We start from the raw sequence: 144,179 nt of genomic DNA, 5'->3' as shown, positions 1-144,179 counted from the left end.
GAGTTTAGTCAATGCTGAGTTTCAAGCTTTTTTGTAATGCTGGAAGTTTTGTTTTAATAATAATGCAATTGAAACTTATGATCAAATTCTTTTTTTTCACTTTCAATCCATTACCCTATAGCCATTGATACACATCACCCTGTCAAGAAATCTTGTAGCGTAAAATATAGCGTTCTTTACTCTCGTAGACTAAATTTCATCAAATTCGAGCTCTTCTCATATTGAAATTTTGTTTTAATCTTACATATTGAATTAACACGTCCTTTGGGAATATATTGGATTAATTCGTGTAAAATTCATACCCGGGGTTCGCTTATGCATCAACATATTCGCGAGGAAATCTTCGACCGGAATTGAAAAATGTCTGAACTGTCACGTTGTGGTAAATTCAGGAAGTTACCTTCCTTGCACAGGATGGGGTTACACTGAGCTTCTATGTGTGGTTCAAGGGTGGGGGTGGCAAGAGGGGAAAGGAAGCGCGAGGACGGGGGAGCAGCGGAAATGGCAGTTTGTGAGTTATTGGCTTCACATCTGGGAGCCGTCTTCTCCGAAGGGGTTTATGTATGGAACAGAATGAACCTATGCGCAGGTTACGTGAGACGTAAAGAGGAAAAAAATAGTGGTGGGAGGGAAGCTTCCTCCCCATTGGATGATTGAGCGGGAAAATCCAGTATACTCGGTAGTGTGTAGCAGATTGTCTACGTGCGAGTGGGAGGGTAAGCAAGTGTATGCTGGGTGGAATAAAACCACAGGGCAGGCGTTGAGTGCATATTGACTGCCCTTCCTGTGCTTTCCATTCCCCTCCCATAGTGCGTATATCTTCATTTTAATGCTACCCTTATAACACCTGTCTTTCATACTATCCCACTAACTCCGAAAACTTTGAAATTCCTTATGAGAAAAGGCGGAACATTTCTTGAACTGGAGATGTTCATGCTGAAGGGAGGCGGTTTATATGGATGGCGAACAAAATTTTGCATTACCATTTTCTAAAGTTTTGGTATGCCTTTTAAGATCTCGATTCAATGCCTTTCACGATCGTCTTTACTTTCATGACATAGAAGTATATTAGTTTGATTTGTGTTAAATTGTTGCTATTAGTTTAATATCGCGTGATTCTGCGAGATAATAAAATATATTATGGTGGTTGCACACTCTAATTATGCTTTGTGATTTTAATTTTATCTAGCTTATTGCTCACGTTTACTAGTATTGCGTAAAAATATTTTGACTTGCGGCAACATTGACATTTTCTTCCATGAATGTCATCAAATATAAAATATAAAAATAATATAACATAAAAGCAGACTTAGTAACACTCGTTGTCAATATAACAACTAATTTATTTATGTTGACGTTCTAAAAGTGCATAGCAATGCCTTATTTCACTGCATATTGGGCATTTTTAAAGTCATGAAGCTTCTCAAAACAAGTTATCAGTATTATTTTAAAAATGTATGCTTCTCTACGAAAATGCTGAAATTGATTGATATTCTCTCAGATACCATAAGTACCTAAACTGTCAGCTCCATTGAATTGACAAGGGCAGATATCATCTTCAACATTCATCCGTGGTAATTTCAACGTATTATATATTTTAATTTCCATTTTAGGAAATTCCTCATGATACAATCAATGTCAATCGTTTGAAGTATGAATATAACATACATTGGTCGCTTGGATCATGCATATAAAATTCGGGAAATAGATGCCAGAACTAGCCAACTCAAGGACTCCTTCTTCCCACGGACAATACGGGATAGCAACTGCAGGGTTATAGATAGCAAAATTCCACTTGCCACCCTCAGCGTCTAAAAAATAATTAGTTGTATTTAAATGCATGCTCTTCCACTAACTTTATGTGTTTTTCTATAATAACCCATTCTTTCCGAATGACCTCATTCGTGTTCCGTTCATCTGTTTTTAAGTCTCTTTCCTTTCAATCCCTCGTCCCTCTCCGCGGGGGGAAATTCCTGCTACCTGCAACGTTGGGTCGCATTCCATTCCCTTTACAGACTCTTTGGGGGTAGAGTGTTTTGTGGTGAATTTTCATGTGGTAGTGATGTTTCAATTTCTTGCTTGTTGTGTCCTGGCTTCCGTGTTGTAGGATGGCTTTCGTGCTGCATCATGGGGTGCAGTTTTTTAGTTGTTTTGCGGTATATGTGTTTGCATGAGTATTGGATGAAGGGATTTTTGCATGAGTGTGTGCGCTGCTGTGGGTGTGATTTTCCGTGTTGTTTTTTTGCATGTGGTATTTTTCCTTTTACGGTTGTTGACCAAACACCCCCCGCCACACGCCCTTGCGGCGGCTTGCGGGGTATTATGTAGATGTATACAGATTATATCCAAATCGTTCAAGGCGATCCCTTTTAAGGTACATTTTAGTCAAAAATCTAAGTTTAGGATCTTAGAAAGTTGAGATAATTAATCAGGTCGATGACTCACTTTGAGTCTATTCTTACTTACCTTGCAGGCATGTTAGCGTCACCAAATTTACACTTATCCCTTTATTTTCTAGGCCTCTTATATTTCTCGTTCTGTTAGTCTCTTTGACTCCATTCATTCATATATTTATTTGACCTACTCCCTCCCAAGCCTTTTCTCCTCTCTCATTTATGTTTTTCGTGATTTCGTGATCTAGCTCTCATAGCATCACCCGCCTTGTCTCTCAGTGAAACCCTCTTCTTTGATGACCATATGCGACTTATTATCTTGCAATACCTTGACTCCCAATCTACAATCGTTCATTATGAATCTGCTCACCAGTTTATCATTCCTGTTTTTTGCGCTAATATTTCTATAGCGTTTAAATCCCTTGAAACTCACCCTTGTAGTCTTAAATTACCAAATTTTAATCAAAATAATGCTTAACATTAACCGTGGAAGTTTGAACAATTATATACGGCTTTCTTGTTTGCACTCATTTTTAATATACTCCACGCAACGCCACCAAATTGTTTTATAGTACTTTTTATACTCATAATGTGTCCTATCATCTTTAAAAAGTATCAATCCATGAAATCATTATGAAAAATTATGCAATTTTATTTCCGTATATGATTTTCATCGGGACGTTGTAGTTAGTGGGTAAAGAGTTGAACTAATGACTGGAGGGTTCCGATTCCTGATGACTCCTTTGAATCATCTCAGCTTTACCTAAGCTGTGCGATTTTTCGGGTACCAGAATTTACTGGGAAACAATGGGTGGCCTTGGGAAAGGAGCTGGTTCCTCTACTCTGATGCTGATTTTCACACGTTGTTGGTCTTTTGTAACAAGTCTACCATCACCTGCAAAACCGATCTTCGGGTTGATAACTGTTGTTTCTGTCATATTTTATATAATTTTGCAAAAAAGTTAAATATTAATACAACTAATACACTTGCAATACTTGTAATACTTGCAATTGTTTTGAGCATGCTTACTCTCAAGTCAATCTTCTTAGTCTGCTCAACAATTCAATCTTCCATTAGCCATTTCTTCGTCGCCATTATCCTTTATAATTCCTTTGGTTTTTTCAAAAGCTATATGATCAATCTTTAGATGGGTGCACCCCTCAGCATGTCTATTCATCTTGCTAATATTATCCGAGTATGTTCAACTAAATTATATCCATGGCAGGATTGGAGAGCGATCTTGGTCTATCGCATCCTATATTGCGTCTCACTTCAAACCATTCATTCCATGTGGATTTCGGCTTTAAACTCGGTGTGCTATTGTCACGGCTTATGGAACGCGCAACAACTGCAAATTCGCTTCATATTGGTCTTTCGAATCGCTCCTGGAAGATATCTCATGTAGCTCCAGAGTGTGAAAAATCTTATATCAGCAGTGAATATGACTCGTAAGCGATTCGTATCTCTTAAGGCTTTGTATCATGAGTTAGCTTTCTTCCAATAAATCTTCTATGTTAAAAAAGTAGCTATTAGCCAAAAATAAAATGTATTCTATTAATGCCTTCCTATAAATTTAGGAATTTATCTGGACTCAAATTCACTTATAATTTGTCGAAATGAAAATTTCTACGCGAAAGAAAACCTGGATTTCGAATATTTATTTGCGATTCTCAGGTGTCTTTCAGAGTAAGGACTTTCATGGAGGAAGCCGGTGAGAGGAGGTTGGAAGGTCAAAGGCAGGAGGAAGTTGATGAAATTTTTATCCTCGTTTTCATTCCCGTCAAGTGCGCCTCCAGTCTTAGGGATGGTCGGAGGAAAGTGAAAGTGGTAGGCGGGGTTGCGGATTGAATGCGCTGTGTCTAAGCACTTGGCGGGTGCTTAGACACAGCGCACGTAAACACTTGGCGGGTGAATTTTCTGGAAGGAACCTTGAGAACGGAATTTGCTGTGGGTTATAGCCGGGTCGTTTGGAGTTCGTCGAATTTCACCTCCGGTAACTAAGCGGGTTTTTATTCAAATTGTGGTTGAGTCTCCTTCAATTGCAGATTCTATTTCTAATGTCACCATTTTGTGCGTGACATCAACTCTCATTGCAACAAATGTGTCGTTGTTCTCACGGCGATGTAATGGTTCATATTCAGTTACTAATCAACCGAGTGAATAACAGGCCCGACGGCGTGTGATAAGGATATTAAACAGGAAATAGTGTCGGAAGATGCTTGATGGGAACAGAAAAAGGTAGATGAATGATTTTTATTGGTAGTGGGATGTTGAAGACTGTGATATAGAGGAGAATGTTAGGAAAACGAGGAAGGGGTAGGAATTAGGATAGGGATGTTGGACGGAATAGGTAGGAAGGAAGTATGCACAATTTAAGAGGAGCTTATGGTAAGTTTGGATGTTGGGTAATGTTTTAAAAAGAGACGAGGGAATTGTTGCTGTGCAGTTTGATAGATTGTAGGGTCGTAATGAATTGAGGAAAGAAGTACAGGGCCCGTACAATAAGTATCGGGACTGGTTCCAAAATTCAAAATTTATTGCAGTTATCATAACCATTACTTAATAACATTCTAAATACATTCCTCCTGCATCGATACATTTAGTTCGGCGCGTCTGCCACTCGTCAAAAGCCCGCTGGAAGTCGGTTTCCAAAATACTGTTGAGAGCCTTTATCGTCGCCGCTTGAACCGCCTCGATGGAGTCGAACCGATATCCTTTGAGCTCCTTTTGAGCTATCCCTGGAGGTAATAACGTTGTCAAGAAAATCTTAATCTTCCTGGACGCAGTCCAAAATTTCTTGCGAAATTTCCACCCGCGACAGTTTTTGTTCCTCGCTTAAGACTTTCGGCACCGTCTTCGCGCGCACTTTCCTCATCGCAAGATCCTCTGTTACATTAGTGTGGATGGTTTCGACTGAAAGGCCGGTCTCTGCACTGATAAGGGCGATGGTTAAACGCCTGTCAGAGTCCAAAACCTTTTTCACTTTGGCCACCTGAGTGTTTCAAGTGGTCGTCGGGCGTCCGACGCGGTGCTCCTCTTCGACGAGCTCCGGCCTTCCTTTAACACTTTGTGACACTCAAAAACTCTTGTACGGCTTACGGAATCATCCCCAGCCTGCTTAATGGGTTCAAGGGTGTTCGACGTGGATTTTCCGAGTTTAACGCAAAACTTCACAGCGTATTGTTGCTCGACGGTGCGCTCCATGCTGGCGCGACGACGCCACAAACAATCAGATATCACAAAAATCCACCTCATGTCTCAACGCATGCCCGGAGGTGACTTAACCTAAGTGTGCCTGAGTGATGGGGGACCCCTCTACTCAGCCAACCGGTCGGACCCCCATCCACTGCTCCGTTGAAGCTACAGCGAACCAGTCACGATACTTATTGTACGGACCCTGTATGCTAAACTGAAGATGGGTTAGTGATAATCTCGGGTGTCAATTTTTTTATGTTAGAAGGTGCAAAGAAATAAATATTTGTTTAGCCTAATGTGCCCATCCAAAAGGAGTTCAAGGAGAATTGGTCGTGCATTGAATGTTAGACTACCTAAAATAATAATGCAAGTACACTCATCAAACTAATGCTTTCGTGAAAGATGTGAAATGCGACTGAGGTGACCGAGAGACCTGTGAAGGTAGATTTTGGGATGCGGGGTCCAGTAACTTAGGAAGGAGTAGAGAATGTAGCCAGAGATCAGATTCCTTTGCTCCCTTCCCTTCCCCTATTCTCTCTTACGGAGTTTCTGAAATGGGTCTTGGGTGAGAGGAGGTGTAGGGGGGTGAGATTGCATGAGGGGTAGATATAAATCAATTAGTGTCGCTGTCAGATAGGTATTCTCCCAAAGGATGAGGAGCTGCATGAGTTTGAGAGAGGAGAGAGGTATTCCGGGAGTGGGGATGGAAATGATGAAATTGGCAAACTGGAGAAGACAGTTGGAGTGTGTTAGTTATGGTATGGTTCATAGGAGGAAGGGATAAAGGTTTTACACGCACAGCTTCGTGAGAAAATTAGCAGTCGAGATTATAAAATTTGATCCTTACGTTATTGAGTTATTCGAGTAGTGAAATAAGAATTTGTTCGGTATTGTGCGTAAAGGAGCTTAATCGCGAGCTCGATTCGAGAATGCAAACAAGGGAGAAGCCACCTAGCGAATGATTTTGGGAGCAGAGCGTCGAGGATAAGGTTTGTGACTGCTTACTGAATCGAAAATACCGAAATAGAAAGTGTCGACTCAATACTTAGTCGTTATCCTTACTTGCCGCAAAAAAATTAAGATTCATGAGAAGAGTATCGGAGAAATGTGACGAGAATGTTAATATCAATGCTATCTTTCCCTAGTTGGACCTCATTTCAATAGTTAAGGCTCATGTTTCTAGCATATGAATCTTCATGAAATTGGATTAATTTCCATTCTGGAATCGAGAGTCGAGTGTTGTGCCTCGAACTTATATAAATATTTGACTTACTATCACTAAACTGCGCTCAATTAGGCTACACTTTGTGATTTCTCCTTTACGCCTCCATAGATGCCTCGGCCATTATGAAATATGAATTCAGCGCCAACATCAGTGATTTGGGTTTCCAATTGCTAATAGTTGATTTTAAACTCATCGCTGAGAAAATTCGAAATACGATGCGAACTCATAATGCTGATGTTTGATGAATTTTGGCTCTTCATGCCTGGAATATACTCGGCAATTTATTTAGTTTTTGTTTTATTCTAATAATTTAATTTCTTTGAAATAACAAACTTAGTATTATAATTGTCTTCCTCCTTGTTCTTATTATTCCTACCCTATCGTTTAACTCAGCCCCTTCATTAGTTGTAAAATTGTCTACCGTTGTTTATGTCGTACTTTTCACAGTTATTATTTATTTATAGAATCCCTTATCTTTTTATTCCTTTTAATATAAACTATCATGTTTGCTTTTGTTTGATGAGCAAATTTCTGTTTCATTTTACGTGTATCGTTCAATAACTCCTTAGGAAACCTAAGATAGGCTACTCGTAGCAGTGCGAAATGTTTGGTTTTAGTAAGCCTCATCTCTCACGAGACTGCTGTTTATGTTTCAGCAATATCCATCACATGGCTCCATTTTCATAGTTGGTTGAAGCGACAAACATTTGGTTATTTAGAAAAACTGGAAAAATTAGTTTCTTGCAGTGATTAAACAGTTCATTTTGGAAGGCTTAACGCCGAAATCATTTGGTTCATTTGGTTTTATGTACTGATTTCAAATATCTCATTACATATTATTAAAAAGTGTTTATTTTTATAAATGTTAAACTCATTCTTAGTCCAATTATTTACTGATCTTCCCTGCATTGAATTTCATACTCATCACCATGATTTTCACCAAACGCTGAAATTTTCCTTGGTAACCTTTCCTTAGATTCTAACAGCATATTTTTCCTTATGAATCTCTTTATCATTAGACCTTCAATGTAAGTCTCATTTAAATATGTCAGAATTTTCTGTGTTAACTTCATTTTAATCAATTTTCGTTTATACGATGTTCTTCAATGCTCAATCTGCGATCATATGAAGAAGTTTCAATTGGTTTGTAATAGTAGTAGTTTTGAGGGGAGGCGACTGACAGCGATGGTCATTTTGCGCCATAGGGGATGGACAGGAAAGGATGAAGGGTGGAGAGAAACCCGGCGTCGGCATTAGCCTACTTTTTACGAAAGGCGCCAAGGGGTCCGCAGTTTAACGTCCCATCCGACGGATGGCGTACTCACTCAAAGTGCCCTCCACAAAGCACCTCAAGTAGGGATCGAGATACCTCTGAAAAATATTCAACTCCGCCGGGATTTGAACCCGTGCCCTCAGGGTGGGAAGCCAGTACGTTAGCCCCGCGCCATCTCGATCCCCTTCAATTGGTGTATATAAAGTTATCGGAATATCCATTAATGATTCTAAATGTTTTACTTATTTTTTGATTATCAGATTTTTAGGTGAATTATGTACGGTTTTCCAGTAGAATACCCCGTTTTTCTTCAATATTGATATTCTCTTTAAGAAATTACTTTTGCCATTGCGAAGAAACACAGTTTTTCACTAAAGCTTAGGTTGTATGAAACACTTATAACATACCCAGGAAAATGTACAGATAATTTTTCATTGGGAACTGAAATGTACAATTTAAAAGTTTTTAAATTATCGTTGGTTTGCCATATTTTTGTTTCAAGTTCAATTTTTGATGTAAAATATGTCATATTAAGGTTCTAATGTTAATAAATGCGGTTATATATTTATATATCCTTCTGTGAGGACATTATTCTAGTTTCTATCGATTTTGCTTTATAAAACTGGAATTATTCTCTTTTTTTATGCAAGGCTGTCACTGATAAAATTTCTTCGTTTTAAACTTCAGTTGATTAAAGTAAATGAGGCCATGATTTTTTAGATAGAACTTGACAATTTTCATGAAATATAAACCCGTTAATTTCGGTCCTAATTTTTAATTTTCGTGTCTTATTTAAATTAGGCAAATGATATAACTGTAAGTGAGCAATTTTGACAAAGGAAGCCATGAGTTATTAATAGGTAATTTTCCACATTGGCGATAAAAGTAACCACAATAAAGCTTACGAGACTAATGCATCAGTTGATTATTAAAACATAAATAATAAAGGGACAGTTAAATTGATACCTAGAGGCCAAATGATTTTTTTTCACGTGTTTCAACTAATTTTGTGAAGTTGCATTTGAAAGCGTAATGATGTAATTTCCCTTTGATTTCCTCGACACTCTATTGTGGGATTCTGCTGTCTTCTTTTAATCGATTCAGTGGCATTATTTCTATAAAATATGGTGTTTCATCCCTTTGATGCTGGGCTTTTGATACCGTGGCACTGATATAAATCTGCTCAGTGAAAATTAATTGGAATTTACTCTCTTCGATCCATTTTATTGCAAATTTATTTATACAAAATTATCATATACCAAAGCATAACCTGCATTTCCTCCACACGTAAAAGAAATATTTTGGGTTCTGAAATGTAAAAATCACCACTATGTGTGTATAATTCTTACTGACTTTTCAAAGAATAATTATTGTTAATATGGATAGATAATAGATTTTACTGTCATTATGCAGCCACCTAGCCACAGTACGAGTTGCTTTTAACTATTTTAGTTGAACATATACACATCATTCGAGTTTAGAGGGTTAAGGGAGACAGAGAAAATAAGAATTTTCTGACAAGGTAGCTCTATATAACAGAAATAAGAAAGTTCTTACAAGATTTAAATTCGTGGACAAAAATATGGACGAAAAGAAAATTACACATAATAATGTGCATATACGCCAAAGGCTGTTATAGGAGGGAGAATGATGTGCAATGGAAGGAAAAAGAGGAAAAGTAGCATACAGCAGTAGCTATTTTAAGGATCAGCCTAAGAAAACGTTTTTACGGTGGATTATAAAAAGTAACATACTTTGCTCTGAGCAGAATTCCCCATTCATTTCCTATTGATAAATTTTTGTTCCATCTGAAAATTGTTGGAAGAACTGAACAGTGAATTAGGAACCTTGTTTTCGGTGGGGAGTTTATAGGCACTCGATGCTCATATTAAAGTCGCTCAGAAAGGAAGAATAAATGTGGGAAGATCGTCGGTTTACGGAAGTGATTATAATATATAAATATTATTATACCTACCGATGTTTCAAACATATCTATATCATAGGTTTAAGATATATTCATACTAATTGAGAACTGTTCACCTATGATAGAATTGGTGAATGAACCTGAGTTTAGTGTAGCATGGCTCGTTAAAGAAGCTGGTGGCTTGAGAAAAGAGACGGTTGTTCGTTACGGCATCCGTTGGATGAGGTTTATTTTAGACCTAATGGTCTCTTATTGATAGGGTGGGGCAGTATGTGTGTGAGAATAGGAGGGCAGGGGTGAAAGAGGTAGGAGACCGATGGGGAAAGCGAAACCGGACTAGTGAGATCTGTGTACGGTTGCACTCGGGACTTGGTGCCTTGTCACTTGGGACAAATTGCATTCAATATGAGCGGTCGGGAGGTGCCACTGCCTTCCCGCTCCTCTTCTCGCGCCGTCACGTCGAGGGGGCTTTCCGATTGCTTTCTCCATCGAGCCTCCTCCTGTCTAGCTGCCTCGATTTCTCTCTCTCTCCACTTGGTCATGTTCAGGGTAGCCGCGGACTTCGGCTAGCTGAGAAGTGCCTTTGTCGCCTCGAGGCCTCTGGAGGGGAGGTTGTAGAGAGAGGGAGAGAGGATCAGAGTGGGTAGGAATGGGGATTAAAATGGGCGAGGCAATAAAATATAGCTCTCGAAGCTCGTCACGTGACAAAGCTCACAAAGTGGAGAGATGGGAGTGAAAGGAATGGATGACCACTTGTGCCTGTGCGATTCTGCGGCGTCCTTTGTCTTGGACCAGTGTACGTTTCGTCCTACTGTCCCCCCTGGGAGTCCATCTGGTTGCATCATCAGATAGGACGGTTTCTCGTCCCCCACTTCTCTCTCAGTCCATGTCCCTCTCATTGTTGTTCGGAGGGACGATTCGTTCCTTAGGAGACCACCCCTGTTTCTCCTTTTTTTTCTTCGTCTCTGGATTTCTATCACCACCGACATAAATGGCTGCTACTCAAGGCTATTCAGGTTCTCCCATATGATCCTGACAAGGTGAATGCTTGCAATCTAGATGTGTTCACATATCTAAGTTAACGTGCTATTTTTAATGGAATAGTAGCATGCCAAAATTTCATTCTGCGATACTGGTACGGAGCTATTGTTGACTAGGTTCTGCTAAGTAGGCACTTTTGTACTTGGATAATAGTGTTTTAAAAATTAAATGCGTTTTACACAATTTTGTCACTAATTCTAAGAATGTAATAATGTCCCTGCAAATATTCAGGACAGGAAGTAGAAAAAAGTGATATGTGTGTGAATGTAATTTCTTTAGAGATGATGGGTTTTTATTTATTCTCCCACTTCTTTTGGAAGAGGCACACAAAAGTAAAATTGGCGAATGGCGGAAAATCCATGTGCATAAGAATTATAGACGGTATGAAGAAGGGTTAAATGTATGAGTATCTGTTGGAGGGATTTACTTACCTTTTCCCGCAGTGAGCAAGTGCTTCAGATGCACACGATTCTGTGAAATAATTATCGCTGAATAAAAAAAAATCTTTGACCTGTAATTGCTTTGTAACAGTCATAATACTTTACTTATGATAATGGGAATAGGTGAAAGCAAATTCAAGTCGGTTTTTATCACTACAAATAAATTATTTAACCAAAAAAATTGATATGAATACTTCTGGAAGTTAAATTCTGTTTAACGTAATTTTTTCTATGCTAAACTGGCTTTTATGTCCCTACCTAGTTTGTTTAAGGGTGCACTTCAACCTGATTCTGCCCTTGAATGTGCCTATTTAACACGCCATAGGCCTTTCGAGGTAAACTCTGTTCTTAATTTTCAAAACTAAAATCTGGATGAGGGCAGTTTCAAAGCTGAAAACACTACGAGCGAGTAAGATACACTGAGTTGGAAATGATTCAACCTTTGTGCTCAGTGGTGTCAGTTTTTAACGTATTAGTGGGGCTGTCATGTTGACTGCAGTCAACCCCTTTCAAAGTCTTGCAATTCATGGCTGGCAGTGGGATTTCTACCGTATACTAAGTTCTAACCCTCCCCCATACACTTGTTGAAATGAAAACAGTTGTGCACATGCATGGAATGGACTCATAGCTACCGATGCATTATGGGACTTCCTAAATCACTGGTACGGAATTGTCATCGGCGTCCTGTGTTTTGAAAAATGAAGGCACTCTCTCATTTCTCTTCCACATTCTCGCCCTTTCACTCGTTTGTGTTAACCGCCTAGGATCGAAGTCGCCGCTGTTTGCCCGGATTACTCATTCATTGAGTCGACACGGAGGGCTTTTACGAGAACGAGGCGGAAGAATCGTGTGCATATTCAGAGGAATGCGAGGGTGGGCAGGGGGTGAGAAACGGTGACTTTGGAAGGGGCGGGGAGAAAATATTCGAGTAGGAGGGTCGTGGGTGTTGTGTCCGAGGCGGGGAAAAGGGGAGGACAGTATGGCTCAGCGAGAGGAGGAGAAAAAGTCCGCCACACACGAAGGATAAGTCAATAAATCGTACGTGTTTCGAGAGGGGCTTAGAAGAGGTAGGAAGGAGAACGGGGAGGGGAGAGAGTGTGAAGCAAAGGGCGAGTCAAGGGGGTGGGATAGATATTTTTCCGGTATAAATATGGAAGGGAAAAGTTGCCATAATTCATGGAAGAATACAAGACGTGTAGTTTTATTGGAAATGAAATATGTAGGAGGGCTGGTGGTGTGGAGAATTCCGCGAGGGGCGGAAGGGAGGGAAAAGAACGAGAGAGAGGGGGAGAGAGAGAGGAAGAGAGAAAGTGGGGAAGGGATGAGGGCTTAGACGAGGTGGTGAGGTCTTGGAGTTAGAGAGGAATGTTTTGGTTTAGCGGCAGGGGATATTTGTGGGGTAGAGGTGGGTTAATAGTGAGAGCGTTATGTAGAAACATGAAGATGAATGTGGGGTAGCTCCAGGCGGGAATAAGGGAAGAAGTTGTTCCGTGTGTGTGGGAAGGGATGTGAGTGGGGGAGGACGCGGAGGGAAGGACGCACACCCGTTCTTGCTAACCCCTTGCTCTCCACCCTCCTAACTCCATCCTTCGGAACACTCTGGAATCCGGCAATATTGCGTTCGGTGGCATTCTGTGAAACTTGATACTCGGGCCCTGAGAGCTTTTGCTGTGTGAGCTTGACGCACTCGGATATGAATGACTTTGAATTTTTAATAACATAGAGACTCACAAGTTTGCTAAGCTAGTTTTCGATTGTATTCTTGAGATAGGGACCGTGTGTACCTTTTTGCTAGCAATTCATGCCATAATTTGGGCGTGAGGTTGGAAGAGAAAGTCTATAAGAGTTGAGAAACCAGCAGCTTTTTGTTTATCTCCATTGATATTATGCTTGTCTGACTGTAAGTGATTCATTCCAGTGATATGTTCTTGTCATCACATATATTTTAGTTTTATTTTCCAACTGTGCCTTGTAATGCAATGATGTGCATGTTAACACAATTTAATCATGTGAAATATTCTCTGCCATAATGTCAAAATTGATTCCTACCATTATCCTGCCCCAACCTATTTTGCCTAACGTCATCATCTCTATCAAAGCCTTCACCATTACATCACCAATGTGAATGCCAATCGCTATTCAAAGCCAAAATAACAATTGCCGATGAAAACTTTTTCTGCTCTTTATGTACGCTCAAATCTATAAATGTTCTCTTTTGGAAAATACATTTTAAACTTTGGAGTGCTAAATACAAATACCAATGCTGTCGATCCTGGTATGAAGGAGAGTATAGGGTGGGTATTTGAATATGAATTGGGCACTATACGTTTCGATTAGTTAACTCATGCATAATTTATGAATGGAAAAACTACATAATTACATTCTTGTAGGAAGAATATAACTTAGTGATGTTTTTATGAGTGATTTTATTGCAAATTCGATCAGACGTAAAATATTGATGTCTAAAATACACATCAGAACTACATGTACTGTTCTGGAAGTATTTTTTAACTGCTTCACTATTGTCGGCATGTCTCTTAATCGAAGTCGTAATGATTTTTATTGTTTTCTGCCTCTCATTTTGCCCCTTCTCTATTACGTAATTGCCTCCGTTGTTAACTGTTGTTTCTATTGATTCCATTAAGAAGACCCGCTGTTAAAATCCATAATAAATTGTTTCCCATGGAACTTGAGTATTTCTCTTTATTTCTCCTCCAATCTGCTATAAGTTCTCTGAAGAACGCTCGACTAGGGATGTTAATTAGTTTAAGGAAAATTCGAGTCTCTCTCTCTCTCTTCATTCGCCGTGCGCTTCCTTTTTATTTTGGAATCCGGACTCCAAAGTGGAACCCTCGTGACCTTTGTCCCAAGGGCTGGAATTGAGGATCGGTGAGGGTGGATGCTTTTGTGGGGAGACACTCCATGCTGTGATTCAGCTCAATAAAGAACAGAGATGGGCCACTTGAAAAATTTTGAATTCGTCCCAAGGCGAAATTCCGAGGGAGTCCGTAGATGAGCGGGGGGAACTTCATAGCTAATTGAAAATGACGGATCCTGTGGACATGGATGTGCCTATTTCTTGAGATGTAACCTAGATTTATAGCGTCGGCAGGTTTTTACATAAGTCTGTTCATATGTAAGTCTGTGTATAATATCCCCCTACTATGCACTTAAATGCTATTTTCTCAATTGCGTTGACGTTATGCTCTCTTTTTATTTTCAAAGCAAATATATAGATTTTGGTTTTATTTTTCTTCACTTCCCATCACGATACGAATTATTTTGTTGTGATTTTTGTTGATTTATAATGTTTGAAAAAAAAATTCGATTAGATTTATTTTCAGGCATAACTATATTTAGTTGTAGCTTTTGCTAGAGTGCCTTATGTGTTATCCATGAAATATAAACTTTTGCATATTTTATTTGAAAATCTTATGTTAATTCTTCAAAACTCTTAAGGATTTGCTATTTAATTTCTGGTACTCCTTTTTTAAAATAATTCTTTTACTATCATTGTCTAATATACGGCATTATTTAACATTTGGAATAGGGGAAACAGAAAGTTTGACATTTTAAAATTGTCTGTATAAATCCGTAAATATCCTAATGCGATTCGTCTTTGAAATATGAACCATGTTAGCCTTTTCTCTATGATAATGATAACTTTGAACGCCACGTTTCGGTAAGCAGCAAAAAGAAATTGGAACTTTAATTTTCCTAGTGGTTTAAATTACTCTCAAAACCTTCCACTGCTGCTCCTTCAATTGCAAGCATTGCTCTCAGTTTCATGGAGAATATCCTGAATGAACTGCAATGTGAAAGTCATTGACCAACGTGATGCATACCGATCGTAAGCCAGTAGAGATACTATTGCCACCAAAAATGACCCAAAAACCCTCTCTCCCCTCAGTTCAAGATTATGACAAGTATTCTAGTAGAAATAATTAAGAAGGAAATAATACACAGCGTATAAGAGTTTTCTAACATAGTAATACATGAAGAATCATAGAATAGAAATGTTGAAACGGAAGGTCAAGGGTAACTGTCGAGAAACAAATGACGTAGCCAAAGTAACTATGAAGAAAGATGGCGTTTGGAAGCGAAGATTATATCATAGGGTACTTATCAAACTAATCTGGAGACTATAATAATGAAAACATTTTATAAATTATTTATTTATTCTCCCAAAATTTATTTAGGTATCATATCGTTATTAAATAGTTTATTTTAAAATATGCTGTATTTGCTGGCGAAGGAATATATAGTATGAAAAATATAAGAAATCTCTCAGTAATGTGAAGTGAGACATTAAAAAAATGCATGGTTTTCATCTGTTAAATTAATCATTTAATTTATTTGCGTCGGATATGAACCGTATTTGCCTTGTGGTTAATTTGTTTGCTATCATTAAGGGTGTGTATTGAATTTTCCAAATGATGTTGGGTGTTCACACTCCAGTCATTCTACCGTGGAATTATTTTACCTCTTGAAGCATATGTTTGGTGGTAATGATATACTCGTACTCTTGCCTATAGAAAAATTATTGCGTTTGGAATTTCATTTTTTTGACTGATACAGACCTTAAGTCGACGCAAGTATTCTTTCCACGCATCATCATAGTCCCAATTTTATGAAAACGTTTCTTCTTTTTCGTAGAGTTTCCTTTAGAAAAAGAGTGACATGATTTTTCCCCTAAGAATCATTCACTTTCGAGCTCCCTGAAATTGCATCCTTATTTTATCTGTGTTCTTATCTATCTCTTAATTTCGAGCTTTTTTGTTATTTCTTTTTGCTGATAAAATGCATTTTTGCTGTTTTTGAATAATTTTGTAGTATAGAATTTATTTCTGGTGCTTAAGTATGCGGCAGTGTAATTAATTCCCTTTTTAAGTTGAATGTACATTTTTTACTTTCTGTAATAGTCTGTTATAAAAGGTCAGCTAATTATATGCATTAGGTATACTTTAGATTTTTAAGTAGTCTGGTTACTCAGAATAATTTGTTCCACGATAGTTATTCTTGCATGAATTGCTCGTTTGATGCAATTAACTTCATTTGCCTTTAGCTCACCAGTATAGGCTCTAACATGAATTCCGTTACCTCATTATTATTGAAAAAGCGTTAAGCCTAAAAATATAAAAGTGTAACACAACCTTTTAATTTCTCTTGTGTGATTTATGCTCAGGAACTATGTATTCTATGTGAAATTAAAGCTAATCCTAAGAATGCGAAACAATAAAATATACTTCTATAGATGGGCTGTGTATTTTCGCCCAGTACTTGAGTGTCTGTGGTCTCGTAAAATATGTTTAAGTGCACTTACCGAAATTTTGATAACAGGATAAGTTAATGATTTTAACTCGTAGATTATTCATTGTTAGGTCAAATGCACTTGCGTGAAGATTCATTTCGTTATTTCTTTTAACATAAGTATTCTGCAATATTTTCGGTACGTAAAATTTTGTGTAGGTGGAATCATAATCTTTAAAGTTTGTAAGTTTGGTTTTGTGATGTTTTTGAGCAGCAAGGTTGATTTACAAAAAATAAATTAGTCGTCAAAATCCCGAAAAAAGAAGGTCAACCTTTTCTTCATCTTTTTCACCTTCCATCGACCAAATTGTCTGAGAAATTCTCCCTGATTTAGCCGCAAAATCCTTACAGATGACGATGATTCTTCTTAATCTTTCTCTCTTAACGCACATCTCTTGCCTACCAACTTTCCCGTGAATCATACTGTGTGAGCACTTTGGGTAGGCCCCCCTAAGTTCTCCCTATCACGGAAACAAAGTTTGTGAACTCCATTTTGGCCATTCATTTTCCGAGTTCCTTTCCATGTTCGCATAATGCGAGTGTACGTCCAGTAATCTCCAACTTGACAACTCACCCCCCTCGACGCACAAGTACCTGCTTGCTTCCTTCGCTTTTCATTCTCGAAGTCGCTCTCGGGCGTATTTTCTCACCTTTCCCTCGAAGCTTCAGTAAAGCATGCGGTAGCCAGCGGCATCACGTTCCCCTGACTCTTTTCTGCGGAACGCTGTCTAGGGTTCGACGAGTGGCGCCGCGTCAGTTGACACTGCTTCCACAGAATGGGGAAAAAATGCGGACAGGTTGTCATCGGCTGATGTTCACCATTCGTCCTCGGGATGGTACGGCAGAATGCGAAATGCTTGAATGGTTGCGGAGAGCGTACTTTCTTGAAGTCTTCTGTTGAGTGGGCCGAATTGAATTGGACACCGAAAAAGCTTTGCGTACGAAAAAAAGAGTGGTAGGAAGCAGGTCACGAGGGATGACAGTCCTTCCATTGCACTCTTCCTTTTCTCTTGTTAAGCCCGTCCTTTTCTCTTGTTTAGTCCGTTTTACATGATGCTCACTTCAGTTACTGCTTTCCGTGCTTAATTTAGGATGTTCAATATTGGATTTGAACTTAGTGCTAAGTCTCGGATGAATCCGTTTACACTCTCCAACTCTTCTTACGATCTTTGATTTTTGCTGATGAACTCGTGATTTTTTTGTGTTTTCCCTCGACCCCAGTGTTTAGCTTTTAATTCCACAGCACTTAGTATTTTTCATGACCGATTTCATTCATATTTCTGACGAATAAACAGCTGTGGTATTAGAGACAATGTTGATTTTCAAATGTTAAAAATGCGGAAAGCGGAAAAGGTAATATGGCTAGGAATTTGGTTTGCAGGAGATCATAAACGAACGGTACTGTTGTGTTGGCAAATTTGCGCGTTCCAATGGTGAATAAAGTCATTGGTAATTATGGAAGTTATTTGCGAATATCCATCAATTGTAAATTGTTACTTCAACCATCGTTTGACGTCTTTGTCCAAGAGCACATTCTTACTGACAGTTCACAAAAACGGCTTTCAACAAAGATAATCTGGATTCCAATGCCGCAATCGTTTGCCTCTTGAAGCACGCCTACCCATCTATGATTGATAGATAGATTAAGCAATTGGATTGAAAATAACTGTCGTAGTTATTTCTCTTTTCGGCAATGAAAATGGAATTATACGAATTTTTTTAACATGATTTCTCCCTAAATGTTATAATTTTAAGTATTCCGAATTCAGTACAGATTTCAATACTGAGATAAGCACCGTTTGAATCGCCCTTTATAAGTGTAGACATCTTATTTGCTTTGTTTGCCTCTTATAAGCTTGAAAATGCGTTTTTTTTAACCATTACCAGTTTAAACTTCGTATTTTTGTGATTTTTATCGTGTAATATAAGGAAATTCCCTGGCATGAGAGAATTTTAAAATAGCTGTATTGATCGCAATTCTGTGCGAGAGGTTGTGGGCTCTTTTCGGAAAACTTATTCATACCATTCATTCCTTCTGCTTGTTTGCTGTTCAAAGGAAGTTCCATCAAGAACGATCATCGTTCAAATCTCATTCGTGAGCAATTTAACTTCTACTGTTGAAGTGTGAAAAGTTGATTGATAGCTCCCGATATCTCACGAATGTGCAGTCCATTCCAAAATAATTGAGGGAAATTGAGGTAGTGTTAAAAGCTGCGTCCTGAGTTTCACCGAAATTCAGAGGTTTCAGATTGACGATATGGCTCGGAGATTACGTAGGGTCTCTCAATTCCAAGCTATTGTCAAGCAATTTCCAATTTGTTAAGATTGGAGGCAATATTTTGAGTTAAAGTAGCTCAGGGAACCTTTAGGAATCATATGTTAATTTTTTATGTTATTCATAAACTATGTGACCTTGAGTGTCATTTTTACTTAGCGTATATATATATATATATATATATATATATATATATATATATATATATATATATATATATATATATATATATATATATTCTTGCTTTGCCGTAGTCTAAATACCACATAAATAAATGAAAGGACTAACTTTGTAGTTCCACACGAAAACTACAAAGTTAGTCCTTTCATTTATTTATAATGAATCGGTTCCATAAAGTTACGCCAGAAACCATTAATTAAATACCACATAATTAGTTTTGACCTTTGGCTCTTGCAGGTTATGTTCGCATTCAATCTTCCCCATTGTTTACTTCGAAAATGCCCGTGACAGATGTTCTAGTCCGGAGATGTGTTGGATATCACGATATTATCTTAAATGTCGTAGTGTTTCGACGTTGCCTATGTTACTGTGACAGTTATATTTTAGTTCATTCATCCCTTAATATTCTTATTATGAAAATTTGAGCTATGAAATTGGTTACTTATTCATTTTTAATTTCAACACTGTTCTATTTACTTAATAATGTTTATTGATTTAATATCATGGGAAATAATTAAAAAAGTTACAAACAATGTCTATCACAAATTTTGCTCGTCAACGATCAATATTTTCAAGAATTTTTTTAAGCAGCGGTAATGGAGGTAAACATTTGCACCAATTCTTAGTTTGCAGAAATCCTTCGTATGGGCAAAGAAACCGACTTGCATCTTGTATTTCATGTTGAAAGATGAGTGAAGGATTGCTCATTGCGATCAATATGAAATATCATTATTTAAAATTACCTCGCCTGGTCGATGAGGCGGTATATCTTTACGTTTCCTTCTAACTCTTCATTATTCAAAGTTTACTTTGGGAACTCATCGATTTATGGAGTAAGGTATAATGCTGCTGTTTTTTTTTCCGTGAAGTATTTAATTAAAATCCCTATCTCATTACTATATATGATGCGACCGAACGATATGTAATCCATTTTAAGTTCTGCGTATCCCAATCTCAGCCACAATCTGGCATTCAAGGTGTTTTGGAGTAAAAGTCATTCGTAGCAGCAATTAATCTGCTGGATATAAATTTTTAAAATGTATAATTCTGTTTAGTTGATGCTGCTAACTGTGCAGCGTAAAATGTGGCTTATTTATGTGTATTTTTAATTATAGTATATAAATAGAGACATTCTACATCATCGCTCCGTTATAACTTTACACCAACGACTTTGGTTGACTCTCAGTATTTACTGTCACAAGTATAATTTTTTAAGGCTACTATTTATTTTCACTTTCCTCTTCTTAATTTTTCCTCTCTCCGCAATTCAATCTTTCTTTATTTTTATTACTCCCCTTCCTGCCCTTAACATGTTCCTCTCTTCTACCCGACGTTCTCCTATTAACAGCAACTATTTCGCAGCAGAGTTTTTCCGTCTTTCTCACCTCTTGTCTTCTCAACTTTTGGCCTCACCCCCTTATATTATTGACTTCCTCCATCCATTAAATATCCCCCCATGCCATCAGGCACAATCACTTCCATGGAATACACAAAAAGGTTATATCGATCGGAGTGAAATAAAATTTCTATATCATATAGTAGTTAGGCATCGTCTTCCTCGCATCTCTCATCCACCAGCGTCATCGCGCATTGTTTCTATCTTAAATTCACGCTTTACCTCTCTTCGTTAATTTACTTATATTTTTGTATATTTCATACCCTGAAATTATCATAGATTATATGCTTTTTATGCTTGTAAAACTGTAGAATTTCGAGTTTGATTATTTTCTTCTTTATTCTCATGGACAGTTTTAGTGATTATTTCTCGGTATTCAAGCTTGATAGTAAAACAAAAACATGTTTGAGTTAAGGCGTCCGAATAAATTGCTAAATCTTGCAGTGTTACACGTTGATATACCAACCACAAAAGAAAATATTTGATGTCACTATTTAACTTTGGATCGATTTTTTGGTTTTCTATTGCGTTGAATCTTTCTTTGTTTCTTATTCTCGACCTTATTGCATGCCTTTGAGGTCGACGTTCCCATCTTTGATCTTTCTTCATCCTTTCTCCCTCAGGCCCTGTTCCCTTCCATCTCAACTTGGGCTTTTCTCTTTTCCTGTTCCCCCTCAACTTCCAACGCTCAGCTCTTTTTCCAACAACTTCTTCGCTCATCTCCTCCACTTGTCCAAACTATCTTGGCCTCGTAACCTCGTTTTAAAGTGTCAATAACATTACTATAGTACGTGCGAAAACTATTAAATCCATTGGACATTTTATGCATCCAAATATAATCACATAGTGGGTGCTCAGAGAAGAAAGCGATGGTAGGGTAGCCGAGAGGACTGTGTTTTGTGGAGGAAGTGGTGAAATCAAAAGGAAAGTGAAAATCAATTCAGGTGTTTATCGTCATGACCGTTGTTCTTTTTCAGCGATTTTTGTTTTTTGTTTTGAGACTTATACCAATTTAATTTTACATTTTAGGTTTCTTAAATTTCAATATTTTATTTTTTCCTTTTAATATTTTAGTTATTCCTTGGTAATTTTCACATCAATTTCGCATTGGATTCATAGTTTCTGCAAATAGGGAATCATGATAAGACGAAAAGTGTGTGTTTGAATAAAGAATGTTGACAATAGGGTTTGAGATGAAATGAATCATTTCTTAAAAGGATTTCAAATGAATCGATATTTTTATAGGAAGGTTAACGTGCATAGTTTATTGAATTGAAATGGAAGAATTCTGAATACTGAAATTAAGTCAATAGCGATTTGGGCTATTCCTAAGCCAACTCATCAATCTTCAGTTGTGCTGGCTGCTTTGGGGAAGATCAATCTTTCGGACTCGCCCCGAAATCATAAATTTTCTTCAAAATTTTTATATTTCCCTCCTAATTTGTGTTGATATTAATTTTTTCGTTTAATACGGCTTATGTCATAATACTTAAGAAGTTTATAATACATTGCGTTTATTATTGCCTGAGGGTCTTTTGAAATCTCTGTTATGGCTGTGAAAGCGGGTGCATTAATTATTACATCTAAATCCCTTTCAGTCCATTTCATATGCTTCCTTTAACCAAGTCCAAGTGTATGCTTGCCCTGATATTTGTTGTGTAATGAATGCCTTACACGTTTGTATATTTTTTCGCTCTTACCATTTTTACCGTTCATTTGTTTGCTTTTTGTTTGCTTCAACTAAGCCGAGGATAATTTGCCCAAAGATTTGTTTATGGCGGCCATATTTCAATATCCATTGCATAAGGTTAATTTAACTGTTTGCGTTGGTCTCTCTCTTAAATATCATGCTCTTCTTCCTTTCGGTAACACTCGAGCAGCTAATAATGTGCATCTTAGCGTCCTTTCTTTTAATATAAATTATTCTCATGGCGTAATCAATAACCCAGTGTCAGGCCCAACATGGTGGAAAAGCTTCATGATGAAAGAAGACAATTTGCTTTTCCACGTAGAATATATTTATTACGACATAGGTTTCGTTTCAGTGTAACTCAACTTTTATACTTTCTCTTTTGCCTTCCTACCTTTATTTATTGCTGTTACTAGTCTTTGATATGCTGTACACGTCGTTACAATATCCCAGATATTATTTTCCGCAATCTACCGGTGTTGGATGGACACACCTACCAAATAAATCTCTACTTACAAAACCCAACCCTAAATCGTACTCTACTACAAGTCCCTCTTCATCTCTTAGAACTTAATTCCCCTCTTCATCCCGTCCAATATCCTTATCCTGTTCCTGCCCTTTCCCGTATTGTTTAACATTCTCCCCTCTATTGCAGTTTTCAACATCCCACTGCCGATCAATACGCCCTTCATTCGTTTTTCCTGCCTCCTTAGGATTTCTACTAACAGAGCTCTTTCCTCGCCCACCATACCTAGTACTTCATAATTTAAGCCTCTATCTACGTCTATCCTCCTGCTACAGTGACCAAGTTTCCCCGTCATACAAAGCTACGCTCTATATTAAGGTTTTGACGAGCATTTTCTTAACACCCATACTCAAAGTCCCTGTTATCAACTCCCTCCTTCTTATGAAAGCCTCTTTGCATAGCGCAATTCTTCTCCTTACATTCTCAACTACTTTGACCATTTTGGTGCAAAACAATTCAGAGATACGTAAACCACTCCAGTTTTTTCCCTCCTATGTTAATGTTAAACTGGCCTTTTTCGTTCTGATTGGTTTTATTTATATTGATTCCCATATCTATCGCACTGAATTCTCAATTCACTCAGCAATGCTTGCAAACTCATTCGCTAACGGACAAATTAAAGCTTGGTCATCAGCGAGCCTAACTGATTTTACGAATTCTCCGTCCTCTTTCACTCCTACCTCCAGTTCTTGCCATTCCTCTTTAATCATTTCCTCCACGTATACGACGATCAGTATCAGTGATAATAGGCAACCGTGTCTTACACCTCTTCCTAAAACTGCCCATCCGGGCTCTCCGTTCTCCACTCGTAACTGAGCAGTCTCAGACAGGCACAGGTTGTACATTACTCTCTTTTCATCTCCAATGTATCCCTATTTTCTGCAATATACTCATTTTTATTTTAATTATATACTCATTTTAATAAACTTTTTTTGCCAATTCACTCTATTAAAAACTTTTTCGAAAGCCACGAAAGAGGCAAATACGTCCTGATTGTATTCTAAATTCCTATCGATTAGTGGTCTCATTACTGCAATGGCATCACGCGTACCTCTCCCCTTCCTAAACCCAAACTGATCATCCCCTAAGTAATCATTTTCCCTACTTTCTATCATTTTGTTGATGATCCTAAGAAAAACTTCAACAGCGTTGGATATCAAACATATTGTTCTGTAGTCCTCACATAATGCAGCCTTTACCTTTTTCGGAATAGGAACTAAAACTGATCTCACAAAGTCTCCCGGCAAGATTCCTTCCTCATAGATAAGAAAAATCAGTCCATATAGCCTCTTCCTCCCACATTTTCCTAAACATTTCAGTAATTCCATAGGAATGTTGTCAACCCTCCCGGCCTTATTTGGTTTCATATCCCTTAATGCCCTTTCCATCTCATCGTCGAGTATGTCTGGACCTAAGGTATCTTACTCTGCGTCATGTTCTATTTCCATGTCTATCTTTGGTGGTCTAACGTATTTACTATTCCTTCCATCTCTCTTGGATCTTTTCTGTGTCAACTATAATCTTACCCGACACATCTCTGTTAGCACAGATCTTCCCTTCTTATTTCCTGATAGTGATTTAACCTTGCTGTACAGCGGACCAATTTCACCCCTCCTCTGCAAACTTTCCATATTCTCGCACTGCGTCTTCCACCATTTGTCTTTTGCTTTCTTTTTGCCCGTCTCAATTTATTAATTCTTTGTACTTCGTTTTACCTAACTCTGTGTTTACATTTTTCCATTTTCTTCTCTCATCCATCCCATATATATATATGTATGTATATATATATATATATATATATGTATATGTGTATATATATATATATATATATATATATATATATATATATATAATATATGTATGTATATATATACATATATATATAATATACATATATATATATATATATTATATATATACATACATATATTATATATATATTATATATATATATATATATATATATATATATATATATATATATAATTTATATATATATATATATAACCATGAGAAAATGAAGAATTAATAGTATTAATTTATTATTTTTTTCAATGATTTATTATATAATGCAGAACTGATCCCTTTTAGCAGTTGACGCCTTCGAAAGACATTTTCAGGATATTTATGATCCCCAGGAGCAGGACTTTCCCACCGATTTGTTCCATATTTTTTCTATTGCGCCGCTATTTCTTTATCTGTTGAAATATTTCCTATAGTATGTTCCTTAGAGCTACCATTTTTCTAGGTCGGTGTATTTTATCTCTTTTTATCTGTTACGTATGTAGGGGGGTTTAAGTGAAAGGAATGTCTCCATCGTCTCAAATTTTTTCATCTTATCGCTTCTTCCCTTTCCTTTTTACACCCACGCGGTACTTTTTTCCAGATCCAGCTTCTCATGTTCGTCCAGCCAATTTCTTTCACATGTAAGCTCGCCACCTTATGTGTGAATCATTCTTCTGAATCCTTCTCCAACAATCCCTTTCCAATGTCCACCTTTGAACCATTATTTCCGTCTCTTCCCGTCCCTTTCATCCCTGATTTTATATCCCAAATTTTTCCCGTTCGGAAGCACCACATTCGTAGCATCTGTACACCTACCTAGGCCTTTCTCGAAACTTACCTCTCCGATCCTGCAGTTCTCCATCACAAAATGGAATTTAAAATTCATGAAATACTGAATACTGCATTTGATATTTCCATAAATGCATATTTGCGCATTTCATATAAAAAACTGGTACACTAGCGACCCCGAGCAAAATCTTACGTGTCAACTGGCACTCTAGAAGAGAACGAATGTTGTCTTAAATTTGCTTTTAACTATTAATTTTCATGTATTTGCCCGGTTATTAGGGATATTGTTCCATTTCACTTTCGTTATATTTCTTTATTTAATTGATTATATACATTATAAATATGAATTAAGATTTGACTCGGAATTATAAGAGAAAATTCGGTCCTTATCTTTTTAACTCGCGCATAGTGTATTAAAGTGTCGAAAGAACTATGCATGTGATTAATACGGAGCACTAAGCAAATTTTACACCTGCTCGTAACCAATTACGTTGCTTCATGCAGGGTCAACCGACATGAAGATGCACTGTCCCTTTGGGCTCCGGGCCTTAGAATCGGCCTCGGGTTTCTGGGCTTTGATCCTCTAATCGACAATTGACCTATAATCAGTGGGTGAGCAGTGACCTGTGGTGCCCTTTTGCGAGAGAGTTTTAACATTTTTTAACAGTTTTATGTAAAAAAATTACAAAATTACGAGGTTTTTTTTCAAGTCCGAGCAACACCAATTTTTTTACCAGTACTAGGTGTAGGTTGAGAAAGGTGATTGAACTTAAAATTAGAAGGCACTATTTATTTATGGGAGATTTTATGGCAGCACCTTGCAAATGACAACATTTTTATTACTGTCTGTAGAGTAAGGAGCGTTTTCAATGCGTAAAATTGCGTTGTTTAGTGTGCGAGAAGAGCATGTCGTCTCCATTTTGCCCACTGGATAGGCTTAATGCCCGTCATAATGCATCGTCTTTCTGAGTAGGATTGGCAGCGATGGTGTTATACCTGTGAAAAAAGTGCAGAATGCTCGTGGGTTCGTCAGTTCAAAGAAGACAGATTGCCTTGTGGTAATGAGCCCAAGAAACCTCGGACAGGACTAGTATTCATTTTTGTGGAAAAAAGGACTTCTTCAGGGGTGTTCTCGACGGTCATGGAATCTTGGCTTCGACGTTGTGAGAATGTCGTACGCCTACAAGGAGGTTGTGTTGAGAAGTAACAGACACTTCAGACTTCTGTTATACAAAATATGAGCATTACAATATATGGCTGCGTAGATTTTCGCGGCGGTGGCTTGAAGAATTCTGCATGTCCGGGTTTTCAGGGGTGAACAAACAACAACGCGGTGAAAACCCGGACATGCAGAATTCTTCATGAGCATTACAAGTTGAACTTGCCTTGCATGTAAGTTACTCTTCACATTAGTTTCTAGTGTAGTGTATGGAGTGAAGCAGTCTCTGAAGATTTTAATCTATTTTTGCATAGATTTAACTCTTTCTTTGTGCTTGAACTCTGTCTCAATTATAGTATAAATCTAGTCTTTAGACGACATTCTCTTTTTTGGAAATATGAAATGAATAAAGACGACACTTAAACTGTTGATTGTAAAAACTGTGAATATTGTTGGACGAGCATTTTTCTGTAAGCTAATGAACCCTATGAACTTTATAAGTGTTTATTCTATGTATTCCTGTATTCAAAACATTAAATGAACAATTTATTCTCATTTATTCCAGGTGAGTGAGTACTGGTACTTCATTACGACTATTCACCCTCTTCTCCCTTCGGAATTCTGGAATTAAAATGGTAAGCTCTCAAAGAATTTAGCTTATGACTTCTGAATCCAGTATATGGACTTTGGATACTTGTTTTTTTAACTTCGCCGTATTTAAAACTTCGCATTTAGGACTCATTTCATCTTAGAAAAAAAAACAATTTTAAAGTTCTCATAAAATTCCCGTTTTTTACCATTTCTTCGGCAGCCTTTTGTAAAATGATTCAAAATATCCCCCACCTTTCTTCCTGCTGATTTTCGCCAGGTCTTGCGTATAATTATTATTTGTCCGCTTAAAATTGCATTATAAGTGGAAAAATAATTATAGGACTCAAAATTTAATGCATGTAAATAAAATAACTAGGATGTTTTCATTTTCATTAAAAGCCCAGATTTTTCACATTCCTTGTGTTGAAATAACTCTTTATTAGATTCATTTTAACGTTTTGGGCAACCTCTTTGCTGTAAAACTACTAATGGCATCACCAAGAATACGTAGCACATTATGCAAAATTCATTCCAATCAAAACTTCTTTATTTATTTGTTCATCAAGAGTTAGTAGTGTGCGAGTACAATTTATGTTATGCACGAAGAATCATTTTGTCGTCAACTGTGTTACATGTTTTAATTATGCTACGAGAAAGTGTTCCGTCGCCAGCCAAGAAAATCCACGTTTTATTCCGAATATAGATTCATTATTATACAAATCGAGAGATTATTTTTAAGTCGTTATAATCACAGTTAAGTAAACATTTCCGTTCGATAAGCGTTTTTTTCCCCCCGAAATTTTTTTTCTGTGGGAACCCTAGCACACTACGCTTCCGCTTCGCAATCCAGGAGGTAGGCCACGGAGGTGGAGTTGAGATTAAATGGATTAGAGAGAGAGGGGTTGTGAGAGGGGGGGTTAAGAAGGGTGGCGAGGGGAGCGAGAATATCCATCGCCGGAAGAGGCGAATTTCAGCCGACGAGTTTGGGGGGCGCGGGGGGGGGGAAAGAGACAGAGAGAGAGGGGGTGCTTGCTTCGAGTAAGTAAAGGACCCATCGTGTCCCGCGACCATCGCCCTAATTTCTTTTCTCCTCCGATCCACTCCCTCCTTACACCACCCACTCGCCATCCCAGGCGCCCACATTCCCCTCCGCCTCCCGGCGGACCCGAAATCCTTACCCCCTCCGTCCTCCCGCCTTCTCTCCCTCCCCCAAAACCCCTTCACCGTCTGCGGTGTCGTAGGTGCGCCCGGCATTCTCCGGGCGCCCTCGATCGCACGATCGACTGCTTTCTCTAGCCCCGGATAGGGCACAAAGGAGTGAGACAGAAGGGGGAGAAGGAGCGGCTCGGGAAAAGGGAATGGCGTATCGGGGGTCGGAATATGGCGTGGGAAAGGAGAGTGGAGAGTGAAGGTAGCGGAGGGCGATGTAGGTATCAGTGGAAAGTGTGGAGGCGGGCATAAGCATATATAGTGTGGCAGTGGGAATTCTACTCCTCTTCCCTCACTCTTACTTCCTTCTACCCCCAGCCCTTTGAAGCCAGGAATTTCCGGAAATCCCATCTCAACGCCCCCCAACCGCCTCTCGATTCACCTCGCCACCACTCCATCCCTCCGACTATTTTGATTTTTTTCCGTCTTTTCCCCTTTCTCGATCGTCCCCTACCGTTTCCCTTCTCTTTCTCTCATCTTAACGGAAATCCCTCGCTCGTACCGGAAATTCTAATTCCTTATTTACCTCCCGGCCTGCCACTGTTCTCTCTCCCAGATCCTCTTTTTTGGGTTTTTTTCCCTGTGGTCGACATGCAGATGTCGTCGTCACTGCCGGATATCTCTTTCGTTCTTCTTCCCACGCTCAAAGTTCTCTCAAGTTACTACCAACAGATTCGTGCAGTGCAAAATGTCCGTGTCCAAGTTTAACTTACAATTTCCTTGCGTCGCTCTCCTAACGTGTTATATGAGTATACCCTTCTTATATTTAGTTAGTTTTAAACCTCACTAAATATTAAATTGCATACTGCCCTTTAAATCAATAATTAGTTATTTAAATATGTGTGTATATATGTATACACACACACACACACACACACACACACACACACACACACACACACACACACACACACATATATATATATATATATATATATATATATATATATATATATATATATATATATATATATATATAATGTACAACAGTTAGCACTAGTGAACACAGACAAAAACACACAGGAACACACAAAAAAAGAGACTCAGTATTTTTCGAATTTTCGGTGGTCCCGACCACCTTTATCAAGGAAGAGAGGGACCTGTCCCTCTCTTCCTTGATACATTATTATTCACGTCCGTGAGACTTTAAAAAGTGTTACATATATATATATAATTATTTATTTATATATATGTACTCGTATATGAACACACAGACACATGGATATAGAGGTTAGGAAAAGGGATGAGAACACATGCAGAGGACGGAAGGTAGCAGAAAACAAGTGCAAAAAATTTCCTTGACCGGGACTTGAACCTCGAATTGCCAGGATGATGCTCTTGGCCACTTGATCTATCGAGGAAACGTATATTTCACTGAAATCTGCAGGGGTTTATGGAAACAACTACCCTGATTCTTTGGCCTGGTGATCTGCTTGATCACTTGTGATCAGCTCGATTCCTTTTTCCCCACCATTCCTCTCTTCGTCTTTGACATGTGTTTATCCGTTTTCCTTATCTCTATATCCAAGTGGATGTGTACGTGTGTGTACACGTATAAATCAATGAATTGAATGAAACAATAAAAGCAGTTATCAAGCCTTCAAGCCTAAGGTCGGTTTGATAGGTGAGGGTAGAGCTTAGCAAGCTCAACAAGGTTTCAATTGGACTTCGAGGTTTATAATCACCGAAATGGAAGCAGAACCAAAACATAAAAGAAAGAAACAAAACGTAAAAGAATGATGGGTCCGATTGTGCGACTCAGAATACCAGCCATTTAATAAATGAATTTATGCCTGCAATGAAGCATGAAGTGTTGCGTTGGAACGATGTTTGGTTAAACGTTTATAAATACTGAGGGAAATTACGTATTTTTTAAACTATATTATCTAATTATTTACCTTATAAATTGATTTAGTCATGAAGCAAGGTGTACATATTATTCCAATAGTTATACTTATACACTTTCCCCATTTATTCATTTATTCATATCAATTTAAATGATATTCTAGCATCCGGTTAGGATTTTTACGATATTTTGTTTGCACTTTCAATAATTACTTAATACAATACGGTACAATAATACAATTGCAGTAATTATTTTATTTACGCATGTTATTGTCTTTATTAATTTTGCTTTCTTATGAGACTTCAAAAGAAGTGATGAAAACTCAAAGAAAATATACTCATTGTGTTTCTCGTCTGCTGAATGTATTCGTACTCTTGGTGAATGAGCAAAATACCGAGGAAATCACAGGAAAATGTTTGGTTGAGGCTTATAGCAAGATTAAGAATAATCTCATCTTAACCATTAGATGAGTTCCCTGTGAACTATGTGATTTAAGATGCTTTCTCATGAATTATTCTTAACAAAAATCAAGAAAGGGTTTAGAAGGGGTTACTCCACCGAATTACCCTCCACTTCTGGGATTAGAAAGTGAAACTCGCCGTCCCTGTGGACATTCAACGGATTAAATTTCATTTTGAAATAGGATCATATTGTAAGCAATTTTTAACATTCAGAGAGTTAGATGTTAGTTATTAAATTGAGTTGTTTTTCACAATCATCCTATATATTGTCGAATATTTCTATGAGAACAGTGAAAGTGCAACGTTATGATATGTAAAGCTTAGACAGGCGCTCCATTGCTTTCCAAAAATAGCGTTCCAAAGTAAACCTTTTAAAAGAGTTCTTGGGTCACATTTTAAAAATCGCAGAATTTTATTAAGGTATTTATTTTTACACGATCTTAAACCCCCGCGGTGTTAAATGCCGCCGTGTACCATTATATGGAAACCAGGACTTGGCTGGTCACCGTAGGTTGAATGAGAAAAGAAACCATTGTGCTTATCGGTAATGTGTTTCATCACACGCTCTAGGGATTATTGCGAAGTTTTTTTTACCCTCACCTTTCTCAACACCAACTTAAGAGTCCAAAAAAGGACTGCGTTGGCGTCCATATAACTAAAATATTTTATTATTGCTGATATTTTATGTAAAATTAGGTAGTTTTAATATTTTCCGGCAAAGTGTTCGCTGTCTGGCACCACTAATTATGCACCGTGTAATAAATGAAACAATGTTCAGTGATGTTACTCTTTAACTTACATGATATCCTAAATACTTCTAGACAGGTAGAAGTGAGCATAGATTTGGACGGATAAGAGAAATCTTTTTGGTCACTTAAACATTGTAGATTAAATTCAAAATATGTGCACATTCGCATTAAAAGACTTGGTTAAATTACAATAATAGAAAAGTATTTTTGTTTTGTTTCTCTAATGTACACTTTGGTCACTAATTTATTACTCGATAGAACTTAGGGTAGTGTGTTTGCTATTGAATTGTGTTCATTTAAAAATCAAGGATCCCTTTGACCCTTTCCGATGATAGACCAATGATAGGTTTGATATTTGCTGTGAAACTGTTAACTTGTGAGTGAAATGGACGTTCACCAAAGCAAGGTATATGTCTGTCTATAAGAGGACATTTAGAATCTGATGATTCTCTGGAATGTACTAGGAAAATAGGCCGCGGTGCACAAGATGGGAGGAAGATCCTTTATCATCATGGTGATGCTTGTTACTCACAGGGCTAAAAAAATCAAAATTTGTATTTATCCTTCGCTGCAAAGCTCATGGGTGTTAACCTCGACATTTCATTTTCCATTAAATAAGCCTACGACTGAAACAGGTGGTCATTTCAGGCCAGAAAGAAGTAACGTTGGGAAAGAGAACAGTGTAATTGGATGGTAACTCTTAAAGCAGCTGTTTCATTGAAGAAATCCTGATGGTTAATCATCAACAGTCCCGCACCCTTGGATCCCTTGAAAAGGTCCCAGGCGATACGGCAGAGGAATGTTCTTGACACTTCTCGAATAAGGCCGGCAGTTGAAAGTTGGTAAATTGTGTGTTGTGCGAGAGACGGGGAAATAGAGAGATTATCAGTCTGCACGAGTATGATGGAAATGAGAGACAACAGAAATAATTCAGCGAAGCGTTTATTTGAAAGAAATCATGCTCTTAGCACGTAACAGATCATTTTAATTCGAATGCCAATGTGGCGAAAATTTTATTTTACCTGTATTAAGCTCAATCTTTTTGCGTTCTTAACAAATGCATGGATTCATTATTAAGTTAAACTGCTCTTTCCCGGGGAATAATCCTCAAGGGTCATTCATGACCTCACCCGGGAATAAACAGGAAATAGAGTGAGTAGGAAGCATGCATGAAAATCACGTCTTCGAATTTTGACTCGGTTAAATAAAAAGTAACGCACGCAGTTTTGTTGGGATAAATAGACCGAAAGAATCTTTGAAATAACTGTGAAGTCGGAAGTTTTCATTCCACGCTCTTTTTTTTGGGTCCAACTCCACACGAATAGGCATTAAAATAGGTTAATTCGGAAAAAAAGATTGAAACGGTGTACTCAAGAAATTTTCGTTAAAAATCAATATTATTATTTATTTCTCATTATTGATACCAAAGATCAAAAATTAATATGGCGGAAATTACTGAGAGATTTTGTGAATTAATAAAAATTTTGTGCCGAACACAACTGCGCAGCTGTTGTCTCTCTCTCTCTCTCTCTGGCGAGCTGTTGCAAGATTTGAGCTGAACAGACTGTGTTGACATTGCCAATTTCCTTTGAAATTTGAGAATGTATAAACTAATATAACATGAAGCGGTAAGTAAATATAGTCATTAAGATTTTGAGTGTGAATTACCTCAGTTTTTGATATTTTGAACCCATGAACCCTAATTTTTGAAATCATTTTTATACTTTTGGCTAATGTGGATATCAGTGGTATTTATATACTTCCTGGTCGATATGGAATACTAAATCTGTGCTATAATTTAAACGGGATATCTGGCTAGGGCAAAATTGGCACCGCTCATTTTTTTCTCTACTATTGGGGGTGCTCTTGAAGGAATCCGTAAATTCAAATTAATACAATCCTGCATGTTGTGTAAATACAAAGCGTAGGGTTTCAAGCTTGGTACCGAAGGAGTATTCCCTTATTACATCGATAGGACATACTACAACGAAAATTTAAAGGGAATGCATACCCTAACCAACCTAAATAAGGGATCCATTTTTCAAGCAAACCTGCAATAAATGCACCAGTAATCTGGTAGCACTGCTATCGTACCAGCTCGAATACCAAATCGTGTCTTCTTAGTTTTTGATTAAAAAGGGTATCTGTGGGACATACAGTGTATCCACAACGTTTTACAGGGTGCTGTATCGATCCGTAATATCCTAGGCTCAGTTGAAAACTTAAAAAAGGGCAAATATATGTAATTCATGGTTTTCATGCATTGATCCAAATATGTTGACTGAATGGGTTGAATAATCGTTTTTCTCTGACATCTGACATGATCATGGAAAAATGAAGGTTGATAATATTTAATAATTGATAATCAAGATATTAACCCGACCCCTATTAAATGAATCATTGATGATGCATGAATAAGTTTATTATTGGTGATAATTTTAAAAAATTAGTGCCCTTTTCAAGATAGCTGGCCCCATTAACCCAGGAACGATCGGTCCTCTTTAACAGCGGTAACATTCTGAAATAGTATTGAGCCGATGTATATATTTATAAATGTGGAAAATAACTTTTTCCAACAGTGTCTGTTTTGAAGTAGATTATGCTCGCTGACATTTTAAATGTATTTATTGCAGACTGCATATATATTTTGTATCATACGTTTTAGTTTCTATCAATATCCCTTCAGTGGATGAACCAAACTGATTAATAATACCAGAATTTAGAGTATATAACCGTATGTTACTGGAATCCTATTACCTCTCGATAAAGAGCCAGTTAACTGGCTAACGAGATATATGATGATAACTTCCAATTAAAGACGCTTTAGTTGTGAGAAATGTTATGAAATTCGAATATGATATTTTTGATGATTTTTATTTGGATAAATCTTAAATGTAGAAATGGTCCTCTGATATTTTTCCGCCAAAATTCTATTCTAAAAGGTGCAATTATGTGGAAGAGAGAAAGAATTGCATTGCATTGCGCTGTATTTAACAGTACATCAACTTTATGGTTCTCAGGTGCTTGAGGGAGGTTTTGGATTCACGCAATCGACGCGCCCTTTAACTTATTCTATATCCGTGCTTTTCTCGTGAGTTTAGGATGCGTATCCATGGCATGGGAAGTAATCCCAACAAACAATCACGTATTTATCACTTGAAAAAAGCTATTAAACATTTCAATTCTCGATTTGATTGTAAATTTAATAATGGTTGCTGTGCTGGTAACGTATTCAATATAAGGTGAAGTATTTTTTAGATATTTGTAACAGTAATTACAACTGGCCCTGGAGCGCTATATAGCTTGTATTTTGTTCCGTATAATATCAGTTGTATTGTCGGAAAAATGTTTTAATAAAAGAATTTAAGAGAATATTGGCTCTGCCATTCTTTAGCCTCAAGCGATCGTATTTATATATACGTACGAAATATCGCACACAAAGGAATTACTCACCAGGGCTTCGCTTCGCAAGAGCGGTTGAGGATAAGATGGTATCAAAACCTACTTTGGGAACTGTCCACTCATCCAAAAATTGATGGAAACGGGTTTCCGGAGATATCTCACTCAGAGGGATATATTTGCCTTTTTCATGTTACATAACGTAAAATGTCACTCTCCGAAGCCTTGGGTTGACTTTCAGCATTATATTGAATATGTGGCGCATAAAGTAACCACTTCGACATTTCCAGCGCAACCGGAACTCGTTTACCACCCCATACGTGTGCTGTGTGGGCGCGTGGGAGACGTGGCCAGACACTTCAAAACTGCTTCGAATTCCGAGACTGGAGGTAAGGGCATTGTTGCGTTAAGTGGTGCCCTTAGTAGCAGATGTCACTGGCCGTGCTTTCGGTCTTGCCCCCCTATTTCCCCCCCTCTCTCCTCCCCCACTGCTGCTCTCCTTGCATCCCCAGACGGTCGTACCTTCCCCACCATCACGTGCTGTAGTCCTCACCCGCAAAGTCACTGCACGCACGTATCTCCGCACTATTCCGCACACGTTTAGGCTACGCGCCGTGGGAATACTTTCGGTTCTCTCACTCCCTTAGCGTCCGCACCCTTGAGTGCTCCTCCCTTGCTTAGCACTTTTTTTTCTCCCTTCCCTCCCCTTTATATCTCTCTACACGCTCGTCGACCGTTCTGTACTTCTTCCGTCAGGGGGGAGCATTTTTATCCCGCGGTCTCCCCGTTCAAGGGCACGGGGTCGATAACCTTGGAAACCTTATGCCGTTCTTTTAGGTTTTTTTTTCACGTGCTGTCGCGTATTTTTGAACTTCTCACTTCTTCCTCGTGATCACCGCCCAAGCCCAATCCTTCGCTCATCGCCAACGCAGTCTGCCCCTCCTACCCTTCGTCCCCCCCCCTTCAAACCCTGGCGTCATGCATATGGCTTCCACGCGTGTGACGTAAAAAGGATTATCTCCAAAAGTATTTCCGGAGGGGTTCGCGTCGACTTGGGAGGTAGGCCAATTGTCGTATGTTTTTTTTTGTGAGTTTTCCTCCTCGTCTACTTCTTCGAGCAACCTCCCATTAACAACCACGTGCCCTTTAAGGAGTACCAATTCGTCGTTTGGGAGTGAAGACTTTATTAGATACAAAAGTGTTGTCCTAACGCGGTCCTCGCTATCGAAGTTATATTATTTCAATGTATTTCATCGCACACTTCATTTTCATTTTGGCTGATACGTCTCCATCTGTTTTAATACTGAATGAAGTTCCAAAGTTGCTTGTCCAGCAAAACACCAAAAGCCTTCTAATTACAATAATACTGGTTTGGCACTGGTCTTTAACTCCACTAAAAGGAACTACCTTCCACAGAAGTCAAGTGTAGCTAAGCAGCAATGGAATATGAGGAATAAAAGGACAATGAATCTTAATCTTGTTAATATACCACCAAAAATACGTATACTTGATACAGCTAAAAGCATTTTAATCTACAAAAAATAAGAGGAACTGTTTCAATTTAAGTTGGTACTCTTTGCACCTTGGCTGACTCAGGAACCCAGGTCACATCTCTCTAATATCGTTCCCTCCTCCTCTCCCGCACCTATCCAGCACATTCTATTCCATCCTAATCTTCAATTCTTTGATTTCTCGCGCTCCTAATTGAGACTGTTGAAAAAGTTCCCGAATATTATTTGTTACTAAAAATACTTCCCTGACAAATTATTGGTCAGGGTCCCCTTCAAAGTAGTCTTCTCCCCATATTAATCAATTATTTTTTAATTATTAATTAAGTATCTAGTGTTGGGAATAGCACCGTATCTAGAAATAATCAATCATCCAATCAAGAAGTCGCTAGTAGATCGCAAGGTTCACAGAGATTGGAAAACGGCTAACGGAACAACAATATTTAAAACGACGACGAGGAGGGACCGAGTAAATACTATTTCCCTCACATCCATGTCATGCAAGGTTATGGAATATATAGTTACTAGTTCGATCGTGAGACACCTCATGTAGTCAGGAGTTATCAATGAAATATCAGCATGTTTTCCGAAAGGGTAAACCCTGCGAGACATAAATTGCTGTTTTCGTTCATGATATTCCTCATTTTGGGAGAAAGCAATGTTCCAGGGGACGCGGTTTTTCAAAATTTAAGAAAGCGTTCGAAAAAGAACCTCATGGTAAAACACTCAGAAAGCTAGAAGAATATGGGATGAATCTAAATATCCGGGGATGGATTTGAGACTTCTTCAATGGTCGGTTACATAGAGTAGTTATAGCTGGAGCTAGCTAAAATACTGTAGAAGTTACTTCATGTGTTCCCCGGGAAGTGTTATCGGACCTCTTTTATTCCTACGTTACGTTAACGAAATTGACTCTGTAGTCACCAGTAAGATACGCTTGTTTGCCGACGATGCAGTGGTTTACCGAAATATCCATAATCCTGAGGGCACAGCAGCTTTATCAAATGACTTTAATGCTATACAAAGCTGATGCGACACTTGGTAATTAGAATTACACTTAAAAAAGTGCGTAGTGATGAATTTTGGGAGAAGAAATTCTCTCCCGAACGCATAATGCGTCGGGAACACCGAAATTAAATGTGTAGACTCGATTAAATACTTAGGCGTTACCCTCACTCATGATCTCTCCTTGGTGAAACACATACGGGGAATTCGTATGTGGACAAGCTAACAAAAAATTAGGATTTTTTTGAAGATTATTAAGGAAATGTAATGAAAAAGTCAAAGTGAAATGTTCTCTTTCGCTGGTTAGGCCTCAATTAGAATATGCTGCTAGTAAATGGGATCCTGGATTGATTGCCGAAGTGGATCGCGTGCGGCGAAGGGGAGCTGATTTTGTAAATCGTTGTTATGATAAACTTAGTAGCGTATTCAAAATGCTAAGTGACGCTAGGCTGAGAATCACTCTCGGACCGAAGGTTAAATTACAGATTAAATCCCTACGTAATTAGAAGGATGTCTCTTTAGCAGTAATGTTGAAAATGCATTATTACCCCTATCGTACTACGGTAGGAGAGATCATGTCAATAAAATTAGAGAGATTAGGTATAGAACAGTTATATTGAAGTTGCTATTTTTTCCACGAACTATAAGGGATCAGAATAACATTCTCTTACTGCGGTAGGGTCATATTCGGGTCAAAATTAGTGTGGTGTATATTCACCCCTTAGTGGTGGCTTTCAAATGTACTAAAAATATCACCTGCTTTGTTCTGGATAAGGTTGCATCCCGTTTAGCTCGATCAGGCGGTTTCTGACACACTTGAATTCAATGTTGCTTCTGGTCTACTGTCATCCGGTGAGGCACGATTTTGGGGGACTCGATGTATCCTAAAGTTTTCAGTCAGGACTTCATAGCACGAACCAATAGAGATGCCACACTCCTCTGTAAGTCCCTTAAATTCAAGCGGCGATTTGCCCGAACTAGATTATATATGTAGTGTCTAGAAATTGTTTGCTACCTTATAATTGGATAACGCCTGCAATATGATACCAGAGTTGGTGAAACGCTTTTCTTGCTGGTTTACTCCTTTTTGTTGTTTTTTGTGATATCGCGCGCGCGTGTGTGTGCCTACTCGCGAGTGATAGCATTCTTGTTGCATCTGTCTAAACCGGAATTTCGACGCACTTCCAGGAACCAACATAAACAGTGTGCCTTTCGGTGAGAATAAACGAGTTTTTTTTTTAAATTATCGTTAGCTTTGACTAAGTAAACCAGATTTTTTTCTTAATAGACCGGAGTCAATGCCCATTTTAAATCCCCCTTTCTCTTCTCCATTCTTTAATAAACAAACCATATATCATTGACGTTGCGAGGGACCTTGGCCGTCACGGATCCTCTAGATTGTTTATTTCAGTTTCCAACCGATTTTTACGGCACGTTTTGGGGCCTACGTGTTCCTCGACACGATCATCCCAAGGAATATCCAGGTTTTTTTTTTTGTTTTCCCGGCGGGAACGTGCTAGCGGGTGGGGTTCGCCGCCGCATGTGACATGAAATTCGGGTATTTTCTCTCGGTTTCATTCCTCGTTTCACACTCCTGCTGCCAAAACAAAAATCGTTTCAATGACGCTTTTATTTCAGTTTGTTTGCGTCAGAGTTACAATGGATGGTGAAGCAATGAACTCTGGCTTATCACAATGGACTCCTGTAATATGTTTGCTGAAAAAAGCTAATCGGCTTGATTGATTGATTTGGGATAAGGAATAGGCTTGGGCATTGACAAAACGGATGATTTTTCTGGTGCAGTGAGATGCGTCCACATTATGCAAATTGATTTATGGCATTTCACGTTTGGAAAACATACCGAATGCTCACAAAACGAAATGCATATCTTGTGAAGGTATTTTTTCGCAATAGATTAAGCAAATCTTCCGGGGGAAGGTATTGGTATCGGCACATAATGGAGTCGCGTGGTTTAATTTCGCTGTCGGTAATGATTCATCAGAATGCGATTGAGTGCCACCATATCTGACCGAAGTATGGTATAAGAATGACTGTGATAGAATTAAGTTGTTTTATTAGCTATTACTACATGACATTTTTAAAACAATGTCATCGGGGATATGACCTATTTTCACTTGTCTTCTTACCTTAAGCTCTTGTAGTATGCCAATTTTACATCCTTTCCCTATGAAGTCGAAGATTTCAGGGATGGCGTCACTTGCGTGCCCCTCCTCCAGCAGATGACTTGCAAAGTGGGAGAGGGATGGTTTCCCATCAAGGAAACTTCTCCCATGTTCCTTCACTCACGTTCGGTAGAATTTCCCAGTCGTGCGTCACAATCACTACATTCCAACTTGTACTCTTCTCTTTTGTCCAAACTATCAATCCTTTCTATAGTTATATTGATAGACATATTATTTTTTTCTATTGTAATAGGCAAACCTGAATTGGTTCTTTGGAAAGATATTTCTTATTTTTAGGGATATTTCTCCATAGAAAGGTAATTGGCTCCTCTTTTGATATGTACCCATTACTTCTTTACTTCTGCCCCATCAGTGGGATGGTAAAGGAGTGAAACTTTTTTCTTCATCTTTTTTTCCAGCATTCTCTAAACCTACTGTTGTATCCATTTTTTGTTGCAATCCAGCTTATGGTATCAATTTTACAGTTGCAATTGTCTCTACAGACTGGTACACTGAGCAGCCGTTTGAACATAAAATGAAAGATACATTTTTTTAAATCAGTATTAAATGGATTTCCCCAAAGTTAGGCCTGAAAACGTCTATTATAAGAGTATAAGTGATGTGTTACTATGAGGCAGAGAGTAATGTTATCCTTCGAGAGTTGAACCTCAATTAGAATATGCTGCTAATATACAGGATCCCCATGAAGTTGGATGGATGGCTGAATTAGATCGCGTGCAGCGTAGAGAATCTAGATTTGTAGAAAGTTGTTATGATAAACTGAGTATCGTATCTAGATGACTGGAGGAACTAAATTGAAAATCCCTCACGGGGTGAGGGTTAAATTACAGATCAAATCTCTTTAATAAAATGGAAGCAGATCTTTTTGGTGATTATGTTAAATATATCATTAGCTTCATTATAGTACGTTAGGAAAAATCATGTCAACAAACTTTACTATCGTGCAGATAAATTTAAGATGTCGTTTGATCGATAAGGGATCGGAATAGCGGTATTATACCGCGCTATGGATGAAGAAGTAGTTTTCTTAATTCATTCTGAGTAGCCAAGTGTATAGGTATTGTCTCATCTAATCGTAGTCATTGTCCTGGTTACTAACAACATCTATCTTATGCGTCGAGAAGTAAATATTGCTTAGATACCGTAGTGTATGTGCCTTTAGATATCATGATTTATATGCTATAAATTAATTGTAATGTTGTAATTGAAAATTAAGGAGTTAAAATTTTGATGCTGCATTTCTTGTTTGTAACCATCCCATGCAGTGCAACCTAGGTACCACGTAAAAGTTATACACACACATATATATACATATATTTTTTTTCTTCGCAATGGACCGCTCTTTGGCGACACACAAATATATAAAAACGCGGATGTAGTTTTTGAAACATAGAAACACAAAGAAAGGACACTCTTATGTACGAGTTCTAGAAACTACGTTTCAACGGACAGCGGTCGTGCCGCCGAAACGTCAAAACTACATATGTGAGTGTTCTTACTTTGTTTCTATGTTTCAAAAATCTACATACATATATATATATATATATATATATATATATATATATATATATATATATATATGATCAGTCGTACTTCTATTTCTCATTTCCTTTGGTTACTGGGAAATTCCCATTTGCTTCTTATTTTTTTAGTGAATGATTGAATTTAAGAAATATATTGCACCAGTTTTTAGCCCTAATTATTTGGCTTGAAATAATAGAAAATCCATGAGAAATTTCGTTTTTTTTACTTAAGCTAATGAGGGCCAAAATGCATTGTATTTGACTACCTCTGCTTTAAAATGGTCTCTCATTATTTCGTGTCAGAATAGGTAAAATAGAAATTTTATTTACTCTTTCAAACATATATGGTAGTGGATTGTATATCAATTTCATCATTGTTTTCATAGATATCTCATTTTTACTAATACTTACTATATGCTCATCAATGGTGTTCGGAATTCATTCCGAGTGCGTAGAGTGCGTAGCGGAATCGAATGAGAGTTTGAAATGAATTGGGAGAGACCTAATGGTATACTATGCTAAAAAATTCATTCATTCAGCCGGGAGGAGTTTGTTAGAATTTCGACGAAAGGTTAATTAAAGCCCGCCTGTTACCCGTGGTTACAGTTGCGCTGCCTGTGCTGCGAAAAACGTGTTTTGACAGAAATAGAAATCAATTCAAATTACACACCATTACGAGATAAGTGTAACCCATGCGTAAGATAGGTGAGCACTCAGCTGTCGCAATCATTAGTCGGAATAATGGGCATGTGATACTTTACGCAATGGTTATTACATTGTGTTACTTTTATAATAGCGGTGGAAAGGTTTTGATGACTCAGTTCCAGAAGTTCCAGTTCAGTATTTAATACTGCCTCATTTCATTTCAACCGCGTGCCACATCCAACGTGAAATCGTTTCAGTCTTTTACCCTCCGCGTATTAATTCGGAGAGACAAAAGATCTACACTCCCATGCTCTCCAAACTGTGTTACTCTCTGAGTACACATCCTTTGCGAAGGATGAGTTGAACATCACTATTTTTTCCCCCGTGCACTCTGCGCCGAAAATGCACTCGCGAATCCATCCCGTTTCCCTTTTTTTTTGGTCTCCTCTCCTCCTTCCTACTTCTGTTCCTCAATTTTTACCCATCTTCCTCTGGCGTTCCCCATACCCCACTCCCCCACCATCGGCTAACGTGTGACACACATTCAGGTCGTAAAACTTTATTTTATGCCTTCTTTCTTTCACGGTTTTCGTCATTTTTTTTCATCCCCTCCCCCTCTCCTCTTTCTCTCGGTCATGCCTCTCTCCCATCAGCGTCATTCCGAAAAGCTCGAAAGAGCAATGGGGGAGCCCGTCTAGCTCATTCACATTCCCTTCTCTGATTCCCCTCCTTGCTCCTTTCCCACCGCACTCCATGCCTCCCTGTCCGTCAATCCACCCATCGTCTCCCTCCCCGGACCCGTTGCCCCGTCCATCGGGGTATTACTTAGTCAGAAGAGTGAAAGAGTACGAGGGAGAAAGGAGAGTAACCTGTCTAGCGCGCCCGTGGAATTGAATTTGCAGAGGGAGCTCCTGACCACTCCACGGGGTTACCTGCAGTGTTTCCCCCGTTACAGCGTCTCTTCTGACCCGCTCTACCGCCTGGCCTCTCTCGTGCCTCCCCCCCTTTGCTGAAATGGTCCCGACTCCTCTCCCTATCTCTCTCGCCAGACCGTCTCCCAACGACCCCCCGTGGCCCCCTACACTCAGTTACCCCCTCTCAGCTCAGCACCTCGGATGCTGTATTCCTATTCCCGGTTGTCCGTACGCTATTCTCGCATCCCTTGGGGAAATAAGTCATCCATTATCGAGGAACGGGATAGGGAATTCCATTGAACGGGATGGGGTTGAGGGAAGGGATTCTGCAGGGAGGAGTTTTGAGTGAGTCAATGGGGGATGGGAAGTCTGGAGGTAAGGGGTTACGGAGAATGTGAAAAGGGGAAAGAGTCAGGAGAAAAAAAACAAACTGTGTAGCGTACCCTTTTTCTCTGATTTTTAAGAGGGATTTTCAAGAAAAATAACGTGACTCGGAATTGGGTGAGTGGGAGTTTATCATTAATGCAGGTGTTTGTTCGTTTTCGAACGACCTTCAATCCCATCTGGTTTTTAATTGGATTATTTTTTTAGCGGAATTGTTCTACGACGTCAGGGGAACCGAGCATTGCTTCCTGCTGGCTACCGGAAAATTCAGTAATTTCTTCAAAACTGGTTTCACGTTTAAGATCCTGATGCCTCATTTGTGATTTATGTTGTTCAAAGGTGAGGAAATAATTACGAAATATATCAGTTTTAGTCTTCTCTTGAGAAACTATGCCTTACAACTTGGAGCCTGTATTATACCTTAACCTTGAATTATTAATTTAGAACATTTTTTTTATTACGGAAAATATATGTAAAGTCGGGCCATCAGAAAATCCTTCTTTTAAATGGAATTGATGATGCGGAAATTCATTTCCTTCCTGTTGTATTTCCAACGTTTTTGCCGGTGTTGGCTGTGACTTAGTTTTCGCAATAGTTCAGCTAGTGCGCATGATAATGTGAATATCTATCTCAAATTACATCAAAGATGTTAACTTTGATCTTCGATTTTCTTATTTTTCATTCGAATTCCTTGAGATTGTAACCCATGCAACTATCAATTGTTGCATATAAGCATGGAAAACATCAATATTATTTGAAATATAATTGTTTTGCAAATATAATCTTTAGTGCTCACTGTTAATTTTTGGATTTCTCCTAGTTTTAATGATACTTAATGGTTTATTCATAAGGCTATTGGCGACTCCTATCGAATGATAGGGATCGTATGATTTCCCCAAATTTTTCCGCGTCTTCTTGCTGTGATCTAATGGAAATGTTGCCAACTTCAGATCCTGATTTCGCATTAAGGCCCCATACCCTGACATCATATATTTTCTCACCCTTTTCGCAGGATTCCTCCTTTTTTCCTTATTTTCTCTTGGAGCAGCTCTCGCGCTAAAAGGAAGTGATTTACTTCGTGTCGTGCTTTTATTGTGTGTGAGAGAATATCCCAGGCGAGAGTTATTGCGCCTGGTGTGTGCGCATGTATTAAAATTTTCCCAGGCTAGTATATTTATGTAGAACGCAAGTATTTTCCGAACGTTTGCAATGGCGGGCAGCGTATTAAAATCTTTGAGCCCATATATTGCCTGTAATATATATCTAGCTTTGTATTAAGGACATTGAATCATCATATGAATGGTCTCCCTGGTTGCCATACCATCATCCTGTCGAGTAATATGCAATATATTTCTGTACGCATCATAGTTTTTCTCATTTCACCCTTTGGTATTTCAGTATATTTTAACTTCGGTCCTCTTGAGGCACTAAATTTAAATTTCACCGCATATAAATCATTTCGAGACCTACTTAAATATTGCACCATTTTTTATAGATATGTAATGGTCAGAGATGACTGGCATGGTATGACCTCCAACTTCTTGAGTTATTTGATTATGCTTCATTTTAAATGTCTGAGCCACTTTGGTATTCTCAAGGTAACGAAAAATTTTGTGATCATAATTAGTTTGCATTGCCGTCTTTCTCTCCTGAAAACGATCACGGAATCAGAACTACATTAACATCTAAGCAATAACATGGCAATCCGTTGCAAGAGCGTGTGGCCAGAGTTGTAAGTGTACCGACCATACTAGTGAATGTAAATAGTTAATAACAAAATAATAAAGAATAAATAATTCTTTGTTGAAATTTGCATGGCGACACCCATATTGGTATATGTTAGACTATTGCCCAAACGCCCTAGTGGCGGCCTGCGGTGTGTTGTGCAAATGTGTACATTAGTTTTAAAGGCCGTTTATAGACGCTGAGCACGCCATAAACCTAGTCGAAATATTTTTTGTGACATTGGTGCAGTGTTATCGTGAACTGGCGACACATGAAAATAGATATGTGTTAAGTTAGTCTGAAGAATTCGTTCTTTGCTGGTGGAAATTGAAGTTAGGTGATAATCACTAAATATTTATAAAAGCATCAAATACGTATTTCGGAATTTTCACCATCTATTTTCTAGAATAGGGCCACTTCTCACGCTTGACGCCTTCCGATGCCATATTCGCAAGGTAAATCTCTTTTTCTTCTGCTTCATGGCATCATGTGTTCTTTATTGCAGGTAAAAACTTTTCAATAATACATTTTGATTCCCACAGCCTCTTCATGTGTCTGTGTTTTCATTTAACTAATAAATTATTCACATAGATCCATTAACTAAAGAGAGCAAGGGGGAGAGCAAGTTAGATTTTCTAAAATTCTTACGATTTTCCCGGGTTCTCTTGAGGTCATGTGAATTTAGAGAGACATAACTTAGCAAGCTGGGAAATGGCCTTATCGGTAGGATTAAAACCTTAGGGTATGTGTTTTTTTGTAAGTTTCTACCTCATATTGTACAGTTGCAGACGTACTTAACCGTGAACACCTGATAAGAGAGTTGGCTGGATAAACATTCGTTTCACTCCGTTATAGTGAAAGCGATTCGAAAGATATTAAAGCAACGAGACTCTTAAATTCAGCATGTGATGCCGCAGGAGCTGACGTCTTTCCATATGGTAACTGTTTTCAGCTAGCTGTTTCTCTGGTAACAATGATAAGTAAAATGTGTTTGAATTTCTAATTCATCCGTGGAGTGTCCGAATGTAAGTATTTCGGCGAAATATCAATCAAAGCATGGTGTATGAATTTGTACATAATCAATCTTAAGTAAATTCGCCGTGGAAATACTTGAAACATATCGTACCATTACAGAAGCAAATGAAAGGAAACAATTTTCTGTTTTGCATAATCGTATCTGATGATTGTTTGAAACATAATTCTGTAGCAATCCTTTTGAAATGATTTCTCATTTCAATTCGTATGATTCCGTTAATGTCGTTCCTTTAATCCATGGCAGTCAGTTCACGAGTATCTTAAACAATAAAAATAGAACCTTATGTCGACAAAGTGGTTGTAAACTCTTGCGAGCAAAAAGCGCAGCTGGCGCTGTTGTTTTCAGTATCCTTTACGACTGACTTAACGTTTTGGTAAAAGGGCTCGTTAAAGTTATCCTCCAGTCTGAAAAAATATTCGCTTTTTGTTTATCGAATTTAGGAAAATTTCGTGATTCGCGCCGTGGCGTTACACGAGTCTCTACTTGGATAGCTCTCTCTTCTCCCTTTGTAAGTCTTCATCGTGATAAACTTTTGCTCATATTCTGACTTGTATATTTTTTATTACTCAGACTCTAACTTCTGAACCTCCTTTGAACTTTCAGCAAATAGTTAGTTTTGGTAATAGAGTGAAAATCTAGTTTTTTCTCTCTCTCTCTCTCCTCCCCACTCATGCTCCTACCACTCCCTTTCTTTCCTTTTGAGTTTTTAAGAGTCAAAAGTTTCGCCAACTGGTGGTATTCCGCCTTAGGGGGGGGGGGGGTAGGAAAAAAACTGCGGACGATTCTGATAAGGGATTCCACTGGGGGAACAACTGGAGCCGCTGAGTCTTCTCGAATGTATTCTGTGGCGTCATCTGCCGGTTTCGAGGCAAAATTCTGCCCTCTCAGCTGATATGTAGGAGAGGATCTTATTGTTTCGAATATGGAAACGGTGAAATGCAGCCGGGGTCGTCTCACAAGTGCCACTCTAATAACTACGCCTGCTGGGAGACATTTTGATGGTCACTGCACTCTCATTTCTGAAGGGGGTTATTTAAACTTTTTACCGGATGGTTTGCGCAGGTAAATTTTAAGACTGACACCGTTATGGTGCGTTCTTTTGTACCAGGTCATTTTCTTTATTGCAAAGAGTCATCACGGTTTAAACTTAAACATTTATTTACATCAAGAGACCTACTTCATGACTGGTTTCTTCCATCAATGATTGATTCATTCAAATTATGTATTGAATATCTTTCTTAATCCTCCGAGAGCATAATATGAGTATTCAAATGAATTAGAATGCTTAAAATTATCGTTAACTTCTTAACATCGTTTTTCAGTCGAATCAAGGTATATATTAATCGCTTAATCATAAAATTTCACTTCTATTGAATATATATTTCTATTGAAAATAAATATTAAAATTTGTACCGCATTGGTGTTAAGTTTCAAATTGATGTGATATATTCCCAGATATCCTCAGGCGATATATATGATTATTTTTTTGGCAAATCTACCGTTCAGAAGTAAGTTTTGATTAGAAAGATTGCCTAAAAATATTTGTAGAAGTTTATTCATTTCGTCAGCTTTTCCGAGTAAAATATTTACCTTGCGCAGTACTCCCTATCCTTCTAAAACTCCCTTTGAATTTTACGTTAAATAATGCCGTCTAGAAGTCCCATTGTTTGCGGCCATCATCCGCGCCTGCCAGTTATTCTACCCTTATCAGAGCTTGCTTTAAGTATATTTCTCAAATCATTTTTGCCCCCTTGGGTCTTTGAATTTACCCTAAAACTGGCCCCCTCTCTTTCCTACCATTAGTTTAGTGTTGAATAAATGAAGAACTCCAATAGTCGTAAACAGTTTACCTTTAAAAACAAAAGTACAAATGAGATTAGTTGGCTAACGCCACAAGCCAAAGGATGGAGTAAAGGGTAAATAAGAAAAGGGATAAGAAAGGTGAATAAGAATACGCATATTTCAGCTACAAAGTAGCCCTCTTCGGCGTATTGAAGATGAATCGTCACGACAACACAAGTTGAAGTGTTCTCCACGTATTCGTATTCACCTTTCTTATCCCTTTCCTTATTTGCCCTTTACTCCATCCTTTGACTTTTGGCGTTAGCCAACTAATCTCATTAGTACTTTGTTTTGAAAGGTAAACTGTTTACAGCTATTGGAGTTTTTCATTTATTCAATACTACTAGCCATAAGAGCTCAATTCTATCAATATTCGTTTACTGCCTGATTGGCCAGCTCATTTCATCCACTCTTTTCCGTCTCTATGCGATAGTTTCATATTGCGACTTTCGAATGTAATGAGACCCAATTACACCCCTTATACGGGCCCTTTGAGTGGATCTCCGGATGCCCTGTGTTCATGGAAGTATTGGATTATATGTAGTATGGCTGGTGACTTAACGCCCCGTGCCACACGTCCTTATGACGGGTTGCGGGGTAGTGTACAGGTGTAGAGATATAGATTTATTCCTTGCGAATATCTTTTTAATTTGCACTCGTAAACAGTCTTTATTCTATTAAACTAAACACTATTTAAAACTAGGTATGAATAAAAAGGCATAAAAATGTATAAACATATGTAAATACTATTTACTCTTGAATATTTATTTTTCATTTTGTCAGGCTTGGCTCTCCGTCATGATGGATTAGGACATATTGGACATGAGAATACTAAGTTAGGGCAATTTTTTCCTCGCCAAATGCATTCAGTTTGAGTTCGGCTGCATCTGGAAGATGTTGAGCTCTCTACCAGCAGTGGCTTAGATATTCCCCAAGCGTGAAAGCGAGCTGTCCCCAGAATCCGTCAGTGAATATCCTCTGCTACTGGCATAGGTTCCATGAGCACCTTCGAAGAAGAAAATACCATTCGCCCTATCGCGCATGAAAATGCCCGACACTGGAAGACATTGTGAGCGTATGAGCGGACGATGAGAGACAAGTTGAGGGATAAAAACAAAAAAAGGAAGTGGTGGGTAGTAAAAGGAAAAGGGAGACAAATCCGTTTCTTTTGATGTCACGAGGGGTGGGTGTCGGGCGTGTAAGGAATTGGGAGTTAGGGGATGGGATAGAGGGTGCTGTGACTCTTTTGTATGGTAGGGAAACTTGAGATGCGATTGCGGTGGAGGGGAAGAGAAGAGGAAGATTCTAAGGAGGTTTTTTGGAAAAGGGAAGTTGTGGTGGGGAAAAGAGGTGGAGGAATGCGAAGGCGGAAAGTCTGAGGAATAATGGAGTGGTCGAAAGGGTGGGTTGGAGGAGAGTGCGGATGGGCGTAAGGACAGGTCGGTGAGCGGCGAGGAATAGAAACGGGGAGAGGGAAGAATGAAAGAAAATTGGTTATTTTATATATATATATATATATATATATATATATATATATATATATATATATATACATATATATATAGCCGGCGGGAAGTGACTAGGGAGGTGGGTGTCAGAATGTGGGCGGGGATATTCTTGCAATTGTTGTGCCAGAAGAGATCAGTAAGAAGTGGGGTCGAAGGAAGAAAGGAGGAGACGGTGAGAGGGAAGGGACAACATAAAAAGGAAGAAGGTGGAAGTATAAAGACGGGTGGCAAAAGGAGAAAGGACAGGACAATGGAAACAGTATGGGTTGAAAACATAGAGGCATTTTAAGGTGTGGTGATTGGAAGAAGATGGGTCCTGGAGATTTAGCCTTTTTAGTTGGAAAGTTATAAGAGTTTAGGAATAATAGTATTGATTGTCTGGACTCTTTTCTGTTTCCTTTGACCAGAATTCGTGGAATCGCCTACTGCTCAATAAAGGCTATGATCAATGGGTAGACGTTTCATAGCGTCGGAAGGTACTTAAGAAGTTTGATCGAGAGACTTTTGATATCCGTGCAACTGATCGGATGTTTGACCCCTGCGATAGATGTGATGGGCATTTTATGTTATTGATGGTGCTGCTGATTTGTTGTCTATAATCAGCTTTCTTGTGGATACCATCAACTAGCAATATTATTGAGATAATACACGTAATACGTAAAGCTAAGGGGGATCGAGTCGGTGGGATGGCTAGCGTACTGCCTTCCCATCTAAAAGGACTGGATTCGAATCCTGGAGACGGCCGATCTTTTATTTATTTATCTACCCCTGAAATCCACCGCTAGGGTGTGTGGTAGGGGGTGAATACACACCACACTATTTTTGACCCGAATATGACCCTATCGACCTGATCGGATCGGATGTTCAACTGCGAACCCCTTGGAACGTTTCGATTAGACTTGTCTAATGCCGACGACGGGTTTCTCTCCACCCTTCCTCCTCTCCCATCCTTCCGTAATGGCGAAAAAGACCTCAGCTGTCGGTTGCTTCCCATAAATCTTCATATACCGCTAAGTAAAGCTAATCATTCGGGGTATACTATTTAATCTATTTTCTCTGCTTGATTCTCCATCGCCTATTTTTGCACATTATATTCCGTAATTACATTTGAGAAGGTTTTCTATTTTACTCTGCCAAAGGTCAATGTATGGATCCGTAAATACGTATGTTGACTTTACGTATGTATTTCAGATTCAAATGAGTGGCAGAGTCGTTGAAAATTAAAATATGTGAAAGGTAATCCAATGTTGTTTATAGTATGTATCATATCCTCATATGGAATTTAGAGCTATCAGAATCTGGAAAAAATACAGGGATGTATGAGAATATTTTGTTATTGGTGTAAGTAATAGTTTATTTAATTTATTTATCTAAGTACAGGCTTTCGTGAGTTATGACGTTGTTACAGCCTGTTTTATTGAACCACTCGTTAAATCTGTATTAGGAAAAATAGTGCAGTAACTAGTAGTGCAGCAGTATATATTGGACAGCGGTCTAAGGGAAAATGGTTTCAGTAACGGGGGCAATTGCATTAGCAAAAGGAGGATTTACCAGGAGAAGAGAAATGGTGATAGATTCGCAGTGTAAGGAGTTGAAGAAAAGATGAGTAAAGACTTAATAATAGAGCGTAGCGCTTTACGGTTGTGGAAACTTTTTAAGGGGAGATGAGCGTAGATTGGAGGCTTTTGAGATGTGGGTGTGGCGAAGAAAGGAGAATATAAGATGGGCAGAGAGGGAGACAAAGGCTAAGATTTTAAATAGGGTTTGCGAAGAGAGGAAGTTGGCTGGGGAAATCCTAAAGAGGCGGAGAAATTGGGTGGAGGAAATATTGAAAGGTCATGGTATACTGAAGACCGGGGTAGAAAGGAGAATGTTGGGAAAGCCAGGTAGTGGTAGGGAAAGATTAAGCTTTTGAGACAGCATTAATGCAGGTAGAAATTACGAATATATGAAGAAGACAATAATGTACCGCTAACAATGGGTAGTTCTCGTGGTACATAGAATTCAATAGTCGTCAGAGAGACTTCAAAGCCTACCTTTTTTAGAAAGAATACATGGCATGAAATGTATCTTGTAGCCAGTGAACTTCAATGCTTTCATCATATAATCCTTGATTTATATAAGTATCGTCTTGTAGTAACGATTCTGGTGACCAACCGGAAATATTCCTCTTTGATACTAATACTTCAGTAAATATCAAGTAAAGGATTAAAACGAGCTTTAAATATCTCCATGAGGTTTGAATTTGCATTCATCTAGGTGCTAAAATTATACTACGACACCCGCTTCTGTGATGGCGGAAATTTTGGCATTGCGTAACATATCATTCATAGGCTACGTTTTGAAATAAATCTTCTCAGAGAGTATTATGATTAAAGAAATTTTAATTTTTTTTTCTATATTATAATGGTAGTATTAATTTTAAGTGGAAAATGAAACTAAATGACTCTACGGCTTTTCATAATCTTTCATGAGATACACCGTTCGTATAGCAACAAATGGTTCGGCGAGGCAAAATCGAAATATCTGTAATATTTGTATTGAGTCGCCTGCTTAGGATTATCATTATTTTACATTCATTTATTATTCACATGTGTGTATCGTCATGGATAAGTATCCCTGTGGATATTTTGTAAGTCCTTATTTGTAATGATTTTTGTTCTGTCATGGTCACTTTCAAAATGTGCGTGCTCGATAAAGTTATCAGTTGCCAGTTCTATAGTTAACCATTACTATAGCCTCTTATGCTGTACACGAAGGAATTATTTCAGCAAATATTTGAGAAATTAAAAGAGTATATATTAAATCCTAATATTTTGTAAATAAGACTGTGATATAGAGGGAATCACGTTAGTTAAGCAAATTAGGGGGAGGAAGACTGCATGCATATGGTATAGAATGAAGGAAGGAATGAGGTATGGGGAATTGAAGAAGGGCTCATTGCAGTATCGGATGCCAGAGTAAGTTTTACCAGGAGATTCAAGGAAATGTGTCGTTGTACATTTGTAGGGTCTGTGCATCTCCAAAACCTACTTTAATCGGTAGAATGCCAATAATAATTCGGTGGAATATTATTTTATTAGATACCACTGCAGACTAATTCGTACATTTACCTAAATTCCTGTGTAATCTTTTCATTTTGTGGTTGATAAAGTCTAAAAAGCCTGATATGTAGTTATTTCAGGTAATTCATTCTTTTTCACCAATTTCTTGTTCACGATACTTCCATGTCCTGAAGCGTCTCTCGCGTCTGCCACACATTTTTTCCCTCCAGTCTAGTTGTGACTAGATAGAACTCTGTGACTTATAATATGACAATGAATATTTTAGGAATAAAAATTCTTCATGCTGGCTGCAAAAACGAAGTCATATTTATTTTACCAATATACTATCATTCCTTCATTCCTCCATATCAGGTATCATTCCTTGAATTCTAATGCTAATCAATTGAACACCAAATTTTCTTCTTTCTGAATCTATTCTAATTTTCAATGAAAATTGTAGCTTTCACCTCCGTGGAACCTTTAATAATGATAAAATTACCAATTTCGAAAATAAAATTCTTGGGCTCGTGATTTGTATTCATTCTTGTGAAATATTTTTTCCATACACAACGTTTAAAGAGTGCAAGTAGTGAGAGTCTAAAGGACCGTGATCTATATTCATTTGAAGGTAACCATTTTCGTAGGCATCCACCAATCCTAGAATTACATGTCATATACCCTCAGGCCCCAGGCAGCAGTAGCAAGTGGTAGATGTATTATATAAATACTTTAGTATTATCATTAAGGGGATGGAAGTTAGCGTTCCAGTGACGACTGAATGTGGGCGTGGCATGCCTATCATCACCCTTTTCATCCCTTAACGCTCTCTGAGAGGAGGAAGAGGAAAATGGACGGAAATAGAAATAAAGGGCGGGAAGAAATGAGGAGGCAATGCGGGAGCTAATGAAAGCGGCTGGCGGAGGCGATTTGAAGGTTGAAGTGTTCCATTCCTTCCCTCTCGCTCTCTCTCACTCTGAATACTTCCCGTCTGGAGACCAAAAGCTTATTAGGCATCTAAATTTAGGTACGTTCGTAAAACTTGAAGTTCATCACGAGCGCAAATTGTCCATGTCTTTTATGTGGTAATTTCCTCTACATTGTAACTGTTTCACCTGTTTGTGCTGCATGAGTGGAGGGCGGGTGTGGGAGGAAATGGGGGAGGTAGTCGACTGCAAATGAGAAGTATTATGTGCTTTTCACTCCTGAACTCTGCGGCCTATTCGCCTTTTCCTTCGAGTTTACAGTTCCTTGGATCTGTCTATTTGTAATTCGTTGAACTGAGTGTAGATAATGGCTTGAATTCGCAATTAATGTCTACAAGTTCGTAGTATTTATCGTCTGAATTTCGGATTACCTTGTACTTCCGTTCGTGTAAAAACAACTGTTGATGGATAAAGTGCCCAACTACTGACTAGGAAGTTCCCGCTTCAGATCTGTTTCATGGGTCTGATGAATGATTAACTCATTTGTTAATGATTTTCAAAACCCGATTTCTCGGAAGATTACGTGGAGTTCAGGGATATCATCTGCCCCACCTACACCGAACGTCTTGCTGTATACGCTATGCTTGCTGCCGTGGTATAAGATGTCACCGAATGGTCTCAATATATAAGGTTTTCTTTTAAACTTAGATTTAAGCAAACATGTATAAAAATGAATGTTTGCTTAAATATAGGATTTAAACACACAGGTTAGTTTGACCCTAACGGTTTTACAGTTCAGAGAGATTGTCAATAAAGATTACTAGCAATAATACCAGTGCGGACCACTCATACCTATATTTTTATTCACGTATTAAAACCTAGGGTGCAGATTTTGGAAATCGTTCATTTTCCGTGCAGTCAACTTAGTACTTCCTTGATTACCGCGAATAATAGTATATTTCTCGGAATCCAACATTATTATGCATTTACTTCCATTTCATGTTGGGTTTAGGAACATTGAGGTTCAATAAGATGATACGTATGTACACCAGGATTAAAATAAAATTCTTTTGGTAACTTTTAATGTGGGATGTGCAAATGTTTTAAAATTACCCCTTTGAAACAGTCTCCTTTAATGTTTTTGGTTGGCTATGTATCCTATGAAACAACGTATATCAGTGTCGCTTATTGCGCTTTGCACAAACCAAGTGTTCATTAAAACAAAATAGGCTTTGACTGATCATTGATATTGACAGCAGAGGATTCTAAGTCAGTAGTTGGCAAATTAAATGCTGTAATACTATTAATTATTCATTTTCTCATGGTTTTATATATATATATATATATATATATATATATATATATATATATACACACACACACACACACACACACATATATATATATATATATAATATATATATGTATTGGTTATATATATATATATATATATATATATATATATATAACCAAGAAAAATGATTATAATTTTTGCTATGCGCGGTCAAAAAATAGCTTACAAATGTTGCAATTAATTAGCTTGATTAAAACGTAATTGCATTTTTCTCTTTACATTACGATGGACGGATCTCAAGAAAATAACATTCATCGGTCATTTATTTCCCTGGCTTCGCTAGTGACTCATCATTAAGTTGATTTTTGTCTCACCTTTTTTTTGCTCGTATTCATTTATTCTCGAAAAAACACTCTTCCAAGATAGATCACACTCAATAATGACGATAATCTGAAAATAAATAATAGTGACTGTTTCACTTCAACATTTCATATTTAAGCGCTTTGAATCCCAGAATTTTATAATTTGGCAATAAGGTCATTAAATTTTTCACCGCGATTTCATGTCTTGGATTGAATTCCGTTTCCGTAAACTGTGACGCAAAAGAAACAGTCTAATGTGCAATCCGCATTAATTCTAATTAATTCTAATCCGCAAATTTTCGGTTTTCCGATCTGGTTTAGACACCAGACTTAACCGTCGGTCCTGCTTTCTTCATTTAGAAAAGGCTTTGTTATTGATGAAACTGTGACTCAAACTTAGGTCAGCGAGTGTCCTGTCCAACGGAGGGAAAACATTTTGCAGGAAAATACTACGCAGAGATTCGGGATAGAATTCCTAGAGTTGGGAGGATCAGCGACAAAAAAAAGTTAGTAAAATATGGTAATGCCGGAGTAAAACAGTTGAGCCGGGGAGGAAAGGGGGTGGGGAAGACGGATACGGCCGGTGAGGAGGGGGTGGGTGAACAGGAGGAGAAAGGAGGTTGCAGAGTAGGGAAGCGAATGAGATAGTGGGGAAGGGTGTCCTCCTCCTACTCCTATAACTTATCCCACCCGCTACTCTTTCCACGCCGCATGGCTCCACCCCCTTCGGGTGCCGCGCACTCTTTCACTCTCCCTCCCGCCAACCACCCCACCCCCTCACTATTCTCTCCCTCGTCTCCCACCCCCGCAAGACTCCCGCCCAGCCCCGAGGGCACGCACAAGGGCGCGGAATTCTGTTGGAACCTCTCTCTCTCTCGGTGTGGGCCTCCTTCCAGGGGAGATGAATAGTCTCGAACGAAGAAGGGGTCGAGGTCTTACGGGGAAGACGTAGGTAGTGGGTGGGGAGGTGGGAGTGGGCGTGCGAGGTAGAGAGGGAAGCGGGGAGAGGGAGAGAGTAGGCACGGTCCAAAAGGGTTAGTTTTTGGGAGGGGAGAGGCGGGAGATGAGCGAGGAGAAGGGAGAAAGGAAGGTCTCGGGAGCGAGGGTTTGAGAGTTTGGGGAAAAGTTTTTCACCGGCACATCCCTCATAGTCTTCCCCAATTCATCCCTTTCCTCCTCCTTTTCCCCTACTCCCTTTCCTCCCCGGTCTCCTCCCGCCAAAATCCGTTCCTTTTTAAGACTACCAACTGAACCCATTCGCCTACTCCTACCCTTTTTTTGTTCTCTCGATTTTCATGGACCTTTCCTGCAAAAGATACATTAAAGTTTGAGAAAGTCCGGTCTTCTTAGCGGTGGTAATTGGGTGTGGCAGTTCACCATGGGTTCCCCTGTACCCCTCGAGGAAGATCTTTTTCGGGTGTCGGGATGGAGAGATGCGGATGCGATCGCATCCACAACGTCTCTGCACATTCTCCTTCCCTAATCTTATCTCCCCATTCCCCTCGTCCTATCTCCCCCTACTCCATCCCTACGAAGTTTTTCCTTTTTTGTGTCGACATTTTTTTAGCATACTCGTGACGAAACTAATTTCCTTGCCAATTGGCTGTTTTGTTGACGGTGGGATCATCTGTCATTTTTTTATTTTTAGGCTTTCTTTTTCTTTTTCTTTTCTTTTTCTTTCTTTTCTATTTTCAATCATAGGTAGTGGATTATCAAGAGAACATTTTTAGTGTTTTCATTTATCTTAAAACAGCATCACAATGCTTTGTATGTTTTTCTATTCTTTTAATGTTTTTGCTTTATACAGTGTACATATTTCTTCCTGACATAAGTTGTGTGTAAAATCGAGTCTGATAAAAAATGTATATATTTTTTTAAATTTGTTTAAATATGAAAAATTGGACTCTACTCACTTTTTAGAGTTTAGAGTTCCTTGTATCTCCTACTGCGTTCTTCGGTGTTCTCTTAAAAGAAGCATTGATTAACAAGTCGATACCGTCATGGAAACGTTCCATAACCTTTTTTAATTACTGAGCTTGTGACAGGAAATTGTGTGGTTACGTCCAATAATTAAGGGGTTAAATATTTTCTTGCTGAAATAAAGATTTGATTCGATGATGTCATTCGCTAATTTTGAATTCCTCATAAATCGTTACATATTCTTAGTGCAAACTCTTTTGCATTATATGTTACGTATATACGTTCTCTCTGCTGTATTCTTGGGGCGTCTTGCTCTAATCAGCTGGGTAAACAGGCAATCCATCAACGATTCCCAATTCTGGGTAGAAGGAGAGAATTTTTTATTCTCTTTGGAAACTGGGAAGAACGTACGAGATGTGCGAAAAGAACCGTGTGCGAATAAAGAGAATGTTCTGAGGATGAGAGATTGATGTGTAGAGAGGACGTAAAGAAAATCCAAAGTTTACTTCATCCTTCAACTATTTTTTCCGAGTACTTTGTCTTCAAAACGAACCGTTTCTATTCGCTGCCTTTGGATAGTCTTGTGTCTTGATGCGATGTGGTAGTAAGAATGCTAGTTTAGGTTTTAAGTGCTTAAACTATTGATTGGTTTCCGTTGGACTGTTTTAATTAGTTTGGTACTCACAAATTTGGAATTTAATTTTGTAGGTCAATGTGCATTGTTTATTTTTTCCCTATATTATTCGCGAAAATTTTCCCCACTGCCCATGTTTATCCCACGGTGTTAAAACTCAAGGCGAAGGGTGGAAGGAAGTTAACCGGGAAAATTGTTTACGAAGCCTGAGCTTCTGTGCATTTCAAGCTGTTTGGGGTAAAATTAATATGCCCTGGTTGATTGTTTCAGTGCAGTTTCCATGTTGCGCAAAGAATTTTATCTTTTTGGAGAGCATTTTCATTTACTCTATTGACATTGGCTTTTCATTAATTTGTGTGCGGTACTTTTATATTCTGATTAACAGTATAGTCTATAGCAATGTAAACATTATCCATCACCTCTACGTTGATATTTTGTGCTCGAAACGCCTCTAATGATTATAAACTTTTCCTATTTCAGTCGTATTTCTATCAATCGTGTAAAAAGTGAAACACGAGCTTTCCACAAAACAAATTTATTCAGATCATGGTCAGCACAAAAGATAACCTTTTTGTTTGATTGATTTTGGATTTTAACCTGGACGGTTTACTATTACATCCATAAAGGACAAAAGTAAATATGGCTAAGGCCTTGATTTGCATATTTTTATAGTTGTATCAGTAAACAGCTGTACAGAGTATGTGCATTTCAAGGTAGGTTTTGTTGAACCATTTGTTTCAGCCTCTAAATTTGGAAGTAATATAGTTTTGAAACTTATTTAAGACTTGATAGACAGAAAAGTAATACCTTTACGAAAATATTATAATTTTCCTTACGTAATATAGCCATTCTGGCTTGTAAATGATTAGGATTCAATAACTTATTACTCTCATACACAATACCCCGCAAGCCGCCGCAAGGGCGTGTAGAAGTGGGTGTTAGATCACCACCCGTAAACTAGAATAAAACCACATACAAATTCATATCATGTCACCTCTACACAAATATTAGTTTGTTCATGCACTCGACAAACCTTAATCACGTGAAAGAAAATATTTACGTGCAACAATATTTAATAAGAGGATACTTACATTCCAATCATGTTGCAGAACTGTTAAGAAGATGGGTCTATTAAATAAAAAGAAAATATGCAGGAAGAAACATGCACGATATCAACAAATATATACACTACCAATTCTAATTATCTCCTACATGATTTCTGTCATGTCTATTATGTTCTCTAATGGTTCGAGAAAAAGGTGACATTTTAAAGCTATCCATTCTACGATTGATCTCCCTGATTTAACGTTGTTGATCTGATCTACCATAGTAAGTGGGATCCTGTGATTTGTCCTTGACATTCTTAGGTAAGTAACCTGCCTCATAATTACGCAGCAAATTTAACCTGTATTTAAGCCTAAGGTCAAGTAATAGCTCCCATCCTAATTCTTCCAATAGTTTCGTGAAACTGTTAGATTGTTTATAAACATTTTTCACAGCCCAAGCTGCTCTTCGTTGCACTCGATCTAGTACCAAAATTAAGCCTACTTACTTAGAATCCAATGCACTTGCACCATACTCAAGGTGGGGTCTAACTAACGTGAAATAACAAAGCTCCTTGATCCTTAATTACAATAGCCAAGTATTCTTTTGATGAATCCTCACTTCTTATTTGCTATTCAACCCCCCCTCCTATGATCAGAAGATATATATATATATATATATATATATATATATAAATATATATATATATATATATATATATATATAAAGCGTGCTTCTATGAGGACCACCTGATGATGACGTTCAACGTCGAAACCTGGGTCGTGTTTTCTAAAATAAAGTGTGTGGAATTACAAAGTCAATTATTTCATTACATTTCAGTGGGTTATGCAAATTCCATAAAATTACGCCTGAGACAACAAATTATTAACTTCGTTAAATGCGGTAGTAAATCTATTAAAAATGTCCCCAACACTAATTAAAAGCTTGAGACTTTTATAAACCTTGGTCGCCAGGATAAGAATTTTTACCAAAGGAGAAACCTAATTATTAAAAGATCTCGTTACTATATGTTAACTTACAGACGGGATCACTTACAAGTTAGTTAGTACGGGATATAAATAGTTTAGGTAGTCTTCGGCTGCTATCAATCCTTCATCACATTCCTAATATTAACTGTTTCATGTAGTAAGGAAATTGGATAGTAGTTCATGTTCTTGATTTATTATCGCTTGCATCTTGTTATTAATTGTAATTAAAACATTATGACATAAAGGACTGCATGTTGCAATGGCTGCTTGGACACTTGCATTAGTCTACGAAGCTGGACGTTCAATTTTTAATTATTTTCTTTGACGACCCATGTCCTACCGTCCTGGCGAAAAATCCCGGTGACGAAGGCTAATGTGCAAATGAAGGAACTCTTGGCTACTATATACGCTCTTTTCCCACCTCCCTTTTCTCATCTTTGGGCAATACTGGACTACGCTCGCCCAGCGCTCATAGACCGACATGACATCTCACTTCTCCATTCACGGGCGGAATGTGAAAAGATGTTCGCGTGCCACTGAAGTTCGTGGCCGGTGTTTTTCTCCTTTTTTTGTAATTCATTTCCTCCACTCTTACTCCTCCTTGCCACTCGTTTCTTCCAACGGTTCGCGCGACGAGCACGAGCGAAACAAAAGAAAGGCGAGTAATCAGGCGTCGTCCAGTCAAATGCTCTTCCCCCAACTACACACTCTTCGCCCGAACCGAAAAACGCTGGACGTACCCCGGGACCCCTCTCCCATTCTCTTATTCCTGGAAGGGGGCGGAGGAGACTCGGAAGGGGAGAGGAGAAATGGCACCGCAGTGAATTAGACCATACTACAGAGATGGCTGTTTTCGTTGATTCCCTGCGTTCTGTTGTTGCATGGAGTTACTTTTGCGGCTTCCGGGTTAAAGTATGCGCTCCGCCCTGGCGTCCATCAAAAAGTGCGCGCCACCCAAACCCGACGGTGGCACGTGTTCTCGTCAAGTCAATGCTCTCTCGTCATGTGTGAGATTCATTTGCGGTGGTTAAAAAAAATAAACCCTAAAGGTGAAGTCCTCTTTGAAAAACTAAGCCTATATGACATAAGTTTTTTAAATATCTTTTTTGCAGATCTAATTGAATCAATCAAGATCATTATTCCGCCATATGTCGTCACGATTTCTGCCTTGAGTGTTACTTAATGGAAAATTAAACGACCAATTCTTACGATTTAGTACAGAATTATCAGAGGCTTGTTGGTTCATATTTTTTTACATTTCACGTGAATGAACTCATATTATCATAGCCTGTGGCCTGTTCATCCACTCACTATTCCGAAGGAGTCCAGAAAAAATAGACTGATCCTGCCTAATACCTACTAAGCAGCATGCTAATATGTAAACGACGCCAATCTAGGGTTAGATTTGTGGAATTTACAAGCAAATTCCTAAATATATTCATATTATTTTTGGTTTGGGTATAATATTTAAGGACTTTCCAGCTTTTTATTAATAGTTACAACTCTTTGTGTCAATGAGAAAATTTTCCTAAATTAAAGGCATGTAAAATTTTTCTTAGAAATAACTGTGAGTGAAAATGATGAGAAAATAGTGTGTTTTTATTTTCTTTGTTAATGCCGAGAATATGTCTGCGTAGTAATTAGATGGAAGTTTATGAGGGAACTTCACTTAATTATGTTCATTATTATTTGGTAGTCTACCGTTTAAAGTAGGCTTTTCAGTGGTCTCATACTAAGCACGAATACCGCTAAGCTTCTCCCAACAAGGTATAATCTGCCATTGCACACCACAATAAACTGTTATTCAATTCCACAAACTTTCTACCTCCATTCATTCCGTTTAAAAAGTCTTTTCTGTTCCTATCCCTTGCTCGCTTGCCTAACGGTTCCCCTTCTACCACAGTCTCCATCATCCTATCGCCAATCAAAACGCTCTGAATCTATCATTCCTCTACCTGCCTCTTCCATATTTCTCCACGATCTTCTAACCTTCCCCACCAAAGCTAGTTCTTCCTCTTATGTTCGCCTTTTCGTCCTTTTAACCTTTTCCATCCTTCCCCACACCCACATTAAAACGCCTCCAAAATATGCTAATTATCTTGTCTCAACAACCATTTCTCTACCTTAAAAAATCATCCGGTATTTCAGGGTTCTAATGATCCTTTTCTTACAATCCTTCCTCAGCGTCTCTATCATCAATTATCTCCTCTTTGTAACTTCTTTTGTAACTCATGTTTCCATATCAACAGTTTGGTGATGACTTCTTGTGTACGCTGTTGCGAATTATCATTGAATTATTCTGAACGGATTGTCACTCGGGTTTCAAATGACTTGCAAACATTGACAATGCATATGTTAGCTTTTTCTTTTGGATTTGAATATGGAGCTCTATTTACATTGTATTACGAAGCAAATATTTATTATTAATTGTGAATACTCCGAGAGATGGTATTAGGGTACATTTCAACCCTCCATGTTTAAATTTATCAAATTTAAAAGTCTATCAAATAAATGTTGATTCTCATGGAGTTCATTTTAAGGTTTTTTGTACTAAAAGAGCAAATCGATCCCGTTAATCGTATGTGTCAGCCTATTTTTTATTTGCGTAGCAATAAACAAAATTGTTGTGCTGGTCATTTGTGGGAACTAATAACTTTTTCTTTTTATAAAAAAGCTTCAAGAATGCATGCATACAACTTTTTACTCTTCTCATTACCATTTAGCGTCACATAATGGGAAAAAACAAATTTGTACGAACGCACGAAGCGTGAGGTTTTCATTTGAAATTTTAAGGCATTAGTGTGTCATTCATCAGTCATTGCTCAGAGAAGTTCTTCTGTCAAACTAATATAATATGCTGAAACGCATCCATGCGAGAGTAAAAGATTATTTATAATTATGTATAAAGATTTAAATTTAGGTCATATACATTTTATAAGGTTTGATGAAATCGCAGAGTTACATTGACGAATAAGTTAATTAGGAAATAAATATATCTACTGCTGAGCAGTATTAGCACCGCCTATAAAGTCGGCAAATTTATATGTAGTGTGATGAATACATCACACTACAATATTTTTGTACTGTTATGTTGTTTAAATTGCTTCACGCCAACCAATCAATTTGAAATGTTAGTCATAAGAAAATATTCGATCCCTTTTGGTAACTATGCTATGGGAAAACTGCTAACCCTACTAGCCATGGAATTCTCCCATTATTACTCTCTTATGTATCTGTAACATATTCAGCTATGACGTTTTCCTTTTTCGCTGTTTTCGCTGGATGGCTCCAAAGTTTCTGAGGCAGGATACTCTTGTTGAAGTTTTCCATATAAATCAATATAGTTGGTAATTTTCCCCAGAATTTTATTACATAAACGCTTTGATCGTTATTAGGTATCAAATGCGAAATTCTATAAATAAATATTTTTTATTGTTTGAAAATTTATGGTATCTTCACATCTAAATATACAGTATTCCCGTAAAGCCACCGGTAAGATGGTGTGAGTTTACAATGCTACGAGTTTTGAAAAATTAAGCCCTTTTGAAATGAAAATAAATATTTCATTTGAAATATCTTTTCTCCTCTAACAATTTCTTGATCGATCAATACTTTGAACATACATTTAAGTTGATAATTGTTAAATAGTTTTCTTCTATACTAGTTATTTATAGAAGAGTGTTGAGGATCTTAGATTCTGATTAAGTCGTCCCCTAAATTATTATATGTTGGACGATCGACCAATGAATATTACTAGGAAAATGAAACTTGTTGAGAACATGCATTTCTACTTGGGAAATAGAAATCATGTCAATGTGAACGTTCTTGATGCGAGAACGCTTGAGTATGTGGCGGCGACTTACGTTGCCCCATTCCACCAATAAATGGGCGCTACACGAATCACTAAGCGTCTCAATTAATTGAATTCAAAGTGGAAATCAAATGGTTGCAATTTCCATACCACTGAACCCACGCTCCCTTTCGCCTCCCTCTCACTCCACTCGGAGAATTATGTCGTCCTAATTCTTTGTCTATCACCATCTCTGAAGCCTCTCTGCCCAATCTGAAAATTTGTCCGAAAACTCAGTGATCCTACCTTAACCGTCGCCATTCAGAGTAACCTATATTTTCTAATTCAACATTCCTCAGTGGATTCCTTTTATTCCATCGCGCATCCATCTTCCCCCTACCTTTATGACCTTATCCTCCTCCAAAACCAAGGCTCTCTCCGTTCTTGAAATCCCCTTTACCCCCGTGCTCAGGCCGCGGGTTATCGAGCATGTCCCGTTATTGGATTCACGGTATTTCCTCCTCATCGCTCCCCCGCCATACCGTTGAGGTGATTCGGGTGAAGGGATGCCGTCTTCACCCCCTGCTCCATCCACTCGTTCCTCTCCTTCAACATACCAAGCCTGCCTTACCTGCGCCCTCAATACTGAGCTCAATGTTATTTGGCTCACATAGTAAACGGGCGCGCGGCCGTTTACTATGTGAGCAGTCTTCTATACAGCAGTCTTCACACTTGGTAGGTGTGAAGACTGCTGAGTTTCATCTGTCGATATCATGAAAGGATAATGTAAAATATTATACGGAATCACCTCGCGCTATGCATGCATATTCATATTGATTGATATAGTGTCATATAGGTTGATTCCTAAAATTGGGTTGATAATGTTTTGCAATATTTCTATTATGCGAAAGGCTTGTTTAGGTTTACTGATGCTCAAGGTTTAGTTTGTCAGACAACCGAGAGGTTGCAACAATTGCTGAGTGAATTTCAAAATCAGTTCGATAGTTATGGCTTGAGAATAAATACGTAAACAAAGCGAAGGCTATGAGGTCTTCCAGAAAGAAAATTGCCAAGCTACAGGTTAATACCTGTAAGTATCAAAATAGGAGTTCATAAACCTGTGTAGGCGGAACAATTTACGTATCTTGGAAGTGTTTTGGACCATATTGGTCTAAAAAAGGGTTTGGACCATATTTTTCCAAAGCAGGAGGGACATGCGGAGAATAATTGCGTAAGGCAAAGAAACTTTCACAATGAGGAGAGAAGGATAATGCACATAAAATGAACACGGCTGATTATTTAGTCCCTATTAACGAGATATTCTTACCATACACACATTAATAAACTGTACAATAAAAGTACAATACATATATCTCACTTCATTCCGTCCAACATGCCTCTCCTTTTCCTACAACTGCAAGGTGGTAATGTCTTTTGGATATATGAAGAAGAATTACACTATGTAAAGCTTTCACGATGACAAGGACGTGCAAGAAAGTGGTTATGAAAGACTAGTGAACCCCCCGCTATACGCCATTTTGGCGGTTTGCGGCGGTATTATGTAGATGTAGATGTAAGTTTCTAGTGCGTCAGAACTCCAAAGTCCCAATGAGGTTTTCTGAGCTGTAGACAGATATTTTCCTGTGATATTTTTTGCATGCGCAGAACCTTCAGACGCTATTCTAACTCCGTCTTCTAATTCTTTAAATCCCTGTGAGGAGTCTTGGTCCATTCCCTCCTCTTGGACCAATTCCATTTTTAACACCTGGCTTCCCTTTCCATCACAGAACCTCATTCATAAATAGTGGAGTGCGCGTGCCCTATCCCCTCGCTGCTCGCACTATAAACGGACACCCTGATAGGAAGGAGGGGTGCTTGAAGGAGTGACCTCTCGCCCCCCCAAGTCCCGCTTTCCTCTGCCCTCGAATGCGCGCCCGACGTATTTTTTGTTTACCATCTCAATCTTTCGAGTCCTCGGTGCGTCGGAATTTCAGTTGGCACAGCGAAAGACGCGTGGGTTGTTGCGTGCGCCTATCAATGGAACAAGCGGTGTTGGGTTCTTTTGTTCCTATACCTATTTTCGATGTTCTCTTTTATCGCTCAAGCTCAAGCCATTCAAAGCTAGCCTCCCAAACTCTTTTCCATTCACATCACGTGGGGATACCTTGATTGTTTCAATTTTCTCCTCTCAAAGGGAGTGACGATTCACGTGACGACTTGAATAGAAGATGAAGGAGATTGAATGTGGGTCTGCAGATATCGGAATGAGACTTCCGGATAAATGTTCATTCAGAGCGCATTCAAGCATGTCAATATGCTGGCATGTTGATGATTTCTAATCAAAAATGTTTTCCAGAATTGGTGCTTGAAGTATCCTCTCGGAATTCGGTTTTTTTCATAAGTGGGAAAAGTTGTGGCATAACCACATCACAATGTTAAAAATGACACAAGACCGACTTAACTTTATGTATTGATGATAAAAATGTACTTCAACTGACAAGCAAGCAATATTAAACCTCTTAATATGTTTGGAATATCCCAGCCACATATAAATAATGATAATAGCGTTTAAATTATATTTTATAACGGAAATAAAATATAAGCATATTCACCTAATGATACCACATAGTAATGAAACCATAGTCATAGAATTCGTGTTTTCATTTGTCTGCTCGATGGAATAATTGCACTACCAATTAAAGGTCAAATCGTTCCATATAAATAGCGTTTTTGTTTACCAAATTCATTGCGCATGCCATCAACGTCAAAAAGGGATAATGATTTCACTCCTGTCTAAATAACTTCGTAATTAACTTCACAAAGGTTTCCCTTCTAATATTAATTTCATGGAAAATAAAGAAACATCGTCCCTCTATTTTCTCCTGTTATTATGGAATGATTCCTAAATGAATACTACCTTGATCAAAAATTTCCCGGAATTTATTCAGAAAATTAAAAATACAAGTTTATTCATCTAAATCTATATTGTCCCCTTCAAAGTAATCCCCATCGACTGCAACACACTTATGCCAGCGCTTGATCCAATCCTCGAAACATTTTTTATATTCGGTTTTCGGTATGTCCATCAGTGCTTCCTGCGATTTTTCCATTACTTCCTCTCGGCTGCTAAAACGCGTTCCCCGTAATGGTTTTTTAACTCGATTGAACAGAAAGAAGTCACAGGGAGCCAAATCAGGTGAATTCGGTGGCTGTTGGATGGTATTTGTTGCATTTTTCGTCAAAAAATTACGAATAATGATAGCACTGTGCGACGGTGCGTTATCATGGTGCAAAATCCACGAGTTTTCTGCCCACATTTCTGGTCTCTTTCGGCGAATTGCTTCACGCAAACGTCTCATAACGCCCAAATAATACTCTTTGTTTACTGTCTGCCTTCTGGCAAAAATTCATGATGCACTACACCGTTGTAATCCATGAAAACCGTCAGCATTGCCTTCTTTTTTGACTGAAAACGACGTGGTTTTTTTGGTCTCGGCTCATTTGGTGAACGCCATTCACTTGCCTGATGTCTGGATTGCGTGTCGTACTCATAAACCCACGTCTCGTCTCCAGTAATGATCCTTTTGATGAATATGGGATCGGATTCAGCCTCGCAAATCATGTCTTTTGCGACGTCAACACGGTCTCTTTTTTGCATGAAATTGAGGTCTTTTGGCACCAACTTTGCTGCTACACGACGGAAACCCAAATCATTAACCACAATGTCTTGGGCGGATCCATAGGCAATGTTCAAGTCCTCCGCTATTTCTCTGATGGTTAATTTGCGGTTATTGACCAACATTTCTTTTACTTTATCAATTTTTTCACCGACTTTCGATGTCGATGGTCTGCCACTGCGTTCATCATCTTCGATTGACTCACGACCACTTCTGAACCGCTCGTGCCACTGGTAAACGACCGTTTTTTTAGAGAATCGTTGCCGAAACACTTTTCCAACATTTCCAACGTCCGTGCGCCACTAAATCCGTTTTTTACGCAAAATTTAATACAAGTTCGCTGTTGCAAATTTAAATCCATTTCTGAAATTGTAAAAAATCGCCAACACACACAGAGATAGATGTACTCTTGGCTACGTAACTTTTGCAAATGTCAAGTTATGACACTAAGATTTAAAGGGAATATCAACAACAGATGTACCAATTTAACAAAAAAAACAGAACTCAAATCGGAACGATGGGAGCGCCACACGGTGGTTATTCCGGGAACGTTTTGATCAAGGTAGTATCTTGAAAGGTCTACTCACTCTATCCTAATACAATTCTCTTTATCTTCAGCTCCTTTAGAAACTTCAGCTGCTAGGTAAGACGAGTAAATTTATTCCTATGTTCAGCGTAATAATGAATCCGTTATTAATAAGCTGTTATCTGTGAACGACCCACCCACTTTAATATTGAAGGGAATTTTTTTAATGAGCTAAATATTGACACCAACATTAGTACTAATTCATATCCGATGCAGCCGTCACTGCCCCTTCCAACAACCATGGATGTTACCCTGGCTTGTTTAAATCACTTTACTTCTTCACTCTCCGTCGTACTTCTTTGACTTCATTTCCAATCCTTATGGGAGGTTAAGTCCACTATCCTCTATGGGCTATTGATATCGCTTGTTTCCGTGAACTACCGTCTCACTGATCTCACTCGCTGCTTTCACGTACTCGACTTGTGGATTGGGCACGCTGCTTCTGACACTCGAAGGTCTATTGAACGAGGGAGACGTTGGGGCATCCCGACTCGGGGAGCAAGGTCACTGGTTTTGGGGATTCCGAGTCGAAGGAGATTACCACAACGGCTACTCGCGACTTACGCGACCTTTCGAGTATTTCCTTCATATGATCGGTCGTTCTATATTAAATTTCGCAGTACGGAGGGAGATAAAAAGTGAAAAGAAAAGCCAGAGGGACTGAGAGCGACCGGTGGAAAAGAATGGGAGAGTTGGGGGGTCAAAGCTTGTCCGAGGGACCGCCAAACGTCATAAGCCTTACTTAGTCTTACAGAAATGAGTTCAAAATCTTCTTCTGAATTACACAAAGAAGAACTCATGAAGAAAGCATCATGTTACGTAATATAAACGTAATAATGAAAGCGTGAATAATTTTTTAGAATACTTCTAATATTAATGGATTAAATTGGTAGTATTATGCATCACAAACCGTGAGTACGAGACCCGGTTATAGTCTGCGTATTAAATTTAGTGCCGACGGCTATACGTTAGCCTCTCATCTTAGTTCATGTCCGCTTTATAGATAGCTTGGTTGTTGCCTTGGTTACCGTACAGATATAAAAAAACCGTAAACAGAGTATTTAACCAGAAAAGATCTGATTTGGTATGTGGTGGTAGAGTTCACCCAATACTATGCCCTATACGGCGCGTGACATTCACACATTAGGATAGGAGGGCCAGTTCCTTTTCCTGTACCGGTTATGGTTTCCCGGAAAGATCTGGTCCCCGAAAAATCACACAGCTTGGTTGGAACGGAGGGTATCCTAGAGGCGTGCCCAGTAATCAAAATCTGGCCCTCTGGTGAGTAATCCAACGCGCTACTCTTGGACTACCAGATGAAGGATATGCAATGGAAAATTATAACATCATTCCAAGCTATGCATTTGCTATTGTTATTACTTTGAGAGCGGATCGAGCGATCAGAAAGATGTTTAGGGAGGTGTTTTCGTGTGTCATTTTCTTTTTTGATTTTCGAGTTTACTAATATTATTACAGTTATTTAAACCAAGGATTGGCTTAGCTTAGCCTTGCTGAGTTTATCAAATCATCTCATTAGTTATTTTTCTATTCATGCTATTACATTCACTAGTGTTGCGATAGTTTCTGGGCACATTTTTCGGAAATAGTTGGACAGTAGATTAATAAAAGATAGCATCGATTTTTTATTGAATTCACCATGGGCTTATATCAGGAATGTGCTAAAAAACCGTCCTGTATTTTGAAAATGGGATATTTGCTGCATATACCTAAACCGGCGCGAAACAGGTAAATTTGTATACCATGCTAAGAGGATTATCACTAACAGCTCATTATTGTAATGAGCATTAAGGTATCAATAACTTGGGATAAGAAGATGAGAAATAAATTGAGTTAGTACATCTTACTCTACAGCACTCGATTTAACCCGTTAACAAGAGGAGTATGGTGGCTGCAAGCCATTAAGTTTGAAAAACTTGAGCGTATATCATATTAATGCATCCTTTGCATACGTGCACACATTACTCGTGCTGCTACCTCCACTCAGCGACTCCATGGGCAGCTGTCGAAACCCACCTCCCCTCTCTACAAAGGTGGCGAGAGGGATTCCAATATTTACAGACCGGTTTAAGCAATGAGATGACCTTAATAGGCAGAAGGAACATATGCGGCCGTTGCTGGAATGGGTTTAGGAAAATATTTTACAAAAGGATCTTTTTATTCATAAAATCCTTGAATCGGGGGAAGGATATGAGCAAGTGGGTGGTTTCTTTTTAAATTTATAGAAAGTTTTGGTTCAAGTCCCTTACAAGAGATTGATACACATCTTAACATAAAATGGTATCAATGAGTGAATTACCAACTGAATTAGAGTCTAATTATCCAACCATAATCATAGAGTAATAACTTACTTTTTTATAAGGCTAAACCCATTTGAAAAGGAAGTATTGTTGCCGCACCCTGGATTATTGGAATTTGAATTTTCTTGATATTCATGAACGAACTACGCTACAACGTTAACAGTAACTTTAGGATATTTGTTGAACGATTCAGTGATTACTGAGAAACGAGGACACTTACTGATTGCCTTCTTCTCTTTAAAAGATTTAGACTATGTAGAATCGGAGTGATGGCGATATGAGGATTAGAATTAAATCTCAGTAAATTTAAATCGCTTAAGTTTTGAAATTGAAGAAAAGAGATGTAAATTTTAGCATAGATGGGAAAACAAAAACTTTCAGAAATGTTTAATTAAGTGAGTGTTACAATGACATCAAACCTTACATGAATTACACACATTGGAAGAATATGCGGATTAACCTTAATGAAGCTAGGTTTCATTGGACGGGTTATAGGAAAGCGCAATGAAAAAGTAATAGAGAGAGTTGAATTCGCTTTAGTTAGACCACGTTTGGAACACGCGGCAAGTATTTGGGGAAACTCGCTAGATTTGTTCACACCAGCTACGAGCAGGGGTAAGCGTGACGAGTGTTTTGGATGAACTAGGTTTGGATCCGTTTGACTTACGAATTGCTTGGATAGATAAAATGGGTTAACATGGGTTTTCTAACGATACCATTCAAATTATTTTATTCCCAAATATTTTTGGTAACTTCGACTACTGGAATGGAATATACGGAAGAGATATTTAGGTACCGTAAGGTACAGGTTCAAATTATTGTTCTTCCCACTCACGTTGTGCAATCAAATTAAAATCGAACCCTAGCACCCGAAAATTTTTAAGCAGTAAAACGTAGTGATTTCTTATAGCACACGAAATATTGCATGATCTCTCTAGGCTTGTATATCTGAATGAAGGATCCATGCTGCTTCCAGGAATTATCGTCAGGTAGGTTGATTTTTGAACAACTGTTTCAGGAAGGCTTAGGATTAATTATATATAATATATATATATATATATATATATATATATATATATATATATATATATATATATATATATATATATATATATATATATCTCTGAATGTTTGCGAGCGTTTGTGCAAATGAATAGCTAAATATTCTGATGCATATATGAACTAATACTTTTCATATATACCAGGGGCACAAAAAGATTCCGTCGCACGTCCTTGCGGCGGCTTGCTGGGTATTGTGCAGAAGCAGATTTCTCTAAAAGCGAAAATCTTAAATTTGGTTTTTAAAGGAAAGGGAAACGCGCAAATTTAAGCGGAGGTTTAATGAACTTTTAAATGGTCCAGTAGCAATTCCTCAAGGCCTGCGCTAATACAGTGGACGTATGTCTTTTCTCGAAGTTAGGCTGATTCGACATTGACACATGACGATAAAGAGATAAATGGAACTTTTTCGTTTCAATTTTTCAAATTACTCTCTTATTTTTCATCCGACGATCAATTTCACTTAAAAGACAACTGCTGAGCAGTGTGTTTATTAACTATCTAATGATTGTTGTGTCTTTTATATGAAGACTTTACATATTATTTTAAACTTTGTGCAACATAATTAGCCTTTAGGATTCATATTTGATTAATTGATGTAATTAATGAATCTTAACGTATTATTTATCCTGGAAAAAAAGCCCCTCAACGTCAATAGTATTATTATAATGCAGTTGAAGCAATTGGAAATGGAAATGTGAGCTGCAAGCCACATCTCAGCCCAGATTCATTATATGCCGTACCGTATTATATCCCTCGATGGCATAAATGTTCTCTTTTACGTTAATAATGCTCGCATTAAGGGTATTTTTAAGCATCCCCATTTTTCACCACACCTCCGAAAATGGACTCTTGTGCGGGGGTCGCTTGAGCTCGAGATTAATAGTGGTGAAGGAGGGGAACGTCCCGCCGAAGGGTTAAGAGCGGCCATTTCCTATTCGGAATGGCGAGGAAAGAAATAAGTACTTCTCTAACTCATGGGGCGGTGGCAGGAAGAGATAGAGTTAGCCGTGCGTATACGAAATATAGATACATGAATGTATGCACTAATTCATATATATATATATATATATATATATATATATATATATATATATATATATATATACGAATACCCCCATATATGTATGTGTTGAAGAGGGAGGGTCTCCTGTCTGACCTTCGTCCCGCCCTCTTCCTTTTGCCACTGCGGGTCTTGTTGGTCGGCATCCCTCTCTCTCTGACCCCTCCTCCCCTAGTCCTGGGTCCCTTTCTCTCCCGCCCTGGGGTTTTCTTAGGGGGATTAGCGGAGGTCCCCTTTAACAGGGGCGAGGACAAACGTCGGAATAACTTGTCCAGAGTAGGTATTCCGGGACGACGAGGGGATGATTCTGGCGAAGGGATGGCGGCAGCGGTTTGGGTGGCGAGTGTGTAGAGTGGGATAAGCTCTGAGGGCCCTGAAGGATCCATGGAGGTGGTATCTGGAGCAAGAAAGGGTGAGGGAGGGATAGAGAAGGAGGAGGAGAGACATGTTTCATCCGTGGAAGTCCCGGACGGTCGATGGAAGGGGATAGGCGGAGGTGGTTTTCCGTGGGTTTGGGTGGTTTGGCCTCAAATGGAGAGAGGGTATGGTGATTAAGGGAAAGAAAAGTCGAGATTATGGTTGGGAAAAGATTTTTTTTCTTTTATCTCCAGGAAAGAAAACTGCTCGATTGAATGCATGATGGCGAATTAAGTGCGCGATGCAAAAAAAAGAGGACCCCTTTTATAACCCAAAACACCCATATAATTTGTTCCTCTCCGTTTCTGCAATTGCCTTAACATGAGATATTTTAAAACGGTATCCAGCTGAGTAAGGAGCCATCAGTTGGCTAGGCTCATGAATAGGGGTACGACCCTTTTCAAAGTGTTATCTGGAAATTTTCTGGCCATGCCTTTCATATCTGGAGGCTGCCGTTTAGAGGTTAAAAATTTTCAAAATACACGAATCAAATTACAGTCTTTAAATTTCTGATTTTTTCAACAGAAATTTTTTAATTCGTCATATTGCATAGTTTGATATTATTGTTTTAGAGATTTCCGTGTTTTGGTAGCGTCCAAATTTAAATGTGAAAAAATGGTAATATTTCGCAGAGATTTCCAGGATTTTTCAATGACGTAGAGTTTTAAATTGAATTACCAAATTAAAAATACTGATGCTGGAATGTGTTTTTTCTTACCCTTTGTATTGCTCAAGTTTGTAGCGTTTTGCGTTGAAGATCTTCAGCATTGTGTTAAGTATGTAAGTTTTCATACATTCGTCATTTGGGTACTTATTATTTCAGATATTTTGTTCAAGTATTGTTATTTGTAATGAATTTTTATTCCAAAATGAATTACTACCGAAGAAATCATTACAATAATTCGGGCCGAGCAGCATTTGATTTAATTCGTCCTTTGATCCATGATGTTAAATTGCCCCGCCTGCGCTGCTTCTGGGCCGCTTTGCCAAAGGACAGCGAGATAGATTGTAGTTATCAGCCCTGGGAAAGGTATAATAATTTCGCATTCTCTTGGACTTAAACGATATATATATATATATATATATATATATATATATATATATATATATATGCAGGCATATAAAATTTTTCTTCACCGCAGAAGCCCTCACCGCAACCGTTCGTAAGTTTCTTATATAGTCGGCTCCTGCGGTGGCGTGGATGAAGTGAGTGGGAAGGATTATAGAAACAGAGAGTGGGCGTGGGGCGAATAAACGAAACAGCAAAACTCGAATAGGAGAGGGAATAGCGAAGTGGGGAAATAGAATGGGGAAATAGAATGAGGGTGCCGTGAGTAGCGAGGGTTCCTGCCGAGCTTGGAGAGGTAAGGAAAGTGAAGAATGGGAACGGAGAGATGTCAGAGCGGTCATGGGCGGAGGACGAAGGGGTTAAGGGTAAGGGACGGGAATCGCGGTGGATTGGAGGAGGGGGGAGAGGGTGTCAGCGGTGGCCTGTGGAAAGAGAAAGGATCAGAATAGGAAGGGCAGGGTCCTACGCGCGCGCACGCGCATGTGTGTGCGCACGTGTGCGTTTGTGTGGGCTGGAAAATTATGGAATGAGCTGCCGCTTTGGTGCTCTCGGTCAGGGGGTTTTGGGAAAAAGAGGATGAACGGTTTGCCGGCGTGGTTTTGTATCTGTGTCGTAGGAAGTAAACGAGCGGGTAAATATTTTAAACTTGGGCTGATGTTAGGCGTTTGCGTAATTCGTTTTCTCTCGTATTCGTGAGTAAAAGTATGGGAGGAAAAAATGGGCAAATAGCTAGGCGGCGTTCAATAAGAGTATGGTAGAGAAATTCAATGATACGGTGAGTATTTGCCGGGTCCTGTTCAGTGACATGTGATAAACGAAGTTAAAAAATCCCGGATTTGGTAAAAATAAGCTCTATATTTTCTATTGCTTTCGTGCCACAAGCCATAAAGAACTGCGCATAATCTGAAGAAGCTCAAACATTCTGATAATGTTTTACGATTAATGTCGCAGATCCTAATACATCTGCAACAAATTTCCGCGTGTTTCGTTTTACCTATACATTCTGCAGCCTATCAGGAAAGAAAAGAATAAAAAATCATTGCATATAAATGTATGTGTTCTTCTGTTTTTTCCCAAATGGAAACGCGAGTGCGCTATTCTCTTATAATTTTGCTTTGAAATTGTTTATATAAAAAGGGTGGCATAACGTAGTAAAATTCGGAGTTAGTGCTAACTAAGTCTTTTCCTAAACTATTGGTATCGTGGACAACTCTAGTAATGTTTCAAGCACTAGTCCCTTATCTATGGCAGATATATACTCGGTGCAACAATGTTTTCGAATATATTAAATAAACATGTTAACATCATACTCTACTAGGAACAGGAATATCTAAGATTGAAAAAGAAATCATAATTTTTTCTCCAGGATACCATTCCAAATCGTAATTCAACGAGAAATAATTCTCGAAAACATTTGTGAAGGTTTATTAACGAATGAATGAAGGAGTTAATGAACTGAAACGTGTGAAGAAATATTGGTTCGAGCAGATTAACTTGTGATTCAGTGTTACGGTAATGTAACAAGTTTATTGTAGAATGTAAAGCACTTAAGCGAGGCAAATGATAGCGCATGATGCATTCCAATGTCCCAACAAACCGCGTCAACCCTGGTACGAGAGCGAATGAATCCAATGCATTCTTATGCGAGTAAAATAATACCACGCGGGATGTTTCATTGTTCAACAAGCGTCCCGCCTCCCCTGTCATTTGTGGGAATATAGTGCACGATTTAAAATGCATATTCCCTCTATTATTTTAACGTGAAATTTAAAGACTATCGAATGGGACTTTTCAACAAAAGATCAGATGCATAATGGATAACACTACATCACTAGCATTACTCGTCACTCGGTCAATATCGTATTAGCTAGTTTGTCTAAAATCCAAAATATTTATCTTCCATAATTTCCATATGTACGTATCTTCCATGAATTTTCCGAATGATCAGGTCCTTTACTGGGGTGAGGTTAATGACTGTTTATTTCTTTAGCTTTTCGGTATCATTTGAAAGTTCAAAAAGATAGGTATGTTTAAAAAATGTTTTGTTCAGGTTTCTTAATTTTGTGGGGCGAAACATTGAATACCTAACCTGACTCTTTAAAGGAAGGTACCAAAGTCTTCCGGTGAGGACGCAACTTCCTGATAGCATAAATGTTGATAACGTGTAAGAATTACTGAATATAACCTGTTTTTTGATATTCCCAATTTATTTTCATGAGATAAGGGCTGATATTAAAATAGATTTGTGCAAATAAGCATTAATTACGATCATCCTGGCCCTCTGATAAGGCCATTGAGGTTTTCGCGGCAGATTGGGTGACTCATTTTCGATACCTTTTTTTTTTGGGAGCATGTGGGAATTGGTCATGTCAGAGGTGGTGATTTGCGAATTCGCATTGATGGCCGCGGCCTCATTTTCCCATTTCAAAGATCGTTATGTTTTTCTCTTGTTGCGCAAAGGAGTGAGATATTTGGGCAAAGCGGCATTTTGTCAGACTTGCGTGTACCAGAGTGAGAGGGGAAACATGAGAGATGGGGGAGAAGACGCGTAGCGGTGAGGTGTTAGCGCAGCAGTGGTTGACGAAAGAATTCGTACGAGAGTGGTTGCTAAAAGGAGTATTTTTTTCCGGGGATACCGGAGTTTAGGGTTTTGCGATGGAGGGTGAGTTTCGTAGAGAGGGACGATAGGTAAGTATAGTTGAAGGTTGGGGCGTGATGGAGTAAAAGGGCGTTAAGGCACTCTTGCGACGTACACGGAAGGGAGTGGGCCAGAGATTCGAGGGCGAACGAGAGGCTGGGAAATGGATGCTGCGAGCACACCAACGTGTGTGGAAGAGATAAATAAGACTGAGATGGAGAGAGGTTGGTGGTTCCTCCTTTTTAGCCCAAATGTATTTCATGTGCCACCATCTCTCCTACCCTACCCTTCCTTCCCGTCCCCCGTGCCTGTCCCCTTTCCCTACGCTTCATTCGTGAATCGTCGTCTACCCTCACCTTTTCCATCCTCAAACATATCTTTCGTCACCACCAGAAGGAAATCGGGAGAGTTTTAGGCCCAAATCCTTTAAGCGAATTTCTACCAAAACCCCCCCGTATTTTGCATGAGAATGGCATGAGAACGTTGGGGTTATGGCACGCGCTTTTATACATGTATATGTACTTATACAAGTTCACGGGCATACCCAGGCTTATTTTGCTTGGACTGAGAGAGTAATGGATTTTTGCCTTTCGGCCATAAATTTTAAGGCATAATTCACCAAATTGTATCCTTATATTCCCTTTAATTTAGCAACGTTAGTACCGAGGAAATACCTCAGTAGGTTGGGAAAAATCACTGTGACCCAAAGAAATGAGCTTTTTGTCATTAATCTAAAAACTCATCGCGATTCGTTATCGTTATAATAATTTACTTACCTTGGCGTGAGCGTTTTTCTCGATTTTTGTGCGTCATAAACAGTTCTCTATTTGAATTTTTTCCTTAAATTATAAGCAGAAGACGGCAGCCTGATATTCATTATAAAATAATCTCAATCTAAATGTCAGTCTTATGCCAGGTTGAAAATCCAAAATCTTTTAATGATGCTGAATTATGGAGAAATGTCGAGTTCATTGAGTTCTGAGGGTCGTTAATTTATTATGTCATGCGATTCTCTTTAATGACCTTATAAACTGGGAGGAAGGAAAAAAATGTGAGTGTAATATATTTCATGGCAAATTTTGTTAGTCATTCTCTAGGAGCTGCAGTGCTCGCGTCCATGGCTGACGTTTATTAAATTTGGGCCCTTGTTATTAAATATAGCGAACAATTAAGTGGAGGAGTACATTAATTTGGGTGGTCACGGTTATTTAATGAAGCGAGACCTTGTGCATTAGTTGGCAAATTTAATTTGGATAGCGGTGAGCTGCTATAAGAGATAATAATAGAGGCCGCAATTCTTTCTGAAGGGGAAAGATACTGAGATTCCAAAACCGAGACGAAAATTAATGGAGACCTTATTAGTAGTTTTAGATCCATAATCGAGAAAGAGCAAACTCAAACTTATTTCACCTTTTTTGAGTTAGCTCGCTGTTTAAGATAAATAAGCGGAGTTAATGAATTGTCACATGTACATTGAGGTATAAGCATTACCCTTCATTAATGTAAATTTACAATGCGTAATGAAGATTCCTAAGACTACAATGTAAGAGCTTAGTACCCGAAAGCAGCTTAACGAACAATATTTTAATTTCTTAACGCTTCACATTATTCTCTTCTGAATGTAATGGAATTTGCCAACGTCTGCCGTGACTTTGTTACCGAAATTGATTTTATTGTCTAATGAGATTTTTTATAGTTCAACTCAAACGGACCGTATGATAATATTATAATTTTTAAAGTTTTTGCTAGCCGATTGACTGAATTCAAACATCGCATTTTGTTTCAGCTGCGGAATTGTGTTCCATATCCTCCGTTTCTCGTCACGAAATCACTCTTAACGCAGGCGGTATAGACTATAGAGATTGTCTATGTATATATTTTTGGCTGTGGGGGCGATTCATTAATCCTTGAAGTATTGAAATACCATTTATCGTCATTGTTACCATGAGAGCGTCTGATTGTTTTAATAATATTTCAGCAAAGGAATATTACTAAAAAGGAAGGATGGATTGATGAGTGTTAATATGGAACATATGGATCGTATGAGTATTGACTGTTGGATGAATGAGTATAAAAAACACAGTAATCAACCAGAAATTCGGTTTGGTAAGTGATAGTAGAATTCACCCAGTACTAAGCTCGACGGTGTGTGAAATTCACACATCAGGGTAGTTCCTTTTCCTGTACCGGTAATGGTTTCCCGGAAAGATCTGGTCCCCGAAAAATCACACAGCTTGGTTGGAACGGAGGGTATCCTAGAGGCGTGCCCAGTAATCAAAAGCTGGTCCTCTGGTGAGTACTCCAACGCTCTACTCCTGGACTACCAAATGAAGGATATACAATGGAAAATTATAGCATCATTCCAAGTTATGCATTTGCTATTGCTATTACTTTGAGAGCGAGTGGAGCGATCTTAAAGATGTTTATGCTCCGGGAAGTATTTTCGTGTGTCATTTTGTCTTTTGATTTTCGAGTTTACTAATTTTATTACAGTTATTTAAACCAAGGATTGCTTTAGCTTAGCCTTGCTGAGTTTATCAAATGACCTCATTAGTTGATTTTCTATTCATACTACCAGGAGAGTCTTGGCCGGGAATCGAACACGGGCCCTGCGGTCAGTAGTCCAATGCTCTACCCCTGGACTACCGTGACCCACGAATGAATATAATCATTGCTGAAAAGACTGAATTATAATGTCTTTAGATTTGCTACGGTGATAGCCGTATTTAAAAACACGTGATTATATAGTCATAACACAAAATTAGTTCCAAATAATTCCACAAATAGCATAGGATATTGCGATAATCTCAGTCGTAACTTCGTTGAAACTGCCAATATTATTTCAAGGAAAAATTTTATGAGGTGGTGCTGGGTATGGTTGGAGAAAAGAGAGGATTGTTCGGAGAAATCATAAGGAAACGGGAAAGATGGACGAAAAGCGGATTGATTGGCAGTGTGTTGTTGAAGACTGAGATGGGGGAAAATTTTAGGCAAGCAAGGAAGTGGTAGGTATTGAATAAGGATGTTGAACGGAATAAAAGGAGGAAGAAAATATACGCAGATGAAGATGGGCTTGTTGAAGAGTAGAATGTTGAGTTGTCTTTTGTTAGGAGGGACAAGATATGTATTTGGTCGTTGTGCCCATCAAAAACCTACCTTAACCGGAAGATTACTTGATAATAGTAATAAATCTTGTCAATATTAATTATTTTGAGTCATTTTGTTTGAATTCAATTAATGCAATTTTAATTCCCCTCCATTGACTAGATCTGACCAAAATATTGAACGAAAACAAAATTTTAAATATTTTTTAATATTCAATAAATGATCGTTTATGTGCCTTAAAGTACGAGACATTGCATTTTTTAAACAATTGACCTCCATTATTGCTATTGTCAAGGTACGCAATTGGCATTTTGTGCATTTCCTAAAGAATCTTTTCCATGTCTTTATTTTTCCTTCCAAATATTTCTTGCAAATATTCTTTAGAAGTCTCCTATCACCACCCAGAGAGGGCGAAGGCTCTCAATGGGTTGCCTTTAAGTCGTTCGGTATAAGATTGAGGAGAGTTCCACTTCGGAATGAAGGGAGCGAGGTGGCAAAGGAAGCTGGGGGGTGATCGTGATGGCGGAGGGGAAAGGCAGTGAGAGTTAAAGGTAAGACAAGTATGTCGACTGAATTTAAGGACCTATTCAGCTGCGGCAGGGAAAGAGATGTCAGGAGGAAATTTATGAAGTGGAATGGGGAAATTGGTAAATTGAAGTAACGAGGGGAAGAAAGGCCCGCCGAGAGAGAGATAGAGAAGTTTCCATTGTTGCCTCTTCAGCGCTAGGCATGATTCCTTCTTCGCCTCCCTTCGTGATAATCCTTGGCCCATCGAGGCCTGTTCGTTATTGCTATCTAAAAATAATGAAGGCCACTTCTAGACTACGGGATGATTTCTCTCTTGGAGTGCACTTAACTTTCAGTTTATACAAGGTTTGGAGCTGACTGAGATTTTGTATGATTGACGTAAAATGTAACTGGGGTTACTATTAATGAATAAATCAAAGTGTCGATTAGTCACTACATGCCATGTACACCTCTATCGGATAAAAATTATATTTCGAGGTGGTCGTTGGCCATTATTCTGGTGATAGCTTTCGATAAAGATAATTAGCAACCCATTCTGTACTGCAGTTTAGCTCTCCATTATTGAATTGACGACTTCAAAACCGTTATATGAGTAGTTATTTTTGCGGTTAGATATTGTTAAGATCACACTAAAAGGGACATGCTTCTGGCGTTAACAACGCACTCTTTTTTTAACATTTTGCAAACTCTTCATAGAGTTTTGCTCTTAACCATATGATGTCTCTCATACTGAATGTATATTGGTGTTGGAATGCTTGTCTTTATTGCTGTCCAGCATCTGGAGTCAAGAAAGTTTGACTAAGATCATTTTGATTGGCGATGGAATGTTGAATACTGTAGTAGAGGGCAGGGGGTTGGACAAACGAGGGGTAGAAACGAGATAGGCATGTTAGACGTAATGGAGGAAAGAAGGATGCATGCAGAATTAAAGTAGGGTTTATTTTAATATGGGATGACAGGTAGTATTTCTCTAGGAGAGGCTAAGAATTATATCGTTTTTCAGTCTCGGTCCATGCAAAACCTACCTTCAAAGGTAGGCTTACGAAAAACGATAACAGTGGTGTATTAATAACTTAAAGAAAGTGGAAAAAATGTATGGAGAAGCCACCAGAAGCTTAAGTATATTCTTGGCAGTCAGTAGTTTACAGGATACGGTCAAAGAAAACGGTAGTAGGGTCACTCTAAGTTCTATCTGCAGAATATGACACGTCTGAAAAAATTTATACTTTTCTTTTCATGATGGATTCTTGGAGACTATATTTCCCATACCATAATTCATTTGACGTTTTCTATTTATTTAGTGTATACCTTACGAAAAAAATTTAAACCTGCACTTTATAATACTGAAATGTCTCTGGAAAAGCTAAAAATATGTTCCACAATCCCTAGTTAAGGTTAGGTCGGCGTTCAAAATTTATTGCCTTGCCAACCAGGGGGCCGGAGGCTATCGTATTTACCGGCAGCAGGCCTGTATCACTACGATATGGATATTTGTTATCATATTATAAAAACCTATTTTGACTTTAATCACCGCGTTATGTCAATGCATACTCTAAATAAATGGGGGGTGCAAAATTTTATGAACTGAAACCTTATGGTATCTAATGAATTATGATTTGACTATATTTATTCGGAGGAATCTGATTGTATTTTTATTTCATGTTTACTCGTAGACTTCCATTAAGGACCAGTTTTGGTATTTACGTTAGAGGAAATCCCTCTTGTAAATTTTATTTAAATTAGTCGCTACTCAAAAATTCAGCCACTTAATTGTTCTCCATAAATAATGAAAGTCGTGTATTAGAGCGTGCGCTTTTAAAAATATTTTAATTTTCTTTTTATTCTTGATTTATAAGAGGGATTTTTATTGCCCGTGAAAAAAATATTGAGAAACTCTGATCCGAAAAAGGGTGTACCAGCCGGAAGGAACAAAACCGGGATTATCCGAGTTAAAAAATTGTTAGGCCAGCAGGGCCTTCCTTTCCCTTCGCTTCGTCCACCCTGCTTTTACGAAAGGCATCCTCTCTTTTCCCCTTCGTCACTTTTCCTCTGTCTCGCTCTTATCGTATTTTCTTCCATCCTACTGCTTCTTCTTCTTCTTATTCCTTCCATCATCCATCTTATTCAGCTCCCGTATTGCGGAGAGGTTTCCTCTTCTTCTTCGCCTAAGACATTGTCCTTACAGTCGTTTGTTGCTGGATAAGTGTTGGCGAGCATACGGGTGCGTAAAAATTACTATGTTTAGTAATTTTTGAGTCAACTATGATGATAAAAACGTAAAATTTGAGTCGGTCTGCGAATATTCTCTCTCGAGATCCATATCCCGAGCTGAATGGTTACTTTTTGCCTTGGGTTTGATGACGAGAATCAATTGATTCCGAGAACTTACGGTTCCATCTACTTTCTTAACATTATTATTGGGCCGCCTTCTTATTGTTGCAGATAACTTTTGGGAATATGCCTGTTGATCTCCTAGGAAAATTTCATTCATCCTTCTCATTTCTCCTAGGAATGGCATTTTGGGCCTGCAACTTGCCTTTCATCTTTGTCAACGTATCCCACAGTATTCAAAATTAAATCAATTCTTATGCAGTTGTGCGCTGTAAACATCGTTTGTTTTTCACCTGCTTCGACTCTTGTTTTTTCATATATTATGAATTTCATGTTTTTTTCATTGTGGTACGCTCATATTGCATGCCATAAATAAATTTCTTTCCTGTCGTTCATTCGGACATCAGGCCCAAACTTTTGAAATGTTACTCGGTTCAGTTTCAGCCGTGTGGCTTTTTACTGAAATATTGATTTCGCTCTTTCTTCATCAATATAATAATTTCCTTTCATTTTACTTTTATACATAAGAGTAGTTCATATTCCACCACCTGCCTTTTTGCCAACTTTTTCTGATGGTACTTCTCTAAGTTATTGATTTACCGTAATATCGGAGATGTGTGAACGTTAAAATTGAGCCGCCGAGGCATTTACGTATGAACAAATTGCATTAGATTTATTACTCGGATTTTATTCCATTTGACGGTAAATTTAGCCTAATTTCGTAAAATTCTTCGGAGTTTTGTGTTTATCACTTGTAATAAATAACAATAATATGCAACTGTCCATTATCCATACCTTTATGAAACATTTTGATGATGTACGTTATTCCTTTTAATCATATTCAAATAGCTAATAGCTTATCAGTAGCTATGTTCATCGGGAATAGTCGTCAGAATGATTTGAGTTGATAATTTCCCTGTGAATTGTAGGAATCTTTCTCTTCACCTCAGCAGAATCTACTCAGTTTATAATGAATCCAATTCTAACGTTGTTTGGGATGCAAGAAATTTAAATGAACTTATAAGGATTAAATGTCATTTTATAACGTTGAAATTTCATGCTTGAAGCGAAATTCACTGGAATTGACTGACGTATATTTCACGGCGTTCTCTTCTTGCTACCTCAGCTCAAGCGGTTATCTGCCAATTCACCATGGGTGACCAAGATGAAATTTTGGAAGGGATGCATTTCGTCTCGGCTCACGAGTGTTGTACATCTACATCAACATTGTATCCCGCAAACCAACGCAAGGGCGTGTGACGTGGGGTGTTAGGTCACCACCCGTAATTAAGAATAAAACCGCATGCAAAACCTACATTCATGCTCACATAATCCTAATAATAATCCTAGTCATAATTGCCCACATAATAACCTCAGTCTGCTCACATAAAATCGTATGTATTCATGTAAAAACATTTACAACTCAAACACATGCCCATACATATGCTATTAACTAACGCACAGATGCATCTTATCTTATATCTACGCAACGTTTAATCTTGCCCTTACTTCCAATTTAAATGTCTTTAATATTTCTATGGTGACTTTGGTTTCTTACTACGCGTATCATGATTCATGATTGTCCGGCAAAAGAATGAGTATTTGTATCTATCTGTACTGGAATATATCTCCTTTATCTTATTTTTATGATCTGATCTATCTAAGTAGTGTGGGGCCATAATAATTCCTTTAGTGTCATTGTTAAACTCGTTTGTTCTGAACCTTTCTAAAAGTCTCAGTCTGTCTTGTTCTCTTCGCATCTCAAGTGGCTCCCAGCCTAATTCCCCTAAAAGGTCTGTCACACTCTGTCTTCTTGTGATAACAATTTTTCACAAATCTGGCGGATTTTATCTGGACTTGATCTCTTTTTGCCCAATTTTTTCCCAAGGATCCCAAAAACTTGCAGCATATTCCAAATGAGGACTAACTAGAGCAAAATAATCCTTCTTTTATTTTACAATATTCCCCTCGAAATATTTGTGGTTCTGCTTGTTTAAACAGATTTCCGTGACTATTTATTCTTAACAAAATTTTCTCTTGCTACTTAAAATGCACAATCAGTTCTCACTCTTGACTCTATCTATTTCCCTAAGTAATATACATGAAGTTATGAAAATTTGACATTTATATGCTGCTTTTGCGATAACGAACCGATATGCCTATAAAGTCAAACGTAGTAGACATTTAAATTTATTTGCGTTTTGGATAGTGTTGTTAAAAAAACTTGCATTTAAAATGGATTATGAGTTTTCGAAGTCTTGTCGTCTCAATAATTTTTTCCGTTTGATTCGGATATCTGCGTTCAACGTTAGAAAGGAGTCTATCGTATTTCAGCACCATTTTCTAAGTATGCAGGTAAGTTCTACTTTATATTGGCCATGAGCGATCCGAGATGTTAAGTTGCCTTGACAATTATCCATAGTTTTCATTTATTCATATCTTTCTGCCATACCCTTATTCACACTCGTTTTCTATGGCTCCATCCGAATATGAATGAATTCAGTCAATTTGGGAATTGATTTGTCAATTAAATGCACATTTCTAAATAAGTCATCGTTTTGTAAGGCTTAAAAATCTGAAATGAAATCTCTGGTGCGCTATATTTTGGTCTTTTTTTCATGATCTCCCGCATTATTTTCCTTACATTTTCGTCTTCCGCAACTTGTGCAAAATATCGCGTCTCCTCCATGCATCGTTTAAAAACAAGTACCTAAAACTCCAAAAAATTAATCAATAGCTATGAATATGGAAGTACAAGTGTGTATTCTGTAGTTTTTCAATTTCCCATTGCGATACATGTGAAAACAATAAGTTTTGAGGGCAATCTAAGGAGGAGAAATAATGAGCGCAAGACCATCATGCAAAATTTCCTTATAATTTGATTAATATGTGTATAAATAAATTTCTAAATTTTAGATCTTTATTTTACGCCGAAAAGTGTTTTATGCCGTCCCTGATTTAACTCTTTACCTCAATTTCGGAAGCCAGCAAATTTTTATCTATTTTGCGCGATGGATGCACAGATGAGTATTTATCCCGTCCTAGGCACAATGCCTGAAGTATTTACGTCAATATTGATTCGCTTCCAGATCACTTGACGCCAGTCCTAATCGCCTTTGCGTGAGTATCTAGCAGCATGACAAATCTAGTATTCTTGATTATCATTCCTCTTCCCCTTTGCTCAGTTCTTCTCGCATTCGCTCCGTCACCCCCCTTACGTCCCCTTTCGTCCCGTTCTGCATTCAGGGCCATCTTTCTCTCCCCTGGATCCCACATGGATCTCTCAGGGATATCTCCACTGACTAACGCTCTCCCACCACAGCCTGTCTCATCCCCCGGTGCTCCTCTCCGCCTCCGCACTCACTCTTTGCCCACCCTCCCCGATCCACGCCCGCCAGGGCTGTCCCATTCCAATCTCCTGTGGGCGTTTTCAAACTGCACTCAAGGAAGAAGGATGGGAATTGGAGTGCGAAAAGGAGCGGGAGACGGGGCGAGGGGAAGGTTGCGAGGCAGGACAAGGGGAATGAGGCGAGAAGTGGGGAACAGGAACGGGAAGGAGGGAGTGGGGTATGGGAGAGAGGAGGGTATGACAGGAGGGCGGCGGGATGGTGGCGTACTGGTGAGAGATGTTGGGGCAAGAGATGGAAGAGAGGGAAAGAAAGGAAAAAAAAAGACTGGACGGAAGATTCTAAAGGGGAAACGTGGCCGCAAGTAGGCGTTCCAGTGGTTCTCGGAGACTAACTATCACACCCCGAAAAACTTGTAGCGGCGACGTAAAAATCTCTGGTGCATTATCTCAACTGCCTGTGCAGTGTTTCTTCCTTTTGTTGCCCGCAGTCGTTCGATTGATTTGGAGCTAATGGCTCTCCAACATTCCCGGTGTTGACTTTTCATTTCTCGGTATGTGGCCGCCCATAACTATTTGTGAATTTAGCACCTTCCTCACCTACCTCTGTGATTCATTGGATGACAGATTTTATCAAGCCAGCATTTCCCAAGACGTGCTCCATATTTTCAACATTCTAACCTGTATTCCTTCCATGAGTGTTTTCTTTTCTATCGCACTTATAGCCAACAATCTCCGGCTAATAGATCTTTAAACATTCTTTTCTAGCTACATAGTTCTATGTACATTAATGTTTTTATGTCTGAAGTCTAACAATTAATGAACATCGTTGAAATATAACACTACTCTAAATGGCGTAAAGGAGCGGGTATGTTGGCGGTGGTCTTTGCTGGTTTGAGGAAATTCAATGACAAGATGACTACGCGTACGAATATTGGTGAGGTGTATGAATTAATATACATATAGGGAAACTAATGAATGTTTGAAAAAATATTAATAATTATTAAAGCGATTGTCGTTAAAAATTGGTTCCATCTACAGTTTAACACTCTAAGTCTAGGTTTTATGATGCCTTCTTTAACTGAAGGTCAACTTTAACTTCCAGTTAAAGCAAAAACTCAGATTAATAATCACTATTTAAGTTGAAAACCGACCATTAAGCAACTAAATAACTGAAAGACGATATCACAACGGCTTCAGGGTTCAAACTAACAATGAACAATCTTATTTGGTGAAAAAAACCAAATTTATTACAAATTCCCACGTTAAGCCAATGTGCACATTAACTAAAAGTTGGATTTAACCGGGCATTATAAAACTAGCCCTTAATTTATAAATCAACCATCAACTTATTTCAATCATAATTGGTAATGCGTAATATTTTCATCGCCACTAGTGTGGCAACATTACTTCCTTTTTTCAATTCAATTTGCCTCGCGAAAAAGAGTTATGTTGCCGCACCCTGTAGTAATATTCAAAATGAGTATTATAAAAATTGTGTATTGAATACAATTTATGCCTCATGGTACATAGCTCTTGGCTTCCCAAGACCATGGTTTGTGCTCAAATTCCGGTGTTAGCCGATTGTTTACTTGTATTCAGTTCAACATTTTGGGGCCAAATGGAGACCATCATAAAAGCTCTGTCCGTTTGAATGTGAAAAACCTCTTGGCTTCTTTCCTTAAAAACAGACTAATGTTGGCACTGAATTTCCCTTCCCGTCTCCTTCACCTTCCATTCCAGTCCTAGTGTTATTTCACATGGTCCGAGTGTCGTGAGACGAGAGAGCTGTAGTAGAAATGTCTTGAATATCATGAGCTATTACACTTGTTCCAATGAGCGCTTTTCATGAGTACGCACGCTTAAGATTCTCTGATAACGGCTTCTTTTCCGGGAAATTTTCGTTTGATGGTAAAGGAACACCTAGACGTCTTATTATGTAACTTTTCGGACTCCCACGTGTTGAGTATGAGGGATCCATCATAGCCGAATTTCGCACCCCAAGGCTTTTGATTCTTGAGAGATTTCGGTGAAATACGACAACTATTGATGTCATTTCACTCGATATTTGTCAAGTGAAACGGCGTCCATTGTTGGTGGATTTCTCTGCAAACACAGATCTGTCCCCGCTGCCAAAATTCGTAAGGGGCGACATTTGACAGAAATGGACGCCATTTCACTCGATATCCATTTAATGCTTCCGTAACAGAAGCCCCGGAAGAAGGGGGTTGGCATTAGGGAGGGATGATTGGAGGACTGCAGGCAACCAACCGATCTTTGGTTTGAAATACTGATGGTGAACAGAAGTCCCACAAACATCTTTCGTGCCTCACTATTTGCTCAATTGCTCTGCTTATCCAGCGTATGTCACACAAATCACTTATTTTCCTTCCATTCTAAGGCTTGCTTAAGCTCTCACCTTACTTGTATACGTGTCTGTGCTCTTGAATATTATCCAATATCGTGCGCTTCTCTGTAATTTTTTTACATGAAATAAGTCCAATGAAAACAGTTTAAATTATATTTTTGTATTTTTGCAAGTCGAGCGGCAAGTGTTTTCGTTTCGACTACTTGACGTTAAAGATATTAAATGTGTTAAAAATGCCTCCCATGCTTCTACATTGAGTGAGGTGGAGGGATATAGATGAAAGGGAGAAGAACTGCGTCAGTGGGAAGATAGGGTACACATGAAGAAAAGTAGGAAAAGAGAGCGGCCTGGGAAGCTTTTCACTTGTGAGGTGGAGTGGACAAAGCGGAGTGGGGTGGGAAAAGAATGGAAGAGGACGATGGAAGAAGAAGGGGAGTTAGTGGGTAGTTGAGAGAACTGCTTGCAAACACACATTTGTGAGTGGGAAGGAACATTTGTCAAATGCAACCCAGCCAGTCCTATTTCCAAATCACTCCCAAAGCCTTACACCCTCATTTTTTTCCTCTTTTCCTTTTCGTGGTATAAGGGTTACGACTAGGGGAAGAGGATAGCATTGGGAGGGAAAGGTTCGAGGGGAGTTTCTCTTTTCTCCCTTTTAATCCCCCTTCCCGAATTTCCCTTCCTCCTCCTTGCTCCTAGCTGACCCTGTTTCCCGCTCGGGTATCTTTGGAGACGCGGAAACGGCGCAGTGGGAAGGAAGCTTTCTCTCTCAATACTGCTCCGACTCAGCTATTTTATTCCCCAGAAAGGAAATACGTGGTAACTAATCCTCGGCCCAATTATTCGGCCTCTGAATAATTTTAATTGAAAGTGAAATGAATTGTTTTAATTGAAGCGAAAAGGCCTCGCCCACGAAATTTTCACGGAATTCAAGTTTTTTTGCAATAGGTATTGAAAAGATAAAATAGGGCTCATCTCTTTATTACTGGCGTTGAAAAGTATTTTTCTCTCCTTAGTACCTCTTTTTTATATAATCATTCAATAATTTTGTTTGATTTGCCTATATTTTAATTTCGTGAAAGGTTATGTTTATATGGGATACATAGACCGATATTAATTCGAAAAATTTTTAAATGTCCCCGCAAAATACTTGACTATCTGGTTTGCCGGAAATCTACTTAAAAGAAACCTGTAAAATATTAGGCGAACAATTGTTTTAATGCCAGTAATGTATCTCAAATCTTAGGGCAGATAACAGAAAAAAAAGAAGAAATATTGTATTGGAAACACCAGTGGCAGTGGTTACATATTATGAGTATACCTCTAAAAACACACTGTTGTAAAACCACTTCCATTCTATCATAAATAAATCTTTATTGTTGCAACCACGCTAATATAACCACAATATACATTAATCAATAATATAACTGTGAACGTAAATTTGAACGTGAACGTAAAATTGCGTAAGGTCGTCGGCTCATCCGCTACGTGGGGAAGGGTCATTACTTGCACGAAATATGGGTAGTGAATGCCTTAAAAAATTCTGATCACTGTTTTATGAATTTCGAGCTGGCAAATTACATATTTTTACTAAAAATGTGCATAGATCAAACATATATTTGTTAAATTTCCTTGTCTGCAGTTGAATTTACTTCATTTGGAATATTGCTACCATTTATTCTTTATTATGTTCGAATTCCACCACATCACCCCTGAAACTACTAAATTTGAATTTATTTCATTACAATTTTCACTAATCCCTAGTTTTTCTCTGATATTGAAATATTTAGTTTGAAATATTTCTATTTAGTTTATTAAAAAATTAGATAATATGGTTCGAGTTCTTTTCTATTGCTGAATTTCGAATTTAACCTTAATTTTAAGTCGCGGCAGCCTAGGGTAGAGCGTTGGACAACTTACCGGAGGGCCGGTTGACCGGGTTTGATTGCCGGGCTCACCTCTATGGGCACCTTCAGCTTTACCCAAGCTATGTGATTTTTTTAGGCAGCAGATCTTCCTGGGAAACTATAACCGGCTCCGGGAAAGAAACTGTCCCTACCCTGATGTGCGAATTTCACTCGCCGTATGCGGTTTAATACCGGATGAACTCTACCATCACCTAACAAACCGACCTTCGAGTTTTATGACTGTGTTTATGGTTTTTTAAATGATTTTTTATGATGGTATTCTGAGAAATTAAGTTACGCAAGCGTAATAACAGCAGTAAATAAAGGAAGAGGAGGTTACAATTCAGAAGCGGATTGACTTTTGCAAGATTATGAGACACTTAATGGAGGCGTAATCTATGCATTTTTACTTCTGTGAATGAATGCCGGGAATCCCGTTCCATTCACATTAATGCACAATTTGCAATTTGACTACAAATTTATGCCATGAGATATATTTTGTTTAGGAGATAAATCGGCATGGTATTTTAAGTGGTAGAGTATCTATCAACTGGCTTGCGTTTTGCTTTCCGGGTTAACTAAAAAAATCAAGTATCACTCCGTAATGTTTCGAAATAACAGGTAATATTTTCCAGTTGGGCGTAAAAGAAGTGGTCTGACCAGCGGAAACCGTTGCGTAATTAATCCGTTTGTGCTGTATGACTCATTTATCAGTGTTTTAAGTGCACTTAATGGCTGCTAGAATGCCAATGTCCGAATATGTGTTCGTTGGTTGTGTGATGCATCATTTATGAACCGTAATTACTTGCTCGACATTCTGATTAACCTCATATTTCAAGTGAAGTTACACAGACTCATCCAACCAATTTATGCTACAGACCATGCGAGTTATGCGGTAAGGGCTGTATATACTGCGGAATGATTTTAATTTTTCTCTATGCCTATTGATTGATATTAACGTAAGCATTGAGGAATACCTTGAGATGTATTTATAACATTTGATCACTGTGAAAGTGTATTGACATATTTCCTCTTCCTGTCACTTCATTAGTTCTCAATTGAGGAAAACCTAACTATTCTATTACTACAAGTGAAACGGTCGATAAATGTTTAACTCGCCTTAAAAAAGAAAGGCTACTCTTGCTTTGACTAAATATTCAATGGTAGCTGCATTAAAACACTATTGATACGTGCAAGACAGACGAACTAAATGGAAAAATCTTATGAAACATGACTTGTGGGTTTAATTTAAACCGGTTAACTTTAAAAGAATATGTATGCCTTCTTACTAAGAAAGGATCTTTAGGTAAACATGGGAGATCTCGATTTAATTGTTGGTGAAGGTTAAAAGATTTTAAGCAATTGTATCTTTATTGCGTAGGTATATTATAAACTAGTGTTAAACGAGTTCTATCGCTATCTATTTGGTCCATATTTTGAATAAATTACTGTGTTGGTGTGTATCATTTGGAAAAAATTATAGAAGAAGAATATTTTACCTCTATTTTCAATAGTGAAGATTGCTCCTATTTTTTTTATGAATTTCGGACGCCTAAATCAAAAAAACATTTTAGAAGGTGGAATACAAAGATATCCCTAACCAAAGAGTACTCTATTATAATTTAAGGCCCCATATTTCATTAAATAAAGTAACGAAGGGTACGAAAATTATCATATAATTTCATTACATCTAATCATTGAAAAAAGAATTTTAGGATAGGAATTTTAATAACAGGATACATACATTTTTTAATGTACGTGTCCTGTTATTAATTATTTTTACAAGTTAGTACTTTCTTTCATGTGATTAAGGTTTTTCTAGTACGTGGAAAAACTACTAATTATGTAGAGGTAACATCATTTGGTTTTGCAGATGGTTTTATTTTAGTTTACGTGTGGTGACCTAACCCCCCCCCCCTCCCCCCCGGCCACACGCCCTTGTGGTGGCTTGCGGGAAATTGTGTAGATGCAGATGAAAATGGGATTTGAAATCCGACCATCCTTAATTTAGTCCTCAAATCGACGATTATGTTTTACAATTACTCATTGAATTTATTGTCTTTACTTGCCAAAAATGTCGTAATATTAAGAAACGCGGCGTTAACTTTTTTATCTTTATTATTACCCATTTTGTTGGAGTGGTATGAACCATAATGTCAAAATTGGGTTTTAAAGATAAATTATGGAAGTGGAAATGTTTAATTCTAAGTTTTTCAAGTGACCAACTAAAACAGAATAAGTGTCATAAGTCAGGATTAAAAAAGTGCCCCTCAATAATAATCTTCTTGAGTTGTAAGGAGTATTATATCCATATTTTATTCTCGTTATTTTTTGTTGGTTTTGTTTTAATAACTCGCCTTTGCTCTGGCATGTAGTTTTTTGGCGTGAGTGGATTTAAATTTTTCACTCAACATATGAACGATTACCTACGAGTACTGCTCTTACTCGGTATGAACGATAGTATGCACCTCCTCACGGCATTTTCTTTCCATTTTTCTAGATTTAAGGACACTTGATTTTGCCATTCAAAAAGAACGAATTTAGACTCGTTTTAAAGCACATTTCACCGTTTGATCCCGAGGCTAGAAAAAAATCATTGTTTTCTCCACTATCTGACGCAATCGAATTCTCTCATATCGACAAACTTTATCTCAAACTTGGTCTTTTAGCTTCAATAGAATAGGATCAGCGGAAACTGAGATTGTAAAACAAAGCGTCCGTCTTCCCTTCTCTTTGGCCATCGATGAATACAGCGAATTGTCTCTTTCTCCTCTATATATCCCCTCTGTCGCCATCTCCCACCCAGAAAGGCGCGCGCGCGCTTGGCTAACACACGCCGACCCTCAAAAGCCAGCCTCCCCTCCATAACCCATGTCTTCTCTCCCTCCCCCCCCCTACCCACCCCTTTCGTGTCCCTCTTTCCCTCCGAACCCCGCGAATCAAAGTCTTCGTAGAACTTGCCTCGGAGGCAAGCAAAAGTTGGTTCGACTCTTGTTCCCAAGACGCTTCCCTGGAGAAACTCATCCCCTTTAGACTTCCCCTACCCCGTCGTTCCTTAGCCTCACTTTTTCCTCTCCACCCTCTCGTCTTTCACGCCCTTCTCAGTCGGCCTTCCTTCCCCCCTCCACCAAAATCTTTCTCTTTACTCCCATCTTTTGGAAATCCTTTCCGGCTCATCTCTCCGCTCAACTCCTGCTCCATTATCTTCGACACCCTTTTACGGCTCTCCAGCCCTTCTTCCAAGACTCCACCCTTCCCTTTCTGTCACACCTATCGCACGAGACTTATTGGAAGCGCTCCGGAGAATTAAGAGGGGAGCGGTTGGGCGTAAGCCGTCGTGGAGGTAATAGACATGAGCCTGTTCGATTCTCGTGTCTCTCTCTCTCTCTATCGCTCCCTCTTGTCCTTTCCTCTCCTCTGCGATCCTGAGAGTTATATAGTAGTTCTCCTTCATTATGGCTGCCGTCGTTTGAACCGCCGATCTTCCATACTTCCAACGCCAACATTGCTCCATGAACTTGGGTGGGGTATAAATTGTGGGGAACATTGCTGACGCTTCAAGTAATTCAACGAGCCAAAAAGTTCGTTTCGTTTCATTGGTCTCACCGTCTGAGTGATTTATACAATAAAACCCAGCTCTTGCTTAATTCCACTCCAGCGAAAATGCCAGTTTCCAGGGGATTAAAGTCTCTAGTTTTGCAAAGATCTGAATTTGGTGCCACTCTTGTGTTTGAACGTGAGAAATCTTGAATTTTAGCGAAGACCATCCATGGGTTTCAAGGGAGTGTTACACGCTGGATTTTCGGAATCTCCCTTCTAGTTTTCTTATTTTTATTTAAATTTCGAGAATATTTAATCATCGATGAGTGGCGCAGTTCAAAAATCGTTTATTCTGAATTTGGTGTCTGCAAACTTGACATTCGTCGTTTTACTTTTTCAGATGGTAATTTAATCATAAATTTAACTAGTTGAGAAAAAAGTTGTTTTTGACTTTGCTATTAGTTCCACTATTTGACGGGTATTGACACTCGAAAATTTAACTGAATAATTAATACTCTTGTGTTACGAATGGCTGTTTAAGTAATCAACGAAGGTCATTCTTTCTGAATGGGTACAATTCACTTAAACTGTGATCATTCAATATCACACATGCATGACAAATGAGGCCGCAATTAAAACCAAGATTCCAATGCTCGGATGTTCAAACGTGTGAATCAGTTTTTTAAGCCATGTGTTTCGTTTGTTAATTAAGACTTCATTATTTTTATTTATTTATTTCCAATAGGAAAATTTTAACCATTTTTCAGCCAAATTTTTTACGAAGATGTTTTTCTTTGATGCCTTCTTTTCTTTTTTCTCCTGCATCCTGTGTACTCCGCTCGCTCCCTTGCGTATTGAGTCCCCTGAGGTCATATGTAGATGTCTCTCCGTTCGCCGTCCCATGCCCCTTTCCAGTGCCGTCGCAAGACGCACTTCCTCTTCCCCCATCTCTCGCCCCCCACCTCCTCCCGAAGGCCTCCAGGGACGCTTGCAAATTAAGCCCGAGACGAAGAGAAGGGGCTGAGGGAGAGGCGTCGGTGTGGGAGGATGACGAGAGAGGAGGGTGGTGGTGTGGGAAAAGGGGGGAGGGGCGGCTCTGTAAAGAGGTTTTAGGAGAAGGAAAAGGGGCGGGTGGCATTTGGATAGACCCGAGCTGCTCTCAATCTTTAACCGCCAAACCTATTTCCCCACACCCACCCTATCCCACCCCTCCCCTACCATACCCCGCACTTTCTCACCTCTTCCTCTTGTCTCCATTTCCCCTGTCTTACCTTTCTTGCGTCCCACCTCTTAACTCACAAATACACGCACACTCTCTCCATCGTTCTGAATCTCCCCATGCCCCAGTGTCTCTCGCTACCCCCACACAAACGCAGCCTGGTCTTCCAAACACGCTGAAGGCTTCCTTTCCTGCTCGCTCAGTCTTGTGCTCTTTGAGCGCAATCCTTCCGGTACGTTTCGCTTTTGTCGCGAGCCCTCCAGGCGGTACGAATAAAAAGCGGAGGGAAGACAGATTTTAGCTTATTCTTACCTGGGTAGTGAGCGCTTCCCGGCAACGCTCAAACATATTCCGAAACCCTTTTTAAAAGTATAAGGAGCGTTGCATGTTGGATGTAGTGTGGGTGGAGGTGTGATTTGGTGTTTTAAGGCGTGAGAGAGATAGATACTTGGATGGGGTAGAAACGCAAAGCTTTCGATAAGATGGAGAGGAAGAGAATGGATTTCTGGATTCCAGGGATTGAGGCGGGAAATAGTATAGCGGAGTTGATTTTGGGAGTGTTTTTGGTTGTTTATGGAAGAGTGGGAGAAGGTTGATGGGAGAGAGGGGATAGCATGTGGCGGACGAAGGAATCGCGGGGGTGCTTGAGCGGCGCAGCTCATCGAAGGAGAATGTTTTAGAAGGGCTCCTTAAAACGAACTTTTAAGGGTTTGCTTGTTAATTGTTCCGTTGTGGAAATTCCGTTCCATTAGGCGTTTTCGAAAAGGGCTGCTTAAAGGATTTAATGCATTGGTGACTGTAAGTAACGAGCGTGGGAGGAGATATCCGACGTTCGGGGTGGAACAGAATGACTGAATAAATGGCGGGGATTCAGAGATGGGGCGAGAAGGCGATTAAATGAAAAATCTGACCGTTAATTTGGCCAAACTGCTTTCATGTCTAATTTTAATCTTGTGCTGTGCGAACAGCTGCAAAGGAATCAGTTTGATGGTTTTATTTAGCGTATTACGGTGCCCCCCGTCAGATTCGCATCCCTTCAAACGATGCTAAAATCTTCTGTGGGTAAGGTGCTTCTCCTTAAAATCATATAATTGCTACTTACCGCCAGCTGTAGTCTTCATCATAATTGCTTCCTTGGCTTTTCATTAGTTGGCACCACCAAATGTCCTTCTATCTGTGCAAATGAATCATTAGTTGAGCGTTCTAAAGCCGTAAGCATTTTTAATCATACTCCAAATCTTTCCAGTAAGTTCAAGATGTATGAATACCTTATCAGATAAAAAATTATCATAATTTGATAATAAAACATATGATTCATGAATTTTCGGAATTCTTATAAAGTGTAAAACTTATTGCCATATTATTATGATCCAAAAAACTCCCGAGTTTTGTTGAAGATGAAACAAGTTAAACTGTAATAAACGGACACTGTCTCAGAGCCTCTATTTTTCAATGCGATTCTGAACGGGAAGAGCATTTCATTATTTTCCTATTCAGCCACTTGATACCGGAATAGGATATTTATAATAACTTAATGAAAACAAAACCCGATTCCAAAGGTAACCACGCAGCAGCACCAAAATATCAGTATTAATACTCAAATGGTTTGAAATGCCCGAATAATTTCGAGCCAGAATACGGATTTGTTTTCTTTGAAAACATATTCTTTCGCGACGAACGAATTTCGATCACTCCATTGCTCCTGGAAACGATGGCTTTGAGCTGGATGTATTTCCTTGATCAGAATGGGATTTTACCTCCCCCCCCCTCGCCCGTTGTAGTCGTCGTTCGTGTTCCTCTAAAAATACGAGGTTACTATATAGCTTTTGAAACGTTTCAGCCTGAATTTGCCCTTGGTATGCTCTGCGTGGTGACTTACGAATTATTCGATTATTTGATATAGTTGATATATTATTACTCTAGGTAGCCTGCCGGTTAGGGTAGGTTTTGGTTGGACACGACTACCAAATAAAACTTGTCTCTCCTAAAAAAACACAGCCGAGCATTCTACTCTACAACAAGTCCCTCTTTTTCTCCGTGTACTTTCTTCTTCCCTTCTTTCCCTTCCAACATTCCTAACCTATTCCTGCCCCTTCGTTGTTTGCCCAACATTCTCCCTTCTATCAAAGTCTTCAGCATACCACTGCCAATCAATATGCTTTTCATCCACCTTTCCTGATTCTTTTTGATTTCTCCCAGTAATCATCTCTCCTCCCCCACGATTCTAGTAGTTCGTTTACGTTTCATTGTGCTTATTCTCCGTTTTACATCCTTCTTCACACCCACGCTTAAAAATTCTCTAATATACGAGGGTCATCCGGAAAGTAGTACCCGTTCGTGCCGCATGAAGTGCTGACGACGCGAGTAGCCGCTGGACGAGGTCAGATAGCTTCAGTGGCTTGTCTGCCTTCTCTGAGCCAAGTTGCGTGACGCTAGCATTGCCTGTGTTGTTTCTGTGATTGTTTACAATGTTTAAAAAAATTGAGAACGCCGCCAGTTGTGAAGTGAGGGCAGTGATTAAATTCCTCAATGCAAGAAACGTTCGCCCATGTGATATTCATCGCCAATTAAAGGAGGTGTATGGAGACAATGTAATGGACGAGTCGTCTGTTCGGCGGTGGTGTCGCAACTTCAACATGGGGAGGGGGAACACACACGACGATGAGCGTTCGGAGAGACCGTCTGTCATTACAGACCAACTGGTGAGCTCAGTTGACGAATTCGTGAGGAACGATCGGCGCGTCACAATTGATGACATCTGTGAGCATTTTCCCAATGTTTCTCGAACAATTGTTCATGAAATTGTTAAACACCATCTGCATTATGCAAAAATTTGTGCAAGATGGGTCCCTCGCGTATCTCAATGAGCTGGCGGCGAAGGACTATGCAGCAGGAATACAGAAACTTGTCACACGTTATGACAAATGCCTTAATTTGCTTGGAGATTATGTTGAGAAGTAGTTTAAAGTATCCTCTTTCAAATAAAATTTTTTATGTTTGTTAATATTTACTTTTGTGTCTTTATTTCACGAACGGGTACTACTTTCCGGATGACCCTCGTATGTCTATCATCCTGCTATAAAGACCATGTTTCCACGCCATTCATAATTACGCTCCATATCAAAGTTTTGACGATTATTTTTTTAGCATCTTTAATCGACTTTCCTGCCATTAATTCTCTCCTCACTGAGAAAGTTTCTCTGCCTGATGCAATTATTCTCCTTATGTCCCTGGTACTTTGAGCCATTTTGTCCAAAACAATTCCAAGATACGTAAGCTGTTTCACCTGCTCAATTTTATGAACTCCTATTTTGATATTTAACTTGGCATTATTCTTTCTGAAAAACCTCATAGCCTTCGTTTTGTTTATGTATTTATTCTCAAGCCATACCCATCGAACTGATTTTTAAATTCAATCAGCAATTATTGCAACCTCTTGGCTTTGTATCCAGTTTTCCTGTCTCCTCTGGATATCTCCCAATAATGCCCTCTTCTCCCCCACCATGCCCAACACTCCCTCATTTGTTTTCCTTTCTGTCCACTTCACCGTCCTTATCCTTCTCCACACCCATATTTAAAAAGACTCCAATCTATGCTTATCATCCTGCTTCAATGACCATGTTTCCACGCCGTACATAACTACGATCCATATCAAAATCTTTACAATTCGTAAATACGTCAAGAATGGGTTTTTATTTTCAGATAAGAAATTTATTTACTGCAATCAACCTTCTTTTTTTTTGATTTTCTGAAGCTTTGAAGCTTTATTAAGCGTGATAGTTTTTTTTCGAAAAAGAATATTTTTTCGATAAGGTTCATATATGTGAGTATTAAAATTATGAATATGAATGGGATACATTTTTCAGAAACCTTCACCTACGTCAGAACCCAAAAATGTTAATATTTCTTTGTTTAGTGTCCTAAAATATTGAGTTAAATGTTTTTGTAATAATCGTGGTTTTTAGAATACTATAGTATATCCATCTTAGAACTGCTGTTTTATGATACTTGATGATACTTTCAGCCACTTCAGTGCTAAAATACAAATTTGATCGGAGAACAAATCAATTTAATTGATCATTACAAAATAAATTGTGATTCTTTAATTGTGTTGTTAGGTCCTTAATTAATTATGTGTTGTTGAAGTTAAGTAATTTTTTTCCTGCCGAATTATTCTCAAATATTATAAGAATAGCATTAATTCCATTATATACTCTTCGACTCTGAAATGGTGAGTGTTGGTATGATGGTATACTTTCACTGTTTAGTTTTGGAAGTGAAGAATAATCTATGTTGCTAATTCAATAATCCTTTCACTCAAGACCAGTAGACATTGCAATGTTCATGGAAACACTCATTGGTTTGTGCCTGCATTTATTGCCCTTTAGACATTTCATTTTCCATTTGATATGGTGTTTCTCTAATTTTCTTAATTTGATGGGATATAAAATTCTGAATTAGTTTCGTTGATGAAAAAAATGGTAATTTTTTATTGTCAGGAGTGTATCAAATGAGCGTGTGTTTATTCTCACTGTGGCTGCATAAAGACCTTTACAGTTGAGAATCAACCCAAACTATGCTGTAAAATAAAAAAAAAAATATTAATCATAACAGTGCTGCTTAAAAGTATAATTCGGACATTAATGAATAAATACTGTTTGAACTGGACAATTTTTGAGACTCTCGAAGGATTAAAGTCTATAGCAATCATTTATTACATTTTATATAGTACAACGAATAAATATACAGTAAAAATTCCATAGTTTATCAGCTTTTCTACATCAGTTAAATTTGTAAATTTATAATATATTTTTGCTCGTTATTTCTTGTACCTACATTTAACACAAAATGCATGACTTAGCCCTTCCTTCAAGCATTGGTTTTATTTAGAAATTTTATTTCACTTGTTAAAGAGGTTTGCATTTTGTCTTCATAAACAATTATTCAATCATAACGACTTAACCGTAAATTTTGGGGGAATTCTTTTATTATATTGCCAACCATGTTGCCCATTTAGACTTTACTGGTTGAATATTTTTCATCTTCATATTTTCTGCAAAAAATCCACCTTGATTACTTAAGTGACTGAGATAAGAAATGTGTGGTAAATGATACGTGATGTTTAATAGACAAGCGCCATTGCGTCCATTATTTAAAAAAGTTCAACGGTCACGTTAAGGGAATTGATTATCCTATTAATATTTAACGTCCACATTGAATCAGAATGGAATTTTCCCTGCCGAATTGCGCTTCCAAGTTACTCGGGAAGATTCTGTTTTCTACATAAAATAGGATTTAAATGAAGTATACTCACATATATATATTCCACAATATTGGCGAATTTTCCTTTCCCATATTATTTCCTCCCCCTCATCCCATAGTATTTCATTTCCCGTAACGCTCCCATAACCCTCGATCCTTTTTTAGACCCATTTCTTCTCTGGAGCGAATAAGGGAAAGAGGGTTTTAGCGGAATGGGAGGGACGCTGAGGACGGGAAGCGAAAGACGGAGGAGAAAGGATAGGTTAGGCCGTGAGATTGAGTCTTCTGTGTTTCTCGTAATCTCATGTGGCATGGAAAAGGAAGTGAATCAGGGTGTGACTTCCTCTTTCCATCCTTCCGCCCATCCCCGATCCTTCGTCTCTTCGTTCTCTCGCTTCTCTGTACCTTATGGCCATTTTGTTGAGGCAGCCCTCTTTTCTTTCCCCCATACTATCTCTTCACTCGCATTTTTCCCTTCAAAACCGGCAGTTATTTCTTTTTCATCTCCTCCACCAAGCCCTGTCGTAATTATGTGCCTACTTTCTTTTATAGATGTATAAAATACACTCGTATACTGTCAAGTAAGACCTGAAGTATGAACTCGTATATGCCATAATATATATTTGAAATCAGTTACTGCCGTTTATCTCCTGTCGCTCAATCTTTATTCTTCTTTCGCTTCCTTTAACTCTTTCCGAAAATCCTAATTATCTTCAAATTGATCGGATGTTTCCTTGGCCAAATTTTTTCTACTTAGTGGTTTCCCTTATCACTCCTGTCTTCCCTTTCCACCTTTTGTCCCGCCCTTATCGAGATTCCTGTTTGCCATGACTGCAAATTGGTTGCAACCTTCAATGTATTGGATTTATTAACGCATATCACCCACGCCATCCTTTATTTCAGAAATAGAATAATTGTATTCCCTGAGAGTTAACTGATACACTCATAATTGTATGTAGGCCTAGTTGAGTCAGTATTTTCTCGAGCGTCATATCATAGATAAATAAATCCACAGGCGTCTAAAAAATAAATTTCATGAAAATACATTAAATGCATTTTTTATATAACTACCGCGGTCAATATTGCCGTAAACATTTGTATTCCTTAATGGGGAACTGAACACTTAATACAGCATTAGAAAATGCCAGTAGTTGAGTACACTCTTCTTACTTGGTTTAGAGTTGAAAATGTTTCCATTATTGGTGTGATTCCTCCAAATTCCCCGTTGCCAAGATCAAAGAACATCATTGCACTGTTCTTCGTGTCCGAAGTAGAACTTTTACCGTTCAGGACCTAGCTATGCAATAATAGATCCATTATTTACTTTTATCAATAACATATTTGTTTCCTGATTGCCTTAAATATAGGATGTGCACTCTAAACTGGACTCAGGGCATTGGGCATTGGCGCGGGAGTTTGTAAATTGCGTCCAATTACAGTTTTCGGATTTAATTGGTGCCAGAATTATTGCACACAAAGTATATTTTATCGCTATCATCATGCAATTTTCTCTCTCTGTGGTCCGAGTTGTATTTAATTATTTACTGTAGATTTTTTAATGTTTTATAGAAGGTTTATAGGCCGTTTGACATATTTTTCAACATTGGCTTAATTTAAATAAATTTTTTTACTTCCCATCATAGTAAATGCAATGCACTTCTATAACCTATGCATAGGAGATTTATTCTACAGTCTTGTTAGTTCTTTGTTCTTGGTGAGACGAATATGTTTTTTCGAAGTGTTTCATTGATTAAATAAAAACTTAGCTCTATTTTTAAATTAAATAATTTCCGTGGAGACGAACATGAAGTTTTTATGCTACTTCTAGGAATTCGAACCCTTGCAATAATAAAAACCAAGGAAAATTCTGTTATAGAGAAGAATCTTTTGATATTTTTTCCAGCTTGATGTTGGAGCACATTAAAATCCCACTGAGTAAGACTATGATCCTTCGATTTATTTATTGGATTCATTTTTTTATCCATTTTTAGGCATTCATTCCTCTTTCTGTGTTGCCATCCCTCGTCTGGCTCGCAATCATTCTTTGTCTACGTCTGGCCTGTCTCCGTCCCCTTTTTTCTTCGCTCTCCTTTTCTTTCCCATCCATCTCGTTCTCCTTTCTCCCCCAATCTCTTAACTTTCCCATTTAGACCTCCGGTTCCCCGCTTGCCACTTCCCTTTTTCCTTCCTTCCTTCCTTCCTTCCCACTGCACGCTTCGCCACCTTTCGTTCCCCAACTCTCTCTCTCTCACCTTCTTTTCTCTTGCCTCCGCACATATCCATCTTTCCCCGATTTATCCTTTGTCCCCATTTTTATCTCTTCCTCCGCCTTCTGCAACCGTTCTCCCCACCCATTCCCAACTCTCGCCCCTGATCCCTAGGGGTAAGGTGTGCGGCGGGGGAGGTAGGCTCGGGGTTTGAGGGAAGCTGGCCCCTTGGTGGGGATTGAGGAAGGGGATGGTGAGGTGAAGGACGGGTACGCCCGAGCGGGTGAAGGAAGGAACTTGAGAGGAATTCCTTGGGTCCACTGGCTCGGATGAAAGGACGCAGGGTGGGGTACGTAATCCCTTCTCCCTTCGCGAGTCTCCACTCCCCTCCCTTACTCCTCCTTCGCCCCTACTACTACCCCTCCCGCTTCTTCCCACTTACCCACCGCCGCGGTCTTTCTTCCCCCTCTCTTCTCATCCACTGCCTCCCCTTGCTTACGCACGATGCCTTCCTTTCTCGCGAGAGATCTGCCGTTGCGTGGCATCCAAACCTTCCCTTTCCTCCCAGATCCTCCATTCTCCCGTGCATTCACCTATCCGGCGCCCACACCATACCTGGGATAGTCTTCCCTCCATCACCACCTTACCTTTCCCTGTCTCCCGTCTCCTCTCCCAGTTCTCCCATCTCCCTCCAGACTTCCTTTCTCCTGTTTTCTATCTCCATCTTTTCCTTTTTTCTCAGTCCCCGCACTTTCCCGTCGCCTTGCCACCCCCTCCTTCCTTCCATCTCAGCCTTACGTCTCCTTTTGTGCCCCTACGCGTCCTTTCTCTTTCTCCCGCGCGACCCTTCGCCTTCACGCGCAGACTCCCTCGTCCGTCATCCCGCCTTTTCGTGGACCCGTGTTAACTCCCCTTCCCTCCGCCGAAACTTCCCCCTCCCTCTCCCCCCACCGCTCCGCCACCACCTCCTTCCTCCGTTGTTCCTCCCTGCAGCTCGGCTTCTCTCCTTCCCGTCCCTTCACTTTTTTTCCAATGTACTTATCGCCCCTCCTGACCTTATTTCTCTCTTTCAAACTTTCCTTACAATTCTGGCCGCCGCGGAAATCGCCTCCCTTATCATCCCACTCTTAAACCTTTCGCACAAGGAGGGAGAGAGCTCGGGTACGACGGCGGGCGGCGAGGAAGCGGAGTAGGTCTCTGGACACGAAAATTTTCCATCCTTGAGGACTGATTGTGAGGCTCTTTACTCCGAGGTGATGAAGGTCACAAATATGCTATCCCAGGTTCCGTGGTCAATTTTCGAATGGGCTATGGGAGCTAACTCTTCTTTAAGATATTTAGCTAACGTTTTTACCAATATTCGTCCTTTTAGGAGGAATGGTTATTTTGGATGTAATAACCTTATTTCTCCGACCATACAAGACTTATCTTCTTGGGTTGTTAAATGTTTGGATGTTGGAAAAGTGGTTGAAAAAATTGTTAGCCAAAGAAATAATTTAATTGCTTTGTCTTTTGGTTGGTAAAGATTTTGAAAATAAGTAATTGTTCACCCTTATATGGTGGTCTGTCGTGTAGAGCGTTTGGAAAGAAAACGAAGGCCAGTTTGTGAATCCCAGTGACTTTGGAGTGAGAAAATGATTTTTCGAGAACCAGATATTTTTGGGAAACACATGAAACTTAAGAGGAGAAATTTTTTATCATGTATTAAGTCTATTTAGGTCTTGAACACTGTGTACATCGATGTGTATCTGGATTTGCTCCATGATATACTTCTATTTAATCATGTGTGCGCTGCGTGGATGATGCTATTTCATTTACAAAACTTAGTGTATTCCACTAAAACATAAATACAAATGTGTGTTCCTGTTGTATAACCCTCAACATACAAGGAATAAATGTTTTTGGTCGAAAGCGTATTAAGACATATCCTGCAAAATGTGTGAAAATGTTGCTATATGTTTAAATACATAATAATTATGCATCTGCAATAATTTTGGAAATGATACCATTACTGATTATTTCAAATCATCAAAGCTTTCCTGTGATAGTATTTAATGTATTGTTGAATGGATTAGCATCTTTGGTGATATTGATCAATGATCCTATATGCGGTCTGTCTATTAATAATTTGGAAAATCAACGTCAAGCTAATTCAATATTTAATAGATTGTTATTTGCAAAGACGATGTTATCTTAGGCTCAAGAATTATGTCCTCTTTACTATGTTTTCCTTAAATTTTCATTATCTCTAAATGACTAGTTTTGTATATTATAATTAAATTGAAATATAGTCTTTTATTTAGGTTTCTCACCCTTGCCATATTTTCTTTTTAATGGGTGGTATCCTTACCCTATCCCTTGCCAAAACTTCTTGAATTTACAGTGCGTACGTACTATTTCTTATGTTTCATTCGTTAAGATATCTTTAAATATGGTCGCTTTCGTCTTATTTTAAAATATTTTTACCGAAATTATCCAACCCCTCCCCGTTGTCCCTACTAGTGACACTCAGCTTTCTTTCGTCGCTACCCGTTCTCCCCTTCCCTCCCACTCCACGGAATCCCCTCTTAACCCTTCATGAGTCCTCCCGTCTCCACCCACTATTTCTACTACTCCCCCTCCTTCCCTTGGCTTCCACACGACCTAATTCCGCCCATCACTTCATTTTCGTCTTTTCCCTCAACTCCCCTCTCACCTTTTCCCTCCCGCGCCCTATGTCCCACGAGTCCTCCCACTCTCGACCTTCGCCCTTCATTCACTTATCTCCTTCTTTCTTGTAAATTACCTTTTGCTGCTGCCATCTTCCTCACGTCAGACTTCTCCAGTTATCTCCTTTTCTTTCCCTTTTCTTCCATTGCCTCGAGCTGCTTTTCTTTAGAAAAGTGTGCCCAGCAGTCACTCTAAGTTTGAAGTTTATGTCTGTTAGGTTAGTTTGGTTGTGTTTAGTCTCGCCTTCATCTTACATTGCGTTGTTGGTACCTTATTTCCCTTGATGTTGTCACCAAAATCCCAAGATTATTTGCATCCTTACTAGCTGGCATGTAATTAAAGTTTAATGGATTCGAAGGATATAGTGGATAAGTGACATGTTTTGAGGGTTTATAAGGAGTTGAAAGTGTTTTATTTTATACCTATTCCATTATCGGCATAATGGAGATAAGATTCCTAGTGGTAAAGTTTTCAAGCATAAATGTCAATTACCGAACGAATTTATGCGCCTAATTTTTAACCCCCTTGTATTTACGTTCAGTATTTTATTCCTATTCCTTTACTAGGAATCTGTGGTCACAATTTTACGGTATGAATAACAAAATTTAATTTCCATCTTTTTTTCTAAGCCTACCGTGTTTAATTTTTAAGGTGTTATTCTACCATGTCTCTCTCTTCATAATACTATTTACCTTCACCTATACTATTACCTTAGGGGTATGAAAAGGTGTCGTAATGCTGTTCAAATATTTGATTTTTATTAATTTTAAATGGCTTACATTTAATGTTACAGCATCACTGGAATTCAATTCTCTTTTCCCAGTTTTGAGATAGTCTCCTATTTGATATGACATGTGCATTTTGTTCGATTCTTGTATTTTGCATGTAAATATTGATTTAAAAGTGGGATTGTTTACATTTTGCTTGTGATGCACTGCAAAAGACAACTCAGTGTTTTTTTGTTGCTTTTTAACCAAATGAAATTTAAAAAGGTTCGTCCTCCACTTCGTTTGAATCTTAATTAAATCATAATCATAATCAAATTTTCTCGACACATAGCATTTTATGTACATGTACATTTGTACGTATGTAAGCTTTCAGTTATATGATACACATTTTTCCCCGTTGGTTTTCCCTCAACATTTCTAATTAGTCTCTAATTTGTACCCCCACTCTTTCTATTTTTATTTACGATAGCATTGTTTATTTCGTTTTTCTTTCGTTTCCTCAATCCCATCGGTTTTCGTGCTATCTTCTTAACGCCCATTTTCACATTATCTCCATTCCCGAGTTTCCCTAACTTATTCTTTTACCTTGCTTCTTTTTTTCTACATTTAATTTCTTATCCCACCCCCTCTTGATGCTCTCATCTATCCATACTACTTTTAATATTAATACACTTTTTCCGGAGCTCCACTTCCCACGCTTCTTTCTCTTTTTTTTTGGCTCCCTCAAATTTCCCTATCTCTACATCCCTTTTTATGTGTAACCCTCTCTTCCCTTTTTCCTTCACGGTCCATATCTCCTTAGCACCCTTCCCGGTTTTTTTGCTCTCCTTTCTTCATGCTCCCTTTCCGTTTTTCTCTTGCCTGCCTCCCCCTCTTGCGACTTTCCCATTAATTCGTGTATTTATTAAAGCCATCGCGGAGAAACCGAACTCTATTTTTTGAAGGAGATTTTTAATCCCATGCTTTTCGCACGTTTTCCAAAGTCGGATCCAATCGAGTTATTTTTCAAGGATGATAACTTAAAGTTTTGGGAATTTAATTAGTTCCGTAATTAATTTAGCTCAGTCGATGATTACGCCTTGTGATAATATTGTGCTAATTTTGGATTTTTTTAATAAAACCACCGGAGAGGAAACATTTAAGGAAGCAAAAGATTTCGAACAAGATGTTATGACTAATTTTGATTTGGATAAATTAAGATATCCTTTTTGAGGTCAATGAGTGAACAATCCATAATGTCAAAATGCCTATTTTTTAGCAGTTGAGATGCTATAAAGTTTTATACATTCCTGCGCCTGCATTACTGAATCCTTAGGCTAAATGGTTATCATTCATGACAATACTATCTGTACTTTAAATATTTATCCATTATAGTTCTTTGTAAATGTATTAATTTTCCTAATTCAGGCGCGTCAGCTCAACTTTGTAAACATCTTTGTAGTATGTTTTCGATAGATAATTTTTTATCTGATGTTTTGTTAAGTCTGAGGTTCTGATTTACAGTTTAAAGTATGGTTGACTGAACTGCAACTTATGAAATGACTCAATTCATGCTCCAAGGGGTCAACCTAGAGCGAAAAATTATTCTCCTTCAAAGTGTCTACATAAGAAAATCGGCTTATTTGTAGTAAAGTGGAGTAAACATTCACTGTCACTATTTTCTAAAGTCGATAGAAGAAGGCTGAGAACCTTGCGACTGGAAGCTGGCCCGTATAAATCCCATCGATAAAAGCAGCGATAGGGATAAACCGACCAATTACCGACTCATTTATTTAACAATGTTCTCTTGCAAAATATTAGAACACATTATTGTTAGTAAAATGTGATATATCTTGATAGAAGGAAGATACTAAGCCACAACCAGCACCTATTTAGGAAGAGCAGATCTTACGAAACACAATTGGGCCTTTTTATTCACAATACACTTAGATCGGGAGAAAACAACACACTAGTTGAAGCGGTATTTCTGTTTTTCAAGAAAGCCTTCCATTAAGTCCTGCACTGTTAATTGTTCTGCAAACTTAAATGTTCTGGTATCAATGAGAAAATAATAAATTGGATTAAAGACTTCTCAACAAAACTAAAACAAACAGTAGCCATCGATGGGTTGTGCTCAACAGATAAAGATATAACTTCGGGCTTCCCCCAGGGGGGTGTAATAGGGCCGCTTCTATCCTTAACATGCATTAATGACTTATGCTCACACATAAATAGTAACCTCAGATTATATAAAGACGATACGGTGGTATGCAGGGAAATAAGTTGTCCATTAAAAGACTCTCCATTCTCGGGATGTCACCGCCTAGGTTGTTTACTCGGTTTAGGTTGTTTACCCGGTAGGTTTAATAGTACCTACGTGGTGACATCCCGAGAATGAAGAGTCTTTCATCTGAACGCCGCGAAAATCTACGATGCCAACTTGTACATTAGATTGTGAGGTACTCTATAAAGGCTTAGACCCAATATCCGATTGGTGCATGGAATGGGAATTAGTACTCAACATAGGCAAATGCGCAGTTTTGAAATTTTGGAGCAAAGGAAGTGAGGAACAGGATATAAATTATGAAACAGATGGTTCAGTACTAACAACGGCCAATCAAGTTAAATAGTTGGAGGTAGTTCTAACACCATTTCTTTCAAGGGGAGCATATATCAGTACAATATGCGGATCCATTTAAAAGAAACTCGGCTCCATTAAACGGGTGGTGGGAAATTGCAATGAGAAAGTTAAAGAGAGGTTTAATTTTTTTCTCTAGCTAGACCTCATTTCGAATATGCCGCAAGTATTTGGGATCCTTGGGAGAAAATTTGGCAAAAAAAATTAAATGAAGTCCAGAAAAAATCCGCCAGATTTGTGAAAAATTGTTATGATAAGAACACAAGTGTGACAGGTCTCTTAGAGCAATTAGGCTGGCAGCCACTTTAAATACGAAGAGAACAAGCGAGACTTAGAATTTTAGAGAGGTTCAGAACAAATGAGTTTAACGATGACATTAAAGGTGATGACACTAATTATAATGGACCCACACTACTTAGGTAGATCAGATCATAATAATAAGATAAGGGAGAAAGATTTCAGTAGAGATAGATACAAATACTCATTCTTTTCCCGGACAAACAGGAATCATAATAGTAAGAAACCTTAGTCACTATAGAAAAATCAGAAATGCTGAAGACATTTAATTTCCAAGTCAGGACAAGATTAAACGTTGCGTAGACATAAGGTGCATATGTGTGTTAGTCGATAGTAAATGTGTCTGCATGTGTGTTAGGCTAAAAGGTTTTTGCCCGAATATTTTTACGATTTTGCATGTGGAGTGGCATGAGTTTTTGGGTTTTGCATACGATGTTATTCTTAATTACGGGTGGTGACCTGACACCTCCCGCCACACGCCCTTTCGGCGACTTGTGGGGTACTATGTAAATGTATATGTAGTGTGCAAGGGAACCAAAATTTATCTTCCCCTAGACTTGAGCAATCCATGTGGATCAAAGATTTGTTCTTCGATTATTTAAATTTTTAATTGATGAAACAATAACTTTAAAAGAGACGAAAAAATACTCATAAAAAAAATGGATCCAATTTTTAAAGAATCCACGTGCTGTACTGCATACCGAATTTTCTGATCATGCATCTTTCTTTTATTCTATGACACCTTTTAGCGACACGTCTCCTGCCACTTATCGAGCATTGAACTCTCAAGCACTTCATACCCGAGCTCCATGGGACGCTTACTGCTCTTGAACTTTCGGAAACGCTTACATATAGTACTTCAGTCTCAACCGATAAACGGCTGTTCAAATGAATATAAAAAGAGATCTGGCACCAATGGCGTTTTACCCAAAGCGTTTTGAGCCCTAAATTCATCAAGTGTTTGCTCGCTTAAGTTTTCGAGAACAACCGATTCGACACATTCCATGTCGCGGGTGCTTATGATTTATGGGAAAGTTGTTGACCGAAGCAGATGTACAAACATCGCGCTCTTAACGCCCCTCCCACGCCCTTTTTTCTCCCACTTCCCCGTTTTCCCACGCCATCTTCTCCTTCATTTTTTTACATCCTCCCTCTGTAAGAATCGTTCAATATCCTAGGATTTAACCTACACATGTTCCCACCAATCCCTTATCTCTTATGTTTTCTTTTCGACCTCCCTATAATCCTGCTTCTGCACTAACATTGCTATTCTTCCCTTCATGTCCCATTTTACGAGGACTACATCTAGTATTTTAAGCGCAATGAATTTCGAGTCTAGACTTGGTGCGGCATTATCTAGTCACTCATTACCCCTGCGAGCTTCGCGGCTAAGCGTGAGAGGAAGGAAAATAGCAGAATTGGAGGAGATATTTTTGAGGCATTAAATTCTAATAACTTTTTAAAGTTCAATAATCCGTATGGCGATATATCCATCTGAAATGATTACCTTTTTATCGCCATCGTTTCAATGTTCAAGAAAAAAATTAAATCTTTGGTAAATTAACATATTCAGTTGGTTTTAAAAGTACACAAGTCCCGTTGCCTATGGTATTAATATACATATTGAAGTTTCATCTTAATATCCATATTAACATATTGCCCTAATATATATAATTTTTTTATTAAAGTGATTTCTTATTACTCAAAAAATCACATTGCTTGTTACGAAAGTAGAAATTAATACAGATATTATGTTTTTCATCCGATAGTCTGAATACAGAATACTTCATGTTACACACGGCTTTAGGTTAACTGTAAATATTGTTTTAACTATTAATCAATGCGGAGGAGAGTAGTTGGATCAAGTTTTTTAGATTTCTCTATGAGTTGTTCACAAAAATGACTTTTAATTCAATAACTTTTCTAAAAATTGCCCACCAGTTGACTGTTATAACAATGCCCGTATTTTAAGAAATTCTTAAGGATATTAATTATTAATAATCAAGGAATTTCCTTTTGTAAAAAATTTTTTGTTTCCAGAAGAGAGTATAAATATAGCCCGTGAAAATACGGAAAATGGGCGTAATATAATATGTCATATATTGCTATTAGATCTGGAGGTTCTTATACACATGCATAATATATCCTTGATTGATATCGGCTTTTAATTGCGACGATTTGTTGGATTTTTGCCTTTTTTCAAGGGACTCTGAAAATCCAGCAGCTGTGTTCACTTTCTATTCAACAATAATCGTGCGAAATTTCTGGTAAAACTACAACTACTATTACTACTACAAAAACTGCTTGCATCTTATATTTTTCCATCACTCACCGTTTAGTTATTTTACATTTTTTAAAAGCAGACGTTGATTTTTATTATAACATTTTGGTGTGTACGAATGATGTCCTATCATCAGTATCTCCTCCGTCTTTGCTTTTCGTGATGAATCAGTTTCAGGATTCCGGATAGAATTTTTTTATTTTAAAATTTATGCACAGATCGGAAACATGGTCGTTTAAAGGAAGATGATAGGCGTAGATTAGTGCCATGAGAAATATGGGTTTGGAGGAGGAAGAAAAAGGTGCAATGACACAAAAAAGTACTAGACCCGGGTAGGGTAGGCGAGAGGGCTGTCAGAAGTCCAAAGGAGGCAGGGAAGATGGATGCATAGTTTTTCGATAGGCGATGGATAGCTTAAGACTGTAATGGAGGGTTTAGGCAGGCGAAGTGTGGATAGGATATATACGTACGCTCATGTTGGACGAGATGAAGTGTGATATGAGGAATGCGTATTGAAAAACGTTTTTGTAGTGTAAGGAGTCAGGTTGTTTCTTTTTACGCAAGGCTCGGAAATATAGTTGCGCTCAGTCTGTCCAAAATCTGCCGTAGACGGTTGTCTACTATATATGACCTGTATTTTTCCATTGCATGGTATCTTTAAACCATCAGTCAACATAATAAAGGGCTCTGAGAAAAATAATCGAAATTGTATTAATTTAAAATACCTATGTTGAGTGGAGCGATATTATTTCCAGTATTTCCCATGATGAGTTGTGTATCTTACGTGAACTCATTTCTTCCTTTTCAAAACGAGAATATTTTAAAGTAAGATGTTTGCTTTGAAATATCCTGGTTCAATATTTCTAAATAATATTGGACGACTGGAAACTAATAAGTAACAGAAGCGTGCATTCTTGATATCATATATACTATATACTATATCATATATACTATATACTATATCATATATACTAATTCATATCGTCTCTGTTATGCACTGGGTGTGATTTGGAAATAAACTGTCATAAGGGTTCCATTCACGAATAGTGAATTTTAAATGCAAGATGCCATCACTCTTTTACCTTTCTCATTTTCATTGAGAGGCTTTGCGTTACTGTTTGCAATTAATTCATGCATATCCGAATGGTTAGGTGCAATACTCCGCGTTGATGTGGAATTGCTATTGCATTTTATAGACTTCAATGAGAGCTTCCGTACGCTACAGTGATATCATTTCATTATTAACCCAGCGACCCAGATATTCTTGGCTTCTCTCTTTTCTTGTTTCGTGTTTTAACCGGCAAGAAATATGAAGGCTGAAAAGTTAACTTTTGAGTACTTAGGCCTTTTGGTACTGATATTTCTGTTTATCCTCTTATAATAATAAAATTTTTCATCATTATATTCTGATAATAATAATGGGGTTTTCTCCCTAAATCTCGTGAACTCATAAACTCGTGAAACTCATCATAAGGCATATTTTATTTTGAATGACCCAAAGTTTTAATTCAATCCGTCACACGAATGCTGTCTACTCAGTCGTGCTTTCTTTCCTTTCTACCCACTTTCCACTTTTTAATTCGATATCCTATCCTATTATCACTATTTCGCTCGCGCGTATCACCCATCCTCACTCTCCGCAGGGCTTCATCCTCTCCCGAGCACCCTTCTATTCCTCTTGAACTTTCTGTGATGGCTCCTTCGTGAGAGTGCTGTATCCGTGTGGGCGTGCGTGTATTGGAGCTAACGGGTCACGGGATATTCGCCGTCTCCCCTCCACCAGCCATACGCCTCTTCCCCCCCTCCAACTACCCTCTTATAAAGCTTTGCGCCACCCATCCACTTAGCCTTCTCATCGATCCACCACCCTCCTCCTCCCTACCTCCATGCTATCACTCAATGAACCTCCTCCTATTGTCACTCACTCACTCCACTACTCCTGCGTCCCTCCGTGATCGCCCTTCCCCGCCTCTTTGAATACCTCTCTTCCAACTCATAACCTCTCTTCTTCTCGCCCTCCAACATATCTCCTTCTGCTCCTGGCGCTTCCCGCCTCTCACCTCTCCTTGCTCTCACCCCTTATCCCTCTTTGTCTCCCACTCATGGCCCGGGCGATCTCCCTACTCAATAACTGCATCAAAAGATTATTAAGCTTGAGAGCGACTATATGGTACTGCTTCTGGCAGTACCGTCACTCTGTGTGCCAAGAGTGGAGCGATTATTCGTATCAGAATACCTCCCAAGGGTTGCTTCGTTGCAGAAATTCAGGATTATCCCAATCAAGCTACTCGCTAATGTGAACTCGCCAATTAATCATCCATGGAGTCGGTGGGCGTGATGTTGCATTTCTACATACCTGTGTTTCAAAATTTGCATTCCTTGCATTTAAGCTTCCTTCGGCTAGTTTTTTAATCACTTGAAATGTGAAATTTATATTATTAGCAGTAAAATTTAATAATAGTTCGTGCGTTGGGCAATAATCATGACTGGGAATTTCGTCGAATATAGTTAAGAAATAATTAATTGGGAGATTTTGAGAGGGCAAGAAAATTTATGATTTTGATTTATTTTATTGAATCAATTGCCGAAACTGTCTATGTATATTTGTGATGATACTGAGTTATATTATACTTCCATTATATTTTTAATGTTGTACAATATATTTTTCTCTATTTCATTGAACCATGCGTTGATGTTTCCGCAGGAGATGGGTAACCCATGTCAGATAATTCGATAGAAATTGTTTCTCATGCATTTTTATTCTTCTCTCTAGTTAAAAGTAACGTGAAAATATTTTAATTTTTAAATTGTTTACTGCTCAAAATGCCATTTCTCGTATCTTTCATAGCTATTAGTCTTCAGTATTACATGGTGGCTTCTTCCGTTGGCCTAGTGATGCACACTTTGAAGCCTTAGGGTTCAGGGAATGCTGCGACAGATGTGTGGCGAGACAATAATGGACGCAGAGTAGTTCAATCCTTCCATTCAACCCTCCCTTTCCCAGGCCACTACGTATCCGTTTGAGCATGATGTCTGTTTCCCGAGGCCTTTCCAAAGATATCTCTCTCTACTGTATGCGCGATATGGATTTATTCGTACCATCCTGCTACCTCTCCCTTCCTTCCTGCGTTCAAAGAAACCATTTTTCATTTGAGGTATCGTTATGGGTCAGCCTTTTCTTGTTTTCCTTTTAATTTCATCAATTCCTTCAAATATTTGATACCGGAAAGCAATTATAGCCACCAAGAACTCAAGATTAAATTGGAAAAAATGGAAGTTTTTCCACGTTATACCAAAGGATTAAATCATTCCAGATACTCTCTCTTTTTTAAACTTATCCTCATGATAAACTATTTTGCGATCTAAGAGTAAGGGCGTGGGTATTATTCCTTCATTTCGTTTGATCTTTCAATTCTGTCGCTTAACAATCGATAATGATGTATAAATGCGTGAAAATGATCAAATTGGATAAAAATTGAAATTGGTATGAAAGTATACTAGTCATTTCTTACCGTGAGCGAAAATTTTTTTCACTTGCAAATTATGGCCACACAAAATGTTTGCTTGAATGTCACCTATTGTTCACTGTGTTATTGACCACTTCTATGGATCTAAATAAGTACTATTAGGCTTTACGCCTTATGATAGTTTGATTGAAAGTATGCAGCCTCCAACTCTTCAGTATTAACGTAGACTGCCATTTCATCAAATTAGAGAGCTGTACAAATTCTAAGACCCAGACATCGTTTTATAGCTTTGAATTCGTTTTATTTTTTCCTGTAACTATTGTTCTTTTTAAGGGAGGCATGTCATTTGTGTTTCTCGTGAAGCCTTTTTCATAAAACTGCGGATTAATTTCATTATTATTAATACCCGATCCTCATCTCTCCCAGTATTCATAATTTTTCATTATATCATCACTCACCAAAGTTTCGATCGTCGCCTAAGTCTTCAGGTCCTCTTCCTACCTGCCATACCTTTCTTTCAAGCCTCTCTGTATCCGCCTTTAAAAATCTGATTCCTCCGCGATTTTTATTTTTTTCCTCATTACACCTAAGGTCACTACGAGTGTGATGGCCTACTTTTTCAGAATAAATTGCTGCTCGTGGGGATATTGCAAGATGTGGAAAGTATATTGCTACTCGGTTCCCTTGTGTTGTTTACTGGGTGAATATATGATCAACTGAAGGATGGATCAATAAAGAAAGAGTAGTTATGTATCCTCCGAAGAATGTACTTAATTTATACTTTAAAAATTATACCGAATCAAATGGATGTGTTATACCTTTGTGAATACCGTATATGACCAACAAAAATCTGGTAACATAAAAGTGATATAATTTACTTTTTTATACTTATGTCATAACTAAGCAATGCGTTATGTTCTTTTTAGGGGCTCAGGTACAAATATACATACATTCATTTAACTTCTTTTCTCTCACATTTAAGACTCATCAATTTGTACGAGTCTGGTTCATAGGCATATTATGTTTATTGTCATCACGGTATTAGCATATGCTGTGTTGGATATTCCCTCGAGGAAATGAAGTGTTATTAATATTTAGTTTATTTTAATGCTGTACAGCCTTGAGCTCTTAGTGTAGTGCTTTGACCCTGTTGTTGAGCATTGACGAGGCAATGGCTGAGTGTCCGAGAATTCGCTTTTTTATAAATAATAATTAATGCTAATATGCTTCTAAAACTGATCTTTTTAATGCTGAATTTATCATTATATCATCCGAATTAATATTTGCAAGATCTATCCAGAGGTGTTGATAAATAAGATATGTGATACACAATTTTGAAACCCTCATTTACTTTAATTTGGAATTCGCAGATTATTAGTTGCAGTGTTTTTATACAATAAATGGTTGGTCATTGAGATCGTACTTGGAACGGGAACGACCAAGTCTTGTCTGATTTAGAGGCATAAAATGAATATGGTATTCATTTATGCTGCGATATTATGAGTATTCTCTTAAAAAAACTCATTCTGCGTGGAGAATATTTTCGAGATGATTTTCAGTTTCATTTCACCTCTCGTTATTTTCTCAGTTTTCAATTCAAATTGGGTTATATTAATTACAATTTAACCTTGTACGCTGGTCCCCAATCATCCCTGGGCTCAGTGCTGCTCCTTCCCCCGAATCCACTGTTTCTTGGTTCTTAGTCACTCGCACGTGATTTGTTTCCCCTTCTCTCTTTCCTCCTCCCCGTCCTCCAAGTGATATCCGTTTTACCACTTTTCCCTCATCCATGTGCTCTCCGCTTCTCAAGTGCGTCCTCCTCCCCTACTTCCATCCCGCAGATCGCTTCCGACCTCCCGCGATATTTCTTCTCCTCCCCCCCCCGCATCAGAGAGCGCAGAGGGGGAAAACGAGAGGAGGAGGGTACCTCCCATCTCATCGCTCTCCCGCTGCCCTCGCTAAATTTCCTCAACCCCTCCCTCACTCCCTCTGCCCATGATCCTTTTCAAGGCGGACTCGTTCTACCCCTCCTCCTCCACCTCCAGTGCCTTCATCCCTTTGCTATATCATTGTTTTGGGGGCTACCGCCCTTCTCCACACTCCGATTCCCCCCACCGAGGACGCACTACAAATACACAGCACTCCACCACCCCATCCCCCTTCGTCAAACCACCATCTCTCCTTCTCACTTACTCTGAGCATTCCCTTCCCCCTCCCCTCTTTGACCTCAGCCCCCTACCACCTTTCCTCCTTTGTGCCCTGGACAGGGGGTAGTTTCCTCTCTCTACGAGGCTCGCTGCCTTCAGAGACCTCAAAAAAATCTCTTTCCTCCCTCCACGCTCTACGACTCCCCCTCCCTCTCTTGCACCCCTCTCAAGGTTGCCCTCCTCCTACCCTTCTCCGCACCGCCTACGCCACCCACCTACGCAAGACTCCCTTCCTTCCTGCCTCCAAATCTCTCTCCCTCCACCCTTCCGTCCCTTTCGTCTTCCTTGTTCCATTTATGTCCTTAATGTCTCTCTGAACCGCCCGAAACCCAGCTCTCCCCCTCCCGTCATCCTCCTTCCACCCCTCGTCCGTCTCTCCTCCTCCATCGGCCAACTGTGCCCCTCCCCCTTTCTCGTAAACCCCAACAGCCTCCTCTCTCTCTCTCTTACTTCTTCCACGACAGTACTTCTCCATTCCACTTCATCCGATTGGAGAGCTCTACTTGCTGATGCCCCTTGCGCGACGACCGCCGCTTATAATACTTAAAAGGGCCTCCGTCCACTTAAGGAACACGATAGGATATGATGAGAAGAGGGTTTTGGTAGAGACTGAAGACTGGAGGGAAAAAATAAGTATTTAGAATTGAATGTCGTTTTACTTTCCGAATGTTATTACTCTTGGAAATTCGTGTTTATCTGGTATTTTTCCTTCCCAAACCTAAGAAGATTTCTTGGTCTCTAATGCGGTGGCATTAAGTGTTACAGTAATATGGGATGATATATACTATATGATGCGTTTTTCCCGTAATAACGATCAATGGATTGATGCTTTATGATAAGGTTTTTTTATTTCATTCTTGTGTCACTGCCTTATTAAGTTTTTTCAAATATAGGTTTTGTAGTATCGGAGCGTGTAACTTATGAGGCTATTACGAGGGTCATCCGGAAAGTAGTACCCGTTCGTGAAATAAAGACACAAAAGTAAATATTAACAAACATAAAAAATTTTATTTGAAAGAGGATACTTTAAACTACTTCTCAACATAATCTCCAAGCAAATTAAGGCATTTGTCATAACGTGTGACAAGTTTCTGTATTCCTGCTGCATAGTCCTTCGCCGCCAGCTCATTGAGATACGCGAGGGACCCATCTTGCACAAATTTTTGCATAATGCAGATGGTGTTTAACAATTTCATGAACAATTGTTCGAGAAACATTGGGAAAATGCTCACAGATGTCATCAATTGTGACGCGCCGATCGTTCCTCACGAATTCGTCAACTGAGCTCACCAGTTGGTCTGTAATGACAGACGGTCTCTCCGAACGCTCATCGTCGTGTGTGTTCCCCCTCCCCATGTTGAAGTTGCGACACCACCGCCGAACAGACGACTCGTCCATTACATTGTCTCCATACACCTCCTTTAATTGGCGATGAATATCACATGGGCGAACGTTTCTTGCATTGAGGAATTTAATCACTGCCCTCACTTCACAACTGGCGGCGTTCTCAATTTTTTTAAACATTGTAAACAATCACAGAAACAACACAGGCAATGCTAGCGTCACGCAACTTGGCTCAGAGAAGGCAGACAAGCCACTGAAGCTATCTGACCTCGTCCAGCGGCTACTCGCGTCGTCAGCACTTCATGCGGCACGAACGGGTACTACTTTCCGGATGACCCTCGTATATCGCATCTGGTTTATGAAAATGTATCACAAGGGTTCATTTTCTTTCTTTGGGACTTGGTACTCACTTTTCTTATATTTAGAATTTTTTAGGACATATTACTATTATTTTTATGGTTTTTATCGAAACCGTCCATGGAAGGAAATTAAAATATTTGTGTAGGAAAGTGTTTTATCTAAGTGAGTTTTGCTTAAATTTAATTGAATCACCAACGTATTAAATAAAGTACAATCAATACATGTGACCGTGTCGGTATTCAATTGGTTTAGCCTCTTTGCGAATAACATAATAGCTTAAATGCTGATTTTTACCTTCCAACTCCCTCTTCTTTGTTTGGTAATCATAGTCATATTAGATAAGCCTTACTTGCTCTGGTATTGCAATGCTGGTAATATAAAGCGCCAAGATTCCTCATATTGAGGTTTTTTTTGATAGAGAAATGATAGATAAAATTTTGTTTAGCTCAATCTTAATTTAAATTTTAAGTCCAAAAATTAGTCATATCCATCTTTTAGGTATGTAAAGTCCCATTTCTGCCGTCGTGTGATGGAAAAATGTCTGTAATAAAAACTATAGCTGTAAGGCTGATAGTTCGACGTCCATTGCAATCTTTGGATTTGGGTTTCTCTGGAGAAAATACCAAAGAAGGGTCTTTTCTAATGAAGTGTTCGTTGTGCAAAAAATGGAAGATTGTGGGCTAACACATAACTATATGGAGAACACATTATGAACAGAAAAAAATGTTTGAAATAAATGTCTTTCTGGTGTAAGGAAACCATCTGCTCTGATGGTCAATTAGGATTTATACAAATACCCACTCCTTTTAATTAATTTTTCTTTCTTTAGGGAAGCTGTAGAAATTTGGTTATAATGAACCCCACGATACGCGAAAGTTGCTAAGTTCACCATTTTGTCTACAAAAAAGTTTGAATTTCATAGCTGCCAGCGCTGTAAGATCGGTTGAAGGGAAATCGTGCATGTCGGCATACTCGCGCACTGAATTGTGATAATAATCCACATATAAAACCTATTCAGCGAGTCGCATAGAAGACGTGTGGCAGAGAGTGCCACCATCATTTAATTACAAGTTTTGGTTACATAATGTTTTCGAGGGATTAAAAAAAGCCTTGCGTTAAGTATCCAGCTGTCGTGATCAAGAATCGTGGGAAAATGGAAGAAATTTTTATGCTGGTCTGTACAGCTGTCAATTTCGCTGAACTTCTCATTCTCGTCTCGTTGATCAATATTATTATTTTCAAGTAGGTTCTTCGTGAACCCAAGGCAAAAAAGTTGCTGTTCTTCGGAACCCCACTTAGTACCAAATTACTCCACACTTACTTGTATGCATTTTTATCTGTAAATACTTCGCCAATGTATTGGGGAGCTAATATTATTCAGTTGGTTCAGCCTAATTGTATTTATCTACACACTAGTTTGCGTGTAACCTTGGTTCCTCCTCCGGTGGCTAACAACGAAGCATTTCGAAAGATGGCGTTTCCCTTATTTATGGTTTATGACGATATGTAATTACGGTAATGAAATGGCGATGCATAGGTACGCAAAAATAATCTATCATTTTAGGTAAGTCTAGAGCTTGAACGTTATATGAAATGAGGGATTGAGGCTTATTTCACAGGATTATAATATCTGGATTGGATTATAATACCTGGCATGTTTTGGTTTGTTCCTCAATCAACCGTCGTGACGGATGTTAATATATGTACAAATCCGGAGCTAAGCCCAGCTCTCCCGGACGCCGCCGTTAAGAATGGAAACATTTTCTCTCGCCGTGGTACTGGATTCGTGGTAATGCTCCCTTCATTGCTTTGAGGTCACCATCGGCTGATTTTGAGTCGAACAGGTCGCCCGGATCGGGTAATCCTGCAGTCCGTGTGGGCATCCCTCCATTAACAGCTGACGCATTAGGGTCGAGAGCGCGCTTTCGGGGAAGGGAACGTAGTGGGACAGGGCCGTTCCAGGGGAGACGTGAGAAGGAAATAAGGGGTGGCACTTCGTTCGCCCTCCAGGAGAAGAAAGAAGGAGGGGACAGCGCGGGGATGGGGATCCGTTGGCCAAATGGGGAGAATTCGGAGATTCGGCTGATGGGAAGGAGGAGGGCCACGTTGGCAGCTGTGCCAATGACGTCATTCCGCTCCATTCTATTCTTCCATTCCTTCCCTTCCCAGCACCCTCACCCCCGCCCACATAACCTCCGCCTCCAAACGCCTCCCTTCGTACCTTCGTATCTTCGATCCCATTGTTATCCTCTCTCCACGTCCCTTTCACTCCATCTCTCCCATTCTCAGAGGTCGCTTGCATTTTAATCTTCGCCTCATTATTTCCATCCGAAGGCCCGCAACCATTTTTCTTGACATCCCTTTGCCGTTGCTGTGTATAGGAGGGGTGGACTTTTCGCTTTTTTGGGGACGACTGTGATAGGGTTGCCACCGTCTAATGCACTAATTTATCATGGGGAAGACGAGAGAGTGTGATTTTTTTAAGCCCATTACGCCACTTGGATTACTTTTTGAACTTTTCTGTAACTGTAGTTTCTAAGGAATTATACGTATCAATATGTGGGGAAAGTTATATCTGTTATTGAACTTGCTTTTTCCCATTCACCTGTACGCAAAAGTTGTGAGCAAGCTTTCATCTGTATCTACATAATACCCCGCAAGGCGCCGCAAGGGCGTGTGGCGGGGGGTGTTAGGTCACCACCTGTAAAAGGGAACAAAGCCACATGCAAAATCAACACATCCATGCACACCTATGCCCACAGTGGCGTATAAATTCATACAAAAATCCTTTCATTTTACTTGCATACAAATACATATACTTTTATCCAACAAATACTTTAGGATGCAGTAAAAAATGCATCCAATAACGTATAAGCTTTCTTTGTACGGACCGAGTTTATGTTATATTTTATTGCTCCTGAAGTTTCAGTCGTGTTACACGGCGTATATTAAATTTTAATTTGTTTAAAAAATGATGATATCGGAAATTATAATTTTAATTCAATATTGATTCACGAGTACATTTAATCAGAAATATGTTTTTGCAACGATTTAATACTCGATAAAAAGATGATGAAAATACATTTAAACGTCTATTAATGCATCATAAAGAGTTTTTGCGCGATTTTAATTTAACGTATTCATGAGGATTTCTATTTGGATCTGATTTTTCAATTAGTAAAAATTTGAGTGTCATTTTTTCGAAATAAATTGTAACTGAAGTTTACGTAGCTTAGGTTTTTAATGATTGAGTGGCCTTGCTTATGTGGTTTTTGGAGTGCCACATATGCCTGGAAAATTGCTGAGAGATAAGGAAAAAGAGCTCCTGAACACTGATGTAGTTTAAACTCTACATGTGACTTTCACTCATGTAGAGTTTTGTACGAGATGAGTTATGTTCTTGTCTTTAACACCAATCTCCGAGCTGATAATTGTTTATTTAGTCATCTCTACCCTTCGTTAGCATTAAATTTGCTGCATAATTTTCTGCAGTGACATATTTGGAATTAAATCAATATCCAATAGATGGAATGGGATTTAATAGATTAAATATACGCTTGATTTTTTTATTTTTAACTGTAGTAAATATTCACTTAATCCAAGATATAAAAAAGGTATATCTTTGAATTAGTATTAATAGTTTATGTCCACGTTTAATGCGCATGCATGCATGATTGTTTCAATCCCCCACCTTGCCTACTAGCTTCAGGTTTATTTTCCGAAACGGGGCATATTTCTCATCCTGGAGCATGAAGTATTTTCCTTTTGATTTTTATCAACCCAGAGATATATGCTTGTTTGCATTGAACATGGTTTTCCTATAGTCATTCAGCGAAAGTGGAGTGGGGTGGCAGTAGTAAAAGTTGTCCGGAGGGTGAGACCGCTAAAGGGCTTTGACGTACCGTAGCAGTTTCTATTCAGGACGATTGATTCGAGATATTTTTGCATGCTCAATTTATGTTCCATTCAGTCTTCCTCACCTCTTTCGACTGCTCTATGATGCCACCTCTCGTTATGGAACTACGTAGTTTTTAGATTTCTAGCGCGCCAGCAGCTGCCGAACCCCCTGACGCTGATGAGAGACTGGTCTCTTTCGGTTTCTTTCTCCTGAGCGCACCGCTTAGACTTCCACTCTTTCCCTCCTGAACTATCTCTCCTCGGACCCGTTTTTATTTTTTCCCTTTCCCCCACGTGCGCTCGGCGATAAGAGAAAACGAGCGATTCGGAGTGGAGATTCTCGGTGATGACCGAAAGCTGTGTGCGAAGCCTTCGATTCAATTCTCTCTTCTCTCCGCGTCCCCTCCTCTCTCATCCCTCCGGATTGGTTTCCCAAGGCTTTTCCTCCCCCCCCTCCCACCTTCCCCTAGAAGAAGTCCGCCTCTCTCTCTCTCTCCCCTTCCCTTTCCATTTTACGGTTCGGGAAAAATGGCTCACTGTTTTTCCCTGCAATCCACTTTCGGTCGCCAACTTCAATTCATTCCATATTTCCCCTCTTCCTTCCATAGCGACCCGTTCACGCGGAGATGAATTCGGCACCGCACGTGTTGGCGTAAGAGGTTTCGGTAATTTTTTTTTTTGACTTGTCGACGCTCTTATTGAAGGTTTCTTTGGGATGTGCCTTCATGAGAATTTTTTTTTTCGTTCCATTTTCGCGTTTTTGAATTTGGATTGAGAGATTTTCTGCTTGTTGCGTCCGTGTCTTTTTCGTTTTTTCGCGGTCGAGAGAATTTTGTAGTTCTGGGTGAGAAGGAATTAGCAATCAGCTTAACTTAATTAGCGATCTGTCCGCAAATAAATTACAACTGGCCTGGAATAGAATTTGTCGATGTATGCATTCCTCAGAAAGAGAGGTAACGCTGTGGGGCGTATTTGCCGGTAGACTGGTTGAACTCCTTTTTTTTTCCCCCTCCACACTTTCCGATTTTATTTTGTCTCTCAATAAAGACCATGTTAGGGATATATGAATATCCTGAAAAAAGAGATTGTTTTATTTTAACGATCGTATCACTTTTTTAATATGTATTTCATTGTTAATTTATACGTAATGAAAACTGAGTTGGTGCGTAAAATGCTATATTAATGAGCTAAATGGCTGGGTTCCATCTCATCTCAGCCCTGTCATTGAGAGATAAAAGGGTAATGCCGAGGATTATGTGAAACATATTTAATCCTTCGGTTTTAGGTAGGGTTGGATAATGGAGGTGTTTTATTCCCAAATTATTATGCGTGAAAGAGTAATTCGATATATCAATTCCTGCCTATGTTTATTGATCTTCTTTTTATTTGTAATACGCTAGCTAAATTTTTTTCCCGTTTCTTTTGGGAAAAAGAAATCCCTCAGTTTCGGCGGTTTGCAATTATTAAGGCTCAGTTGATTGCCTCGCCTTGAGAGCAATTCCTCTCGGTGGAGAAAAAAATCGGGATAAGTGCTACTGTTAACTCGTTCGTCTGGCTTGTGACCGCCTGCGCCCATCCTACTGGACAACAGTTACGCTGCTCTGCATTGTCAATGGCCCCGTGTGAGTAATTAACCTTCGGCAGAGTGGGCCTTTTCGTACCGTACATCATCCACCTATCCCACCGTCCCGTCAGACGTCGCCACCAGCGGCAGCCGGTGTTATATTAAGGCTTGGCCGAAGATACGTCTGCTTGTTCGAATCCTCGAATGGCTCAGCGATCGTGTTGGTGGAAGAGTATTAGGTTTAGGGTTGAGGAAGAGAGGTCAAAGAGTTGAATTTGGATCGCTCGTAAATGATTTATTTTAAGCAGAGGCGAGTGAAAATCAGTGCTCGTCAATGGGGTTGCTTTAGTTGTCGAGAGAAAGCATCAAAGTTTATCCTAAAAAGTGTTAACTTTCGCTCGTTTTTGCATCCTTAATTTTGTGAAAATCTGTTGGGGTATCTACATCTACATCTACATAATACCCCGCAAGCCGCCGCAAGGGCGTTTGGCGGGGGGTGTTAGGTCACCAACCGTAAAAAGGAAAAATACCACATGCAAAAAAAACAACACGGAATTAATTAGATCAGATATTTTGAGTGCATGATCATATTTTTTCCGATAATTTCAATGCAACTGACGAGGTACTGACTGCATGCGTCGAATATTTCTTGTCCGCGTCACTCATTTTTGATTCCATTAAAGCAGGCCACATGAGCTTATAAAGTGTATTAGTCATGCGATGTCTAATATGTATTAATTATATGTTTAACTTTCATTAACATGACGTGGTCGCATTTCGATTTAAGGATATTTATGAATCATTTTTTGTCGTTAAATTTTGAATTTCCATTATTTTTTCATCATTTGGTTGCCCCAACTGAATCAAAATTTACTTATTAACTCTTTATAACGCCATAAAAGCAAAAGCAGGTAAAACATTTTATTTGTTGTCTCTAGGGTAACTTGGGGAAATAATAGATTGGGAAAGTTTTGTCTGGAAATCGAAGTGTGCTTCATAGACTTTCGGCCTGCCGGCGGGCCCTGGCGGAAGCCTCTCAATCGTTCGGGAGTACATTATACGGTTGAGGCATCGCAAATGAGGAGCGTTAAGCATATTTGGTAGGTCAACGAGTGGGTGTTTTCGTAATAAACATTACACGGGCCATTCACAAAAGAATTGCAACAAGAATCACGGCATATGTAATGCAAAATTAAAATTAATACATGAGAATGATCGGGTGAACGTAGTTCCTTGAGTAAGCAGCATTAGAAATGGAAATCGCAATGAATTGACCAAGAGTAGACATATCTTCGTAGTGGCAATCAATTGCCAAAGTTGGAAAAACAAAAAAAGCCGAATTTTACCATATGATTAGAAGTACCGCAGCTGATATAATTATAGGAGCTGAGAGCTGGTTATCTGAAGACATTGAAGATGAGGAGATTTTTTCTAAGGGCTTTAGAATTTACAGAAGGACAAAAAAAATTAAATCGTGGGAGGAGTATTCATAGCTGCTCAAGATATTTTACGAAAGCAGAGGGAGCCTATCACTAATTGTAGCATAGAAAGTTTTTGGTGTTACATAAAAAGCCCTCGGTCAAAAAGAGTCTACATTTGTGTATACTACAGCCCCGATTCCGGAGAAACATTAATTTTACAACTAGATAGAGAGATCGCTAGTTTGAATTTCAATTTACACAATAGAAGAATCATAATCGGAGGGGATTTCAATCTTCCATCCATTGACTGGAAAAACTATAGTTTCATAGCAGGAGGTAAGGATAAGGATACATGCCAGTCATTGCTTCGTGTTTTCACATCACATATGTTAAACCAATGAGTACTGACACTCACCAGAGGAAACAATATACTTGATCTAGTAGCCACAAACTTATCCGAAGTCATCCTAAATACAGCACACTTGATGGGCTTAATCACCACAGACTAGTGTTAGTTAAAATTAACTTGATGCCTATGAAAAATCAAAAATCGAAAAGAAAAATTTACTTGTTTGATCGGGCCGATAACGAAGGATTAAGGCGTGACCTACGGCAGTCTTATGGTACATTTAAGGAAAATATCAGAAACAGAGACAGTGAGAGTTTGTGGAGTGCTTTTCTCGACGTCACGCAGGTTACAATAGAAATACACATACCTAGTTAATTTAAAAGCGACATGAGGGAACCTATATGGGACGTGTAAAGCATTTAAACATCAATGTGTATTGTATTAAAAAATGAGGATATCACAAATGAACGTGTCTAACAATAAGTAAAATGAAATAATACATAACTATAAAACAGCCAAATCGTTAGCAAGAAAAATATGTCGCCAGGCGTTAATAGAATTAAGAAAAAAAATTTGGTGAATATTTGGACGATAATTCAAAATCGTTTTGGTCATTTGTACGGGAGGTTAGGGAAACAAATTCACAGTGCCATCCTTATATAACAGTAGGCAAAAACTTAACGCCAGTTTAGAAAAAGCTAAAACAATAAACCACTTTTTTCAAAGCGTTTTAAATGAGCATTCATAGGTACAATGCTAGTAGATCATACAGGAATAATACCCGATCGTCAACTTAAAGACATCAGTCCAAACAAATCGCCAGGCCCTGATCAAATCCCTGCTCGTGTTTACAAAAACGGTGACCTCAGAAATTGCTTCTTTCCTGAAAATAATTTGATAAATTCCTAAATCATCGCGCAGTACTGCCTGGAAAATAGCCAATATCACTTCAATAAAAAGTCAACAGAGAAGATCCGAGTAATTATCGCCCAATCTCTCTGACATCCATCTCAAGCAAAATTTTAGAGCACATAATTGTAAGGAAAATGTTCTCGATTCTCAGAATTTATGATTAAAAAACCAACACGGTTTCCGAAAGAGTAGATCTTGCGAGACCCAACTGGTACTTTTCGTTCGTGATATTTTGGTCTCGGGAGAAAATAACGTCCACGCCGATGATATATTTTTAATTTTTAAAAAGATTTTAAAAAGGCATTCGACAAAGTCCCCCATAAAAATTGTCTCCAAAAGTTGCTATCAGCGAATTATTTGCATTTAAAATTCCGTAATAAAGTTTTCCTGCGAGAGTATGGCCGTTATCAGAAGTAAATGTCGGTAGCATATTGATGCTGAAAACTATTTCATCTTATTTGACATTTTGAAAAGAATTATTTCTTCATTTCAAGACTTCTTTTTTCAAATATTTGTAATTCCAAATGACCAAATTTGTGTAAGATCTAATGGAGGAATCAATTAAAAGAAAAACATTTCATTACTGAAATGTTCGCATCTACTATACTTGCATAACCTTAGTGGCATTCATTGCGATTGAGGGTATGTAAAACTAGCTAGTTCGTCGTTGTAACTGAACATGTTTTAAAACTGCATCTTCATGAATCAAGTATCAAATTTTTTTACGTCGCATATTAGGACGGACGGGATTTATAGCTGACCATTGCAGACCATTGTTTTTAGTTTTTCATGAATAACTGTGGAAGTGTGCTGGGAATAAGTATAAACGTCGTCAAAGTTTATGAATGATATCAATAGCTGACGATTGGTGAAACTGTGCTATAAAGTCGGCTTCAGTCAGAGTTGTGCACGATGTTATTCACATTGTTTCGATCGTGTTGTCCGTTTATTGACAAAGCATCCGAAATGAACAATTTTTCTTGATTCGCTCACTGTCGTTTTGACAAAAAATATACTCTCATACAGCTATGAAAATAATGTAATGCACAATTTATTTTCCTTAGCTACAGTTAATATGCACAGATCGTTGAATATTCCTCTGCTTAATTTCTGGTGAGCATTGGGTTTCATAGCCGTCATCCCAGCCGGATACTCGAGGAGATATTGACAGTTTGGCATCCACTTCCTCCACCGGGTTACAGGTTAACCTGCCCTTTCCATGGCCATGCACCGGAACAGACAAGGCACCCTAGGATTACAGTCTTTGCGTGCTCGCTATAACTGCATCTTCCTTGGCCCTGCAGGCTAGGATGCACTCAGTGTTCGCCACCTCAATGTTTGAGCCCTTCACCCTATAACGTGCGGGTCTACTTTGAGTAGTGCTAACCTCAAAGAGGAAGGAGCCTGGGTAAATCCGTGGGGAGTTCAGGTAGAAGACCTTGAGGCTCTGACTTTTCTTAAGATATTGATTTCCTTCCGCAGTTAGGGTAGACAATTGATGTGTTGGGTTAAAAGTTATAAGAACAACCGTTCAGGTTGCTCAATAACCTTTCTCCATGAATCAATTGTGTCAAAGTATTTGATGAGGGATTGAGACTGATTATATCTCATGTTTTATGATTTTCTATCGGCAGCTCAATTTTTTTATCCAATTGAACGCTGGCAAGTAGCCCCTCCCGTATGTTTGAATTCCCGTATAAAGGATCACCGTACATGAACAATATCATCGGTAATAATAGTTTTGTGGTTAGTTTCTATTGTGTTTTTGTCTATTTTTCCAGATATCTTTTGTGTTTATCATAATAAAATTTCTGCTTGGAGATATTTAGCTACCTGCATAATTCTCTCGCCTAAAAACTGCGGGATTAGCTTATTCTAGATTTCATACATAATCGCGGTTTTTCATTGTTTTCATTCCAAATCAATTGAGATGTTCGACTAATTCAATTAAAAAATTGCCATCGCTTTTATCTACATCTACATCTATACACAGCGATCCACCAAAAAGGTGTGTGGCAGGGGGTGCAGCACCAGGAGAGGCTAAGGGATGAGGGGGTTAGGGTTTTTCAAATGGATGGGGGAAGGTGGGGGGAACCTACAAAAAATAAATGTTTTTATAAATGTATGTAAATAAATATAATATATGTATATTTATATAAATTCATATATATATATATATATATATATATAATGTATAACACTTAGCACTAGTGGACACAGACAAAAACACAGAAACACACAAAAAAAGAGACTCACTATTTTTCGAATTTTCGGTGGTCGTTGCCACCTTTATCAAGGAGGAGAGGGACAGAACTGAAGGGAATACGAGGGCTGGAGCGATGGATGGAAGGGGAAGGTGGGGAGGGAATTCCGAAGGGACGGGTTTGGAGGGGCAGCGTTAGAAGGGTGGGGAAAATGTAGAAGGTGATGGGGGTGGAAGGGGGATGAAAATATAATTAGAACAGGGTAATTAGTGCCTAATATTAATTCCTGGCCAGTTCCAGGACTCCAAAAGCCAGATGAAGGATTGCTCTAGTGTTTTCAGTTTCAGAGGAGGATCAGAGGGTGGGAGGGATGCTATGATTGATACACTATAGCATTTATCAAAGGGAGTGTTGTGTTCGGAGGCGTGTTTGGGGATAGGGAGCATGTCAATGAAGGAAGAGTTTTTGCATGAGGCTCGGTGGTTGTTGATTCTGATATTGAGGGGTGTGGTGGTTTGCCCAATATAATAGGCAGGGCACAGTTGGCACTTCAGAAGGTACACTACATTGCTAGAAGTGCAAGTAGAGGAGGGAATTGGTGGGAGAGAGTTAAAAAGCGGGTGGGAGAGGGATGGGATTTTGGTTTTGAAAATAGGGCATGTTTTACATCTGGGTTTATTGCAGGGGTATAGGGCTTATAGCCGTATAGGGCTTAGTACCATCATCTACTAAACCGACCTTCGGGTTGATTACTGTGTTTATGGTGTTTATATATATATATATATATATGTTTATATATATATATATATATATATATATATGTGTTTATATATATATATATATATGTTTATATATATATATATATAAACACCATATATATATATATATATATATATATATATATATATATATATATATATATGTTTATATATATATATATATATAAACACCATAAACATATATATATATATATATATATAAACACCATAAATGCACAATAAACACCATGCGCAGTCCCTACCTTGTAGGTAAATACTTATTGTGTCGAACTGACTCCCGGAGGATTTCGACTACAAACATTCTGGTCTCTTATTGTTCTTGGAAAAAATGACATTTTAAACCTGTCAGTCATGGGGTCTATCTCTGTAATCTTATATTTGTGATCTTACCGCCCGTAATACGTTGGGGTTCGTATTATGTTCTGGATGCCATCGGAATAGGACCTATCTTTAAATGTTGTTAATAAGTTTAGTCTATATTGTAAACGCCGCTGTGTAAGGGAATCCCAGCCTAAATTTTCTAGCAAAGTAGTTACACTACTGCGTTGGTCATAACAATGTTTGACAAATCCAGCCCCCTCTGCTGAACTCGATCCTATTTCGAAGCCTAATTTATCTTTTGAGGATCCCATATACTGGCAGCATGCTCTAGGTAGGGCCTGACTAGGGTAAGAAAACATCGTTCCTTCACTTTTTCGTCGAATTTAAAATTTTATTTATTAATGAAAATTATCTCCTTCATGAAGATCTGGTTTTATTGAAATATAGCTTCATCTTCAGTATTCTATGTTATCTGTACGGAAATTAATCAAATTGATTATCTTTTCTCGGAATTTATGCAGAATGCTTGTGCCGTTCAATGTTAAAGTGCAACGTTCAAATTAGAATGTCGTTAAACAGTATTCACATTCCAATTTCGCGAACCCCTTACAGAATGCAGATGCGCTCATACTACGCCCTTCGTGATTCTCCAGAGTCGTGGTCCTTATCATGCAGTTGAATGCTCTCGAATTAAGGTCGAAACACGAAACGTGCTTGGTATTTTTCAATGTGTGTGTGTGTGTGTTGGGTTTATCGTAGCAATGGTTGTCTCATGTCGTAAAACGAAATTAGAACTTTATTCAGAAGTTGCAGGCACGTATGCGGAAATTTTTACCCGCTCTGAAAAATATCTATAGAAGTGAATAGGGTAATTTTTTTTTCAACCCATGGTGTAGAAAACGGTGATTGACATCGCATCAAGATTCCGCCGACTAACGGCATAGAGCAGCGCGTGTCGGTATTGGTATGGTCGATCTCTCTAAAAACCCTGCATGCACGTACGACATTTAGGGCTTTCTGTGCACAATTGAGTTTGATAAGGGCGTCAGAGGTGACGATAAAGTTGGTGAAGCCGTCAGGAGAATAATTGCCACCCCCGATCTTGGCTCGCGGATGTGTTGGAGAGGGAGATAGGGTAGTGCCCAACGCGGAGGTCGTGAGCGGACTAGAACCCCACAAATAGATGATATTATTGAATAGCTTGCCCGGACACAATAACTCGGGACAGTGGCGCCACGCGCTGCGTTTATCACGGCGCGTATAAAACGCACGTATCGCGTGATTTGGTTCTATTCCGTAATGTACACACGACTTCCGTCTCATGCCTGCGCCACTTCAGTGTAGTCAATCTCGCCATCGGTCTCCGCATGTAATTCTCCCCTAACAGTCGATTGCCAATTATCTTAACTGAGGCTCCATTGATCGCCGTTATGTAGCATATAATGCCGAGGATTTCGTCCACCGCGTAAGAAAATAGGGGGTTTTCGGGCACGAAATCCCATTTATTCAGTACCGAAAGTGAAAATTACATTAATCCATTGTCCTTTCCTTTCGTAATCTTTTAATGCGGTTCGGCTTTCAAGTCGAATGCCCCTGATATTCTGAGCATTCCACTAAAGCAACTTCAATGGAGAGAGTTTTATGCATTGCAATTTTTAATGATTTCACCCTCCACCGTTTCCGTAATCCTCTCTGAGGAAAAGAACGATTAACATTTGCTCAAAAGGGTGGTCCTCATATCTTTAGTACAATATTTAAAGGACTAAGGGAATCGAGATATTTTTAAGAAACTAAAATCTAATGGGTTAATACAATATTTTCGTTTTTCTGAAAAAATATTTACGTTTACCTGTGGGTTTCGTTTTAAGGAGGGAGCTTCATATCCCAAATGTTTTCACTTTGGTCGTCTAGGGAAATACTCTCTTGATAATGCTAAATGTTTGGAATACTATATATTGTTGCGTTTCTCCATTTAAAGTTAAATAATGAATTGGTTTATATATTTTTATTATATCCCATAAATATCATCATATAATAAATTATCTATTAGCAATACTATTAGTAACTCAAGGGCAAAATAAACGTACAAGTTCAAAATTCAGTAATGATACGTCGAATGTAATTTGTATTGATTTCCCTGGTGGCTCACAGAATCGAACCCGAAATGTGTGTATTCTTTAAATTAGAAATACAAATCGTTCCTGATAAATGATAATTTTTTAAATGCTTTTGGGAATAGGCCATTGTGAATCATATTTTCTTGTATGGTGATAAAAAATTTAGGCGGTTTTTGGATAATTTCTCCTTAAGAAAATGTGGCATGAATAACGGTTCTAAAATTGACCGTCAAATTTTAAACATAGAAGAAAATAATTTATTAAAGTTAACTAATTATGAGATGCATGTTTCATCCTTGCATGACATTATTTTCCTTACCTTGGTATTGAAGGGTAAAATTATAAGCATTTGGTCGCGTTAATTCTGCATTCTCTATTTTTCTTAGAAATGTACCTACGAGTATATCCTACCTGCTGATGTCATGGCCATGGCATTTCTCTCAAACGGTACGCCGAGTAGCATTTATAATATTTTTCAAGTAAGATTATAATTAAAATAATTCAGTTGATGCCACTCATTAGATATCTTTGTGAAGCAATGAATTCTAAAAATAGGATATTTTGTTTTAAGTGAAACAAATAATGCTACATAGGACACTGACAGGAATGGTTGCAATAACTGAAATTTTTCCCAGGGCATCATGTTTTTTAAATCCGAAATCTAATTCATGCTGAAAAATCTGATGCAACATTTATTAAACTCATTTGGATCGTTACCCTTCTAAAAATATTCTTATATCGTGCTGAAATTACTTCGGTCATAATATACTTGAATATCTGCCTATTAGGACAATTCACATGAGCGATTTCGTCGATTAGGAAACGTACTAATTGAACCCATTTTGGGTCTGAGTCGAAGTTTTTTTCTTAATGATTAGTACATTTGAAAATTCCAGAGCCTTAAATGTACTTGAGGGATAATTGATCGAGGTTACATGTTGTTTTCCTGGAAAATCATTTGCATTTTTTTCGTTTTAGAGGTTCCATTAATATTTATATCAGATCGTAGAGTTTAACATACATTACGACCTTGTTGTTAGCTTCTCGAAAAAGGTTGTTGCCATTTAAATTTTCATACGCGAAAACTTAGTCACCTTGACCACTCGGTTTGGAGAGTGCTCTTTTATGTGTGAGCTGTACCCGTATCAATCTTTCTGAAGGTCTCAATGCAGTGATTTCCTATTTTTTTAAACCAGCATTTCATCTACTCTGTTATTGCCAGAAGCTCTTTTTCACCATTTATTGTTCCTCCTTGGTTTATCTCGCCTAGAGCTATGATACGATCCCCCAATTCTTTATCTTTTAAACGAGTTATACGCACGCTGAAGTAATGTGTAGCAATTCTAGCTACAGTTTCCTTCCGGCCACTTTTCATTGTTCTTTTTTCGTTTCATTCATTTTTTTTATTTCACCAGTACGACCCTCTGTCATTTTTACCCAGTTGCACCCATACGAAGGTTTTCCCTGATTTCTTCTCCGTTCCTGCGAATGGCCAGATATGACCGACCAGTTTCTTGTGGTTACCAGTTTGTCTGGAGAATAATAACGTATTTGGTATTAGGAATTTTTTAACATTCGCTAATTTCGATCTGCATTTCCTTATATTCTGTAAATTTATGTTCACCTTGTGAGAGTTCTACGTTTTGCGAGTACAGGTGTACTGCTGCTTTAAGCTTTAGCCGTATCAATTGTAGGTATATGCAATTCTTTTTACATAATAGATGTACTCGCGTGTCGTAATTATAGCTGATTAAAATCAGTTTATGATACGTATGGGCTTTTTAATTGCATCCAGGAGCTTTATGATATTTTTTCTCGTGCTGATTCCTGAAACTTCTCTGTTACTCCGCTGATAAACCTGCGGTAAGATTATGCCAAAAAATTAGGATAACAGCAATGAAGTCATTTAGATTCGCTCAAGGAGAACTTTGAAAATGTACTAATACGATCAGAACAGTTTTTTTACTCCTTTACTGCGGTCATTCTGATCGGTTTCAAATTTATCTAACAAAACCATGTTCATTCCTCTAATGTTTTGACCTTTCCAAGGTTCAATTTTTTCTCTTGTCTTTGCTTGAATACTTTTTAATTGTTACATAATCATCCTCGAATTTTTCTACATTTGAATTTGGCTCAAATTACTCGAATTTTGTCAGTTACATTTGAAGTGATAAAGTCATTTGGTAGTGGAAGAGTCACTTCTGTGGTCTACAATTAGAACGATATCTGAATCTGTATTACCCCGATGTCCATCTATCTTGAATACACAAATATATCAATACCTGTCAGATTATTACATAACTCGAGAATTATAATATCATTGGCAAATAATATCATAATGAATCATGCCATCTAAAATTATGTTCTTAGGGAACAACCACAAGTGACTTTAACGAAAAATTTGGGTTATGAACTAGAATTGAGTCTATACTAGTTAATAATTGAATTTAATATCAGTTAATTTAGGATTCAGTGCTTTCTATTGTATTAAGAGGGGCGATGCGGGGCATAAGTATAAGTATTCTTGATAATTAATCATTACTTTATTAAGTAATAAATTTGGGCAGATGAGGAACTTAGAAAGCGAGTTATAAGAAATAGTACATGATTATGAGTGGTTCTTGCGATGTGAATATAATTAAAAACATCGTTTGTGGAAATATTTGATATCAGGATTACTTTTTTTCATAAATGTAAAATTCACACCTTCATATTCTTGAATGCATAAAAGCTGGTTAAATTTTATCTTTGACAAACACCTGCGGATTTTTATTTTTTCGCATTTTGAACGTGGTGCCTTCAGTACGTATTTTGGTACGGGGTTATGGAGACCTCGATTGCAGACGAGCGACGTGCGAACCCCCGTCGCTCCGGGCGAACATTCTCACGATCGACTCTCGTAATCAGTCGGCGATTGTTAGAATCATTTGTCTGTGTAACAGGTCCCGCACCAATTCTGAAACGGAGAGAAAACGACGCGTTTTGTATCCTTAGGCGTCTCCGCAGCCGAAGGAGAGGCATAAGAAGCTAAGTGAGAAAGATAAGCGATTTCTTCTCAGCGGAGGCGGCGGTTGGATTGAGGGATTGTAAGACTTTAACCCCATTATAAGCACTTCCCCTTAACCAGGAAACCGACGCGAAGCGCGCGCCGGTGGGACACAAGAGGGAATGAGACACGAGCGGTGGCGTCTCGAGTAGGCTATCCCGTTACCCCCTTCACCCAATTCATAGCAGAGATATATCCCTCCAGGACCACCTTCCTAGTCCCCACCCACACACATAAACCAGTCCCCGAGCGCTCCCTCCCACCCTACTCCGTCGTCCTCCGCACAGGCTTCATCTTAGCGAATAATCAAAGGTCCGGATTGAATTCGTAGCCATAAAAGCGTGCGCGCAAGTCCTTTTTGTCTGGCTACGCGCGCGGGGTATTGGTATGCGGCAGAAGGAGAGTGCATTGGGTTTGAGGATGTCTGGAGGGGGAGGTATGTGCGTATGTATATACATATATAAACGAGTATATAGGAGTTGCGGGGGCGGGGTGGAATGAGGAAATGGGAATGTTTAAGATGCCTTACGTGTGGAGAAGTGAGTGAGCTGGAGGGCGGAAAGGGGTTTGCGGTGAAGATGGAGAGTGGTGGGGGGGGGGAAGCGGATAAGGTGGATGCCACCGAGGTCCCAATTATCGTTGTTTCCACTTCTGTTTAAAGCGATGAAATGTTTTCCGAGGAAACTTGGTGGGGAGAGGAGGGTAGGAGGTGGAAGGGAGGAAGAGAGAAGAAGGCTGGGGAAGTACTCGTGGAACCTCTCAATACATGTTTGCTCTCGTTTGACGGCACGCACCAAGCAGAAGCGGGAGGAGAGGGGAGTGTGAGGGAGTGGGGTGGGTCGGAGGAGAGGAACTCCCGATAACGAAGTAGGCAAGGCATAAGGAGGAAAGACGGTGCAAAAGGGGTAAGACACGAAGCATGAAAGGAGAACCGTTTGGAGGCAAGGGAAGTTTTAAAGGGCCGGAATTGAAAGCGGTGGAGACTGCGCTAGCGTCGATGGATGGCGCGACTCGCTTATTTTCTTCCCGAGGGCACCAGTGTGTGTGTGAGCGACGGTAGAGTGTGAGGAGGAGACGGAGGAGGGGAGAGGTCGCGCGGGAAGGATAGATTCTCGGCTAGCGAAAAAGTCTCTTCAGCGAAATACCAGTTGGTTCTTGTATTTGAAAGGGAAAGCAGGGGATTTGGGACTACCTTGGTTTGCCCCTATGTTTGGGAAAGAATGCCTTCAACTGGTTTGGGAAACTGTTGTAGCCGGCAGTGGAGGAACTCAAAAGCGTTGACTCGATTTGGATGACTAATTCGATGCTGCTATCCCGTAGGCTGTAGGTGATACTTGTTAACGTAGAATACGAGAGACATTGCAGTGATTTGTTGTGGAATATTATTTCTATAAACTGCTCACTTGCGAATTATTAATTTATTAAAAAAACCTATGTAAGCCATATACCTATTGCAATGGTGGTGCATGGTAAGTCGTGTCAGTACCACGTTTTAATATGTTACAGATTTAGGGGTTTAATTATAGGTGTTCTTCAATAGAATGGCCTATGATAACGAAAGCTCTTTCATATGAAGATGTCGCGGTGTTCATCCTTGTTTTTTTAACATTGCGAATAAGTTAATGGAATGCTGACTAATTAATATCTTTAGTTCTTAAAACTGTTTTTATTGTTTTATTTGGATAATCTTGTCTTTTGAAGACGTAATAATTCCCTCTCGTGTCCTAACTAAATTGCAGGACCCTCTTTAATTCCTTGATATCTCGTCATCTCTTCGAATTTGAAGAGATTCAATATCTAAATTCTCCAGTAATCCCGCCTCACCCTTTTGACTTTTCTAAGCACGTTGTTCTCAAACGTAGATTATGTGTTTTGTGTCGATATGTTTATTGTGTATGATATTGTCAACGCCAGAGAACACATCAGTTAAAAAGGCAAGTTTCTTAATGGTAGGATTTTAGATGCCAAAATATGGTTGGCTCCAGGAATTTTAGAGATAGCGGTGGCAATAATGGCGAATATTTTACTTATTCTGATTACTTGTCTAAATCATCCATATATTTTCTGTAATGCAGAATTTATTATCAATTTTGCTTCAAAAGTTGAAAGTGTACATTTTTTTGGTTTAATTAAACTCTGTGTTCTTTGCACCAGCTCGAAATCATGTTTACGTGGTGAAAAAGCCAGACACATCTGGGCATTTTCTTCTTTGTTTTATTATGTTGTCGGAAAACTCATCTGATGTTGCATATAGGTGGAAACTTGCGTCGTTGGAGTATATTAGAAATAGTTGGGACCACGTTCGCGGCAAGTTGGATATTACACCTGCCTTATTTGATCTCTTGTCAACAAGTTCTATTTGTCTACAGTGAGAGAAAATATTCCCAATTCAGTAAAATATATCTCATTAACTCAAGGAAATTAGAATGTACGTATGCATACTTTTTATGTGTTGCTCTCTGAAATGGATTCTTTGAGCATTTTGATTATCACTTACTAAGTAATTTCGGAAAGAGAAAATTAATAAGTTTTTGTTTGGTGTCCAAACTAGGAAAATCCATAGGCCTTTTCTTAAACGAGATCTATCCTCTACGTACAGGCTTCTAACGGAAGATTGGCGGAACATTTTCGAAAGGAAGATGGATTTCTTACCAGTTTCTTTTATATCCTTCTTCCTCCCCGCGTTCTATTTTCAGCCCGTTCCATATTAATGCTTGGTTTATCTTTTATCACCTCCGCGTCTCCTCGTCGTCATGGAGGAAAGCGATACCGGTTTTTAATATTTATTCACCATCGTATCTGTGGTAGATCTTTCAGGATGGAATTTCTTCCTCTTTCATTCGCACACTCTCTCGCTCCCACCCATTTCTGCGTATTGTGCGTGTTTTTAAATACATTTTACGGGAGCATGTGTACCTTCCAAGCTCAAGATGCTTGAAATAAAAGTGTCTACCCCGAACTTAAACCGTCGACTTTCTTTAAATCGTTATTGAGGATGCATGTCTTTCACCAAGCCGAAAATGTTATTTTTTGCTCCGATAAGGAAAATATCCTTACAGTGCCTTTTTCGTTTGCGTAGAGGCAAGTGAATGAGGTCATCTTTTGACGACATAGTGAGCAAGGTACTCTTTTTATTTCCTCCACGCAGGCCAATTCCTTTGTTTAATTTTCTGCTTGTGTGAGTTATCTGTTTATTCATATCTCTTGACTCTGTGATTCACATATTTTCCAGCACAAATGGCGGATTTAATCTGTATATGAAGGTAAAATCCAAAGCGGGGAAAGGCTAATGGTGATATTTTTCTGGATAAAACTTTACTCGGATTAATATCTCCGTTCATAGGCAAATATTTGAACCAGTTTCTTTCGTTGAATAATTTTATTAAATGAGGAGAGGTCAAGCCACGCGTGGGTGATATTTGTCAAGCTTCTGTGGGGTTTCATGTGGACTTAATGAGATACCCGAACTAGAAGGTTGAGTGAATCTGTTATATATTTATTAATTAACCGGCTCTCGTATTGAATAAAATGTTATGTGCACTGGGATATTTGCCAGATTGGAGACTGAAGAAATAATGGATGAATGAAGGTGGATATATTTTTAGATTATTTCCACATTTTTCGGGCTGCGTCCGCGTATGTCGTTTAAATGTACAACAGTTTCGCCAGCTATCCTGCTGGCGTCCTCAGGTCAAGGAAGAAAAGAAGCTTGTTGTCCCGTCTTATATAGGAAAAATCCGGCGCCAATACCGGGAAATTTCTTGGCCAATCAGGGAACGTCCTCATATTTGCGCGGAATTATTCGTTTCCACGCACTGTGGAGTGGATATCCATCCTCTCTGTTAAAATTTTTTGGCCTTTTAACGATTTCAATGGCCTCTCTGATTATTCTCTGGAAGTATTTTCCTTCTTTCGCTATTATTTTAGCGTCGTCGAAGAGAATAGAGTGTCCAGGTTCACTCCAGGCGTGCTCAGCGATGGCCGATGCTCTAAACTGTTTGGCCTTGGTTGCCCTCTGGTGTTCACTCATGCGTGTTTTCAGCGCTCTGCACGTTTCACCGATGTACCATTTGCCACAGGAGCATGGCACTTGGTACACGCCTTCTGATATTAACGGTGAAATTCCACAACAAGCTTCTTTTCATCCTTGACCTGAGGACGCCAGCAGGATAGCTGGCGAAACTGTTGTACATTTAAACGACATACGCGGACGCAGCCCGAAAAATGTGGAAATCACCTACTCATCGCCGCGGAAACCTTCGAACGAATATTTTTAGATTATTCCACTAAGCTTTGCTTTATATTTAACAAAATGCATTATTATAATTCGTATTAGAATGTAACTTTTACTAATATATTTAATGGAGTAATGTACGTGAAGACATTTCTTTGGAGAATGCTGTAAGCTTTTATTTAGTTCTGTGTAAATTGCGGTTCTCAAGTTAACGCTGAGTGTTCGTTGCATGTGTTATTCCTGGTGGTGGATCTTTTTAAATGTAATTCTAATGCCAGGTGAAATTTATCTTCAGAAAATAAGCTGGTATTGTTATTCATCTTATAGATTCTGGATCTACTACCTTTATCAAAAATTTCCCGGAATTTATTCAGAAAATTAAAAATACAAGTTTATTCATCTAAATCTATATTGTCCCCTTCAAAGTAATCCCCATCGACTGCAACACACTTATGCCAGCGCTTGATCCAATCCTCGAAACATTTTTTATATTCGGTTTTCGGTATGTCCATCAGTGCTTCCTGCGATTTTTCCATTACTTCCTCTCGGCTGCTAAAACGCGTTCCCCGTAATGGTTTTTTAACTCGATTGAACAGAAAGAAGTCACAGGGAGCCAAATCAGGTGAATTCGGTGGCTGTTGGATGGTATTTGTTGCATTTTTCGTCAAAAAATTACGAATAATGATAGCACTGTGCGACGGTGCGTTATCATGGTGCAAAATCCACGAGTTTTCTGCCCACATTTCTGGTCTCTTTCGGCGAATTGCTTCACGCAAACGTCTCATAACGCCCAAATAATACTCTTTGTTTACTGTCTGGCCTTCTGGCAAAAATTCATGATGCACTACACCGTTGTAATCCATGAAAACCGTCAGCATTGCCTTCTTTTTTGACTGAAAACGACGTGGTTTTTTTGGTCTCGGCTCATTTGGTGAACGCCATTCACTTGCCTGATGTCTGGATTGCGTGTCGTACTCATAAACCCACGTCTCGTCTCCAGTAATGATCCTTTTGATGAATGTGGGATCGGATTCAGCCTCGCAAATCATGTCTTTTGCGACGTCAACACGGTCTCTTTTTTGCATGAAATTGAGGTCTTTTGGCACCAACTTTGCTGCTACACGACGGAAACCCAAATCATTAACCACAATGTCTTGGGCGGATCCATAGGCAATGTTCAAGTCCTCCGCTATTTCTCTGATGGTTAATTTGCGGTTATTGACCAACATTTCTTTTACTTTATCAATTTTTTCACCGACTTTCGATGTCGATGGTCTGCCACTGCGTTCATCATCTTCGATTGACTCACGACCACTTCTGAACCGCTCGTGCCACTGGTAAACGACCGTTTTTTTAGAGAATCGTTGCCGAAACACTTTTCCAACATTTCCAACGTCCGTGCGCCACTAAATCCGTTTTTTACGCAAAATTTAATACACGGTGGTTATTCCGGGAACTTTTTGATCAAGGTAGTATTCAGCTAGTTTCTCACTTTGCAATGCTAGGTTTGGGACTTGGAGATGGGAATTGGTCAGATACGAAAAATTTCGATACCTTACCTCAGAAGCACAAACAAGAAGAGATAGATAAGAGAGAAAATAGAATTTTTATTGAATGCGTTTTCCGAGTTTATGATACTTTTTCTCGACATGAAGATGCGCATACGAAAATTCTCAAAGTCTACACACCTCAAGCAAATTATTTCCTTTTTTAAATTATATTTGCCCTTGATATTTCGTTTATAGCTTATTTTTGTGGCTTTTGTTGGGATAAAATTATTTCTTTTGAATTAATCTAAGGAACAATATTTATTTGGTACTGCAAATTTTAATAAGTTTCTGTTAATAGTTGACAATCATGAATATTTCGTTGGGCATGATATATAGTAAATCAAGTTGAATAACGGTATCATGATTCTACCGCTTCCTGAATACATCATTTATGATTTGGAATGTTATAGGATCGTAACAGCGGTTTGAATAAGATTGAAGGAAATGTCGTTGGCTTTATAAATATCTCATAGAGAGCCTGCGTGTCGGAGTTTTTATAATAGTTTAAATTTGAGGATGTAATGGTTTAGATTTGAGGGACGTAGATGTTTTCTCTCCAGTAAAACTTTATTTTTATAATTAATATCACAATTTGCAGAATGTAACTTCTGTTTTTTTTCCAGTGACTTATTTTTCTTGCGCTTTTTGCGCTACGGACTGTTTTGCCCCAAGAGGACTTTGAGAAAAAACCATGCCAATTTATACCAAATTTAACTTATTCGCCAAGCATTCCAATTATTCGGATGTTATGCAGCTGCAGGTTTCTTCTTCTATTCGAGGTTTCATTAGTTATAATTACTAAGACTGACATGAATGTGTGGGAGGATATGCATGCCAAACCTTTATTTTAGGAATAAGTAATGAAAAACCGCGATAATGTGAATGATCGGTGTTTTTCGGTCCCATTGAAGCATGAAGAACTCAAGTATGCATCGTGAATCCAAATGTGTACGTGACCTGAGACACGAAACAAAGGTTCATCGAGTAAAATAGAAGTTTCAGACTAGAAGATTTTTATTTTCTTTCTGGTCTTCAGCTTAAGCCAAAGCGAGTATTCATAAGTCTACGCCAAAGCTATTGCTTCGATGAGGAATTCAAAGGAGGCTTTAGAGATGAATGAAGATCATTGTGATTGGCGATGAACTTCTGAAGACTGTGGTAGAGAGGAGAACGTTTGGAAAGCGAAGCAGTAGGAGGTAAAGGACAAGCATGTTGGACGGAATGATGGAAGGAAGGAAATATGCAGAATCAAAGAAATGTTTATTATAGTTCGGGAAAAGGTTTTTTTGTGTGGCGAGGCTAAGATATGTAGGGGGGATAAGTGTGTGTCCATCTAAAACTTGCTTTGAACTACAAAAAATAACAATAATTACTGACGCTATCTTAAATGTTTTGAATGAAATAACATTCACTAAATATGCTATGAATGGAGCATGCTAACCGGCTCTTCAGCTAGGCCTGTCCCAAATATAAAATAAACATAACTTGTATTTTAGATTTCAAAATAAGTATTTGTATTGTTAAGAATTTTGTACAGTATTAGGTGTAATTGCTCTGGTCTTTACTTAATTCAATCTTGTGCTATGACTGAGTAATTAGTAAATTTTTTTACCTTATTACTGATGAGAATTCATAATATTGTATTGTCATTTTATTGTTCTTCAATGCCATCGATTATCTGAATTAGATAATTGGAAAAAAATTAACCCCATTCCAATAGCTTTTAGTTCACTTAGATTTCTGTTGGTTGCGATTATTTTTTCATTGCCGACAAAACTCATATTTGAGGAAATAATTTAGAGCTTCCTCCTCGGCGTCTTATTCCCGATTTTACCGCTCGGAATGTGCTAATCTTTCACGCACTCTTCCGGCCCCTGATCTGAAAACATTGGGGCACCGGACCCATTTTCCCTGCTCCAAGATATGGGGGGGGGGAGGGGTTTTCTCCGGTTAATTTTGAGCCAACTAAGGCGAGATCCGGGCACGACCATTAGCCCGTAGGGCAACACACCCAGGAAAGTCCCGTCCCCAGGACCCGATCTTAGTGTTTATAAAAGAGAGGCCTACCGTTCGTTTCACTCTCCTTAAACGCTTTAAAGGGATTCAACTCTTAGGTCAGCAATATTCGATAGCTTACTCAGAATTTAAAATACATTATTGAACTTTGAAAATTGAAGGGAGCATTGAAAACAAATATATTTCCGTCCCAGACAGTTTGACAAATTTATTTGTCAGGAGCATTGCCTCTAATCGCATTATGCATATTGATTAAATATATATATATATATATATATATATATATATATATATATATATATATATATATATATATATATATATATATATATATATATATTCCATATACACAGTAATCAACCCGAAGGTCGGTTTAGTAGGTGATGGTAGAGATCACTCAGTACTAAGACCTATACGGCGTGTGAAAATTCACACATCAGGGAAGGGGGGGGCCAGTTCCTTTCTCTGTGCCGGTTATGGTTTCCCAGGAAGACCTGGTACCCGAAAAATCACATAGCTTGGGGGGAGCTGCAGACCCTCCGGTCAGCAGTCCAACGCTCTACCCACTGGACTACCGCGACCCACATATATATATATACATTCTGACACGAAATCCCGCCAAACGGCGAACAAATACTCAATTGTATAGAAACAGATACAAGGAAAAGGGATAGGAACACACATAAAGGACGAACACAGGAGAGGTGAAGAAGGCGGAATCAAGCAGATCACGAATGCAAAAATATTACATATATATATACATATATATATATAATGTTTATGTAATGTTTATATATATAAATATAAACTAGTATAATATAATAGGTATAATAATAATATAGTATAGTATAATATAATATAAACTATATATAAATAAAAGTATATAAAATCCCCCCGTGCTCATGTATTTTAAGGGTAGCTTATGTAGATATGCATCATCACTATGGAAATTGATGACAATTTTTTAAATGAAAAAGCTTATTTCCTCGCTTTCAAAACTAGAAGAATAATTTCTTCTGGAAACGCGATTCGTATTTTCTATCGGAGCGTTCTCTGTATCGTCGTTCATTTTAATCCGCTGACATAAGAACTCTCTCTCTCTCGAGTTTGCATATGATTATATTATGTCTACTTCATCGTGGCCATTCAAGGTTGGATGCTGAGGATTAAAGGTTCTGGACTTTGTTTGGTTCCACTTTAGTTCCAGAGTTCTTTTATTTCCTCTCCGTCTCCTCTCTTTCCTCTCCTTCTACCTTCGCCGCATTATATATTGAGTCCCCCGATCAGCTAGCCTCCGACCGACCCCTTCCTCCCCACAACCCTTGCTCCTAGGGTACCTTTGAGACGATGGAGAAAGGGGAGGAAATCGAGAGGGAGTGGCCGGATCGTAAATTTTGCAACAACGCTGACTCCAACGTAGGCTGCCGAACATGATTCTAAAGGGGAGGGTAAAGGGTTCTCTGCATGCAGTGGGATGAGGAGGTGTGGGTTAATACGCCGCTAGGGGATGTTCCTTTCCTGACTAGGCGCGAGGTTGCCAAATCTACGTTCATAGTAAATTCACGCTTCGGCCTGAGATGTTAAGTCCATTCGATGTGCAAGGAGGCACAGACGGTTTTGTCGTAGTCGGGGATGGTTATGGGCCGCATATGGCGTAACCTGTTTTGAAAATCGATTCGTCCTAAAATGGTGGACGTGGTATTTGGGCACAAGGGTTTTAGGGAATTGTTTTTTTTACAGTCCTTTAGCGGTGTTTATATGCAAACGATTCGAGATATTACCGTGGTCGTTCCATCGTTAAATTAATAATCCCATAATGTGACAGTGATTACTTCGGGAATTCATACCATAAACAAATGCATTCGCTAAGCAGTGATAAAAATAACCTTTTGTGGTTTTCCGTACCGGTGAACAGAAATATAAACTAATACTTCCGACAAAAAATAATATCTGCTGCTCAGAACACCC

Source organism: Hetaerina americana, unplaced genomic scaffold (genome assembly GCF_022747635.1).
Source record: "Hetaerina americana unplaced genomic scaffold, ioHetAmer1.1.p SCAF_6, whole genome shotgun sequence".
NCBI classification, from domain to species: Eukaryota; Metazoa; Arthropoda; class Insecta; order Odonata; family Calopterygidae; genus Hetaerina; species Hetaerina americana.
This window is presented reverse-complemented; position numbering follows the sequence as displayed.